The sequence below is a fragment of the Tachyglossus aculeatus genome, chromosome 18 (genome assembly GCF_015852505.1).
Source record: "Tachyglossus aculeatus isolate mTacAcu1 chromosome 18, mTacAcu1.pri, whole genome shotgun sequence".
Lineage (NCBI taxonomy): Eukaryota > Metazoa > Chordata > Mammalia > Monotremata > Tachyglossidae > Tachyglossus > Tachyglossus aculeatus.
Window position 1 is genome coordinate 36,382,136 of NC_052083.1, and position 139,839 is coordinate 36,521,974.

Consider the following 139,839-nt stretch of genomic DNA (forward strand, 5'->3'; position numbering starts at 1 on the left):
ATCCCCATTTTACAGATGAGGTAACTGAGGCCCAGGGATAGTAAGTGACTTGCCTAAAGTCACATTTGCTATGCCTGTGTGGTGCATGAAATCACAACTGCATCTTTTTAGTTAAATTCTTCCTCCACCAGACTCTCGGCTCCTCGGGGTTTGGAACCTTTTTTTTTGGGGGGGGGGGGGGGGGTTTGTTGTTTTTTCTTATAGCATTTGTCTCAGCAGGCCCACTCAGGTCAGGGCTTGTCATTGAGAAAGATGCTGTAGGTGACCAGATTTATTTAGTTTCTAGGGCTCAGTCTCAGCAGCAATGTGGGAACAATAATAATAACTGTGATATTTGTTAAGTGCCTACTATGTGCCAGGCACTGCACTAAGCGCGTGGCTTAGTAGAAAGAGCCCAGGCTTGGGAGTCAGAGGTCATGAGTTCTAATCCTGGCTCTGCCACTTGTCAGCTGTGTGACTTTGGGCAAGTCACTTAGCTTCTCTGGGCCCCAGTGACCTCATCTGTAAAATGGGGATGAAGACTGTGAGCCCCACCTGGGACAACCTGCTTACCTTGTATCTACCCCAGCACTTAGAACAGTGCTTGGCACACAGTAAGCGCTTAGTAAATACCATAATAACAATAATAATTAGAACGGTGCTTGGGTAAGTACTTAACAAATGCCATTATTATTATTATTATTATTATTATCCTTCATTTGTGGTCCTTCTAGTTCTACCCCAACGCTTAGAACAGTGCTTGGCACATAGAAAACGCTTAAGAAATACCATCATTATTATTATTATCCTTCACTCGTGGTCCTTCTGATTCTACCCCAGTGCTTAGAACGGTGCTTGGCACATAGTAAGCACATAAGAAATGTCATTATTATTATTATCCTTCATTCATGGTCCCTACCCCGGTGCTTAGAAGAGGGCTTGGCACCGAGTAAGTGCTTAATACCAACATTATTATTATTATTATCCTTCATTCGTGATCTTTCTGGTTCTACCCCAGCACTTAACAAATGCCATTATTGTTATTATTATCCTTCATTCGTGGTCCTTCTGGCTCTACCCCAGTGCTTAGAACGGTGCTTGGCACATAGTAAATGCTTAAGAAATGCCATTATTATTATCCTTTATTCGTGGTCCTTCTGGTTCTACCCCAGCCCTTAGAATGGTGCTTGGCACATAGTATGTGCTTAACAAAGACCATCAATCAATCAATCAATCAACCGTATTTATTGAGCGCTTACTGTGTGCAGAGCACTGTACTAAGCACTTGGGAAGTACAAACTGGCAACATATAGAGACGGTCCCTACCCAACAGTGGGCTCACAGTCTAGAAGGGGGAGACAGACAACAAAACCAAACATACTAACAAAATAAAATAAATAGAATAGATAGGTACAAGTAAAATAAATAAATAGGGTAATAAATATGTACAAACATATATACATATAGACAGGTGCTGTGGGGAAGGGAAGGAGGTAAGATGGGGGGATGGAGAGGGGGACGAGGGGGAGAGGAAGGAAGGGGCTCAGTCTGGGAAGGCCTCCTGGGGGAGGTGAGCTCTCAGTAGGGCCTTGAAGGGAGGAAGAGAGCTTTATTATTATTATTATCATTATTATCAATCAACCAATCGTATTTATTGAGCGCTTACTGTGTGCAGAGCACTGTACCAAGCGCTTGCGAAGTCCAAGTTGGCAACATATAGAGCCAGTCCCTGCCCAACAGTGGGCTCACAGTCTAAAAGGGCTCACTGCCATCATTATTATTATTATTATTATCCTTCATTCGTGGTCCTTCTGGCTCTAACCCAGGGCTTAGAACAGTGCTTGGCACATAGTAAGCGCTTAACAAATGCCATTATTATTATTATTATCCTTCATCCGTGGTCCTTAGAAGAGGGCTGGGCACCGAGGGAGGGCGGAACAAGTGCCACGGTGCCGCCGATTGGGGCGGGCGGGCGGATGATGCGGCGCAGGCCGTCCCCCGGGGGGGGGGGGGGGGTGTCACGTGGGGCGGTCAGGTGACCCTCCCCCCCGCCGAGGGAGGGACGGAGAGGGAGAGAGGGAGAGAGTCCGGCCCGGCCCGGTTGCCCCTCCGGTCCCGCCATGTCCGGGCTGGTGCTGCTCTACTCCGGGGTCTCCGGGGCCTTCTGGGCCTGCCTGCTCATCGTCGGTGAGCTGGGGGGGGGGAGGGGGGGGACCGGGATATAACACACACCACCCCCCCCGGTAACCGGGGGGACGGGGCGGGACGGGGGGGGAGAGTCCGATTAACCGGCCCCGGGGAGGGGGGGGGGGAAGGGGGGGACGGGGGAGGGGGCGCCGATCCGGATAACCGGGCGGGGGGGGGGGAACGTGGATCCGGATAACCGGGCGGGGGGGGCGTGGATCCGGATAACCGGGGCGGGGGGAGGGGGCGTGGATCCGGGTAACCGGGACGGGGGAGGGGGCGCGGATCCGGATAACCGGGCCGGGGGGGGGAGGGGTCGTAGATCCGGATAACCGGGCGGGGGGGGAACGTGGATCCGGATAACCGGGGCAGGGGAGGGGGCGTAGATCCGGATAACCGGGGCGGGGGAGGGGGCGCGGATCCGGATAACCGGGCGGGGGGGGACGTGGATCCGGATAACCGGGGCGGGGGAGGGGGCGTAGATCCGGATAACCGGGACGGGGGAGGAGGGGTCGTAGATTCGGATAATCGGGATTGGGAGTGGGGGTGCGGATCCGGATAACCGGGCCGGGGGGAGGAGGGGGCGTAGATCCGGATAACCGGGACGGTGGAGGAGGGCGTAGATTCGGATAATCGGGATTGGGGGGGGGCGGATCCGGATAACCGGGCCGGGGGAGGAAGGGTCGTAGATCCGGATAACCGGGACGGGGGGAAGGGGGCGCGGATCCAGGTAACCGGGACGGGGTAGGGGGGTGAGTTCGGATAACCGGGCGCGGGGGGGGGGACGTAGATCCGGATAACCGGGCGGGGGGGGGACGTGGATCCGGATAACCGGGGCAGGGGAGGGGGCGTAGATCCGGATAACCGGGACGGGGGAGGGGGCGTGGATCCGGATAACCGGGCGGGGGGGGGGACGTGGATCCGGATAACCGGGGCGGGGGAGGGGGCGTAGATCCGGATAACCGGGACGGTGGAGGAGGGCGTAGATTCGGATAATCGGGATTGGGAGTGGGGGTGCGGATCCGGATGACCGGGCCGGGGGAGGAACGTGGATCCGGATAACCGGGGCGGGGGAGGGGGCGCGGATCCGGATAACCGGGCGCGGGGGGGACGTGGATCCGGATAACCGGGGCGGGGGAGGGGGCGCAGATCCGGATAACCGGGACGGGGGAGGAGGGCGTAGATTCGGATAATCGGGATTGGGAGTGGGGGTGCGGATCCGGATGACCGGGCCGGGGGAGGAAGGGTCGTAGATCCGGATAACCGGGACGGGGGGGAGGGGGCGCGGATCCAGGTAACCGGGACGGGGTAGGGGGGTGAGTTCGGATAACCGGGCCGGGGGAGGGGAAGGGGGCGCAGATCCGGATGGCCGGGGGGGGGGGGGGGGGGGGGGCTGCGGATTCGGTTAAATGGGCCCCGGGCGGGGCGACCGGGGGGGGGTAGATCTGGTTAACCGGGCCGGGAGAGGGGGTGCGGATTCGGTTAACCGGGCCCGTGGATGGGGGGGGGGGGGCAGATCCGGATAACCGGGACGGGGGAGGGGGCTGCAGCTCCGGCTCACCGGGCCTGGGGGGTGGGAGGCGGCAGATCCGGATAACCGGGACGGGGGAGGGCTGCTGGTCTGGTTGATCGGTCCGGGGGTGCGGCTATGATTACTCGGCCTGGGGAGGGGGTGCGGCTCTGATTATCCGGCCTGGAAGAGGGGGTGCCGGTCTGGTTATCCGGCCTGGAGGAGGGGGTGCCGGTCTGATTAACCGGCCTGGGGAAGGGGGTATGGGTCTGATTATCCAGCCTGGAGGAGGGGGTGCGGGTCTGATTAACCGGCCTGGAGGAGAGGGTGCGGGTCTGATTAACCGGCCTGGGGAAGGGGGTGCGGGTCTGATTAACCGGCCTGGGGAAGGGGGTGCGGGTCTGATTATCCGGCCTGGGGAAGGGGGTGCGGGTCTGATTAACCGGCCTGGGGGAGGTGGGGGGGGGGTTGCGGATCTGACTGTCCCGGCCGAATCGAGGTTGGGGAGGGGGTGGGCCGTGGGGGTCTGACCGAGTGGACTGGGAGAGCAGGGGCAGGGGTAGGGGTGCCAGAGGTCCCGGGAGCTGTCACCGCCCCCCAACCCAGGCCTGGCACTTTGGGTCCGGCGGGCACCCCGGACCTCTGACCAGGGGCCCCGGCCGTGAAGGGGCACCTGCCTGCCTGCTTGGATGGATGGAAGGGACGGGTGTCAGGCCTGGGCCACGCTGCCAGCCCCCGCGGACAGAGGGTGGCCGAGAGTTGCCCCACCAACCCGCATCGAACGACGAGGAGGCCCGAGATGGGCCTAACGCGGGGTCAGTTCGGGTCAGCGCTCAGCCTTCCAGCTCCGGGGCCCGAGCACCCTCCGAAACAAAGATGCTCCGGACTCCGGACCCTCGTCCTCTCCGCTGCTTTAGCTCCCGGTGGGCGGAGGAGGAGGGAGGCCCTGCACCCCCAAGTCTCTGGGCACAGGAGCAGAGTCGCCCCTCGGGATTTCAAATGACTAACGTCGGATGGGGGAATTTTTTTTTGCGGGGGTGACTGCCCCGCGAGGCCTTAGAGCCCCTCACCCCTTCTGTGTACCTGGTGACAAGGGGATTGATGTCAGGAGGTAGCATGATTGGCACCCAGATCCCCTGACTCCCACAGTCAGGGCCCTTCCCCGGTTGTTTCTGAGAGGAAGCATTCATTCATTCAATCGTATTTATTGAGCGCTTACTGTGTGCAGAGCACTGTACTAAGCGCTTGGGAAGTACAAGTTGGCAATGTAGAGAGACGGTCCCTACCCAACAACGGGCTCACAGTCTAAAAGGGGGAGACAGACAATAAAACAAAACAGGCAGAGGTTAGGCCCAGGGTGAGTCACCTGCTAGAGCCTGTTCTGGCTTCTAACCCCCTCTTCCTCCGCCATCCCATTCCCCGGCTTGGTTCCGGCTACTCCGCTAAGCGTCATGTCCCCTGCCCCCCTGCACCTCGACACCCCACTTGGGTGGAGAGGGACCCCCGAAAGACCAAGCAACCCCCTTTTCCTGTGTGAGCAGTGACTGGCTGCAGGAGGAAGTGGGGTGCGTGTTGTAACCCTGGAACGGCCCTGGTTCCCGTTTTTTGCAGCTGTGGGCCCTGGCCGGCTCTAAGCGCCTAGACTGTCCCCCCTTCAGGCTCACTGTGCTTCTTCCTCCATGCACCACCCTTCCCCCACCCCTTCGTTTCTGCCTCACCCCGTGCCTGCGCTGTGATGGGTGGGGTTGGAAGCGGAGAGCCCCCCTTCCCCTCATCTCTCAGTGTGTTGGGTAAACAGAGTCCCTCAACCCGGGGTGGTGTGCTCTCTCCCAGCCCAAGTAGCTCTAACCAGCGGGTCCCAGCTGAGCCGAGTCCCTTCCGCGACTCCCAAACAGTAAATAGCATTTTGGCCCCATCAGGACGGGGCTGAGGGCTGGGGAAGGGTGGTAGCGAGCCACGTCAGTGGGCCTTTCCAACATCAAGGTCACCTCTGCTTCCCGTTCCTTCGCTGGGACACGTCCTGGGTCGTCGCTCTGACCACCGGGGTAGATATGGACAGGCTAAATAACAATAATCATTAATAATAATTATGGCGTTAAACGCTTACTATGTGCCAGGCACTGTACTCAGCACTGGGGTGGATACGAGCAAATAATAATAATAATGGCATTTATTAAGCGCTTAATATGTGCAAATCGCTGGGGAGGTTACAACGTGATCAGGTTGTCCCACATGGGGTTCACAGTCTTAATCCCCATTTTACAGATGAGGTAACTGAGGCCCAGAGAAGTGAAGTGACTTGCCCAAAGTCACACAGCTGACAATTGGCGGAGCCGGGGTTTGAACCCATGACCTCTGACTCCAAAGCCCGGGCTCTTTTCCACTGAGCCACGCTGCTTCTCTGAGCAAATCAGGTGGGACACCCAGTCCCTGTCCCACGTGGGGCTCCCAGTCTCAATCCCCTTTTTACTGATGAGGGAACTGAGGCACAGAGAAATTAAGTGACTTGCCCAAGGTCACACAGCAGACAAGTGGCGGAGCCGGGATTAGAACTCATGACCTTCTGACTTTCAGGCCTGTGCTCTAGCTACTGTGCCATGCTGCTTCCCTTCTTAAAGGCTCTGTTGAACACGTGCCCCTAGACAAGGGTTTGACAGAGGGCTGGGGCAGAGCCCATTAGAGTGGAAGCTCCCTATGGGCTGGGAATGGGACACTTTTTCTTCCCCCTTTATTCCCAAGTGCCTAATGCTACTGTGCATTCTCCTCTCCCGGAACCCTGCTTGCCTCATTCATATTTATTGAGCGCTTACTGTGGGCAGAGCACTGTACCAAGCGCTTAGGAGAGTACAATAGAGCAATAAACAGACGCATTCCCTGCGCATAATGAGCTTATGGTCTAGACGGGGGAGACTGTAAGGGCGCTGTAGGCTGAGAATGTCTGTTATATTGTTGTGATGCGCTCTCCTAGCGCTTAGTACACTGTCCTGCTCTCAATAAATACGATTGAGGGTGTGCCCCTGTCTGCTGTTTTGTAGGGACCGTCTCTCTATGTTACAAACTTGTACTTCCCAAGCGCTTAGTACAGTGCTTTGCACACAGTAAGCGCTCAATAAATACGAATGAATGAATGAATCAAGTGGGTGCTCAATAAATAATACTCCTATTACTATTACTGTGGATTCAAGAGCCCAAACCCGATTGTTCCCAAGGGCAACCAGGAGGTCATGATAGGGCTGGGGGAAGGGGACTCCTGGTCGGCAGGAAGGGGTTTCCCTAGGGTCACACCGGTCTGTCTGTTGGCTCGGAGGTGGACTGGGTCCCCAAACTCCGAGCAGGAGTCCCGGTTCTTGTGGCCGCAGGGTCCTGGAATATGGCGGTGGGGGAGGGCCCAACCCTTTCCCGGATGGATGGGAGGGTGGTGCTTCCTTGGGTGACTTAAGGCCCTTTGGCAAGACCAAAAAAGAGGCAGCGTGGGGAGATTTGGCTGTCATCCTCTCTGGTCTCTCCTTCTTTTCTCCTTCCAACCCCCACCAATTCCCATATTCCTGTTAGCTCTCTGCCCTCCCCGCCATATACACACCCCTGGTGAGGTGGCCCAGTGTCAGGTTAAAGAAAGCTGGGAAAGCCCCCCGCTTTGAGTTTCTGCCTGAGGGGAGAGCTGCCCACAGAGGCTGGGGGGCGGCTCCCGGAGGGCAGGTCTGTCTGGCTGACAAGGAGTCCGGCGGGGTTGGACACACAGCAGCCCTGGCCACACCCATGCCGCTTGACCATGGGAATGTGGCCAGGAGGTGTTCATCCCACGGGCCCTCATGGTTAGGATCTGGGTGTGGCGTAGGGGGAAGGGATGGGGAGCCTCTCCGTCTAATTCCTTGATCTCTTCTCCCACCACACACACACCCCCGCTCTTGCCTTCCAGGGATCTGCTACACGATATTTGACCTGGGTTTCCGCTTCGATGTGGCATGGTAAGAGAGCAGGCAGAGCGAGAGAGCTGCATGACACCCCTAGAAATTCACCTCCCATCTCCACCGTCCCTGACCCCCCGCTTACCCCCTGCCCGTCAAGCCGCTCCTATACCAGGCAGCCGCCTCCCAGAGTCTGGGATGGAAGGAGAGAGGAGAGTGAAGGACAGTTGTAGCTATTGCCCCGGGTCTCAGAGCATTGACAGGGGAGGAGGAGGGTGAAGCATCAGTGACTTTGGGGAGGCCCAGGATCACCAACCAGTCATAGAAGTGTCCAGACTCCATCTCAGAGTTGGAGGCTTTGAGCAGGATGCCCCTCTTCCCCCCGCACACACACAGTCCCGGTTGCAACTTGGTTACCTTGCCACCCCTGAGGCGCCATCACGGCCCCCTTTTTCCTGCCCCCAGGTTCCTGACAGAGACTTCACCCTTCATGTGGTCTAATCTGGGCATCGGTCTGGCCATCTCCCTCTCTGTGGTTGGGGCTGCTTGGTAAGTGCGGAATTGGGCGGACTATCGCCGTGGGAATGCCGAACCTTGGCACTTCTGCCCGGCCTCTCCCCGCTTCCTTCAGGGAGAAAGGGAGGGGAGAGGACACGGCGGCCTGTTGAAGGGTTCGCGTGACCTGTAGCGGGCTTAATGTTGTGGTGCGGGGAGGGGGCTTCCCGTCCTCTCAGACTTTCTACTTCCGACCGCCTGAGTCAGGCCCCCTGGTGACCTGGCCGCATGGGGGTCTGAGTCACTAGGAAGCAGGGTGGCATGAGAGCCCTGCTCACCCGCTTCTGTTTCAGGGGCATCTACATCACCGGCTCCTCCATCATAGGGGGTGGGGTCAAGGCCCCCCGGATCAAGACCAAGAATCTGGTCAGGTGAGCGTTGGGCCTGAGGCGAGGCAGGCAGGCCCCTCTGCAGCTCCCCTGGGGGATTGAGATCTGGGTGGGGAAGATGCCGAGTCCCGTCCAGCTTTTCTCCCTCCTCTAAACCCAGCTGAATTTCCACAGAGCCTTCCTCGCCCTGCTACCGCTCTTTCCTGAGCTTGTGGCAGTGGGATCCCCCAAGTCCCATCCTCCTCTCTAGCTGCTGTCCCGTCACCTAATTGTGCCCAGGGCCCTCCCTGACCCGACGTCTTCCCCACAGCATCATTTTCTGCGAGGCTGTGGCCATCTACGGGATCATCATGGCTATCGTCATCAGCAACATGGCAGAGGTCTGTAGGGGGCCAAGGAGGTGGGCGGGGGGAGACCGAGTCCATCCCTGAGCCACGGGCTTCTTGTAATGCGGCTTTTAAAAATCCAGAGAGGGCAGAGAGAGTCTCTGGGGCAGCCGTGGGTGGCAGGGGCTAGAGGTCTCTCTACTCATCCTGCTGTGCTGTGTTGCAGCCCTTCAAAGCAACCACCCCAGAGACCATCGGAGAACGCAACTACCACGCCGGTAAAGGGAACGGTGGGCCAGGAGGGCAGGCTGGAGGGCCAGGAAAGCGGGCTGGTTGGCCCTGGGTTGGGGGAAGGGGAAGAGGCCGGGGCCTTGGGGAGCTCCTGCCCTCCTCCAACGCCCTGACACCCGGTCCCCTGCTCCCCCAGGTTACTCCATGTTTGGTGCTGGCCTCACCGTGGGGCTGTCAAACCTCTTCTGCGGGGTCTGTGTGGGCATCGTGGGCAGCGGGGCCGCCCTGGCCGACGCCCAGAATGCCAGCCTGTTCGTCAAGATTCTCATCGTGGAGATCTTTGGCAGTGCCATCGGCCTCTTCGGTGTCATCGTTGCCATCCTGCAGGTAATGGGCACCTTCCCTCCCGCCAGCCTGCCTACCCAGCTTTGGGGGTGGTCGGGGAAGTGCCCCGGGGTGGCCAATCAACCAATCAATCAATCAATCATATTTATTGAGCACTTACTATGTGCAGAGCACTGTACTAAGTGCTTGGGAAGTCCAAGTTGGCAACATATAGAGACAGTCCCTACCCAACAGTGGGCTCACAGTCTAAAAGGGGGAGACAGAGAACAAAACCAAACATACTAACAAAATAAAATAGAATAGAAATGTACAAGTAAAATAAATAGAGTAATAAATCCGTACAAACATATATACATATATACAGGTGCTGTGGGGAAGGGAAGGAGGCAAGATGGGGGAGATGGAGAGGGGGAGGAAGGAGGGAGCTCAGTCTGGGAAGGCCTCCTGGAGGAGGTGACCTCATCTGGAAAGCGGGGATGAAGACTGTGAGCCCCCCATAGGACAATCTGATCGCCTTGTATCACCAGCCAGCGCTTAGAACAGCGCTTTGCACATAGTAAATAAACACTAGTAAAATAGGAAATAAAGAAATAAATAAATACATTCAATAAATACGAATGAATGAATGAAATAATGAATAGTAAGAGCTTCATAAATGCCATCAAAAAAGAAAGAGGGACTTCTCACTGGGCCAGGGTGGAGCCCAGGCTGCCTATGGACAGAGGCGAGTTGGGGGGGCTGGGGTGGGGATTGGAGGGGTCTTTCCGGCCATACATCCATGGGGTCCTAGAACCCACCTCCCCCTCCAGACACTGCAGGGCCCTGAGCCTGTCCTGGGCAGAAGGAGAGTGGGGGACTCCTCCACCCACCATCCCTCTGGCCCGGGCTGGGGGACCTAAGGGGTCACGATCCCAAGAAAATGTTGATTCTTCTGGACGTGGAGTGGGGTGTAGGGCAGTGGTCCAGATGAGGAAGGCTATCCCTCCTCCTCCTCCTCTTCCTCGTCCCACTTTTTGCCTGGCACCCTGACCGTTCTTTCTCCAATGTGCTTCCTTTGCAGACCTCTTCAGTAAAAATGGGCGACTAGGTGTGGAGCGACCAGCAGGAGCGTACCTGCCCCAAAAGCCCGGGTGCCCTGTACATATTTATTTATGATTTCCTGGGGAGGGCTGGGCCCGGCTGACCCCAGCCCTCCGCATGGGAACCCGACTTCCTGGTGTATACAACCCGTGTCCCCCCCCCCTACCAGTTGCTACCCACCCCCTACAGAGGCACCACCTATGGCCGTGGTCCCCAGGGAGGGGTGGGGAAGGGAGGAGTTGGGGTGGGGGTGGGGTCTCTGCCTGCGTGTATGGAAGCCAGTGCCCCAGCCCTGATCTCAGTGTCTGTGAAATAAACTTGGTGTTTGTCCCGGGCTACCTGAACCGCCATCGCCCTCCTCCTCCTCTTTCCACGGGTCTGCCCAGGGGAACCCTGGCCTATTCCTCAGGCTCCCCTCCTTCTCCGCCTTTCTCCTGCTGTTGCTTTTTTTTTTAAGCGCTTCCTATGTGCCAGGCACTGTACTGTAAGCGCTGGGGTAGATACAAGATCATCAGTTTGGACACAGCCCAGGTCCCACGTGGGGCTCACAGTCTTCATCCCCATTTTACAGATGAGGGAACTGAGGCCCAGGGAAGTGACATGCCCAGGATCACACAGCAGACAAACGGCAGAGCTGGGATTAGAACCCAGGTCCTCTGACCCCCAGGCTCTTGCTCTTTCCACGGTGATTAGGACTGGGGCCTGGCCAGAAGCCAAGGGTAACTCTATGCCTACATGCCACCGCTTTCTTCCTATCCTCTCCACCCCAGGGAGCACTTGGCGAGCCCCCTTTCCTTCTCTTTCATTCCCTGCTGCACCAAATGGGTTTGTTTCTGCAGCCTAAAGTCTGCGGGCCACTGATCTCTTGCTACTGCTTTCCACGCTGAGAAGCAGCATGGCTCAGTGGAAAGAGCCCGGGCTTGGGAATCAGAGGTCATGGATTCAAATCCCAGCTCCGCCACTTGTCAGCTGTGTGACTTTGGGCAAGTCGCTTCACTTCTCTGGGCCTCAGTTCCCTCATCTGTAAAATGGGGATTAAGACTGTGAGCCCCCCGTGGGACGACTTAATCACCTTGAATCCTCCCCAGTGCTTAAAACAGTGCTTTGCACATAGTAGGCACTTAACAAATGCCATTATTATTATTATTATTATTACTGGGTGGGTTGGAGCCAGAGGAGACGTGACCGAGATCTTGGTGAGGGAATGTCTGACTGGTCATGGGCCTGATCATCCCTCTTCCTGTCAGCCAGACAACTGTATTTATCGAGTGCTTACTGTGTGCAGAACACTGTATTAAGCACTTGGGAGAGTACAATATTCATTCAATCATTTATTGAGCGCTTACTGTGTGCAGAGCACTGTACTAAGTGCTTGGGAAGTACAGGTTGGCAACATACAGAGACGGTCCCTACAATATAATAAGCGCTTAGAACAGTGCTTTGCACATAGTAAGCGCTTAACAAATGCCAACATTATTATTATTATTAATAAACGGACACATTCCCAGCCCACAATGAGCTTACAGTCTAGAAGTTTTCCCCTATAGTCTTCCTCTACTCCCATTGCCCGGCTGCCCTCGGTAGTAGTAATAGTATTTGTTAAGCGCTTAGTATGGGCAGAGCACTCCATTAAGCACTGAGAGGGGATACAGAAGTGGAGACTGGACATTGTCCCCGTCCTTCTACAGTACTTAGCATGATGCGCTCAAAGCCCCCATACCACACAAAAATCTAATGATTGAGGTGGTTGTTAAGCATTTGCTATGGGCCAGACACCACTAAGTGCTGGGGAAAATACCAGGTGATTAGGTCTGACACGGTCCCTGTCTCACAGGGGCCTCACGGTCCAAGGTGGAGGGAAAACAGGAATTCCAACCCCATTTTACATCTACCAATCACTAAAGCCGGCTCAGACTGGGCCCCAAAACGCACACCAAAGCAAGCCCTCGAATTTAGCCACTGGCCCACCCTCCACCCCTCATGGCAAGCTCCTTGCCTTTCTGTTCTGCTCCCCAGGGATCCTATCCCACCCTTTGCCCCTCTCAGATTGCCCAGTGTTGGTGAAAGCCCGGGCACTGACTTTCGCCCATTCGTCATTGACCAGACAGGCAGCCACCCCTACTCTTGCTGTGTGTGGATCATGTATCCCGTGAGAGCAAAGGAGCACTTGCTAAGGTATGAGAACCCCACTGTTCTTCCAACAAGGACTGTGCTGTGTCCCTCCTTTTTCTCTTGGTGCTAGTGGCATGAGGGGCAGAGGCAGCAATTTCTATTTATTGAGTGCTTACTGTACAAAGAGCACTGCACTAGGCACTTGGGAGAGTACAGTGCAATATTGTTGGTAGACAATGATAATAATGATGGTGATGATCATCACCATTGACCCCCGGCCCACATCATCCCCCGGGCCTGGAATGCCCTCCCTCTGCCCATCCGCCAAGCTAGCTCTCTTCCTCCCTTCAAGGCCCTGCTGAGAGCTCACCTCCTCCAGGAGGCCTTCCCAGACTGAGCCCCTTCCTTCCTCTCCCCCTCGTCCCCCTCCCCATCCCCCCCATCTTACCTCCTTCCCTTCCCCACAGCACCTGTATATATGTATATATGTTTGTACATATTTTTTACTCTATTTATTTTATTTGTACATATCTATTCTATTTATTTTATTTTGTTAGTATGTTTGGTTTTGTTCTCTGTCTCCCCCTTTTAGACTGTGAGCCCACTGTTGGGTAGGGACTGTCTCTATATGTTGCCAATTTGTACTTCCCAAGCGCTTAGTACAGTGCTCTGCACATAGTAAGCGCTCAATAAATACGATTGATGATGATGATGATGATGACCTGTATATATGTATACATGTTTGTACATATTACTCTATTTTATTTTACTTGTACATATTCATTCTATTTATTTTATTTTGTTAATATGTTTTGTTTTGTTGTCTGTCTCCCCCTTCCATCATCATCAATCGTATTTATTGAGCACTTACTGTGTGCAGAGCACTGTACTAAGCGCTTGGGAAGTACAAGTTGTTCTCTGTCTCCCCCTTCCAGACTGTGAGCCCGCTGTTGGGTAGGGACCGTCTCTACATGTCTAGAAGGGGGAGACAGACAACAAAACAAAACATAGTAACCAAATAAAATAGAATAAAAATGTACATTCATTCATTCAATCATATTTATTGAACGCATACTGGATGCAGAGCACTGGACTAAGCGCTTGGGAAGTCAAAGTCGGCAACATCTAGGGACGGTCCCTACCCAACAGTGGGCTCACAGTCTAGAAGGGGGACACAGACAACAAAACACAGTAACAAAATAGAATAAATATGCACGTTCATTCATTCATTCAATCGTATTTATTGAGCGCTTACTGTGTGCAGAGCACTGGACTAAGCGCTTGGGAAGTCCAAGTCGGCAACATCTAGAGACGGTCCCTACCCAACAGCAGGCTCACGGTCTAGTAGGGAGAGACAGACAACAAAACAAAACATAGTAATGAAATAAAATAAATAGAATAAATACGTACAAATAAAATAAATAAATAGAGTAATAAATACGTACAAGCATATATATATATATATATATATATTCGTTCATTCATTCATTGAATCGTATTTATTTTATTGAATATTGATTTTATTTCATTGAATCTTTTAGACTGTGAGCCCACTGCTGGGTAGGGACCGTCTCTATATGTCACCAACTTGTACTTCCCAAGCGCTTAGTACAGTGCTCTGCACGCAGTAAGCGCTCACTAAATACGATTGATGATGATGATGATTTATTGAGCGCTTACTGTGTGCAGAGCACTGGACTAAGCGCTGGGGAAGTCCAAGTCGGCAACATCTAGAGACGGTCCCTACCCGACAGCGGGCTCACAGTCGAGAAGGGGGAGACAGACAACAAAACAAAACATATTAGCAAAATAAAATAAATAGAATAAACATGTACAAATAAAATCAATCAATAAATAGAGTAATATATATGTATGTATATGTATATATGTATATATATATATATACACATATATGTATGTATATATATATATATATATGTATATATATATATATATACACACACACACAGGTGCTGTGGCTCCACGGAGCCACGCTGCTTCTCTAGTGAATGAATGATAATTATTATAATTAATAAAAATGACAACAGTACTTGTTAAGCGCTTACTGTGGCCTAAAGAAGGTCGAGAGGACGGCCGGAGGGGGGCGCGCGCGGGCGCGCATGCGCGTCGCGATCCGGGGCGAGCGCGGCCGGCACCGTGGCCTAAGGAGGGGCGAGAGAACGGACGGACTGCCGGACGGCCGGACGGCCGGAAGGGGGCGTGCGCGGGCGCGCATGCGCGTCGCGGTCCGGGGCGGGCGCGGCAGGCACCGTAGCCTAAGGAGGGGCGAGAGGCCGGACGGACTGCCGGACGGCCGGAGGGGGGCGCGCGCGGGCGGTCGGTCGGTCGGGGGCGCGCGGCGCGCTCCGGGGGGTGGGGAGGCGGCGCCGTGCACGCGCGTGCGCGCAGCCGTTGCCCCCCCGAGGCGCGGGAGCGGGGGGGAGGAGGAGGAGGAAGAAGAAGAAGAGGAAGAGGAAGAGGAGGAGGGGGCAGCGGCGCCCCCGCCCCCCCCCCCATCTGTCTGTCTGTGTCCGATGGCCCGCGTCGGGCGGCCCGGGGGCTGCTGACCGCCCGGCCCGGCCCGGCCCGGCCCGGCTCGGCTCGGCCCGGCTCGGCTCGGCCCGGCTGGTCCCGGCCGGGCCCGGGGCGGCCCGGGGCGGCGGCGCTGCCGTTGGCCATGGGGTCCCCGTCCCGCCCCGCCCCGGAGCCGCCCGCGGCCCCCGCCGCCGGAGGAGCCCCCGCCGCCGGACACCGACCCCCCCGCCGCCGGGGACCGACAGGCCGGTGAGGACCGGGGGGCGGCGGCCCTGCCCATCCCCCGCCACAGACCAAACCCTCCCCGCCCCCCCGCCCCCAACAGCCCCCTGGCCTTCTCTCCCCCTTCTCTGCCCCCCAGCAGCCCCCTCCCCTCCCCTCCCCTCCTCTCCCCTGCCCCCCAGCATCGCCCTCCCTCCCCCCTTCCCCATCAACCCCGTCCTCTCCCCCTCTCCTGCTTCCCCCAACAACGCCCTTCCCCTGCCCCCCAGCAGCCCCCTCCCCTTCCCCCCTCCCCCAACAGCCCCCCCAGTAGCCCTCTCCCCCTGCCCCCCAGTAGCCTTCTCCCCCTGCCCCCCAGCATCCCCCTCCCCTCCCCCACCAAGCCCCTCCTCTCCCCCCTCCTGCTCCCCCAACAGCCCCTGTCCTTCTCACAGCCCCCTCCTTTTCCCTCCCACCCACCCTGCCCCCCAACAGCCCCCTCCTTTTCCCTCCCACCCACCCTGCCCCCCAGCATCCCCTCGTCCCCCCTACCCCCATCAACCCCCTCCTCTCCCCCTCCCCCGCCCCCCTAGCAGCCCCCTCCCTTTCCCTCCCCCCCAGCCCTGCCCTCCAGCAGTCCCCAACTGCCCCCTGTCCTCCTCTTCCCCTCTCCCGCCCCCCAACTGCCCCCTGTCCTCCTCTCCCCGTCCCCTGCCCCCCCCGCAGCCCCCTCCCTTTCCCTCCCCCCCCAGCCCTGCCCCCCAGCAGCCCCCTCCCTTTCCCTCCCCGGTCCCTGCCCGCCAGCAGCCGCCTCCCCACACCGTCCCCTCGGTTGCCTGCAGAGCCCCCTCCCTCTCCCCAGCCCCCTACAAATGCTGCTAGCCCCTCCAGCATCCCAACCGTCCCCTTCTTCCTTGCTCCACATCCGTTTCCCCCTTTCCCTCAGCCCCCTTCAAAGCCCCTCTTCTCTCCTCCTCTCTCCCCCCTTCTCCCCGCGGCCTACTTCCCCTCCGGTCTGCATCCCTTCCGCCCCACCCACCCCTTCCCTTCTCCCCATCCCAACTTTCCTCCCATCCGTTCCCCCATCTTGTCCGTCCTCCCCTTCATCTCCCTCTCACCTCATTTCCTCTTTTCAACCCCGGTTACACCTCATCCGTCATGCCCACCTCTGTCATCTCCCTCACACCAGGACCCACTCTCCACCCGCCTCCACCCCCTGCCCATTTTCTCACCCTCCTCGTCTTCCTCATGCCCGCCCCCTCCCCACCACCAACCTGCTTTCCCAGCTCTTATCCTCATACCACCCCACCCCTTTGGCTTTGTTTCTCTCCGTCTTTTCCCCTCCCTCTCTAAGGCCCCCAACTCCCCAATCCCACCTCCCTTCCTTCCACTCAACCCTGCGGCCGGAATGGGATTCCAGTTGTCCTCTCACCATGGCTTCTCCCTTCACTTTCCCTGCCCTCCTTCCCTCCCCTCTTCCCTCCCCCAGGGATCAGGCTCTTGTATATGATGAGCCCGGTTCTACCATTGTTGTTATTCCAGAGCTGCCATGTGTCCCAGGCGCCTGGCTCTTCTTTCTGCTTTGCCGAGAGAGCAGGGCCCGGCACCTTGCCTCTCCTACCATCTTCTGATTCAGAATTTCTGGGGACCCGACTCCCACCCCCCTTTGAGCATCAGGGAGCCGGGTGGGGGTTCCTGAGGAGTGACACTGTAGTCTGGAGTCCAGGCCAGTTTCTGGTCATTTTACCGATAGCTTTGTTCTTCCCTGCCCCGGCGGAAGACAGGGTGTGAGGGTGGCCTGACGTGTTGCGCGAGGGGTATATGTATAGCTTCTTCCAGGCCAGAACTGACTTCCAAGACCCCCATCTCGGGCTAGCGGGCGGCATTTCGCCCCAGTCTTGTCAGCTGCATGGCTAAGTGCAGTGCAGTTGCCAGTGAGCCCTGGCAACAGTGTTCAATCTGCTGAGAGGCACGGAAGGTGGGGCTGCCAGCTCTAAGGGAACAGGAGGGCAGCTGAGCACAAGCCCGCCTTCCCTTCTCCCTTCCCCTGCTCCCAGACTAGGGTGGAGAAGTGAAGTGGAGACCCTCCCTAGGCAGGATTCGGTTCCCCTTCCCCAGAGCTAAGGGCTCCCCGGTACATCCTCCCCACCCAACCCTGACCTCTCCATCTTTTTCAAATTCTTTCCTTTCGGCTGATGAGCAGTGGCTGGCAACTCCTCCCCGCCCATCAGGGAGGTGCTCGCCTGAGCTCCGGCCCGTCTGAAGTTGGCAGAGGGGCCCGAGAGGTTTCTCGTCCGGGGAGAGGGCGGGGGGGCAGGACCGGGTCCAGGGCCACTGCGGGCAGCTCCTGCAGGAGAGAACTGACCGGGCTGGCAAGTACCGAGGAAGAGAGCATGACACCCCGCTCCTGAGAAGTGTGACACCCTTGCCCGGTGACCGACAAGTCACTTAACTTCTCCGTGCCTCATCTATAAAGTGGGGGTTAAGACAGTGAGCCCTGGGTGGGACGTTGGCAGTGTCCAACCCGATTACCTTGAATCTACCCTAGTGCTTACTCTAATGCCCGGCACATGGTAGACATTAAAGAAATACCTGCCCCCCCGCCAAAAAAAGTCAGCTCCGAGCCTGGAAACCCTCTCCTACCAGCAGCACCCAGGACTCTGACTTCTGTCTACTGCCTGGGCCCCAGCCCCCTGCTGCCTAACCCAGCGCTTAGTACAGTGCCTGTCACATAGAGAAGCAGTGTGGCTCAGTGAAAAGAGCCCAGTCTTGGGAGTCAGAGGTCATGGGTTCTAATCCCGGCTCTGCCACTTATCAGTTGTGTGACTTTGGGCAAGTCACTTCACTTCTCTGGACCTCAGAGAATGGAGAATCCCCGTGTGTAAAATGGGGATTAAGACTGTGAGCCCCATGAGGGACAACCTGATTACCTTGTATCTTCCCCAGTGCTTAGAACAGTGCTTGGCACATAGCGCTTACATGCGAAAATTATCATTATCATAGTCAGTGTTTAACAAGTACCATTGTTATTATCATTATTATCAACCTGCCCTCCTCGAATCCCTGAAAAGGGCATTTTGGGTTTCTTCTTTTACTCTGCGCTTCCCAGGCCCTCCCCGGCCTCGCCGAGAGCCTGTCCCGGGAGCCGTGGGGTCGGACTCAGGTCCACTCGTCCTCTTTCGCTCCAAGGTGGAGGCCCTAAGCGGGCAGGTGTGTCTGTGGGACCGCCACCGCCGCTGCCCTGGCTGGCCCGGGGCCCCCCGACGGCACGCTGAGGCGGGCAGCCGGAAGATGAGCAGGCTGCTGCTGGGCGGGACCCTGGAGCGGATCTGCAAAGCCGTACTGCTGCTCTGCCTGCTGCACTTCCTCATCGCCGTCATCCTCTACTTCGACGTCTACGCCCAACACCTGGATTTCTTCAGCCGGTTCGGCACCCGCGGCTCGACCGCCCGCCCCCACCCCGGTGCCAACTGCTCCCGACCCAACGGCACCGCCCCCAGCCCCGGGACCCCCGAGTCGCCCAGCAGCCGGCCCGACGCCAACCGTTCCGTCACCTCCCTGCCCCTGCCGCCTTGCCCCGAGATGCCGCCTGGACTGGGTGAGACCCAGCACCGCCCCCTGAGCGAAGGCAGGGGCCCTCGGCCTTGGGCGCCTCCTCCCCGGTCCTCCCTGTTCCTCTGGCCTGATATGCAAAGGGAGGTGGGGACTGGGAAGCCAGCGAGGAGGTGGGAAAAGGGTGCCTTGGGACCACTCACCCCTTCCACTGGGCCAGGCTGCAGTGTGTCGCCTCCCCCCCCCCCCACCCAAGGCCTTTGGCCAACCCCCAACTCGGCCGATGAGACTTTCAGTAAGATGTTTCTTGAGGGCATTGCCCGCCTCAGTAACCCGGCTAAGCGGACCGAAGTGCCGAGGGGGATGGAGGATGGGGAGACCCAGAATATCCCCCGCTTCAGTGGAGACTCCCTGCGCAGTCCTTCGTCCCCAAAGGGTGACCCAGGCCTCTGGCCCTACCCCGTGGAGATCGGCTGGGGGGAAATCTCCCCGTGGAACTCATTACTGGAGAGAGCAGGGAGAGCGGGTAGTAGTTGGGGTGGGCAAGGAGAAAGGACCGGCCTGGGACTGTGACCCTCCCGGAGAATCTGGGCCTGGACCGATCGGGTCAGTCCCCTCGTGCCTCTGCCCAGCATCGCCTCACTCTATCCCTGCAGTGGGCCGGCTGCTGATCGAGTTTAGTTCTCCCATGCCAATGGAGCGGGTGCAGCGTGAGAACCCAGGGGTCACGGCGGGGGGCCGGTACGCCCCCCCGGACTGCGCCCCCCCACCAGACGGTGGCCATCATCATCCCGTTCCGCCACCGCGAGCATCACCTGCGCTACTGGCTTCACTACCTACACCCCATCTTGCGTCGGCAACGGCTTCGCTACGGCATCTATGTCATCAATCAGGTGTGCAGAGGCGGGTGGCGGGACCGGGCCGATCAAACAAGGTATTTAGCGAGCACTCCGTGGGGGCAGAGCATTGTACTGAGCCACCTGGGAGAGTGCGGGAATCAGGAGACACGATCCCTGCCCTAGGGGAGTTTAGACTTCACTCAATCATATTCGTTGAGCGCTTACTATGTGCAGAGCACCGTATTAAGCGTATGGGAGAGCACACTATAGTCCTGCCCACAATGAGCTTACAGACCAGAGGGTGAATAAGTGAATTACGGGTATGTACGTAAGTCCTGTGGGGCTGGCGGGGGGATGAAGAAAGGGAGCGAGTCAAGGTGACACAAAAGGGAATGGGAGAAAAAGAAGAGAAAAAGTGAGAGAAAAGGAAAAGAAGACTTAGGGAAGGCTTCTGGGAGGAGATGTGCCTTCAGTAAGGCCTGAAGTTGGGGGGAGTAACTGTCGGGTATGAAGAGGGAGGGCGTTCCAGGTTAGAAGCAAGTCGTGGGCGAGAGGTCAGCGGTGAGGTTAAACGAGATGGAGGTTCTGTGAGTAGGATTAGAGAAGCAAAATGTGCAGGCTGGGTTTTAGTAGGAGAGTAATGAGGTTTGATAAGAGGGGGTAAAGTGATTGAGTGCTAGTGGGGAGACAGAAACTATAACACTATACAAGCAGGAAAGAGCAACAGGATTTAATGATATAAACATGAGTGATAGTGAGGGAAATGTGGAGAGAGGAATGAGCACTCAGGTGTTTAGGGAATGAGGAAACGCCAAAGTGGCAGTTCACGGTGGGGATGAGATAAGGAGGGAAGGGGAGAGCTTAATCGGGGAAGGCATCCTGGAGATGGGATTATAAAAGGGCCTTGAAGATGGAGAGAATAGTGGCCTGCCCGGTGTGAAGGAGGAGGGCTTGAGCCCAAGGTCGTTACATGATAAGACGAGATCAAGGCCCAGTGAGAAGGTTGTGGCCAGCAGGGTTTGCGGCCCAATAGACAGGGTGAGCGGTTGCGGGGGTGGCTCAGAGGCCCGGGGAGGAGGGAGGACCCTGGTTTTCCCCAGGTGGGAGGAAGGGAAGGTTGTGGGGAAACCCCCGCCTGACCCTGTGTCTCCCGCAGCATGGAGAAGATACCTTTAACCGGGCCAAGCTGCTGAATGTGGGCTTCCTGGAGGCGCTGAAAGAAGACGGCGAATACAACTGCTTCATCTTCAGTGATGTGGACCTGGTGCCCATGGACGACCGCAACCTGTACCGCTGCTCCGAGCAGCCCCGCCATTTCGCCATCGCCATGGACAAGTTTGGTTTCCGGTGTGTGACGTCCGGGGACCCCCAGGATCCCCCTCGCTCCTCTTCCTCCCCTCCCGACCCCTCACTCTCGGGGCCCAGGGCCAGCCTCTGGCCCCTCTGCTCCCAGCAACCCGAGCAGAGGACAGACTGTGGCATGGGTACGGTGAGGGTATGGAAGTTGACGGGGGCGGTGGGGCGAAGGGAGGCGGGCGGGGGGGAAGGGGAGGCCTGGGTGCGAGTCTGCAGTTCGTGCTCGACCAGCTGACCCTGGCCGGGGTTTGGTCCTTCCAGGCTCCCCTACTCCGGCTACTTTGGAGGAGTCTCAGGCCTGAGCAAGTCCCAGTTTCTGAAGATCAATGGCTTCCCTAATGAGTACTGGGGCTGGGGGGGCGAGGACGATGACATCTTCAATCGGTGAGGCGGGGCCGGGGGGTGCTGAGGGGCCACGGGGCCCGGGGTGGGCTGGGGGGTTCACCGCCTAAGGCCCTGGGGAGGGGGCTAGTTCCGGTATTGCTAAGGAAGGGTGCCCAGGACAGACCTCCAGGTGGGCCAGGGCCAGCGTGGGGATTAGCGGGTCCGGTTCCATCTCTGCGGAGAAGCGAGGAGGGGTGGCATCGAGGCCGGACCACCCACTGTGCAGGCAGGGCTCTCCGGAATGCCAGAGTCCAGGGCCGGGCCAGTCCCTGCCCCGGCCTCACCCCGGCATTGTCATCTCTCTGGCTCTGTCTTTCTGTCTGTCTGTTTTTTGTCTGTGGTTCTGTCCCTGGTTCTGCCCCTGCCTTATCTCGCCCTCAGGATCTCCCTGTCGGGAATGAAAGTCTCCCGTCCGGATAGCCGGATTGGCCGCTACCGAATGATCAAGCATGAGCGGGACAAGCACAATGAGCCCAACCCCCAAAGGTGAACCCTCCTCCCAACCCCCCGACTCCCACTGGCCACCCCAGTCTTGTCCCCTTCCAGACCCTGCAAAAATCTCAGGAAGGAACCGCTGGTGATCAGTTGATCATTTGTATTGCGCGTTTACCGTGTGCAGAGTTGTAAGCACTTGGGAGAGTACAGTATAACAAGAGTTGGTAGACACATTTCCTCCCCACAGTGAGCTTACAGTCTAGATAGGTGGCATCAGGTTTGGGCTGCCCCCCGGCCCCTCACGGCTCCCCCGAACCCAGGGGGGACCCTCTGGGTCTGACAGCCTGCCTCGTCGCCCCGCTCCACACTGCCCAGGTTCACCAAGATCCAGAACACAAAGCTGACGATGAAGCGGGATGGCATCGCTTCGGTGCAGTACCGGGTGCTGGAGGTGGCGCGGTGCCCGTTGTATACCAACATCACCGTGGACATCGGCAAGGCTCCCCCCCGGCCGGCCCGCGGCTAGCTCCTCCGCGCCTTGGACGGACCGTTGCCTGAGCCGGCCCCTCCCGGCCGGTGCTCGTGCCACGGGGCTGCCGGTGGACCCCCTCGCCCACCCCCTCCGCGCCTTTCTGCATGGCACAGGGCAAGGGGGCAGGCCTCGGCCCAGGGCCTGGGGCGCTCCGCAGCAGACCGGGAGTCGGGCCGTGGAGTAACTGCCCCACCGGGGGTGGGAGCCCGCTCCCAGCCTGCCCCTCTGGTGGGGGCAGCCCCCCACTCTTCTCCTTTCCCCTTTTCTACAGACTCGAGACTGTGCCAGTTAGCGTCTGTCTGAGGTCTTGGCCCTGTTTCTCAGCTGCTCGCTACAGGGCCCTGCTCCCACCTGCCTCCCCCAGCTCCTGCCCTTCTGCCCCAGGCCTCCCTTCCGACTTCCTCCAGGTGTCCCTCGCTAATCCGAGTTTTCCAAGTCATCGAGAGCTGTGGGGCTGGATCCCTTCCATTCTGGTGCTCCTCTCCCTCCCTGCAGTCCAAGGGGAGATCAGCTCCCCTCTGCTCCCACCCAGCCAACCTCTGTACCCCACCCCTCCCAGGAATTGACCCTCCTTTAGTTTTGAGTCTATGGACAGGTCCTGGCCCCAGGACTCCTCTCCCCTCAAAGGTGGAGGAAGAGGAGGAGGAGGATGGCTGTTTATTATTTAACGGGCTGGTGGGCTTTATGGCATTTGCAGGTGTTTAAAGCACCATCTTCCCTGATCCGAGGGAGTCCCTAAAGCACAGAGGTTTATCCCCGCCTCAGCCAGGCCCAGGCCCACGGGGCTCTTTTCCCCTCCTCTGTTTCCCATTCCTGCCCTCCTGCCTGCCCATTACTCCCCAGGAGCTTCATCCGCCCCATCCTGCCCTGCCCCACAAAGCCGAGCTTTCCTCCGCCTCACCTTCCGAGGGAGCGTTCGCTCCCGTTAGAGCAGGAGCCTGGGAGCCAGGGTTTCTGGATAATCTTCTCAGCCCCACCACTGCCTCGCTGTGTGGCCTTGGGCAAGTCACTTCACCTCTCTGTGCCTCAGTTTCCCCACCTATAGAGCCGGGAGAACCCCCCGGCTCCCTCTGGGGTGGGAGGGCCCCCCCACCCCATCAGCATGCAACCTGAGAAAGGAACGGGTGACCGGCGCATCATACCAGGGGGGATTCCCTCCCCTCTCCTCCTGCGGGAGTCTTTCTCATCATACGGTAGCCAGAGGAAGGAGGTGGGGCAGGAGTGGATGGGGTCTGCAGCTGCCTCTCCTGGATGTAGGCTGGCCCCGTCCTGGTATGATTTGGGGCTGGGGGTTGTTTTCATTTCCTGGGGACCAAGGGTGGATTTTGCATGGGGGCGGGGGGGAGAGGGAAAGGGTCAGGGCTTCTTGAGTCCCAGCTCTCTGTACCTTGCCCAGCAAGGGCAGGGAGTTCGGAGGGGCTGGGGTCTCTGCCTGAAGGCAGCAGTTTGCCCCCTGGCACCAGGTAAGCCTGCTCAGTCTGCGCTCGGGATCTTTGTATATTGCACAGGAACTTGTGTGGATGCTTTAGTAAAAAACGTGAATGGAGCCCACCCTGCCTGTCAATGGGGTGGGAAAGGGGGGCTTCCGGGTGGGTGGGGAATGGTGGGATGAGAAGGTGGGGTGGGGCAGGTCAAGGAAAGTCTCCTCCCCCCAACCCCAAGCTGGTCCTCCCCCACCCCCCACTCCTCTGCTGGACAATGGAGGGCTGAGTTGGTGGGGGCCGAGGGCTTCGCCGTCAGGAAGTTCAGTTCCCAGAGAGGGATGGGTTGAACTGCAACCCTCGGTCCTGGAATGCTGGGAATTCTCCCTAGGATCCCAGTTCTACCCCTGCCCCATTTCCCGTATCTTCCCAGTCCGGGTTTGGAGTCTCATCCATCGAGGGGATGAAGGGGAATAGGGGTCCCCCCGGCACCCCACTTAGGGCTGGGTGACCCGGGGATGGGATGAAGGGGGCCTTTTAGACCGTGAGCCCACTGTTGGGTAGGGACTGTATATGTTGCCAATTTGTACTTCCCAAGCGCTTAGTACAGTGCTCTGCACACAGTAAGCGCTCAATAAATACGATTGATCATCATCATCATCATCAATCGTATTTATTGAGCGCTTACTATGTGCAGAGCACTGTACTAAGCGCTCGGGAAGTACAAATTGGCAACATATAGAGGCAGTCCCTACCCAACAGTGGGCTCACAGTCTAAAATGATGATGATGGAGGGAAAGTAGGGAGTAGGAGTGGGGGGGATGGGGCTGGGAGAGCCGTTTTGGCAACTTAACGGTCCCTCGTTTAGATTCTGCTGGCCTCGGGCCCAGCCCCCCCGCCCCGTGCCCCTCTGCCCAACGTGCCGGATGCAGGCCGGGCTGGGCGAAGCGGATGAGTCTGGGGGCTCCACAGTTGCTTCCCTAAAACCCCTCGGTCCTTGAGGGGGTGGGGGCGGGGCGGAGGGGGCAGGGGCGGGGCGGGCGGTCCTTGGAAACGGCGCTGTTTTGCTTAGTTACGGGGCCCGGGCGCCGTTGGTCCAGGATCCGGGCGCCGGCCCTGTCCCCCCTGTGCGCGGTTCCCCCGCCTCCGGCCTTGCTGGGGGACGGGGGGCTCCCGGAGGCCCATCTCCAAGGCTCCTGATCCCTGGCAACGCCCCCCAGCCGGACTGTGTAGGCCTCAGTTTCCCCACTCCGCCAGGGGGGAGCGAGCAGCAGGACTGTCCGGCCATGCGCCGCGCCCCCCTGGCCGCCCCCCAGCCCAGCCCCTCCGTGTGGGACCTGGTGAAGGACCACGTGCCTCCCTCCGAGAGGGCCGAGGTGAAGACGATCCTGGGAGAAGCCGCCGTGGACCTCAACCTGGAGCTGAGGGCAGAGGTGAGCCGGAGCCCCCCAGAAAGATGCCACCCCTCAGCACCCACTCAATCCACCCATCGATCCATCGTACTTATCGAGCGCTTACTGTGTGCAGAGACTGTGACTTCTAGACTGTGAGCCCGCTGTTGGGGAGGGACCGCCTCTATATGTTGCCAACCTGTACTTCCCAAGCGCTTAGTACACTGCTCGGCACACAGTAAGCGCTCAATAAACACGATTGAATGAATGCAGAGAGCACTGTAATAATAACAACAGTGGCACTTATTAAGTGTTTAAAGCGTGCCCGGCACTCTATTAGAGAAGCAGCGTGGCTCAGTGGGAAGAGCACGGGCTTGGGAGCCGGAGGTCATGTTTCTAATCCCGGCTCCGCCACTTGTCCGCTGGGTGACTTTGGGCAAGTCATTTAACTTCTCTGGGCCTCTGTAACCTCATCTGTAAAATGGGGATTAAGACTGTAAGCCCCACGTGGGACAACTTGATCACCTTGTATCCCTACCCCCAGCGCTTAGAATAGTGCTTTGCACAGAGTAAGCACTTAACAAATGCCATTATCATCATTACTACTATGAGTTGAGGGCTTGGGAGAGTAGTAATAATAATGATGATAATAATCAATCAATCAATCAATCATATTTACTGAGCACTTACTGTGTGCAGAGCACTGTACTAAGCGCTTGGGAAGTACAAGTTGGCAACATATAGAGACGGTCCCTATCCAACAGTGGGCTCACAGTCTAGAAGGGGTATTGGGGTAGATACAAGCAAATCAAGTTGAGGGCTTGGGGGAGTAATCATAACAATCATCATGGTATTTGTTAGACTCTTACTATGTGTCAAGCACTGTACTAAGCACTGGGGTGGATACAAGCAAATGGAGTTAGACACAGTCCCTGTTCCACTTGGGGCTCGCAGCCTCAGTTCCCATTTTACAGATGAGGGAACTGAGGCCCAGAGAATTGAAGTAACTTTCCCAAGGTCACACTGCAGACACGTGGCAGAGCCAGGATTAGAACCCATGACCTTCTGACACCCAGGGCCGTGCTCTAGCCAGTACGCCACGCTAAATATCACGGAGTTAGTAGACACGTTGCCTGCCCGCAACAAGCTCTGGGAGGTGACAGCCCAAAGCTTTCCTCGGGAGCAGGACAGAGCCATAGCCCCGCTCCCTCAGCTTCCGGGGTCAGGAGGGGGAGACCCAGAGGGTGAGGGCACTCTGTCCTGCGGCCTCTTTGGAGGCCCCACGCATCTTTATTCAGGTGGAGACACTGCTGGAGCTGTTGGAGGAGGAGCGCTCTGCCCAGCCGGCCCGCCCCCCACCCCCCTGCACCCTTCTGGCCCCCTCACCACTGGTCAGGGATATTGTGAAGCAAGAGCTGTTTCTGCTGCTGGACAGTCTCCGCCGTAAGGCCACCCAGGATGGCAGGTAGGACCTGGAAGCCACCAGCCCCTCGCCCTCCCCTCTTTCTGCCTCTCACGCCCCAGTGACAACCATGCCCAGATTCAGAGGCCAGGGTGGGGTTCTCTGCTATGGAGAAGTGGTTCTTGCAGTGGGGGTCAGTGTGGGGGTCTTCTGCACCTGTCTCCAGGAGTCCTGCGGGGCCAGGCATGAGAGAGGTGGACCTAGTTCTGCCTCTCACTCACTGAGGGTCGGAGACCTGGGCCCCAGGCGCAGGGTGAGGAGGGATGGATGAGATGCTCCACTCTGAGGCTGCAGAGGAAGAGTCCCTCTAGGCTCTGGTCACCCGTAGCCACCCTATTGTCAAACCCCCACCTTAACCCCCTTCTCTCCCTGTGCCCTCCCCCCATCCCAACCCTCCAGCTCTGATGCTGACCTTCACTCCTCAGGCAGCCTCCCCCTCCTTCAGCCCAGGCCTCCCCCTTGGCCTCCAGACTAAACTGTGACCCAGCCTCGCTCCCTTCGCTGCCCAGAGGAAGTCCCAGCTCATGGGGTCCTGAGACCCTCTCCCGCAGCTCCCCCTTCCCAGCCAATATTTGGCTTGAGGATGGGGTATGTCATCCTGGAGCAAAGTGGGTCCGACCGGGTGGTCCCATAACTTAACCCCAGACTGCTGCTGCCTCGGGAGGAGTCGGAGAGAGGGACAACGCAGGTCCATGTCTCTCACTCGGCAGAGACGGGGAGGACGTCCTGGCCCAGTACAGCCCGCGGGTGGTGCGCTTTGCCCTAGGGCTGGGCCCTGAAGCCGATGCCAAGGGTGATGAGGGGAGACCGGAGATGCCCGCTCTGCAGAATGCAGCCATTGGCAACGAGCACAGGTGACTCCCCAGGCAGCAACCCTCAGCCCTGGGAGGGTTGGAGGCAGAAATGGTAGACCGACCCCTCTGGGCACTGAGTGACTGGGATTCTCTGCTTCCCCTTGTCTTCCTGGGACCCAACCCAGATCCTTTCCCCGGGGACTGTGCCCATCTGGACTTTTGGGCATCTGGCTCTGGGCCCGAGTGTGTTTCTGCCTTTACCTCTGTGACTCTGCATGGGGATCTTGGCCTGGAGGCTGGCACGGGGAGGACAGTTCTGCACTCGGGCCTCTCCCTTTGCAGCACTTGGGACCTCGATTCCATTAAGGATAAGCTCAACTTGTCCGGCATTGACCAGGTCGTGCAACATTTGCGGTGAGATCAATCAATCGGTCGTACTTATCGGGGGCCCAGTAGAAGGGGTAGAGGGTGATGAGAAGCTGGGGGAATGGGGAGATTTGGAACAGGGAGCCCTGGGGCCTGTTGGGGACCAGCTGATGGAAGTCTTTAGCTTCTCTAAAGTAGGGCCTAGGAGAGAGAAAAGGGACTGTGGCAGAATGGGTATCGCTGGGACTGGGTTTCATGGAGAGGGGGCTTGAGGGGTTGTGGCAGAGCTGGGTGGAGGATTCGGGTGGGAGCTGTGGACCGCTGCTCCCGTGACTTCTCATCCCATTCCCAGAGGCCTCTTGGAGGCGGAGAGTCAGGCCCTTGAACGAGACATCTCTGTCCTGCAGGTGAGGATTGGTTCCACTCGGAGCCTAGGACCCTAGCTTCCACCCCCCAACCCCCAGGGTCACCTTCACACTCTCCCTTCCCTGCTAGGCATCCATTCAATCCACTACCCCAACTTTAACCAAATCCTGAGTCTCTTCTCCTGAGGCAAACAGTGGTCCATTTCATCCACTGGGAGATGAGTGGGCTGGTGAATGTTTTATGATTATCTGCAAGGCTGGTGTAACCTGATCCTGTGGGGGCTTTTCATCCACTCCCTCCCTCTTGCTCATAACTCACTCTGGCTAGGTAGGTGGCAGAGTCCCAAATGATGAGGATGGTTGTATCTGTCAAGTGTTCACTCTGTGCCAAGCACTGAACTAAGTGCCGGGATGGATGCAAGATTATCGGATAATCATAATTATGATTGTTAGATTATACAGTGCAAATATCATCATGATGATGTTGGAATTTAAGTGCTTATTATATGTCAAACACTGTTCTAAGCACTGGGGTGAATACAAGTTAATCAGGTCTGATGCAGTTCCTGTCCCTCATGGGGGCTCACAATCCAAGTAGCAATAATAAACACTGTTCTGAGCGCTGGGGTAGACACAGGGTAATCAGGTTGTCCCATGTGGGGCTCACAATTTTAATCCCCATTTTACAGATGAGGGAACTGAGGCACAGAGAAGATAAGTGACTTGCCCAAAGTCACCCCGCAGATGTATGGCAGAGTCGGGTTTAGAACCCATGACCTCTGACTCCCAAGCCCGTGCTCTTTCCACTAAGCCATGCTGCTTCTCCAGGAAGGAGAGTTTAAGTAGAAAGGAGACAAGGCCCCAGAAGGGGACTTGGGTGGCCCCGAAGGGTGGCATTGTCCATGTGTTAATAGCAGACCAAGTGACTCGATGTTTCCTTCCCAGAGACAGACTTAGCCCATTCCCACCGGGACCACTGAGCAGGTCACCTACCTGGTAGGATTTCTGTGCAGCCACCTCACACCCTGCTGGCTTAAAGTGGGCCCGGCAGCCTTTGGGCCCCGGGTCTTACGGGGCCCAGGGCCAGGGAGAGAAATGTGGGCCGGGGTCAGCTAGGTCCCCACCCCTCCCCACGGCGCCAGCAGGCCGGGTCCCTGAGCAGGGGATGGGGTGGACCCTCTTTCGAAGTGCAAAAATCTCTCCATCCCCCGGGCTCTGGGTAGGCGCTAACTACCAGCCTCTCCCCGCAGTGCTGCTTGGAAGAGGCTCACAACTGGCCCCCAGAGACCCCAACTACGGCCCCTGAGCCCACCTTAGCAGGTGAGAAGGCGGGGTCCCGAGCCCAAGATAGAGCCAGGGATGGCCCAGCCTAGCCCTCCCAACGTGTTGCCCCCCGCCCCACCAGGAGATACGCTGTACCCTGGGTTGGCTCTGCCCTGAGTCAGGGGGCAACTGGGAAGCTGAGCCGCCAGGGTCCGGGGGTCTGGCTGGTGTTAGTGGTCCTGTTGCTACCCCCTGCCCCCGGTCCCCCTCAGCCAGTCACACCTCCAGGCTCCGGGATGTAACGTTGTTGCCACTGCCTCCCTCTCTGCAGAGCTGAAAGAGGAGAAGAGAGCCATGGAACGGGCCCTGTGTGGCAAGACCCATCCCTCAGCCCTTCAGAAGATGCAGCCCCCGGCCACCTGTGAGCTGTGGGGCAGGTAACAACCCCCTTCCCCCAAGGAAATGTGGCCAGGAGGGAAAGGCAGTGTGGAGCCCCTGGGGAAGGCAGGAAAATGAGTGGGTGCAGGTGGGAAGGGCTAGAGTGGAGTCGGCCCTCCCAGGGTCCCACAGTCCCCATACTCTGGGGGGAGCTGGACCCCTACCTCTTCCTTGGGCTGGCAGATGGCAGAAACCAGCTCTCTCTCGTTTTTTTTAATGGTCTTAAGTACTTCCTATGTATCAAACATTATTCTAAGCGCTAGGGTAGGTATAAATTAGGTCAGACACAGTCCATCCCACAAGCGTTTCACAGTCTAAGTAGGAGGGAGGACAGGTTTCTAATCTCCCATTTAACAGTTGATGAAACTCAGGCACAGATGCCCTAACTAGTTTGCCCAAGGTCACACAGCAAATAGTCCGCAGAGCCTGGTTTAGAAGCCAGGTCCTCTGACTCCCAGTTCCGGGATCTTTCCGCTGTTTCTCTGATCTGTTTCCTCTACTCTGCCTGCTGCTTTCTCCCCACTGTAGGCCTGAGGCATCCAGGAACGTTGCTGGTGCAGGAGAAACCCCTCAGGGTCCCAACCGCAGACCCAGGGGCCAAGGAGGTGCCCCTCCGCTCCCCACTTCCTTAGGCAGCACCCTTGGGCTCCTCCTCCAGCCCACAGGGCCATTCCCGCTGGCCCCCTGCCCCCCCAAGAGCCCCTCCCCACATCCCCCGGCTCCACATTTCCAGGCCAGGCTGCCCCTGCAACCCGGCCCACCCTGCAACTGGGGGCGATGGGGGCGGCGGCTGCAGCCGCGTAATGTAGGGGAAGGGCTGCCCCAGCTGCTTAGTGCTGTGCCCCTGGCTCCATCCTGAAAGGGGACAGACTCCCACCTCCCACCTGCAATCCCCGACTCAGGCCTCGACCTCCAGCGGAGCTGACCTGGGGTTGGGGGCCGGGGGGTGCAGCTTCCCAGTGGATTGGGCCTGGCCTGTCAAAGGTCCCAAGTCTGTCCTGGTGAGTCATCTGTCATGGGAACACAGGTAGGGATGGCCATTTCCATAGAATAAAGCCCCAGGGGACCTTCTCCTCATATTGCTGGCTGTCCGACTGTCTATTTGACCACCTGGGTTTTGGGAAGGCTCATTTCTGTCTGTCTGTACATGTAGCTGGCACTGGAGCTGGTATTCCACATTGTGCCCATAGCTCCATGGGCTAGGGAACAGACTTCAAACTCACAGACCCCCTCACACTCTCCCCAGTGGCTGGTCGGGTTCAGGCTTGGGCCAGGAAGCTGACACAGGCCTTGCCCGGGTGCAGCTGGAGGGGAGAACAGAAGCCGCTACCACTGGCACCCCACCACACAACCCTAGGTCTGGGCGCTGGGCCGTGGCCGTCGGCTTCCTCATGGCCCTCTCCTCCGTCATCTGCCCCACCCCCTAGACCGACACAAATGACAGCAGCACAGAATCAGGAATAGAAATTTCATTAAAATCTATCGGACCTTAAAAACCTAGCAGGGCGCAGAGCCCGGGGGTGGGAGGGGCAGTGGGGGTAGGGGTGGGCGCACCAAATTGCTATGAGAGATTAGAGAAGACACAGTTTGAGGCTGTCACCCCCGTGGACGGGAGGCCTGGAGCCCCGAGCCCAGGTTGGGAGCAGGGCAGGGGTGGGGGCCATGTGATGGCAGCACTGCAGATGGAGACGACCACGACGATGAAGGGGGGAAGGATGGGGGGAGGAGGGACCCGCTGGCCAGGCCAGGCCGGGGTGGGCAGGAAACGAGACCTGCTGAGCAATAATGCCCTCCCCTGACAGGCCGGGGACCCCATTTGGCACGTTATTAATACTAATATTATTATTTTATTTTATCTTACAAGAGAATTTTAGTTCCCGGGCTCTAGTGGCCGTGAAGCCAAGGGCGGGCCAGACCACCGGTGGCAACCGGCACTCTGCAGACCCTCCTGGCATTGCCAGCCAGGCCCCGAGGCTGGCAAGGGCTCGAAAGGGGCCCGGCAGGAACCCTGGGAAGCCAGTGCTTTTGGGGAGGGCAGCTTCAGCCCTTGGGGCAGCTGCCTAGTGGCCAGCTAGAGTGGCCAGAGGAATGGCTCGCCCTGTCCCCACTTTCACCCCATTGTGGGGGGGTGGGGACGGGAGGTCCTTAGGACGGGGTCAGCTCCCCATTGGACCCTGGGCAAAGGGGGAGTGGCCCTCCCTCCCCACTCCATGGCTGTACCAGCCAGGGCAAGGAAGGGAACCTGGAAGACGAGCTGGGCCCGAGCCTGAGGGAAGGGAGCAGCCACAGACACAGTTTTTACAAAAAATAATTACACAGACATGGCTCCGCCCTGGGCAAAACATGTAACCTTGGGGGCGGCGGGGGGAAGCAGCTGGGTGAGCTTGTAACACTGCAAGGTTCCTCCTCCCCACCCTGACCCTCAGCCCTGCCCAACAGAGGGATGGGTGGCCTGCAGGGGCAAGGGAAGGGAAGGGGGCATCTTACAGTAGTTCACCTGGGCGGGGCTGGGGTGGCACAGGCAGCGGTTAGGTGGGGGGCTCCGGGCCTCGCAGCGCCCTCCACGCCCTTGGCCACAGGTGTTGGGAGGGGGATCAGTGCAGCCGGTCCCCAACTCTGGGGCAGGAGACGCCTCTCGGATCCTTGCCCAGGTCCCTGTTTCTGCCTGCTCTCTTGGCTGTGAGCATCTGGATGCCAAGAGGAGGCAGCCGCTGGGCTGAGCCAGGGCCCTGCTTGAGAGGAGAGGTGGAGAGAGCCCTCCCCCCGCCCTCCCGGGGCAGGCAGCAATGTGAACCAGTGCAGCCCATCCTGGGATGTCACATTTCCAATCAAAATCCAGTAAGTGGAAGGGACTGACTGGGGAGGGGGATCTTGGGCTGAAGATCAGAGGAAGGGGTCTGTCCCCACCCCCAGGGGCAGGGCAGGATCCCCTCTGAGATCTCAGTCCTGATGTGTTGGCATTTAGACTTTCCCCAAGCTCTCCTGAGGCACGAGACACCCCTCACCCCCACCCCCACACACTTCCAGTGTTGGCCACAAAACCCACCTCCCCCAACGGGGCTGCTCTCCTGCTCCAGCCCCAACAGCAGCAATGAGGCCCCCCCTTTTCAGGAGGGAGGAAGCCCCAACACTCAGTACAGTGTAGAGGGGACACTGGTTCCCGGACCCTTCCCCCACTTCCCCTTCTGTCCAGACAGCCCGTTGAGGGGGGCAGAAGGGTCACCCCCTGCCAGCCCAATCCCCTCCCTCCCCCTCTGGTCCCAACTTGTGGTCCGGAGTAGGGGTGGGGGTGAGAGGTGAGGGGGCGTTGTCATGATGACCTGTAAACACCAGGGTGATGAGAAACACAGGGGTTAGCGGTGGTGGCTGAGATGACAGGGGGCCGCACTTCTTCCCCCAGCCCACCCCTGGCAGGGGCATGGTGAGGGTGGGTCTGACCCCCCCCCCATAGTCTCAATAGTGGGAGCAAAGAGGGAGGCATGGGGTGTGATGCTGTCCCCCTCTCCCCCGCCCCCCACAGCAGCAGCCCTCATATCCGGGAGTCCTGGAGGTGGGCAGAACCGTTGCTGCCCACAGCCGGGCTCCGGGCCTTGTCTGGGTGCAGGGGCTGCACCTCCAGCCCGTCCTCAGGGGAGGTGCCCGGGGCGGGGGCATAGCGCCCGGTCCTGTGCTCGGCAAGGGCAGGGCCCCAGTCCCTGCTTGGCTTCGTGGCGTTCTTCAGACGCTGTGAGGGAGAGGGGAGAGAGAACGTGGAGTCAGTCCCTGGCCCCGGGTTGCCCCCTCTTCCCTCCTGGGGACCCGGCCCCAGCTCAACAGCCACCCGACACCCCCCCAGCCCCACGCTGCTCACCTGCAGGAAGGAATCACCATCGACACGGCAGAGCTCAAACACGGCGTACAGCGGGATGCAGATAACGGAGGAGAGGGCCATGAGGAAGCCGATGGCCACGGCCCAGCCGGGGTACTGGTACTGGTTATAGGTGATGGGACGATACTGGATCACAGTGAAGATCAGGATGAACTGTGGGGCAGGGGGGCAGGAGCAGAGGGTAAGGCGCTGGGCACCTATGTGCCCTGCCCAGGCTCCCCCTCCCACAAAGGCCTCCCTTTCTCAAGTTGAATTGAGCTGGAGGAACCAATACTACATAATAATAATAATAATGGTATTTGTTAAGCACTTACTATGTGCCAAGCACTGTTCTAAGAGCTGGGGTAGATACAAGGTAATCAGGTTGTCTCATGTGGGGCTCACAGTCTTAATCCTCATTTTACAGATGAGGTAACTGAAGCATAGAGAAGTGAAGTGACGTGCCCATGGTCATGTGGCAGAGCTGGGATTATAACCCACATCCTCTGACTCCCAAGCCTGTGCTCTTACCACTAGGCCATGCTGCTTCTCCTGAGTGTCCTTCTGACCCAAAGATTCCCCCATCATCACCCCTTCCCGAAAGAGAAGGGACGTGATGACATGGTGAAGGGGTGAGGCAGGGGTCATGGTCCCCCTTTCCTTACTGCCCATCAGCAGGGGAGTCGGAAACCTGAACAACAACCAACAGTAACACTCCGTTGCAGTTATGGGGGAAAGAAACCAGGCAGCGGGCTGGTAGGAATGGGATAAAAGTGGGAAATGTGCTCCCTGGCCTTACCCAAAGAGCCTGGTCAGGGTGGGAAGGACTGACTGAACCTTCCCACTCCGAAAGGCCCTTTGGAAAGTGACTGGATGGGTCCTGTCCTGGGGCAGAGGGTGGGAGTGGGGGTGGTCCTGGGCACCTGTCAGAGTCAGAGGGGCTGCTGGCACATGACTAGGAAACAGGTGGGGAGCAGCAGTCAGGGCTGCAGGTGCCGGGAATGTCTCTCTGAGAAAAGTGGAGGAGGGTGGCAGTCGGGGAGGGATCCCCTTGTGTTTTCTAGTCAGACCAGTCTAATCAATCAATCAATGCTTCAGCTGGTGGAGTTTAGTGTGCAATGGTCCATCTTTTCTGTGTGGGCGTTGGGGGGCCGAGAGCCCCTCCAGAGCCCTATGCTGTGAGATTCAGAGTCGGGGTCCTCTTGGAACCCTTAGGCACAGTAAGTGGGTCAGGCTAGGAGCTTCACAATATCACTAGCAGGGCCAACTGTTCTGGCTCTAGGGGTGTCAGATGTGGCCCAATCTGGCTCGTGCCAGCAGAACAGCAGTGGCGGGGGTTGGGGGGAGGGTGTCTTTTTTTTATAGTATTTGTTAAGCACTTACTATGTGCTAGGCGCTGTTCTAAGTACTGGGATAGAAACAAGTTAATCAGCTTGAACACCGTTCCTGTCCCACTTGGGGGTTGAAGTCCCCCCTTTGCTGAGGGGTAGGGAAAGCCTGCCTCAAAGTGGGAAAACATCCCCAGAACCCGGAGTGGGACAGCCCAAGGATCTGGGTCTGGTTCTGGGCTCCCTCATGAAGCTGCGTTACCGTGACTCTGGCAGAGCGGAGCTAAGGGAAGCAGGTCTGCCCATCCAGAGGAGAGAGGTGCGTCAACTCCGAGGAAGAGCGTCCTGACAAAGCGGGTGAGTTAGAACCCCTGGCCTGCAGGAGCACCCTCCCCAGAAGCCGGGGGATGGAGAAGTTGACCTCCCAGAAGGATGAACCTAGCCACAGGGCTCTCATTTGGAAGAGGCCCTGCTCTGTGGAGATTGTTCAGAAAGGTGAAGCCCACAGCCTGAGCAAGGAGCCTGCAGAACCGCAGATAGGCTCCCGGCCAGGTAGAAGGAGCTTCCCAGTTCTTCATCCTCCGGCAGAGGGGCCGCTGGACTTTTCTGACAGCAAGCAGCCCTCCCCTCTGCCGGGGTCCTGCTCTGAGCTATAGATAGCCCCAGCGGGGCAGGGGAGGGGAGGGGTGTGTGGGGGCAGGGGTGACCCCGGGCTCGGGGAGGGCAAGACTGGAGAACTGAGCCTGCCTGGGCTGGGCACACTTACGAATATGATGGCTGGAGAGACAAAGCGCCAGCAGATCTGGAAAAACATGGGGGGCGGGAAACCCAGCATCATCTGGATATCTTGGAAGTAGTTCCGGTGCCCTAGGGAGAGGGGTAATCAAGGGCACTGTTTGCATAAAGGGGTTGGGAAGGGGGCACAGGGGCAGACTGGGATCCAGCATGGCAAAAGGACTGGGAATGGAGGCAGAAGGAAGGCACCCCCGCCCTCTCCCCCCACCCTCACCCCCCAGCGGATGGAGATCAGAGGGGCCGACTGAACTTGGGTTTTCACCTTGGTTCAGTCCGAGCTCAGCTTATGGGTGGCTGGGAGAGGTCTGCCTGCAGGGGAGGGGGGGCCCGGGAGTCCTTGTGCTGGACCCACAGGGACTGGTCACCTACCATAGATGTACATGATGGACACACACATGATGCAAGAGATGATGACCAGAGAGAAGCTGGCTGCATAGTTGTCCATCAGCAACAGCCAGTAAATGCCCGCCTGCGGGGAGAGGTCACATGAGTCTCCCGAGAGCAGCTTGCCCTTTCGGCCCTTCCCAGGCTCCCTCGCCCTCCTTCTCCTCCTCCTCTGCCTCCTCCTCCAGCTCCCGACAGACACCTTGGGTTTCCTCTTCTCCGAAAACTCCTCTTCCTTATCTCCACTCCTCTCCCCCTACTCCTTCCTTCCCCATCCTCCTCCACCCGGGGTTCCCTTTTGCAATGCTTGGGCCAGTCTTTGGGATGCCCCTGCACCACAACCAGCAACAAAATTAGCCATTCTGTGTGCTGCACACATTCCCTCAGCTCCCTTAGCAAATTGCCCCTCTCCTCACAGGGGCCAGAGTTGGGACCCCTTTTTCCCCCTGGGCTCTTCCTCTGAGCTCCTCTAGAGATGCTTATGCAAGCAGGCCCCCAAGGAGGTATGAAGCAGCCTAGCTGGGACCCATTCTTTCCCAGCAGGCCCCTTAATTGTAGGGATTTTGGAGCACAGGGGCCCCAGCTGCCCCAGTGTCAGTTTGGCTCTGGCTCTGGGCATACTGTCTTCCAGCTGAGCACTGAAGTGTGAGAAATAAAATGGCAGGGAGGGGAGGGGAGGGAGGGAGCAGAGCTGGGATGCAGTGGGGTGGAAGGCTGCTGGCAAGAGCTTTGCTCAATAAGTTGGCCCCATCCTCCACTCCCACCCTCTGTGGGTCTGGCCGGTTGCTCCTGTGGGGCCCATTTCCTGAATGGAGCAAACCTGGCTGGTGAGGGGAACCCCCAGCAGGAAGCCCGCCACGGCCACAGCCAGGGTGACGAAGGTCTTTCTCTTCAGAATCCAGTTGTTCCCCACCTCGTCCACGACTGCTGTGACCAGCGTCTCCAGGAGGCAGAACTACAGGGGAAGACCATCAGAGCTGGGTGGCGGGCAGGCTCAGAGGGCCCCGGGTGACCCCTGGGAAAGCATCCAACTGCCATCATTTTTTTTTAATGGTAATTGTTAAGTGCTTACTATGTGCCAGGCACTGTATTAAGCACTGGGGAAGTTACAAGCTAATCAGGTTGGACACAGTCCCTGTCCCATGTGGGGCTCCCCCTCAATCCCCCCAGCCCTTCCCCCCTGGGTCCCCTGGGTCTTCCAGGCCCCATCCCCATGGACCCCCATACCTGGGTGCCCAAGCCCAGGAGGATGAGCATGAAGAAGAAGAGCACGGACCAGAGGGGCGAGACGGGCAAGAGGGTGAGGGCCTCGGGATAGGCCACGAAAGCCAGGCCGGGTCCGTGGTCTGCCACACGGGACACGTCCACCCCCAGGTGGTTGGCCATGAAGCCGAGGATGGAGAAGATGACGAAGCCGGCGTACACGCTCGTGGCGCAGTTGGTGATGCTGATGATGATGCTGTCCCTGGACGGGGGGGGCCGGTGGGTGGCGTGGCCAGAACAGGAAGTCAATTCCAGCCCCAGTCTCCTGGCTACAGGATGGACAGAACCCTTTTCCCTTCTTTGAGGGGACCCCCAAACGAAGAAGGGACCCCCAGGAAGCCACCTCTGGTCCCAGTAGGCTGCCCCATCCTGGCTTGGGCTCCCCACCCTCTCCCAGGGTCCCTCTGGGGCTCTCGACGGGGCTGACTGGGCCTGCTTGTCCCCTCTCTGGTCCCATGGGGGTTGTGAGGGAGGGGAGGACTGGGACTGGAGAGAGAGAAGACCTGATGCCAATCCTACCCCCCAGGTACCAGGGGAGATGGGGGTTCAGTGCTGAGGTGGGCAGGTGAGTGGGCGGCAGTCGCACCTGTAGCAGTTGTTGTGGAACTTGTTGTAGGAGGCCATAGTGATGAGCCCACCCCAGGCACAGCCCAGGGAGTAGAAGATCTGGGAAGCAGCATCTCCCCAAACCTGTGGGCAGGAGCAGTGAGGGGGATGGGTGTGGGAGTGGGACAGGGGGCAGTGCTTGGACCACCCAGAACTCCCTGATCTGCTCAACCCCCGCCCCCCCAGGCTCCTCCCACTCCACCCCTTGTCCCCATCCCAGCCCCAACCTTGGCTTCCAGAATCTTGTCCCACTGCGGGGTCAGGTAGTACATGATGCCCGTGAAGGCACCATCCAGGGTGACGCCCCGCACGAACAGGATGGTCAGCACCACGTAGGGGAAGGTGGCCGTGAAGTACACCACCTGAGGGACGAGGGGGGACAGGTCGGACCCCGAGCTCCCCCCGTCCGGAGTCCCGGCCTGCAGCCCTGGCGCCCGGCACTGTCTACACACTGGAGGTGCCCAATATTTCCACTGAACAGGTGAGCCCTAGTGGGTGAAAGCGGATGTGGAGGGGAGCCATGGGGTGGGGAGAAGGGAAAGGGGGAAGAGAGGAGCGAGGGAGTGAGGAGGGGGGTAAGGGGGAAGAGGGAAACGGTGGGGGGATGGAAAGAGGGCAGAGGGGAGCAGGGGGGCGTGTACTTGCTTTCCCTGAGGACTTGACGCCTCGGATGAGGCAGAGGAAGACCACAACCCAGGAGACGCCGAGGCAGCCTAGCAGAGGCAACCGCACTTCCCCGAAGTCACCGATGTCGTCGGACAGCTTCAGGACGTAGTGCCTGAGGGGCCGGAAGGGGTGGGGGGCACCATCACCACCACCCCCGGGGCCAACGGTGGCCCCTCAGCCAGCCCAGCACGGAGACCCCAAAGCCCAGCCGAGGCCTGGTAGGGAACCCCGAGCCCCCTCCTCGACTCCATCCAGACAGGAAGCCCCCCAGCCGCTGCCGGGCAGGGAGCGGACTCCTCGGTTCTCCTTGGATGGCAGAAAAAGGGCAAGGACCCGAAGCCTGCGGCCTTGGTTTCCTCTCCGGGCCCAGTTCCAATCCCAGCCCCATCTGCTTGGGGCCAGAGTCTCTAGGGGACGTAAGCCCCCGGGTGGGGGTCTCAAAGTATCAAACCTCCCAGGGCCCAAGGTTGCAGGGCTAGAGCAGGCCGGCCAGGTAGGGGCTTCACCCACCAGCGAGCAGCAGGGGGCGCCCTACCACTGGGAACTGGAGAGGCCTTGGGGGGGGGGGGGGGTTGGGGGGAGACCAGCAGGGGCCAACTGGATTCTTCATTTTTTTAAAAAAATAGTATTTGTAAAGCTCTTACTATGTGCCAGCCACGGTTCTAAGTGCTAGGGTAGGTACAAAGGAGAAGCAGCGTGGCTCAGTGGAAGGAGCACAGGCTTTGGAGTCAGAGGTCATGGGTTCAAATCCCAGCTCTGTGAACTGTCAGCTGTGTGACTTTGGGCAAGTCACTTCGCTTCTCTGTGCCTCAGTTACCTCATCTGGAAAATGGGGATTAAGACTGTGACAACCTAATCACCTTGTAACCTCCCCAGCACTTAGAACAGTGCTTTGCACATAGTAAGTGCTTAATAAATGCCATCATTATTATTATTACAGAATAAACACGTTGGACACAGTCCCCGTCCCATATGGGGCTCACAGTCTTTAACCCCTATTTTACGGATGAGGTAACCGAGGCACAGAGAAGTGAAGTGACTTGTCCAAAGTCACACAGCAGAGATGTGGAGGAGTGGGGATTAGAACCCAGGTCCTTCTGACGCCCAGGCCCGTGCTCTATCCACTAGACAACAACGCTCCCGAAGGTTCACCTCAGGGGCCGGAGGACGGACTTCTGCGGGGCCGCTGCAGCAGGGGGGTCCCCACCCCCGAGAAATCCCAGGGACTCCCACGGGGTTCTGAGTCCCAGGCCCACCCTGGACAGCCCCAGGCTTGGGGCCCCAGGGACAGTGCCTGACCTCCAGTACTCCTCACTGGGGCTGGTCCTCTGGAGGGTGTGATTGAGCAGGAGGGAGAGGTTGAGGGGGCCGGGGGCGGCAGGCGGCCCGGAGACGTTGGTGAGGTTGGCCGTGTCCAGCACCCCGGCACAGTCGGGGGTGTTCCACGGGTTATTGCAGAAGGCCCAGGGCAGCACTTGGGTCATGGAGGAGAAGAAGTAGTAGAAGGCGATGCAGATGACGACGTTGTAGTAGATGCCGATGTACGTGGAGACGACCATCATGCCATAGCCCACGCCTGCCGGCAGCATCCAATTAGAGAGAGAGAGAGGGCAGCCACCCCAAATCAGTATTCCGCTCTTGGGGGTGGGGGGGAGGCACCCCTTCAGACACCCTGCAGGATCCTGGTGATTAGGGGGGAGCAGAGACCCCCATGGCGGGTATTTGGAAGGAGAACCCAGAAGGGTCAGACCTCTGCCGTGACTGGTGACCCCGTAGAGTACGCTAATACAGTCAGATGTGATCAGCTCGTGGAGTCATTGTAAATACATGCTGATAAGCAGGCGGCATAATGTGTGACTGCGAGTGTTTGTGTGTGAGTGTGAAGATGAGTGACTATAGGCATATGTGGACAAGGAATGAGTCAATGAGAGAATACAATTGTGTGTATGAAGAGTGAAAGAATTCAAGTGTATGGACAAGGAGAAGATCAATGTGTGCGTGTGTGACGACTGAATGAATACAAATGTGCTTGGAATAGGATCAATGAGAGTGAGTACTGGTGTGGGTGTGAGTGTGTACACATGAAAGGTGTTACTGGAATGACAGGGGGTGTGACAGCAGCCTGGTTGGGGGGTGGGGGGGGCGGCATGGACTGATGGACTTGGATGAGGTCCCTGCCCAGTCCCACCTGGTCCCACCCCACCCAATCTCACAGGGCCCAGCACAGCCCTGTCCCACCTCACCTTTGAACATGGGGCTGATCCTCCAGACACCCAGGCAGCCCTGGCTGGCGAACTGCCCGAAGGAGAGTTCCATGAAGAAAAGGGGGATCCCGCAGAAGACCAGCATGATGAAGTAGGGCAACATGAAGGCACCTGGATGGGCAGAGTCAAAGAGAAAAGGTGGGCCCAGGAGAGGTGGGGGATAGGTCGGCGGGGGGATGCTCCCTCCTCCCACACTCCGCACCTCCACTCTATCCCACAGTGGGTCGGGCATACAAGACCCCAGTCCCGTGCCGAGAATAGGGCATCCAGTGGGTATTTATTGAATTGAACTGAACCTGGAACTCTCCCGTCCTCCTTCCCTGCCCTTTTCCTCACTGGGGCTTGGTGGCTCAGCCGGCCCGGGGCCACTGGGAGAGAGGCAGAGGGCAGAGTGATGGAAACAAGCAGGGCTGGTGCTCCCGGAGAGGAGCCCACGCTGAAGCTGAGGGTGGTCTGGGCCCAGGGTGGTTGGAGGGGGGACTCTGTGCCAAGGGACAGAGGTTGTCTGTGCCTGGGTGGGGAGAGTCCGTGCCCAGGTGGGTGGCATCTGTCTTAGGGAGAAGGGGAGGGGTCTGTGGCAGGGGGCAGGGTGGTCTATGCCCGGTTGGGTCGTAGGTGTCCCGGGGATTGGGGAGAGGTCCTGGTGGGTGGTTTCTGTGCTGGGTGGAGGGTAGGGTGCATGTGCCTGTGGCGGAGGTGGCACCCACCTCCCCCATTGCGGTAGCAAAGGTAGGGGAAACGCCACACGTTGCCCAGTCCCACGGCGTAGCCCACGCTCGTCAACACAAACTCAATCTGGTTGCCCCAGTTGCCCCGTTTAAGGTTCTCGGGCCGCTTGACTGGCTCACCAGGGACCACGCCATTCTGTGGAGAGAGGGGAGAGGAGGAGAGAATGGGGAATCCCATCAGCATGGCTTTGGCTGCTCCCTCCATCACCCATTGTTAATGATTGTTAAACGCTTACTGTCAGGCACTGTTCTAACCGCAGTGGCAGAGTGGCTCAGTGGAAAGAGCATGGGCTTTAGAGTCAGAGGTCATGGGTTCAAATCCCGGCTCTGCCAATTGTCAGCTGTGTGACTTTGGGCAAGTCACTTACCTTCTCTGTGCCTCAGTTACCTCATCTGTAAAATGGGGATTAAGACTATGAGCCCCCCATGGGACAACCTGATCACCTTGTAACCTCCCCAGCACTTAGAACAGTGTTTTGCATGTAGTAAGTGCTTAATAAATGTCATCATTATTATTATTATTAAGTCAGGTTGGACACAGTCCCTGTCCCAAATGGGGCTCACAGTCTTAATCCCCAATTTACAGATGAGGTAACTAAGGCCCAGAGAAGTGACGAGACTTGGCTGAGGTAACACAGTAGACAAGTGGCGGAGCCGCTATTAGAATCCAGGTCCTTCTGACCTCCAGGCTCACGGTCTATCCACTAGGCCACGCTGCTTCCCATGCTCCCAAGCCCAACTCTTATGAAAAACAGCCTGGCCAGAGACCCCAGCCCATCTTCCACCTCCAGAGCCCCCCACCTCCGAGTAACCCTTCCACAGCTCCACTCTGCCCTCCCTCTAACGGACCGTCCAGCTGGCCAGAACCCAGTGGGGGCTACCACTGTGGCTCTGGATGGGTAGGAAGGAAGGGGAAGGGGTGGGGACCATCTCTGTGGAGAGTGAGGAGTTGGGGGCCATTTGATCTGGCTGCCCCTAACGAGTTTCCCAGGTCTCCCAGGGCTTGGGGGTCTCATGGGGAAGGGGCTAGCAGGAGCTGAGAACCACGTGACCTTTCCTCCCCACCCCCCCATGGCCCCCAATCCCCCCTCTGTCCCCCACCGCCCATGCCCCTCCCCTCTCCCCCGGCCCTCCCCTCGGCATGGAGTCTCATACCAAGCAGAGCCAAGCTGGGGCTGGGCACAAAGGGGCCTGTGTGCGGGCCGGCCCCCCCGCCCACCCACCGTACCGCATCGTCAGGCTGAGCACGCGGGGCCTGGCCAGGCAGTGACAAGGCAGGGAGGGGAAGAGTGGCATCCCGCCCCGCCCCTCAACCTAGGCTGTAGGGGAGGTAGTCCCAGGCATGGGTTGGGCTGGTTGGGGCTTGGGGGTGATTTCTTGGTGGGGCGAGAAATCAGAAGCCAGATTGGAGACTGGGCTGAGTTTCAGGCTGGGGGGTCCCGGCAGGAGAAGCACTGCTAATATGGGGGGCGGTCGGGGGAGGTCGGCCAGCCTGAGGTGGAGGTGGGACCTGAACGGTAGGGGGTTCCTGGTTGGGAGGGTGTGGAGGTGCTGTATTGGCAGTGTGATGGTGGGGGAGGGTGAAGGCTGGGTGGTAGGGGGGTGCCACTACCAAGGCTTGGTAGGTGTGGTCAGCTGTTGGGGAAATTCTGATCCTTGGGGCCTGGGGGTTGGATGGGCAGGGGGGCTCTGTCCTGAACCCTCCTTCACTCTCCCGTTGGCATGAAGGTGGAGAGGCTGTGACATCCAGTCGAGCAGTCTATGCTGGCGAGGGTGGCAGGGGAGCCCCTACAAGAAGGCGTCTGAAGGGCCCGGACTGCCCTGGACACAGTCACCTCTCTGCACAGCCAGCCTGCCCGGCTCTCTTCCTGCCCCCAATCCAGCCCCAGCCCAGCCAGTCCTCCTATTTAACTCCTTCCAGCCCTGGCTGGTTCACTTAGGGAGATCTGAGGGAGCTGGTCAGAGACAGAGACACACGCTCAGAGACTGAATGCCACGAAAAAACCCTTAAACCGAATCATACCCAGTGGACCACCAAACAAGTCTCCCCCAGACACTGCAAGACCCCCCCACACGGAGAGATGCACAGAGACAAGGAGACGCAACCACTGTCAGACTATGCAGAGACACCCAGCACTGAGATATTCTCAGACAAGGAAACACACTCTCACACATAATGAGACAGAGGGACACGCAGACCCCAACCTGGAGACCTAGAGATAATCAAATTGAGTTTCAACCTGGGGCCAAACTACATCGTGATATACACCAAGCGATGCATTGGCTGTGTGCACACACACAACAGCTGGGTGAGACAAACCCCCAGCATGTTTTCCCATCTCCTTGTGGACGTGGCCCTGGAGAACGCAGAGGCTCAATACAGTGGGGTGTCTAGGCACATCTTACGCCCCCCCACCACAGGAAAGCCCTGGGAATCACCTCCCTCACAACACCCTGCCATCCCGAGACTCCCCCAGGAGCACTGGCCCTCAGACCTGCAGCCTGATGTGGAGAAGGAACAGGACCTTCCAGCCTCCAGTTTCTGGGCAACTGCACGGAGTCTCCCATTCACATCCGGCAGAACACCGCTTTCCCTGTCACCAAAACCCTTTTGAAATTCCATCTCTCTGAGTTCCATGCGGGTAGGGAATGTGTCTACCAACCCTATCGGAATCTCCTTTCTCAAGAGCTTAGTACAGTGCTCTGTACAGAGCACTCAATAAATACCACTGATTCCTCTCACTTACCCAGGCTAACTGGCATCTCAGCACTTCCCCACCACCTTAGCACTCACCACCTCACCCCAACACGTAGGTGTGTATCTTTACACTTCAGTCCTTCCTCCTCCCTGAGATGTATTTTCATGTCTGGCTCTCTTGCAACACTGTAAACTCCTTGAGGGCAGGGGTTGTGGTCCAAACTCTATTGCACTCTCCCAAGCTCTTGTGCTCTGCACACAGTAGAAGCTCAGTAAATACCACTAATCGATTTCCTCACTACCTTAGGGCAGGAATTGTGTCTACTCACTATTGGGCTCTCCCAAACGCTCTGTACAGTGCTCTGCACACAGTGGGTACTCAGTAAAAACTGTTGTTTTTAGATAGGGAGGGGGACGGGGGCGGTGAGTCTGGAAGGCCTTCCACAGCGGCTCCTCTTTTCCTCTACTTTGGGGCAGAATGGTTCACCACCAGGGTGCCTGGCTAAATGGAGGGCTATGGGTCCTATAATAATAACCTCATTCTGCCCCAAGCCTGTTTGCTTAGGGACACAATAGAGAATTGTTGCTGCTGCAGAAGGCGTGGGAGGGGTTGTAGGATGGCTACTTGGGCTCCATAGGGACCCTACGATGGCCACGGTCAGCTAGAGCCCTGGGGAGGGTGGGTGGTCATGGTCAGCTAGAGCCCTGGGACGGGTGGGTGGCCACGGTCAACTAGAGTTCTGGGGAAGGCCAGCTGGGTGCTGGAAAAGGACCAGATGGCAACTTCCTCCCTTCTGCATTACGGCCTAAAGGAAGTGGGGGATCTGGCGGGAACTGAAGAGCCCTAGCTCCTTTGAGCTCAGCCTTGCCCCTTTAGAGCACTGATGGGGGGAGCATCAACAGTGTGTGTGTTTGGGGGGAGGTGTACCCCCAGCCTCAGGTCGAGCCTGGTTAATTGCATTGGCCCGCCTGGGTGAGCAGTAATGACAGCACTGATCATTTCAATGAGCTGCACACCACTCAGCCACGTGCCAACTTAGCCAGTCATACAGGCAGACAAGAGAGATGTGAGGACCAGATGTGGGCATAGGCCTGGAAGTTGGGGGTGGGAGGGGGAAGCAGTGGGGGCAGGAGGTCATGGTTGGAGCTGGTTGGTGGATGAGAAGCCCACTGAGGGCCTGTCCCTTAACAATAATGATTGTGATATTTTTTGAGTGCCTAATTATGTGCCAACCTTTATACTGAGAGCTGGGGTAGATGTGAGATAATCAGATGAGCTGTGGCTCACAGACAAAGGGAGACGGAGAACTGGCAGCGAATCCCCATTTTACAAATGAGGAAACTGAGGTGGCACAGAACAGTGGAGCGACTTCCCCAGGGTCATGCAGCGGACGTCAGAGCTGGGGGATTAGAACCAGTCCCAACTCCCGTCCATTAGGTCACATGGTTTCCCTTGGGAACTAGAAAAAGAGCTTCTGGAGGGACCAGCAGGCTATCTCAGCAAGCAAGACTGAAAGCTGCTTTCCAAACCCACCCGTGGGGGCCCTGCAGGAAGCTGGAGAAAGCATAAAGGCGGGGGCAGTGCAGGGGGCCATGGCTGACTCCTCCCCTAGCTACTCCATTCAGGGACACCATGAGGCACCCAGACTGGCAGGGTGCCAAGGGAGCTGATTCCCGGGTCTGGAGCACCAGCAAAGTGGTATTTTTTAAGTCCTTACAATGTGCCAGGCACTGTACTGAGTGCTAGGGTAGATACAAGATAACTATGCTGGACACAGTCCCTGTCCATAGACCACTCACAGTCTTAATCCCCATTTTCCCGATGAGGGAACTGAGGCCCAGAGAAGTGAAGTGACTTGCCTAAGGTCACACAGAAGGCAAGTGGCAGAACCGAGATTAGAACCCCAGTCCTCCTGAGTCCCAGGTCTGTGCTCTATCCATTAGGCCACACTGCTTCTCAAAGGGAAGGAAAGGGCTGAGGTCCAGCTTTGGGCCTGGAGAGGGGGGTGTCTTATCTCACCGCTCCCTCCTGGAAGCCCAAATCTTCCTGGACCCTTGTCTATCCAAACCCCATAAGCTGATGATGATGATGATGATGATAATAATAACACTGGTGGTATTTGTTAAATGCTTCCTATGCGCCAAGCACTGTCCTCCCTGATCTGTGCACGTGTCCTAAATTTTTGGATCCCAGGTGGCTGGAGATTCTGCCCTGGCCCCCCTGATCCTGGGGCCTCAGGTCCCAGCTATGGACCCCCGGCCCATCCAGCCCGCGGATTCCTCCTGCTCTTTGCAGCTCAATCTTTGCAATCCCGTCTCTTCCTCCACACAACACCCACCTGCAGTCACCACATTTCAGCAGGCTGTGGCTCTCCGCGGGCGTTTCCCATTGGAAGATATAACCTTTTGGTGGTGTTCCACATTTCCTGGGACATCCCTGCTGGGATTGGCTCCCCCCCTCACCCATGGCACAGCTGGAACAGCTGCAGGCCCCGCCCTGTCCCGTAACTGGCTCCCTGGAGCAGCAGGCCGTGCACTGGCCAAGGGGCCCTCCCTTCCACCGCCGTCCCAGGGACGGTGACCACGCTGACTACGTGGCCGCCCCGTGGACCGTCAGCCAGCCTCTGGAAACCTCCTGCCCGGCCGGGGTCCTGTGGTGAGAGGGAAGGGATGGGGGAGAGGGGCAGAAGGGCGGAGGATTCTTGGGAAAGCCGTCTTTGGGAGTGGGGAAGGCTGGGCTAGCAGAGGTTGGTGCCACAGTCCAGCTGCAGCCCTGGGGAGGAGAAGGAGCGAAAGTGGTTCCTTGCCCCTTCTCCCATTTCCCTCTGCCAACCAGACCCTCCAATGTGTGGAGCTGATGCTAAAGAAGTTTTCCCTCCCTTTCTTATCCCCCTGCCCCCGACCTCCACCAGTCTCAGGATGCCAAGGCGCCTGTTCTCACTCAGCCCCAGCCCAACCTCCACCTGTCTCTTCTCAGTCAATCCAAAGCATCGAGTGAGCGTCCCCAGTTTGGGCAGAGTGCTGCGCTGAACGCTTGGAAGAGGACAGCAGAGAAGCAATAATTATCCTCAAGGATCAATCAGTCAATCAAGGAGCTGACAGTTTGGCTGACGCTTGACCACATCTCCCAGGGAGGAAGGTCTGTCTGGCTTTCACGCCTTCCCCACTCCAGTCCTGCCCTTTCTCCAGCAGTTCCCCCCCGCTGCCCCCTCTCCCTCCCCCCGGCTCTTCCCGTCCATTGAATCTCTGGGTTTCCGATTAGTTTCCTGAGGTGGAAAAATGCAGCTATTTCCCGTCCAGATTTCCAGCCTGTGACATTTCTCTGTCCTCCCCAGGGCTCCCGGCACTTCCCCATCAGCCACTGACTGGGTATCAGTCCTGGCCCACTTCCTCACCTGGATGAAAGTGCTCAAGGGGTCAGGGGATATGGAGGAGCCAGGGGCAGGGGGAACTAGGATCTAGGGGCTGCTTGGCCCAGATGAAGCTGTCAAAGCCTAGCGTTGCCCTCACTCCCTCATTCCAGGCAGGGCTTGGCACAGTTGCATGGTTTCACTCTGTGGCAGAGAATTGGGGAGCTGCAGTCTTAACTCGCTCCACTTCTGCTAGGAAGGGAAGTGAATCCATGGTCTCCCAGCTCCAGGATCCCCAAACTCTTCCAGGGACCCCGGCCCCTGAGTAGAGGTAGCTGGGGCCCCCGGGAACCAAGTATCTAAACCCCACAGGGCACGGTGGACACCCAGGCCCTGGCAGAGATGGACGCATTCCCCTTGCCCCCTTGGCCCCAGGGTGGAGCCCCATGTTGGTCAGGAGCTGGTTGGGGCAGTTGGGCCCCCCATCCCCATCCAAGGCCCTGGCCACTGGTCGACCCCATTCTGGTCAGAAAAGGGTCTCTCCCTTGGGGCACGGTGGCCCAAGATGGTAGCAGATCCCAGGGAGGGTGGGGAGTAGTGGGGGAAGGTGGCACTGCTCCTGCTTCCTCTTTCCCCGCTACATCTACCCCTCAATATCTGAGGGGGGTGGGGGGGGAAAGAGGGTGCACCCCTAAGGTGAGTCTGAGTCCCTCAGCCACAGAAGCCTCAGCTTCCTGCTCTCTGACTGCTTCCCAACCCTGAGACCGGTACATACCCTGGGCGCAACCTTGAGACCATACCATCCAGGGTGGAGTCGGGAAGAAATATCCCCAAACGAGGCCCCCAGGGGTTACTTGTTGCCCAGACTTTAGCCCACAGCAGCTGACAGAGTGAGTGGGTCCCTGTCTGGCCTCCCTGGGCCGGCCCAGCTATCACCTGATTACAGGTGAAATGCCCAGCTATGCCCACGCCACTGGTGCCAGTTCCACCCAGAAAGACCCCCTGGCTAGTTCCTTGAACAGTCCTAACAACTACCCATATGATCAGTCCTGTCTGGGCCAGCCCCACTGGGGGAGAGATGCCACCCACGGGGGTGCAGGCAGCTCCCTTCCTGGATCGCCGCTTGTCACAGACAAATTGAGAAAAGCTCAGTCAGTGCAAACAGTGGGTGCTTGCAGCCAGGTTAGTGCGAGGCTGACCCCAGAACCCCAGAAGAGGGAATGGGTCGTCCCTTCTCTGCTGGAACCAGGACACCAAGGAAGGCACCCAGAAGGTGACAGCCCAGCTGGGACCCGGCCATGCATGGGGCCAACTCTCTTTGCCGCCAGGCCAACCAGCAGCTCCCCGGCTCTTCCTGTGCGGGGCTCAGCTCCCCGGGATCTCCTGGGAGCTCCGGGAGCAGGGTCTTGTCTCTGCTCACCTCCAGGATCCACCAACGACCAGGCTGGGCTCCCTGAAAGGGACACTCCACCTTTCCTCCAGAACAGTTTCACCTTCCTTTCTAGGGTCTCAGCTGTGCCCGCCTACTCTGTTCCTCACCAACCACCAGGCCCCAGTGTCCACCAGCCCCTTTCCAGCTCCCCCTACCCAGGGGATAGGAATTCCTCCAGAAAAGGGGGATTCCATCCCCAGTGTTTCTTCTCTCCTCGAATCTCGCTAGCCGTTCACGGGACCCACTGAATCCATGTACCCAGCTCCCCGCCCCCTGCTCCATAGCCCCTGTGCCCACCCCCTCCCGCCCCATTCCCCCTAGAAGTGACTGCCGTGGCCCAGACAATGAGGCTGTATTGATTAGTACAATTCCTGGGCACCTCCGGCCCGTCTCCCCGGGAGCCAGGACAATACGGCTTTGATACACAGAGCAGATTCTCAGCAGGTCCCTGGGCTGTGGTGGGGGGAAACTCCAAATCCCACTCCCCCTGCCTGTGCCCGCCCCCAAACTAACTCTTCTCACTCCTTTGCCCGGGGGCAACACCCAGACTCGACTCGCTTGGCGCCTTCTTCCTCCTGCCCCGGCCCCTGCATCCTCATTGCCTCTCCCGTGGAACCCACCTGCTCCCGGCCTGTCTCCCCCTCTCCCCGCCATCCCAGGATCACCCCAGTCTGGCCCGGCGCTGGGGATGGGGTGGTCACTTTTTGGGCGATGACTGACCTGCTCCGGAGGAAGGGAGAGCGCCTCGGCCGCCATCCTGGGGCTCGCACTGGGGAGCGTGGGTGACTCTGAGCCTCATTCACCTCTCTGCCAGCTCCGGCCAGGGCCAACCCAGCCGAGAGCTCCTGCTGCCTCTCCTCTGCCGGGCTTGGCCAGCGCTGGGCTTGCTTTCACCTCATCTCCTCTCGGAGCTCTGCCCCACCACCGATCCCCCCCCGCTCCCCCCTCCCTCTATCCGGGCCCTGCACAGCCGGGCGCTCCAGAGCACGGCCCAGGGTTTGTTGTGCTTTTTCCTTGTTCCCAGCAAGTTATCGGAACAAAAAACACACAAACACTCACACCCGCCGGGAGAGGGAGAGAGCGGGAGTCGGAGCTGTGAGCTGGGACTTTTGGTCCAGCAGTTGGCTGCACTCTGCCCACAGTGAGTGTGGGACCCAAGGGCAGTGGGGGAGATGCTCCCTTCCCCCAATACAGCGTGGTCTTCCGGCACCCCCAGAACAGGTGGAGGATTTGGAGGTGGCAGAAGGGGCAGGATGGATGGGAGAGGGGAGGGACAAGGCAGGAATGGATTAGGGATAGGGACCAGGGCAGGATGGGGGGTCCAGAGGTAGGAAGGGGACCCCGGGGGCAGTAGGAGGGCAGAGACTTTGCCCAGGTGGTGGCACAATTCTACTTCAAGCCAAGAGGGAAAAGGGATGGCACAGATGGGGAAGGCTAAGCCAAGACAGAACTACAATTCCTCAGCACTTCAGAACTTGGGGTTCGAATCCTCCCCCTAACCACGGGACAAATAGGCTCCCTCTTGGAGGCCAACAATGAGCTCAACTTCCTCTCTTGTTCCAATGGGGTTAACTCCAAGGAGCCTTGGGGGGATGGGGAGGAAGGGATCCCAAGGTGAGGGGTAAACCAAGGCTGAGTGCAAGGGTTTGGGGTATGTGCTGAGGAGAGGGAGACTGAGCACTCGTCCTCCAGCCCAAACAGGAAAAGCCGAAGCAGCCAGAAGGGACCTGGGACCCTCCCTCACAACAGATAGCTCTCCCAGGGAGGGAGGGGTGGGAGAACAGAGACCCGGTGATTAGGTCACGGGACAGGGGACCAGTCCACCCACCTCCTCTGCCTGGGTCCCCTCTTTTGCCTGGGACAGCCTGAGGCTCCGTGTGGGTCACTGGCTTTGGGAAGGGGCAAGTCGCCCCTGATGCCCAGACTCTGTCTGCCTTGCCCTGGGCACAGTGCCCAGAACACGGAGCCCAAACCGGATGCCTTTGCTGGGCCTCGGGGGCAGGAGGCAGCAGCAGCCCAGCTGGGCACTGGCCCTAATGAGGCTTCATTAGTGGAATCCAGCTGCTCCCAGTCCCTCTCTGCTGGGCAAATGCTTCCCCCGGCCCCCAACTGGCCCCCCAGCCCAGTGGGGGCCGTCTCAGTGCCATGGCGTAAAGGACCCATCGGCCCCAGCAGGGCCTGGCCTGGAGTGTAAACTGGAGGGAAAACAAGGGAAGCTGAAATGGGGCAGGCCATGGGTCAGGGGAAGAGAGGAGATGGGGGGAAGTGGGGTGTGAGAGCCAGGGAAGGAGAGTAGTTAAGGGGGCTGAGAGGAGGATCAGGCTCCCCAAAGCCCTAAGTGGACAACGTTATTATTATTATTATTATTATTATTTATTGAATTTTCTAAGCATTTACTACATGTCAAACACTGTTCTAAGCCGTGGGGTAGATACAAAGTTAATCAGGTCGGCCACAATCCCTGTCCCAAATGGGGCTCACAGTCTTAGGGGGAAGAATAGGCATTGAATCCCCATTTTATAGGTAATTGAGGCCCAGAGAAGTGAAATGACTTGTCCAGTGTCACACAGCAGGTAACTGGTAGAGACAGGATCAATAATGACGGTACTTGTTAAGTGCTTACTATGTGCCAAGCATTATTCTAAATGCTGGGGTAGATACAAGTTCATCAGGTTGGACACAGTCCCTGTCCTATATGGGGCTCACAGTCCTAATCCCCATTTTCCAGATGAGAGAACTGAGGCCCAGAGAAGTGAAGTGACTTGCCCAGGGTCGCAGAGCAGACAAGTGGCAGGGCCGGGATTAGAACCCGTGACCTTCTGACTCTCAGGCCTGTGCTCTATCCACTAAGCCATGCTTAGAACCCAGGTCTTCTGCCTGCTAAGCCTGTGCTTTTTCCGTTTCGCCACACTACTACTGAGAATGGGTTAGCGTGGGCTGCACCTGAAACCTTGAACTGTGAACCCAGGGCTCTCCAGGAAGTGGGACCATCAGCCAAGGAGAGGAAGAAAGGAACTGAACCAGGTGGGGGTCAATTCTGTTCCTCCCTAGCAGAGAGTTGGGGTTGCTGGGCTGTGAGTTTGGACCGTTCTGGGTCTGAGACACAGGTGGGAAACCAAGCCAGATCGCTGGGCCTGAGAGGTTACCAGAGCCAGGGCAGACCCCCAAGACTCTCTACCAAAGGACACGGACAGCCTGCTCCCCAGGGAGACCCTGGCCTTGCAAGGAGCTGCGGGGCCAATCTGCGGGGCTGGTCTGCTGCCCTGATGGCCACCTCGGCGGCTCCGATCACTCGGCTGCTCATTCACAGAAAGGCCGGGCCCAGCCCGGCCCTGCCTCTCACCCATCCTCCCTGTCTGTGGGCCCGGTTCCAGCTGGAACCGCCTGGACCCACATTCCTGTGGCTATTTAAAACACCCAGCCGGCCCACCTGCCCCTCTCTAGGGTCTGTGCCTCGATCTTCCTGCCCCTGGGTGGCCCCCACCTCTGGCTTTCTTGCCAGGGGCCTTGGAGTCTTTTCCCCCAGGGAGTGAAAGCCAGGGGGTTGGACCTCCCCTATGCCCAATTGTGGACCACCAGGGAGATGGGGACCTGCCCCTTCTGCTCTGACCTAACCATCACTTTAAGGGCAGAGGCCCACTGGGCGCCCTTGGAGGCTCATGCACCGGGCCTAGGGAAGCGGAGAAGCCAGGAGAGAGACAGGAGGGAGAGCCATCTGGACCCTGCTCTGATGGACATAGGGATGCTGGGGGTGGCTGTGGGAAGGCTCAGAGGCCAGTTAGTGGTCTGGGGCCACCGTGGGAAGGTGGCAGGACAGACAGCCGTGGTGGGAATTTGGGGGGACCGGAGTGCCAGGCTCCAGTTATTCCCCTCCTGGAGATCCTTATCAAATAGTTGGTCTTCCTGCCTGCCCTCCTGGCTCGGGGAGGCTCTGCTGGTCTCTGCCCCACTGACAACATTCTTCTCTCCCATTCCCGGTGCCGGGCAGGGGAAGCTCCTGAGCTCCCATGGTATCAGATGATAACAGCGCCTGGGCCCCTTGATGGCTCAGCCCCCATTCCTGCCTGCCCCCCAGCACCCCAGCTGCTGCCCAGCTCACAGGCAGCACGGCCAGCTGGCCTCCCGGGAGCACATGTCCCGGGAGGCACTGAGGCATGAGTGCACAGGCAAACCGGCCGGCGGAGACCATCTGGGCCAGAAACGGTGGGGGGAGCCCACATGTGAGCTCTACACGTGGCCCCGCTGCCCACGGGGGCCCCTGGCCTGCTGCTCAGGGGTTTGGTCGCCATGAGGGCACCAACAGCCTGATGGGATCCAGCAGCCGGCCACTGAGGCTGGCGGCTCAGAGAACTCGGGACTCCCCCAGACGCATCACCGCTGTGGCAGGCAGGGCAGGGGAGAGGCAGGGTTGGGGCACTGGGTGCCAAGCATGGAAGTCATCGGGGGGCACTCTTGATCCCCCCTCCAACCTGACATTCTCTGCCTTTGGCTCCTGCTCGCCTAACAATGCCTGCTTTCCTGCTGCCCTCTGGCTCTCTCTGCTAAGTTCATTGGTCCCAGGAGCCCTTAGGGGATGGAGAGAGGAGGAGAAAAAGGAGGAAGAGGGGGGTGGAGGAGAAATGGGCTGCTGGGCCACCCCAGGCTCTTTGGGGCCCCCAGGCGAGGAACTGCTCATGATGGGCAGGGGACTCCCCATGAGCACCCATCTCCCTGCCCTCTGGCATTGGAGGGGAGTGTGTCTTGGGTCAGATTTCTTGAGGGGTTGCCCCAGCTCAGCATTGGGAATCAAGGATGACCTTGGGGGTGTTCTGGGGTCTGGTCCCTGATAGAAGAGTGGCAGAGCCCAGCTTGGCTCAGTAATGGGGAATCCAAGCACCAGAGTGCCTGGAACCGTTCTCCAGCAAGCCCAGGGTGGTGGGTGAGGAGTTAGGAGCTAGACCTCCAGGGGCTTCAACTTCCTTGCAGGCCAGTACCCTGTGTGTGCGCTCTCTCTCTCTCTGTTTTTTTTTTCTCTCTGTATCTATTTCTCTTCTCTCCCACGGCTGGGGTTGAGCCTGCTCCACAGGAGCACAGATGTAGCCTGGACAGGGGAAAGTGGAAAAGCAGAGCCTCAGGGCCAAGATTCCTGAGTGATCTGGGGTCAGGAGTCCTGAAAATGATCGGGGAACAGGGGGGGCATTCCTGAGAGGGATCTGGAGACAGGGAGGGGATTCCTGGGAGGGATCCTGAGACAGGGAGAGGATTCCTGGCAGTGACTCCGGGCTTGGGGGCAGGGATTGCTGCCCCCTGCCCAATTCTGGCCTCCCAGCAGGGACCCAAGATCAGGATGGGGCCCCGGTTCCAGGATTCATGCTTGCCTGCTTCTCTTCCAGTTGTGGTGTCCTCCTGAGACTCTGCCTCCAGCCCCCGCTTGCCGGGATTCCTGGAAAGCCGACCGGAGCCCAGGCAAGTGATGAGAAGCCAGAAAACTGGGGCAGTCCTTGGTGCCTTCAGAGGGCAGTGACCCAGCCTGGCCCAAGTCTCTGAGGTGACCGGTGTGGAACTACGGTTGGCACCTCCTGGCTTGTCCTCTCTCCCTCGACTCCCTTCCTCCTCTCTGAAGCTGTACCTGCCTGGTGTCGCCTTCCCAACCTGTTAAAGGTGAACCGACCCCAACCTGGGCCCTGCAGGGGTCAGGCCCCAGAGACTGGCCTCTTCCACCCCTAGACCAACTCCAGCAGCTCTGGATCAGATCAGATCAGATCCAGGAGCCAGAGGGAGCAGGACCAGCCCAGAACCTGGCGTCTCATTCAGTGACTCCTCTCTGGAAGTTGTCGGAGGGGCAGTGTAAGTTAGCTGGGTCATCTGTGGACACTTTCAGGGCCCTCAACTCTGACATCTGGGGTCCCCAGAGACCACCCCAACCTGAGGGTGCCAGTGGGTGCTCTTGAAGATGCCACTTCCCAGGAATCATCTCATGGGCACCAGATCAGATCTTTCTTGGGAGTTGCTTCATGAAGTGTCCCAGTGGGGCCAGTTCCTATGTATGCAGGGGACCCTGAGCTGAAGATACCCACCTCTCTGGCACATGCCTTGACCTCAGGGCCCTCTCCTGGGCTCCCCTGGTGATCTGGCAGGGAAGGGGGAAGGGGGAAAGGGCAGAGGTTCTGTTCAATCAACTGGACCCCTGAGGGGCCTCTGAGCTCTCCCCGGGTGTGGGCGGGGGTCTCTCCCAACAAGACTCCCTTGGTCCCTCAGGCTTCTAGTTCTGATCCAAATGAGTGGCTGGAGTCGAGGCTGGGCTGGGGCAGCCTACCCCTCAGGGAGCTCGGGTGGCCAGGCCGGAGGCCAGCTGCTGTGGTCAGGGTCAATCTTTAACTGGGTGGGAAGGCGACAGACGAAATAAACACTTGGGTGTGTGGGTGTGTGGGGAGGGGAGCCTGTGTTGGCCTTGGCCCCGGACCCGGGAGCCCAGCATGGATGACCCTGGGGAGCAGAGCTAGAGAGCCGGGCCGTGTCTGGTCAAATCCCCAGGCTCCTCCCTGCCCTATTCCCAGCCCTGAGCCCCTCCCTTCCAGCCCTGGGCCTGGGGCACGTGGCTACATGGACCAGAGAGGGCAGCGGGCCCGGGAAACGCCCAGAGGAGAAGAGGAGGGAGAAGTGGGTCTGGTGAACCAGGACCGCCACGGGGACCAGGGGGAGAAACTCAATTTTAGCAGCTTCCTCGGCACATGCTCCGTTTCCCCACTCTGGCCCCACCCGGGGGGGCACCCCTGTTCTGCCAGCCAGGGCCAGTTGAGCCCCCTCCCCCCGCCTCTGGAACTCCCCCCGGCCTCTCGGCAGGTCCGTGCACGCTCCCTGGCACTGCCCTCCTGCCCTGGGCTCCTCTTGGCCACGCCCACTGAACCCGCCGGATGAGGGGCCAAGGTGCCAGAGCACGGGGGCAGCGCCAGCCCTCCGGAGGCCCGACAGCCCCGGCGCCCGGAAGGGAGTGTGAGGGGGAGAAGATGAAACGCGCTGCCTGGCGGGGCTGGCACCGGCCTGCTTCTCCGGCGATCTGAACCCAGGCATGGCCTGCGAGGATGCAGCTGGCCTGCGCCGCCCGCACTTGCCCTCCCTGATCCCTGCCTCCGGGGTACTCACCAGCATCCCTGTGCCACCCTTGCCAGCCATGGAGAAGGCAGGCAGCGCTCTGGGGCGCTGGAGTCCCGCAGGGCAGACACAGTCTCTGGTTCCAGCTCCGTTCAGACGGTGGGCATCGAGAGCTGGGGGCAGAGCAGAGTAGAGCAGGATAAAGGGGGTGGTCGAACCGGCTTGCTGTGGCCCCAGACCAAGAAAGGGAGGCGGCCTGGGAGCCTGTCTCCTCTCCAGGCCCCAGCCTGGGCCTTGGGAAGGGGCCCGGAGCTGCCTGTTCCCTCAGGGCCTGACCCAGGCAGTGTGACGGCCCCCTGTCCCTTAGCAAGCAGTCGGCGCCCTCCCCCCACCTGAGATCCCACCGCCACTCAAATCCCTGCCCCCCCATCCCTTCCCTTCCCAGCATGCCCTATGTCTCCTCCTGTCCCTTCCTTTCCCCTCTCTCTGCCCCGTTCATCTTTAGCCCTTGCCTCCCGGGGGGAAATCTATTTTTGAGCCTCCAGATGCCCAGTTCTGCAAAATAAAGAAATAAAAACAGGACTGGGACTTGATCCAAATCCTCCATCGAAGGCCTAGATGCTTCCAGCCCTTCCTCCGGCCCCTCTCCTAAGGGGAGAGCTCAGACCAACATCCCCCCGTCCCACTCCCCATGGTCCCCTGGGTCAAGGACACACTCTGGCCCTCTTACTGTCCTATGGCTTCTCTGGGCCCCTGTCTGGGTGACACCTGGGCAGCAGTGATCTTGGGACTTTGAGGCCAGAGCTTTCCCCACTGGTCCGCCCTGTCTGCAGAGGCCTTTCCCAAGTGTCCTAGAGTCGGGTGCTGGTGCCCAGGAACCTTTTCTAGGAATCTACTTGAACCTCTGCCTTATGGCTGCTTAATGGAGACCTCCACCACTCAGGCAGGCTCCTGTCTTGGGCAAGGGCGGGAGGCACTTTGGCATAATACCTGTATATATGTTTGTACGTATTTATTACTCTATTTTACTTGTACATATTCTATTTATTTTATTTTGTTAATATGTTTTGTTTTGTTGTCTGTCTCCCCCTTCTAGACTGTGAGCCCACTGTTGGGTAGGGATCGTCTCTATATGTTGCTAACTTGTACTTCCCAAGCACTTAGAACAGTGCTCTGTACACGGTAAGCACTCAATAAATACGATTGAATGAATGAATAAGGGTGGGAGAGCAGGGTGCCAGGAGGCAGTGGGAACTGGATTGGGCACTTCTGTGAAGTGGGGTATATTGGTTGGGAGTATCCTGGGCCTTCTCACACTCCTGGACTTGGGCCCTGAAACCAGGTGAGCCAACTCAGCACAGAATCCCTTCCCTCCATCCTTGGGCTGGGAACATCCTGCAGGTGAGCTCTGGGGAAGAGGCAAAGGGGATTTACTCATGCAAAAGACGTCTAGGATTGTTTCCAGGTGGTGACAGGATGGCGGCTACAGTCCCTAAGTTGTCCCCCGCCTCACTCCATCCCTTAGCACTGCACGAAGCCTCTTCCCCACACCAAGATTGGCCAGACTCTCCCTCCTGGAAAAGAAAATTTGAGACAGAAGGATCCCAAGCTACAGAGGGTCTCTCCGGACTCCAGAAATCCTCCCGTGGTGACCCTGAAGTCCTCGGACAGGCAGGGCAGGGGTTTGGCTACTCACGTGGAGTTCTGCCAGGCTCTCCCCTCCCCCTGGAACGTGCCTCAGTTTCCCCACCTGCCGTAAGTTTTGCTCTCCGAGAGAAGGAGGAGGGCATTTAGGTCCTTTTCAAAAGAGAGGGCTAACCCGGGCATGCTCGGTTGACCCCTTCTTTGCCCGCGGCCGCCCCCTCCCTTTCCCCTTCCCCTTCACTAGCCCCCTCCCCCAGCCGCAGTGCAGACCCCACAGCTCCCCATTGTCCCCCTCCCCACTCCAGAGCCGCAGCTTGAGGGCGAGGCCCCTTTAAGGATGGACAGGGCGAGGCTTCAAGAGGAGGACCCGGCCCGGCGGACCCCCGAAAAGGTGGACAGACGGAGGGGGCGATGGACTAGCGGCTGAGACACCCCCTGAGCTCCTCGAGGGGGGCGGCGGGCCCTTTAAAGGGGGGCGTGGGGGCTATTACATCAGCCGCCACGTGTTGGCCTCCCCAGCTGGAGTGGAGGCGCTAAGGCGCTAAGGCCCGCCCCCTGCGCCCCCCCCCGCGGGCACACGCCGTGGAAAAGTACCGGAGATGCCCGGGACCCCGCCCCCCGCCCGGCCCCCTCGGCTTCCCCAGCCAGACCTGCGGAGGCCACCGGCCTCCAGCTCCGGCCAGGGGAGGCAGGGAGGCCGGGAGATGTCCATCTCCCCCCCCCCCCCGACTCCGTCCCTCGATGGCCGGGTGTCCGGCCTCCCCTTGGGCTGAGTGTCCCGGAGGGGCGGGGGGCTGGACCATCCCTGACAAATCCAGGGAATCCAGGGACACCGGGAAAGGTGGGAGGGGGAAGGCCGGGACGGACAGGCGCAGGGGGACTGACCGATGACAGGACAGGGCTGCGGAGTCCCAGCCTGCTGCTGACGGACAGTGGGAGAGATCACACACCCTCCCGTCCAAATGGGCCAGGCACAAACAGGTAAGCAGCTTAAGGTCTGCACTGTGCTCCCCCTTCCATCCCTCCCACACACGTATACAGACACACACACCCGTTCTCCTGACAGATGGATGCAGACCCCAAGGTCGGAGAATCCTCGGGTATTCCGGTGACTAGCTCAGGTAGGTGGCGATGCAAGATGGGCATCCAGACACCAACCCAGTCCCGGGCATAGATGGGCTCAGACGGATGCCATTCGGAGAGGATAACGTTGGCACGTCCACTCACAGGCAGGCGCCTTTACCCCGCAGAGGACACTTGGAGCCAGACAAGGGCCGTCACATCCCACTCAAACGCCCAAGGGGAACCACACTGTGACCCACGCTCACCGGGGCTTTGAAGATGGGAAGGAGACGTGTCCGCACCAAAGCACACAGACAGGCACACGCGCCCGGACCGCAGCGCCCCTTCCCCATCCACCCCTGACTCGGGATGCCCCCCCCGCACCACCACACACACCTTTACCATGCTTTTCTTCCTCGCCCGGCGGGCGCCGGGGTCCGGCCGTGAGATGCCCAGGTAGACCGCTTAAAGGGAAAATTGCATCAGCCAAAGCCAGCCTGCTCCGCACCTCCTCCTGGACTTGTTGTGTTTTGGTTTGGGGGTGGGAGGAGGAGACCGGGAGTTTGGTGAAAGTTTTGGAGACAGTAGAAGGCTAAGGACGCGGCCAAGTCCCTCCCCCTCTGAGCGGTTCCCCCTGCTCCTCCTCTACCTTACCCCCCTCCTGCTAAACTACCACAGGCTCCTCCTCCAGGGGAATTGAGTTACAGGCGGCTTCCAGATGGCTTCCCCAGCGACTCTCATTTGGCTCTAGAAATGCACCTCCGGCCCCTCGGTCTCCCTCCCCTTCCCAAGCAACCCCCCACATCCACCTCTTCCCTCTTCGAAGTGCCATTGCAGCCCACCCCCTCCACCCAAGCCCCTAGATTTCTCCAGTCCTGGCCCCTGGGATACTGTAGGTACCCTCAACCCGTGGAAGGAGGTGTGGGAATCAAAGATGGGAGCTACCATCCTCTAAAAAAAAAAAAAAAGACAGTTCCAGATAGTCACTGCTGTTCCTGTTCCAGGAATTCACCTCCGTGGATAGGGAAGGGTGGGATCCATTCCTATCTGCAAAGTGGTCACCTTGCTATTTTTAATGGTATTTGTTAAGCGCTTACTATGTGCCAAGGACTGTACTAAGCACTGAGGTAGATACAAGCTCATCTGGTTGAACACAGTCCCCGTCCCCCATAGGGCTCACAATCTTAATCCCCATTTCACAGATGAGGTAATAGGCACAGAGAAACGAAGTGACTTTCCCAAGGGCACCCAGTGGACATGTGGCAGAGCTGGGATTAGAGCCCAGGTCTTTCTGATGCCCAGGTCCGTGCTCCACACATTAGGCACCCTGCTTCTCTATGACCTTTCTCTCCCCATTTACCAGATGGAGAAACTGAAATCCCAAGTAAAGGGCAGCATAGGTAAACCCAGTCCCCATTCAGTCCTCCTGCCTTCCAACCACAGAGCCCTTCAGGCTGCAAAATTAGAACCCAGAGCCCCAGGCAAGCAGAAGCTGAATCTAGAATTGGACTCACTTTTTCACAAGTGGTGAAAAGTACTGTATTAGGGCTGGGAGACAAGAGGGGCTCCACAATCTCACCATCCCACATATACCCAGACAGATGTTGCCCAGATCTGGGTAGAATCATGTGAAGCCAGGGTGGCTTTGCCAATGCACCCTGCATCTTCCTGCCACCCACCTGACAGCCAGCCAGCTGGACAGATCAACCTCCCGGTTTCACTGCCCAAACCACAGGGATTTAGGAGTGAAGGGGAGTTTGAAAGTTCAAAACAAACATCATGGGGGGCAGGAGGAAGGGGAAGTAGTTTGGAGGAAAAGACACAGCTGCCCCCCACTAGGGCAGGAAGGGGCAAGAGCAGTGCCCAGGAAAACAGGTGTTTGAGGTGCCCTCTACATCCTTCCCCTCTTCAGTTCCATGAAAGAATGAGAAAGAAAGAACAGACTGACAGAGAGCAACAGAAAAGACAGACAAACATGCAGACAGAGGGACAGATGAGACAAATCAAAGAGATAGAGATTGAGCGCCTTCCCTCAAAACAGATTGACAGATACAGACAGGAAGACAACTCCGTGGGCATGGAATGTGTCTACCTACTCTGTTGTACTCTCCCAAGTGCTTACCATAGTGCTCTACCCTCAGTAAGTGTTCAATAAATATCATTGAGTGATGAAAAACACAGAATCAGGAGGCAGGCAACAACATTTGGGCTGAGAGAAACAACCAGGGACTGACAGGATAGACAGAAAGAGAAAGAGTGAGAAAGTAAATAAACATGGGTGCATAAAACAGCCTGAAATATTCCTCTCCCTGGGCTGGGCGGGGCTGTATCAGCAGGGATCCAGTCAGAGCCCTTATCTCCACCTCTCTACTCTCACAAGTTTTGCTTCTATCTCCTCCAATCTCCAGCTGAGGTAGGAAACAGTCCTTCCTGGCTAGGTGACTGCAAAGTGAATAGGGAAAGATGTTAAGGTGGCTAGAAGAGGAGCGGGGAAAATTCAGATAAAAGTGTTCCTTCCTTTTCCAGACCAGCCTTCGGAACAAATGAAAATGCCCAGTTCACTAAGAGTATCTCACCTGGCTTCAGTCTGTACAATCTCTGTCTCCCCCTATTCATTCTTTACCCTCCCTTTCTACGGCCCCTTTCACCTGACACTTAAATACGCGTCTCTACAGCTGCAGTTGGTTATGCTTTTATTATGTTTCTGACCCCCGGGGTTGCAGATGTGTAGGGCTCTGTGTTTCTTGGCCTTTCTTAAGGTCTGGTCTACCTCCCCCTATTCAACTGTAAGCACTTGGAAAGCAGGCGCCTTCCTTTGGAATTCTTCAATCCCCTGCGACCCCTCAACCCCCAAGGCTGGTAAGAGTCATGGACAGCGTCATTTTTTTCCTGTTTTTTTCTTTATGGTATTTGTTAAGCGCTTATTCTGTGTCAAACACTCGAGCTTGGAGAAGCAGTGTCGCTTAGTGGAAAGAGCCCGGGCTTGGGAGTCAAAGGTCATGGGTTCTAATTCTGTCTCCACCATTTGCCAGCTGTGTGACTTTGGTCAAGTCACTTAATTTATCTGTGCCTCAGTGACCTCATCTGTAAAATAGGGATTAAGACTGTGAGCCTCACGTGGGACAACCTGATTACCTTGTATCTACCCCAGTGCTTAGAACAGTGCTCGGCACACACTTAACAAATACCGTCCTCATCATCACTGTACTAAGTGCTTGGAAAGTACAATTCAGCAATAAAGAGAGACAATCCCTGCCCACACCAGATTGACAGTCTAGAAAGAGGGGGGGATGGACATCAAACAAGTAAAACAAGTAAACAGGCATCAGTATAAATACATAGAATTATAGATATATACACATCAAAACATGTAAGCAAATAAAACAAATTATAGGTATATGCACATAATAATAATAATGGCATTTATTGAGCACTTACTATGTGCAAAGCACTGTTTCAAGCTCTGGGGAGGTTACAAGGTGATCAGGTTGTCCCACGGGGAGCTCACAGTCTTAATCCCCATTTTTCAGATGAGGTAACTGAGGCACAGAGAAGTGAAGTGACTTGCCCAAAGTCACACAGCTGACAATTGGCAGAGCTGGGACTCAAACCCATGACCTCTGACTCCAAAGCCCGGGCTCTTTCCACTGAGCTACGTTGCTTCTCTTCATAACAAATAAATAGAATTATTTATATAAATGCATACATATATTTATATAGATAGATACTGGAGAAGCAGTGTGGCTTAGTGGCAAGATCCCGGGCTTGGGAGTCAGAGGATATGGGTTCTAATCCCGCCTCCACCACTTGTCTGCTGTGTGACCTTGGGCAAGCCACTTAAATTCTGTGTCTCAGTTCCCTCATCTGTAGAATGGGGATTAAGAGGGTGAGCCCCACATGGGACAAGCTGATTACCTTGTATCTCTTACAGCATTTAGAACAGTGCTTGGCACATTCATTAATTCATTCATTCATTCAATCGTATTTATTGAGCACTTACTGTGTGCAGAGCACTGTACTAAGTTCTTGGGAAGTACAAGTTGGCAACATATAGAGATGGTCCCTACTCAACAGCGGGGCACATAGGAAGCGTTTAACAAATACCATAATTATTATTATTATGGGAAGCAGTGTGGTTTAGTGGAAAGAGTCTGGGCTTGGGAGTCAGAGGTTGTGGGTTCTAGTCCCAGGTCTACCACTTAGCTGACTTTGGGCAAGTCACTTAACTTCTCTGTGCCTCAGTTACCTCATCTGTAAAATGGGGGTGAAGACTGTGAGCCCTACATGGGACAATCTGATCACCTTGTATCCTCCAAAGCGCTTAGAACAGTGCTTTGCACATAGAAAGTGCTTAACAAATGTCATTATTATTATTATTATTATTATTATTGTCTGCTGTCTGACCTTGGGCAAGCCACTTAACTTCTCTGTGCCTCAGTTCCCTCATCTGTAAAATGGGGGTTAAGACTTTGAGCCCCATATGGGACAACCTGATGAACTTGTATCTCCCCCAGCGCTTAGAACAGTGCTTGGCGCATAGGAAGCGCTTAACAAATACCATCATCATCACAGATATGTACATTTATACACATAAGGGCTGAGGGACATCCCAGCCCGGAGCCTTGCCCGGCCCGCGTCCCTGGGGGAGCAGGAAGCCGGGTGGGCCGGGGCAGGGGGGTCTTCCGAGCCGGATGGGTTTCGGTTTAATTTCCTCCCACTGCGCACCGCCCTTTTCGGGGAGCAGCTCGGCGGTTACCATGGCAACAGCCGCATCTCCCGTAATGGTCCCCCCCTTCTTCCCAGATTTAGGAAACCCGGGGCTTGTGCCCGCCCCGCGGGGCAGGGGGGCGACTTGCCTCCCTCTCAGACCAAGCAGGACCCCCAATCAATTAGTCTGGGGAGGGGCAGGCCGGGACCAAGAGAAATCACGCGCAAGGAAATAAGGATTTAGATTCACATCGAAAACATACCCCCTCCCCCAGTCCTGACCGGCCTGTCCATTTTCAGGCATCGGCTGCTCAAGTTCATTCATTCAGTCAGTCGTATTTGTTAAGGGCTTACTGTGTGCAGAGCACTGTACTAAGCGCTTGGGAAAGTACAATACAGCAATGTGACAATCCCTGACCACAACGAAATCCCCTCCCGGGGGAGGAGGGACTGGAGGCAGTGGACAAGCCCTGTGCATCTTCTATTTCTTCAAAGGTGATGTTTTGGACGTTGGCTGGAGGGTTTCCCGGGGCTGCCCGAGGACCAGAGATTTGAGCCCCTTCCTTCCTCTCCCCCTCGCCCCCCTCTCCATCCCCCCATCTTACCTCCTTCGCTTCCCCACAGCACCTGTATATATGTATATATGTTTGTACGTATTTATTACTCTATTTATTTATTTATTTTACTTGTACATATCTATTCTATTTATTTTATTTTGTTAGTACGTTTGGTTTTGTTCTGTCTCCCCCTTTTAGACTGTGAGCCCACTGTTGGGTAGGGACTGTCTCTATATGTTGCCAACTTGTACTTCCCAAGCGCTTAGTAGAGTGCTCTGCACACAGTAAGCGCTCAATAAATGCGATTGACTGATTGATTGATTAGTGTGGGCCTAATGTTGATCTGACTCCTTTGTGGCTACTCATGAAACCATCGTAGCCTAGTGGATAGAGCTCGGACTTGGGAGTCAGAAGGGCCTCGTTTCTTAACCCAACTCCACCACTTCATTCAATCGTACTTATTGAGTGCTTACTGTGTGCAGAGCACTGTACTAAGCGCTTATCTGCTGGGTGACCTTGGGTAAGTCATTTCATTTCTCTGGACCTCAGTTACCTCATCTGTAAAATGGGGATTCAGACTGTGAGCCCTATGAGCATCAGGGTCTGTGTCCAACCCGATTCACCCCAACTCTAGGTGTAACCTAAAGAAGCCAGGAAAGACACTGTTACCTCTGCCTTTCCCAGTTGGGGAGAGGTCAATGCTGTCTGGAGCAGAATTTCATGGGGGATGTGGCAATGGTACTAATGGCATTTATTAACATTTATTAAGCACTTGCGATGTGCTAAACACTGGGGAACATAGAAGAAAATCAGATTAGGTCAGGCAATTTCTGTTCCACAGGGCAGGTTTTTACAGATGAGGAAACAGGGAGCTATTAAGTAATTTGCTCAAGCTTTCATTCCAAGTGAAGAGATTGCCAAAGGAATTTAGCTCTAAACCCTAAAACATGTTTGCTACAGAGAAGCAGCGTGGCTTAGTGGAAGGAGCTTGGGCTTGGGAGTCAGAGGACATGGGTTCTAATCCCAGCTCTGCCACTTGTCTGCTGTGTGACTTTGGGTAAATCACTTAACTTCTCTGCGCCTCAGTTACCTCATCTGTAAAATGGGGATCAAAAGTGTGAGCCCTACGTGGGACAACCTGATTACCCTGTATCTACCCCAGAACTTAGTGCTTGGCACATAGTAAGTGCTTAACAAATACCATCATTATTATTATTAGCTAGAATATTCGCATTGGCAATCGATCGATGATATTTCTTGAGCGTTAACTGTGTGCAGAGCACACTATAAGAGAGTTGTTTGACAGGGTCCCTGCCCGGGAGGAGTTTACAAAATCTATTGAGCATTTGTGAACTGTTCATTCCCTTCTAGACTGTGAGACCGTTGTTGGGTAAGGACCGTCTCTATATGTTGCCAACTTGTACTTTCCAAGCGCTTAGTACAGTGCTCTGCACTCAGTAAGCGCTCAATAAATACGATTGAATGAATGAATGAGGTGCACCCGTCTCAAACTGACAGAGAGTCTGGGCGCGATTAGAAAAGTTGGGATGTTACTCCTATCCTCCAGTTTAGACTTGTCCTAAATTGAAACCAGGGGTTTATTGACAACTACAATACTGGACTAGCAGCAGAGCCTGGTGGATGGAGCACGGTTCTGGGCGTAAGAGCTATGTGACCTTGGGCAAGTCATTTAACGTCTCTGTGCCCCACCTACCTCAACTGTAAAATGGGATTAAGACTGTGAGCCCATATGGGACCTGATTGCATCTACCCCAGCATTTAGTATAGTGCCTGGCACATAGAAAGTCCTTAATAAATTACATATATATATATATATATAAAAACTTGGTTGCTGATGTTTGCTCTTGTCAAAGAGCTGCCGCAGTTGGCAGCTAATGACCTGTGATTTGTTTGCAAATTGTTTGACTAATGTTTTTATTTGATCCACCTCCCCCCTTCCTGAAATTACCTCACTCTCCCCCTTCAGGGACTTGCTTAACTTGCTGAAGGCCAAGTGCCCAAGGGGAAGTAGAGTTGGCGAGAGTAATGTGGGTGCGTTTAGCTGTGGGAAGTATAGCTGCGTGTGTTGGTAGGGGGAGGTGGGAAAGGAAAGGCAGAAAATTATTTCTATCCTGTTGCTGAATTGCTAGATCGTAAACTGCTTCAAGGCATGTTTCCTAACTCTGTTGAAGTCTAGCAAATGATCTATGCCCAGTAAGTGCTTAAATGATTGACGGCAGAAAACGCCCAGACTTGGCTCTGTAATTTATTTCAAGGACTGTCTTCCCCTGTAGACTGAAAACTCCTCGTGGGCAGGGATTTTGTCTATCAATTCTATTATATTGTACTCTGGCAAGTGAAGTATAGTGCTCTGCACTTAGTAAGTGTTTAGTAAATGCCATCGATGGATTGAGTGGTCAAAGTCCAGCCTCAGTGAATCAGTCAATCGTATTTAATAATAATAATAATAATGGTATTTGTTAAGCACTTACTATGTGCCAAGCACTGTTTATCCACTGGGGGAGATACAAGGTTATCAGATTGTCCCAGGTGAGGCTCACAGTCTTAATCCCCATTTTCCAGATGAGGTAATTGAGGCACAGATAAATTGTGACTTGCCCCAAGTCACACAGCTGACAAGTGGTGGAACTGGGATTAGAACCCACAAGGATTAGAACCCATAACTTCTGACTTTCAAACCAGTGCTCTTTCCACTAAAAGTATTGTATTAAGAGCTTAGTACAGCCACCAGAGCTTGGAGTAGACAGGCTCCTGGGCATCCTCTCTAACTGGTGAAGATGGTGTTCTCCCTCCCCTATGAGCCCCATGTTGGACACAGATTGTTTAACCCAGCATTTAGAACGGTATTTGACCCATAGAAAGTACTTAATAATAATTGCGGCATTTAAGTGCTTACTGTGTACCACGCGCTGTACTAAGCACTGAAGTAGTTACAAGATAATCAGGCACCACAAAATAAGAGGGAAAACGGGGGAAAAAAATCCCCATTTTTCAGATGAGGGAATTGAGGTTCAGAGAAATTGTGACTTGCTCAAGGTCACACAGCAAACAAGTGGCAGAAACGGGATTAGAATCCAGGTCCTCTAAATCCCAGGCATATGCTCTTTCCACTAGACCGCACTGCTTAACACATATAATAATAATAACAATAATAATGATAATTTTAAGTCCTGGTCCCTGAATGCCTTCTGGAGTTCAGTAGCCTCAGCAATGGTGAATAGGGTCTTGGGGTCCATGGAATCCCCAGAGACTTCTAAATCCAAGCTCATCCCTTCCTTGCTCTCTGGGAGCAGGTATCACCTCTGTCAATCAATCAATCAATGGTATTTATTGAGCGCTTACTGTGTTCAGGGCATTGTACTCAGTGCTAGACTGTAAGCCCGTTGTCAGGTAGGGACTGTCTCTATGGGTTGCCGATTTGTACTTCCCAAGCGCTTAGTACAGTGCCCTGCACACAGTAAGTGCTCAGTAAATAAGATTGAATGAATAAATGAATGAGAGTACAATACTAGAGTTGGTAGATGTGTTTCCTGCCCATGAGGAGTTTCTAGCCCAGAGCAGAACTTGCCCTCTCAAAAACAGCAGCACTTAGTACAGTGGCCGGCACTTAGTAAGTACTTAACACATATCAAAAAACCCCAAACAAACAACATGTGTGTGTGTGTGTGTGTGTGTGTGTGTGTGTCTACCTTGGTCTGGTTCTTGCCCCAGGGGTAAAAGTAGAAGTGGACTCTGGGGCTGATGTTCATCAGACACCTTGGAGTCCCCCCACTTAGTGGTTACCCTGATGGTGGGCCCAGTTTGCCCATTGGTGCCCTGGTGGTACTCGGCTTCACTGGTACATTCTCTCCCAAGGGAAGGGCAGAGTGATGAGCAGATGGCTACCTAAGAGCCATAGTCCCTGCACACACACCCTGGCCCCCCACCCCCACATAAGTTCAGGGGTGCTTCCCCCAGCAGAATATTCCCCTCACTCCCAGACAATGCTTGCTAATCATAGTGATAATAATAATAATGTTGGCATTTGTTAAGCGCTTACTATGTGCAGAGCACTGTTCTAAGCACTTGGGGGGATACAAAGTGATCAGGTTGTCCCACGTGGGGCTCACATTCTTAATCCCCATTTTACAGATGAGGTAACTGAGGCTCAGAGAAGTTAAGCGACTTGCCCAAGATCACACAGCAGACATATGGCGGAGCCGGGATTCGAACCCATGACCTCTGACTCCAAAGTCTGTGCTCTTTCCACTGAGCCACGCTGCTTCTCATAGCCACGCTGCTTCTCATAGCCACGCTGCTTCTCATGTGCTGATGATGATGCTGACAGTGAAATCCACTGGGCCTTGGGACTTCTGTCCCTTCCCCCTGGGGTCATCCAGACCTGCAAGGGTCTCCCCTTGTTGGGGGGGGGGGGGGTGTCAAGACTCCGAGAATCCCTTGCGATTGCCAAGGCAGTAAAACAGGGCCCTCTTGGGCCACAGTAATCAGGGTGGTGAGATGTCTGAGCCGCCACTCAGTGATGGAAGGACAGGCCGCTGGGGACCAAGGCTGGAGGAGAAATCTGAAGAGAGAGAGAAAGCTGGGCCCTTAGGGGAGAAGGTGGAAAATCAAACCCCGCACCTGCCTGCCTGCCGGCTGCTTGCCTACTCATCTGCCTGCTTGCCCATCTGCCTGCTCATAAGCCACCATTTGTACCAACTTGCCCCTTGGGGTGGGGCTGGTTGAGGAAAGAAGCATTAGGGAGGGTGCAGTCTTTGGGGTTCTCTCTGAGCTGCTGAAATCTTGAGGCAAGGAGGCTCAGAACAAGATCCTTCAGCCTGGATGGTGTCTTAGACTTTGGGGTACTGCCCAGGTGCTGACACAGGGCTCTGCACACAGTAGGTGCTCAGTCAGTAAACACAGTGGGTACCGAGGCACTGGGGTCCTGGAACCTCCTGTGAGAAACTCCCTCTCCACCCCTGGCTCTGGGCCCACCAGCTGGAGTGACTCTTGCGTGAACATCTTCGATCCATGGATAACAATAATAATAATAATAATGATGGCATTTGTTAAGTGCTTACTATGTGCAAAGCACCATTCTAAGCGCTGGGGGGGGGGATACAAAGTGATCAGGTTGTCCCACGTGGGGTTCACAATCTTAATCCCCATTTTCCAGATGATGGAACTGAGGCTCAGAGAAGTGAAGTGACTTGCCCAGGGTCACACAATCCCATTTATTGAGCCTTCCAAAGGGATGCAGTTGAGCCTCAGAGGCAGAGACCAGCTTAGGGTTCCCCGGCGAGGTCCCCGGAGAGCTGAGACCAGGACCCAGGAGCCTGGCACTCACTTCACCAGTTCAAGCTGCCTCTGATCCAATGGCTCCTCCCTTGACTTTGGAATGCCAGGACTGTCCCTGGAGGAAATCCGGCATTTCTCCTCTGCTTGGCCCCCTCAGAGATCCAGTCTGGAGGAGAAGCAGCATGACCTAAAGGAAAGAACTTGGGCCTGGCTCTGGCTCTGCCACTCGACTGCGGTTTGACCTTGGGCAAGTCACTTCACTTCTCTTTGACTCAATTGCCTCACCTGTAAAATGGGCATTAAGACCGTGAGCCCCTTAAGGGACAGGGATTGTGTCCAACCCGATTAGCTTGTGTCTACCCCAGTGCTTAGAACAGTGCCTGGCACATAGCTTAACACATAACCTTAAAAAAAAGAAGGAGCCCTGGCCCTCCCTCTGCCTTGACCTCATCTTGCTACTCTCGTACTACAACACACTACAACTCCAGCCCACACACTTTGCTCCTCTTATGCTAACCTTCTCACCGTACCTCAGTCTCGTCTATCTTGCCGCCAACCTCTCACCCACGTCCTGCCTCTGGCCTTGGTCTGGCTCTTGCCCCGGGGGTAAAAGTCAGCTCTCAGCTGTGTGACTTTGGGCAAGTCACTTAACTTCTCTGTGCCTCAGTTACCTCATCAGCAAAATGGGGATTAAAACTGAGCTCCCCGTGGGACAACCTGATCAGCTTGTAACCCCCCCAGCACTTAGAACAGTGCTTTGCACATAGTAAGCACTTAACAAACACCATCATTATTATTATTATTAAAAGTAGAAGTGGACTCTTGGGCTGATGTTCATCAGACACCTTGGAGTCTGGGAGGTATGCCCTCCCTCTTCATATCCAACAATGCCTCTCCCCCTCTCCAAAGCCTCATTGAAGGCACCTCTCCTCCAAAACTAAGCCCTCCTTTCCTCTTCTCCCACTCCATTTGGTGTCGCCCTGACTTGCTCCCTTCATTCAGTCCCCTCCCAGACCCAAAGTACTTACGTCCATATCTGTCATTTTTAAATTTACATTAATGCCTGTCTCCCCTCTAGGCTGTAAGCTCACTGTGGGCAGGGAATGTGTCTGCCACACTGTTATATCAAACTCTCCCAAGCGCTTAGTACAGTGCTCTGCACACAGTAAGTGCTCAACAAATACCATTGACTGACCTAGCACAGATCATGGCCTGCCCACTCAGATTTCCTTTCTGGGGGGTTACGTGGGTCCGGGGCAGCAGGTGGCAGGCATGGCTGAACTCTGATTGATGCTACCAACCCGGCTCCAGTCACCCTGGACCCCACCACAGCTCTAGGGCCTGGGTTTGGCAGGCTGAAGTCGGTGTGTTTATGCTTCTGTTTCTGCCTCTTGTGTTGGTGTCCCGTCTCTGCCAGGATACTGAAAGCCCCTTTTGGGCCGGGCCTGGATCTCTCTTTTTCTGGGGGCCTCTGCCAGGCTCTGCCCCAAGCCCTATCCATCATGAGGATGTTGATGCCACTAGGCAGGACAAGCCTAGGTTCCTGGTGCAGGAACAGGCCCAGGAATGGACAAAAGGGTCAAAGGAGCCTGGCAGGGATTTGGGGAGAAAGTACATATGTAGGTGGAGGGGAGTGGGGAGGGGGGGGGCACCAGTAGATATGGGGAGGGGGTCTCAGACCTGGTTGCTGCCCCTTGTCTTGCCCGGCTATGTCCCGGCCTCTGGGCAGCTCAAGTGGGCGGGCAGACCGAGGCTCAGAGGCTAAAAGCAGCTCTCAGAAGCTGCCCCCAAAAATAGCCCCGCTCTCTGCTCACTCACAACGGAGCTGATCCTGTGACATGGCCCGGCACGGAAAGGAGCTGGCAGCAGGACAGGGCCTTCCGACCCCAACGCCCGGATTTAGCTGCCCGGCCCGGGACTGAGTTACACCGGCCTGAGCTGGGGGGCGGTGTGGGCAGCAGCAGGGGATGGTGCCGAGTCAGCCAGAGGTGATGTCACGCACCAGGTGGTGACGTCACTCCCCTTCTCGGGCCTCGGGGTCCCGAGCCAAGGTGGCAGGGCCACCAGGGCTGAGGGTGGGGAGCGGGGTGAGGTCCGGGCTATCCATCCTTATCTGGCCACTCCGTAGTCCCAGCCAAGCCTGCCATGTTGAGCTTGATAAGGCCCCAGCAGGCTACCCAGCCCTTATCTGAGCCCCCCAGCTTCCAGTGGACTCACTGGCCGCCCCTTCCCTCCCTGCTCTGTGGGGCATACCCAGGTGTCAGGGGGCCCCGACTAGCCACCGGGCCTGAGAGCCCAAAGGGAGAGTGCCCCAGGGGTAAGGCTACCTGCATAGGGGTTCCTGACTCCCGGGGGGCTGCCCCCCCGCCTGGCCCCTTCCACAGCCCAACAGAGCAGAGTCAGGACCTGGACCCAGAAAACAGTGCTCTGCATATTGTAAGCGCTTAATAAATGCTATCATTATTATTATTATTAAATCCTGGGCTCCTGGATGCCAGGGCCGTATCCCAACCCCGTGCCCGGGAGAGTTGCAGGGCATTGACCCGGGGGGACAAGCGCGCTGGCCTAGACTAAGTCCAGCTGCTGCCTCCTGGCTTAGGGCTGCCCAGTACCTTATTATGAAAGGCCCCCCCGCCACTTCTAAATCATCTACAGAGCTGCTTGCCAGCATCCGCCAGCCAGATGGGGCCGGGCCTTCACTGTCGCCCTCCTCCTCCCACCTCTGCTGACACATCTGGGGAGGCAGATGGCTATTCCCTTACAGTAGGGCAACCAGAAGCCAGCCCCGCTTGCTCCCCAGTGCTCTGCCCTGGAAGTGGGGGCCAGAGAGCTTCCAGAGACCCCTGACCTGCAGGGCAGGAGTGAGTAGGGCTGTGCGGGGGTAAGGGGTGGCACTCAGGGGACCCCGGGCCAGCAGAGGAACGTGGCTCAGAGCCAGGTCTCCGTCTTAAACCCTTGGACGCAAGTCCTCGGCCTAGTTATGTCCATTTCTTGGGCTCTCGGTGTTTGCGATACAAAAACTGGATCAGAAGATGGCCAAGAGGTTGTATTTTTCCCCTCCAAATACTGGAAATTTTCGGTTCATTGTAGGGGAGGGAGGTGCCACGTTTGAGATAAGAAGGCTTGCCAGGCTATGCCCCAGAGGGACCCTGGCGTCCCCGGTCCCCAGCCGGGCCCGACGCCGCGGTGCCAGGGCGCCTCCTGGCGGCCAGCGCTGAGCACCACAGACTTGGGCCCCAGAAACCCACCGCCTCATCTCCCCTTCCCCTCTTCTAATAATAATAAAAATGGCATTTGTTAAGCGCTTACTATGTGAAAGCACTGTTCTAAGAGTTGGGGAGTTTACAAGGTGATCAGGTTGTCCCTCGTGGGGCTCACAGTCTTCATCCCCATTTTACAGATGAGGTAACTGAGGCACAGAGAAGTGAAGTGACTTGTCCAAAGTCACACAGCTAACAATTGGCCGAGCTGGGATTTGAACCCATGACCTCTGACTCCCAAGCCCATGCTCTTTCCACTGAGCCATGCTGCTTCTCAATTGCTTCTTCTATTGGAGCTTCTCCTCCTTGGGCTGCTCATCTGCTTTCTATCCAGGCCACAGATCCCCAGATCCCATTCCCTCAATTCCCTGTGCTCCTACTTCCTGGTTCAGACCCCTAGGCAATCAATGGTATTGATTAATGGTATCATCAAGCAAAAACTCCTCACTCTCGGCTTCAAGGCGCTCCATCACCTCACCCGCTCCTACCTCACCTCCCTTCTCTCCTTCTCCATTCCAGCCCGCACCCTCCGCTCCTCTGCCACTAACCTCCTCACTGTACCTCATTCTCGCCTGTCCCACCGTCGACCCCGGCCCACATCCTACCTCTGACCTGGGATGCCCTCCCTCCACACATCTGCCAAGCTAGCTCTTCCTCCCTTCAAAGCCCTACTGAGAGCTCACCTCCTCCAGGAGGCCTTCCCAGACTGAGCCCCCTTTTTCCTCTCCTCCTCCCCATCCCCCCCCGCCCTACCTCCTTCCCCTCCCCACAGCACCTGTATATATGTTTGTACAGATTTATTACTCTATTTTACTTGCACATATTTACTATTCTATTTATTTTGTTAATGATGTGCATCTAGCTTTATTTCTATTTATTCTGATGACACCTGTCCATATGTTTTGTTTTGTTGTCTGTCTCCCCACTTCGAGACCGTGAGCCTGTTGTTGGGTAGGGACCGTCTCTATATGTTGCCAACTTGTACTTCCCAAGCGCTTAGTACAGTGCTCTACACACAGTAAGCGCTCAGTAAATATGATTGAATGAATGAATGACTGAGCATTTACTGTGTGAGAGCACTGTACCAAATGCTTGGAAGCTTGGAATGCGATAGAGTTGGTGGATGAGATCCCTGCTCTCAAGGGGCGTACAATCTAGTGAGCATCTGCAGCAGACAAGGGAGGGAGAGAGGTTAAGGGGCTGGTCTCCCCAGAGTCCCTCGGACCCTCCCAGGATCCTCGGAAATGGGGGTCGGTGAGAACTGTAGGCCCTGTGGTCTCTCTCTGGAAGCCATGTCCTGTCCCTCAGGCAGCAGAGACCAGTTTGGCCTTCAATCTATCCATGGTGCTCATGGAGTTCTTACTGTGCTCAGAAGAAGACAATCCCTGAATCTGGGGGAGTAGCTTGGGTGGGGCAGGTGTCTGGACCCTAACTGCCCACTTGTGCTAACTTTCTCCCTGTGCCTCGTTCTCGCCGTCGACCCCTGGTCCACATCCTACCTCTGGCCTGGAATGCCCTCCCTCCTCAAATCCGCCAAGCTAGCACACTTCCCTTCAAAGCCCTAGTGAAAGCTCACCTCCTCCAGGAGGCCTTCCCAGACTAAGCCCCCCTTTTCCTCTGCTCCCCTCCCCATCTCCCCAACTCACTCCCTTTACTCTATCCCCCTTCCCACTTCACAGCACTTGTGTATATATGCACATACCTATAATTCTATTAACTTTATTAATGGTGTGTTTATGTAATTCTATTTATAATGGTCTCACTGATACCTGTTTACTTGTTTTGATGTTTGTCTCCCCCCACTTCTAGACTGTGAGCCTGTTGTGGGCAGGGATTGTCTCTATTTGTTGTTGAATTGTACTTCCCAAGCGCCTACTACAGTGCTCTGCACTCAGTAAGCGCTTCAATAAATATGATTGAATGAATGAATAAATGAGGAAGGGGGCCAAGGGGCAGTGGTCTGACCTCAACTCCCTGCCACTTCCATTTTGCTCAGCTACTGTACTGACTGGCTGGCTAGTTTGGCCAACAAAGCAAAGAAACTGTCCACTCTGCTGCCGAGCCTGGTGGGGAAGACCTGAGGGGGAGTTCAAGCTCTTTTTTGTTGGGGGGGAGAGGGGAAATCAAGTGACCCGCCTCATCGCGCAGGAGAAGCTGGGAGGCAACTCGATCCATCCCTTCATCCCCTCAAAATGAAAAAGACAAATAGGTAGAGGACCTTAATGTTTGATTCTCTGCCTCTCCCTCAGGGCTAGGAGGAAGGTCAGAGTCCACTGCCTCTTGTGGAGCCCCAAAGTGAAACCAGGGTGAATGAGGAGACCAAAAGTCCACTCCCCTTAGCCTCTCCTCTATCTTAGTCCCCTTCAAAACCCCAAACCTCTACTTCCCCACTCATTCCCCTACTCCCCGGGCTCAGTGGAAAGAGCCCGGGCTTGGGAGTCAGGGGTCAGGGGTTCTAATCCCGGCTCCAGCACTTGTCAGCTGTGTGACTTTGGGCAAGTCACTTCACTTCTCTGGGCCTCAGTTCCCTCATCTGTAAAATGGGGATGAAGACTGTGAGCCCCTTGTGGGACAACCTGATTACCTTGTATCCCCTCCAGCGCTTAGAACGATGCTTTGCACATAGTGAGCGCTTAACAAATGCCATTATTATTATTATTATTATTATTTTGGGGGCCGCCAGGAGTTCCTTAGCAAACTGTTGGGTCTGTGAGGTACCTCCGCCACTCGTCTGCTGAGTGACCCTAGGTAAGTCACTTAACTTCTCTGTGCCTCAGTTACCTCATCTGTAAAATGGGGATTAAGTCTGTGAGCCCCACGTGGGACAACCTGATCACCTTGTATCTACTTCAGCGCTTAGAACAGTGCTTGGCACATAGTAAGCGCTTAACAAATACCATCATTATTATTATCAGCCTCCTCCAGAGGGCAACACTGCCCCACACATACCTGAGCAAGGCACTGGCTTGGGCTCCCACTAGCCCGCAGGTGGATCCTGCCTTTGCCCTCCACCCTACTAGCCCAGGAGAGTCAGACAGTCTCCCAAAGAGTCAGGGGAGGCAGGGGGACCCCTGTGTGTTTGGGGGTGAGTCTTTCCCTCTTAACCTCACCCAGGCTGTACCCCTTTTCTCCACAAGCCCTTGGGGTCCCGTGGCTGGGACCCTGCCCCGCCCACTGGTTGATGATAATAATAATAATAATGGCATTTGTTAAGCACTTACTATGTGTAAAGCACTGCTCTAAGTACTGGGGGAGATACAAGGTGATCAGGTTGTCCCACGTGGGGCCCATTTTACAGATGAGGTCACCGAGGCCCAGGGAAGTGAAGTGACTTCCCCAAAGTCACACAGCTGACAAGTGGTGGAGCCGGGATTAGAACCCATGACCTCTGACTCCCAAGCCCGGGCTCTTTCCACTGAGCCGCGCTGCTTCTCTGTGTGGGTAAGTCACTTCACTTCTCTAGACTGTCAACTCAGTCTAGTCTGAGTCTAGTCTCAGTGGGCAGGGAATATGTCTACCAATTCTGTTGTATTTTACTCTCCCAAGTCCTTAGCACGGTGGTCTGCACATAGAAAGCGCTCAATAAATACCACTGATCGATTCTCTGGGCTTCATTTTCCTCAACTGTAAAATGGGGGTGGTTCTCTCTCCTATTTAGACTAGGGGACAGGGAGTGTGTCTGACCTAATTAACCTGTATCTACCCCAGTGTCTAGGAAGTGCTCAGCATATACGTGATTAACAAATAGCATAATAATAATTATTATTATTATTAAGAGCTGATGGTCCGGCCTGCCCATCCCACCCACAGATGGTGCCAAGGAAGCTGATTCAACTGGGGGATCCCAGCTGTCTCACTGATGTGAAGTTGGGGGACATGACCGGGGACAGGTCTGAGAACCCCACAACACCCACCAGCCCTGGGAGCCAGGTGGACGGAGCCCAGGATAGGTGTGGGACCGTGGGGGGTGGGGGGTGGTTGTTAAGGGGTCCAGGAGAGAAAGAGAGAGCACCCCCCCACCCCACATCCACACTCCAGCTCTGGCCCAGCCTGTTATCCATCCCTGCCTCCCTTCCGACCCCAAACCCCCCTGTCGGAGCCGGGGAGCCTCCGTCTCCTAGAGGAACAGCCCCCCTGCCCCTCCACCTCCTGTCCCCTGCGGTCAGAGGAATGTTCCCAAGCAGAGGCCCAGACCAGCCTTTCCCGTTGACTCCTGGCCTGGGCACTCCCAGAGGACCCTGGGAACCGAGCGCTCAGCCCGTCCCCCCCGACAGGCTGGGCCCCCGGACTGGCAGCTGCCTCCAGAGCCCCAGGGGCAGCTCCCCAGCAACCCGTGCCAGCCCCCAGGGGCAGAGAGCGGGAGATGGGAAGCCAGAGGCAGAATGGTTCACAGGGCAGAGAGGGGATGGTTCAGGGTCCCCGCTCCAGGAGGGTCTCTGCAGTGGAGGGACCCTTTCTGAGAGGCCCAGAAACCCCAACTTCAGGAGGGGGTCCTCGACTCTGGCCACTTTTCTGTCAGCCATTTGGCTTAGCCAGTGATCGGGTCGATGTGGCCACCTCCCGGTACACCACCGCTCAGCTAGGATAATAATAATAATAGTTATGATATTTAAGTACTGGGATACTACTCCAAGTGCTGTGGTAGATACAAGATAGATTGGACACAGTCCCTGCCCCACATGGGGCTCAGTCTTCATTCCCATTTTACAGATGAGGGACTGAGGCCCAGAGAAGTTAAGTGACTTGCTCAAGGTCCCACAGCAGACAAATGGCGGCTCCCAGGCCCTTGTTCTATCCACTAAGTCGTGCTGCTGGATCCCCAAGGGCTGGGCAGGGAGGGGCCTGGGAGCTCCCTGACTGATCCTGACTTCCAACCCCACTGGGGCTCAAAGATGGGGGATGGCCTGGGCCCCACCCCTGGAAGATCGGCCTCTCCCTCCCCAGCCCATCCGCTCGACAGGGGCTTCCCCGCACGCCCCAGGAGGAAATCAGGTGTCGAGCGTGTGGTGAGGCCGTGGGGTGCGGGCTGGCTGGAGCCAGGGAGGCGGGAGTCCCGTGGGCTAATCTGGGTTTGGACCTGACTCATCCTGCCCAAGTTTCCTTCTCTGCTATGGGGGAAAGGGGCCAGGTGGAGCCAGCCGGTCCGGCAGTCTGCTGGACGGTGGATTAGTCCGTGACAAGGAGAAAGCTCTCCACAAATCCCAGCCGCTTAGCGCTAACGCCTTCCTGCCCCCAACCCTGGGGCAGAGGAAGGGGAGAGGGAGCAAAGGTTACTGCCAGCTCTGCCCTCTCCAGGAGAGCCCAGGGCCCTGAGTCACGCCTGGCCCCGCTCTCTCTGGGCTCCTCAGGGTGAGGCCAGGGGCAGAGGGCAAAGGGCACTGCCCATCAAACAGGCCTCTGCTCTAAAACCCAGTTGAGAAAGCAGCATGACCTAGCGAAAAGAGCTCGGATCTGGATTCCAGTCCTGGTTCTGCCTCTCGCCTGCTTCGTGACCTTGGGCAAATCACTGAACTTCTCTGTGCCTCAGTTTCTTCATTGGTAAAATGGAGGTTAAATGACCCATTCTCTCACAGTGAGCCCCATGTGGGGCAGGAACTGTGTCTGACCTGATGATCTTGGATCTACCCCATGGTTAGAACAGTGTTCAGCACATAGTAAGCGCTTAACAAATCCCACTATTATTATTTATAATTTCTCCACACACCCCCGCAGAGCTCTGGTCGAAAGAGGTCAGGGGGTGCTCCAGTCCCCCTGGGAAGGTGCCTTTCCCTAGCACTGTCAGGCCCCTCCTGTCCCAGGTCCCAAGCGTCCTCCATCAGAGCTCCTCTCCAGCCCCTCACCCCCCAACCCCCTCCTGGGCAGCGATAGGCAGGCACACACCTCTCCCCCCTCCAGCAGGAACTGGGGAACCTGTTTGGTTTGGGAGTGGCACCAGCCAGGGAGGGAGGGGCCATCCCCAGAAAGCCAGGCATGGCAGCCCTTGGAAAAGGGGGCACCCCACAGAGCCCCTGTGCCTTGGGTCTAGAGAGAAGAGGCTGGGAGGTTTGCCCAAGCTGGCATGGGCAGGGAGAGGAGAGCCCTAGCAGGGCCTAGTGGAAAGGGCACAAGACTGTCAAGAGACCCGAGTTCTAGCCCCAGCTCTGGTACCAGCCTGCTGGGTGACCTTGACAGTCCCTCACCCTCTTTGTGCCTCAGTCTTTTCAACTTGAAAATGGGGATAAGATCCCCTACCTCTTAGAAAGAGCCCCATGTGGGACAGGGACTAAGCCTGATCTGATTATCCTGTTTCTACCCCAGTGCTGAGCACAGTACTTGGCATAGGGTAAGCACTTAGTAAATGTCTTACTCCTTCAGTCCAGCCTCCAGCATGGCTCAGTGGAAAGAGCACGGGCTTTGGAGTCAGAGGTCTTGGGTTCAAATTCTGGATCCACCAACTGTCAGCTGTGTGACTTTGGGCAAGTCGCTTAACTTCTCTGGGCCTCAGTTACCTCATCTGTAAAATGGGGATTAAAACTGTGAGCCCCCCGTGGGACAACCTGATCACCTTGTTATCTCCCTAGCACTTGGAACAGTGCTTTGCACATAGTAAGTGCTTAATAAATGCCATCATTATTACTATTATTATTTTGGAGTGGGAGAGGACCTGGGGGCAGTGCAGATAAGGTATGTTGGGGGAGGGTCTGAGCTCAGACTCTGTGGGGAGCAGGAAGATCGCCAAGCTGAATGTTGGAGGGGGTGTGTCCAGTTCCCACCTCTACTTCAGCCAGAATACCCCCTCACTCCCACAAGCTTCCCTCTGGTATCCAGTCCTAATGCAGACCCCAATAATCAACACAGGTCAGCATCTTTTCCCTCCCCACCCCCGTTCCTCTGCTGTTCCCAGAAGCCTAAGAGAATGGGAAGGTTGGCATGGTGCCCAGGGCTCAGTGAGCACTAGGGGCTGAGACACTCTGCTGAGCAACTCTCGCACCCTGGGGATAGCCTTGCCCCGGCCTTCCTGGATGGCCAAGAGGAGCCCAAGGAGGGCAGAAGCCCGACAGTGGGGTGGAGGGAAACAGGCAAGACCCCTGTGCTGAGTGGAGCCCCCAGAGGGTTGAGCCCAGGGCAGCAGACAGGAAGCCAGCTGGGCCCAGAGCCGCTTAGCATGCTCAGCACGGCCGACGCCTCCGAGCAAAAGGACTGTCCTGTTTCCCTCCTGGCGGCCACTTCTGGGTGGTCTTGGGGGCAAGAGGGGGGGGAATGTGGAGGCTGGGGCAAGGAGGGTGGCGTGGGGGCTAGGTGGAGTCCAGGGGTCGAGGCAGGGTGGCAGAAAGGAAAGCAGCCGTGAAGGGTGGGAAAGAGCTGGGTTGAAGCCAAGGGGAACCATCTCCTCCAACCTCAATCCCCACCCTACCAGGACCCCGGAGCCCAGAAGACCCCAAAACCCTAATAGAGAGGCCAGGTCTACCACCTCTCAGGCCTCTGGCAGTGCCCCAAATCCCTCCCCAAGCCCCTCAAGGACCAGTTCTGATTGCGGTCTCTGCCAGCCCCCTATCTGTTATTTGTTTATATTAACATCTCGCTCCCCTGCTCTGGACTGTAGGCTCCTTATGGGCAGGGAATGTGTCTCTTGTTGGGTTGTGCTCTCCCAGGAGCTTGGTGCAGTAAGCGCTCAATAAACATGATTGAATGAATGAATTAATGCTATGTGACCTTGGGTAAGTCACTTCACTTCTCTGCCCCTCAGTTACCGCATCTGTAAAATGGGGATTGAGACTGTGAGCCCCTTGTGGGACAGGGACCATGTCCAACCTGATTTGCTTGTATCCACACCAGCGCTTAGTACAGTGCTTGGCATATAGTAAGTGCTTAACAGATGTCATTATTATCATTATTATTATTATCTCCCGGCACTGAGCCCTTCAGGAAGCCCCATCTGGGGAGGTCGGGGGGGGCTCTGAGTAGGGATGTCCCGATGGAACCCGTTGATTTGGTCAGCACAGTCCCCCCACCATGGAAAATTTCCAGAGCACCTGTCCCAGCTTCTGCATTCTCACCCAAATCCCTTCTACTGCAAGTGGAAGGACGAAAGATGGGGGGTGGGTCAGAGGCAGTGGTACCACCCTTTCCCTCCTCCCCCCTGGGTGGTTGGGAGCAGAAAGGCGAAAACAGTGGATTGACCATTGCAGAACGGACCTGCCCTATGGCCAGACTGTAAAGTGCCCAGGCCTTGGGGCCAACAGAAGCTCTGCTCTTGGCCTTCTCCCAACAGGCCGATGACCCATTCCCACCTTCCTCTGGGCTCAGGAAGGGATTGCCTGGATTTCAACAGGAAGACTGAGGCCGAGGGAACAAGAGAAGACGCTGCCCCCAACTGCCCACCCTTCACCCACACTTGCCAACCTGCACACACAAACCGGTCACGTCTTCCAAACCTGCCCAGCCTGCCATCTGGGAAAGGTTCCCCCACGATGCCCGCTCCCCCACAGGCAGCATAAAGGACGAGGGGGACGGGAGGCCCTTTGCCGTGTTGTTTCGGTGGGAACTGGACTGAAGCCCTCACCGTGAAGTGTGGGGTGTCCAGGGAGGGGTTAATCTAGGGTTCCCGGGTTTGGGCATTGTGATCTTACCTGGGGAGCTGGGCCCACTGATCGCTGGGGGTCCCGAGGACGGATGCTGACAGATGCCTGACCGGAGAAGCAACGAGAGCAAATGTGGTCTGGGAGAAGCCTGGGCAAGGAATACCGCGGACTCCCCAGCTCAGAGACCTTCGTCTGATCCCTCCAGCCAGGCCTGGCCTTGGGAGAGTTCAGTCGTGCTCACCGGGTTCCCTCCGGGAGTGTTTGCTGGAGGAGGAAATCTGGCCCTCGAGAACATTCAGAAAGTAGAGCAAATGCACAAAAGAAGTTACTTAACTGCTCACTGAGGCTCAATTGTGCCCAGTGATTTAGATTGTTAACTTTCCTCTCCGAGTGTTTGTTATGAAAAGATACTTTGGCTAGTTACTTAGCTACTTGCTGTTTTGATTGCACGGGGCAGGCATTTTGAGAAAGCAATTTCCCCCTCTTTCTTGACAGATGGACCACGGCTTAGACAATCTGCCCTCACAAAGACAAGGGCTCTCCTTTAGCCCTGTTTTCATTTGCGTCTCAGACAAATGTTCTCACCTCCGATAAGTCACCCCTAGCCCAGGCCCCATCCCTGCTCCCCCATCCCGACTGCTCCAAAGCTGCGACCCTGGTTTCTCCAAACTCCCCAGGGAAATGTTCATTTCTGGATCATTCCTGAACTAGATTCCTTGGCATTCCGCTAGATTGTAAGCTACTTGAGGATAGGGATCCTGTCTTCTTCTATTGCACTTTTCCAAGAGCTTAATACAGTGCTCAGCACAATGCAGATGCTCAAAAATACCACTGATTGATAAATTCCAGTCTGGCTTTTCCCATGCTCTCTGCCTACAGATCAGGGGTTCTGAATCTCCCAAGGGAGAAAATCAATCAATAGTATTGATTGAGTGCCTGTTGGATATAGACCGATGTACTAAGCACTTGGGAGAGTATACTAGAGTTTGTAGATATGGTCCCTGCTCTCAAGAATCTTAGAATATACCAGGCAAGACAAATCTTTGAAGGTACAGTTAGGAGGGAAAAGAGGATCTGTGTATGAGTTAGCGCTTAAGTAATAAGACATGTAAGACATGTCCATGGGAGGAGGTGAGTTCTCAAGTACTGAAGTGGCAGTTGGTGGGGGGAGGAATATAACCTGAGGAGAGTAGAAATTGAATCGGGAAGTTCTCTTGGAGATGAGCTTTCAGAAGGGTTTGAAGATGGGAAAATCTGTGGCTTTGCAGAAGGGGTTCCAGACAGAAGGCACAGGGTGGGTGGGGAAGAAGAAGAAAGAGGAAAGACTGTAAGCTTGTTGGGGGCAGGGAGTGTGTTTGTTGTATTGTTATATTGTGCTCTCCCAAGTGCTTAGTACAGTGTTCTGCAAGCAGTAAGCGCTCAATAAATACGATTGAAAGATGAATTGAAAGCAGAGAGTTGGAGTGGAGAGCCGGGCCCAGTCTAAGATATACTGAAGGGCGTCTCCCCCAGGTAGCAGCGAGAGCAGGTCCAGGGTCTTTCTGGGGCTGGGGACAGAGGCACCTGGGGCCTGGCTCAGCCAGCCCTGAGTACTGTGGATGGGCCAGCCTCCACTCCTGAGGACTCTGGGATGGCTCAAGGTTTGCCCCGGCAGTTGGGCTGAAACCTTCCCCCAGAGTCATCTTCACCAGGCAGTAGTGGAAACCCCTAGGGGATTCTGAATGATGGTAAGCAAAAAAAATTACTGGTAGCCCCCAGGGGAGTCTGAATGATGGTAAGCAAAAAAACAATCAGTCAATCAATCCAGCAGTGGTATTTATCGAATCCCCTCCGAGTGCAAAGAGCTGTAGCAAACACTTGCGAGAGTACATCAGAAGCAGTGTGGCTTAGTGGTAAGAGGACAGGCCTGGGACTCAGAGGACTTGGGTTCTTAATCTCACTATGCCACCTGCCTGTTGTGTGACCTTGGGCAAGTCACTGAACTTCTCTGGGCCTCAGTTGCCTCATCTGGCAACTGAATGAGGATTCAACACCTCTCCTTCTAGACTGTGGGCCTCATATGGGAAGGGGCTGTGTCCAGTCTGATCATCTTGTACCTATTCCAGTACTTAGTATAGCACTTGACACAGAGTAAGTGCTTAACAAATACTGTGATGGTTATTATTTTTATCAGAAGCAAAAGACAGCACCTGGCCTCAAGAAGCTTACAATCCAATGGGGGAGCTGGGCAGACAAAAATTCCTTACCAGTAAAGGGCGCAGGAGGAAGAACAAAAATAATTCAGGTAGTGTACAAGTTTATTAAAGATGAAATAGCTGAATAAATAATGGAGTATGCAACTGTATACACATAAGTAGGAAGTCCTGAGGATGTTAAAAAATACCTGTGTGAAAGGTGCCTGTTAGGTTGGCATGACTTGGGATGTCTTGAATTGATCAGGGAAGGATCCCTGGAGGAGGTGAACTTTCAGGACTTTGAAGATAGGAAGAACTATGGTCTGGCTGATTTGGTGGTGCAGCCTGGGGAGGAACAGGCTGAACAAAGAGCCTGGAACCATGGGGCATTATTATTATTATTATTATTATTATTATTATTATTATTATTATTATTATTATTACAGTATTTATTAAGTGCTTACTATATGCCAGGCACTGTACTAAATACTAGGGTGGTTGCAAGCAAATCAAGTTGGACATTGTCCCTGTCCCACATGGGGCTCACCATCTCAGTCCTCATTTTACAGATGAGGTAACTGAGGTCCAGAGAAGTGAAGTGACTTGCCCAAGGTTACACAGCAGACATGCAGCAGAGCCAGGATTAGAACTCTCAACTTCTGATTCCCAGGTCTGGGCTCTTTCCACTTGGCCATGCTGCTTCTCTGATCACTCAGAACCCACACTGATCACAACTGATCACTCAGATCTCTCCTTGCAGCCCGCTCCAGAGAGCCACCCCTGAAAATTCCTGAAATGCTTTGGAAAGCAGAAAGAGGTCCTGTTTTCTGGGAAATTAAGGGCAGAGATGTGAGGATTTGCCGAGATTACAGTAATCTGTCCCGGGAATATTTATAGAAGGCATACGTGATCGGCCGAACCAATTATCTCAGGTAATTCAGGGCCGACTGCTGGGCTCAGCCAATCTTGGGCCGGGCCTGCCGGCATGAGGCCGCCCAACACGGGGCACTGGCCCAGCCAGCGCTCTGTCTTGGCGAGGTGGCAGGGTGGAGGAGTGGGCTGGGAGGGCTGGCAGGCTGCCCACTGCATCAGCGGTTGCTCCCTAACTTTTCTTTTTGCTTCCTAGAGGCAGGTGCTCCCTCTTGACTCCCTCCCAAGCCTGCACCCGAGGGCCGGCTGCCCCGGGAGTGTGGGGCTGGGAAGCAGAGTAGGGGGGGCTCCCGTACTGGTGCTTCCCAGCCTCCATGGCACATGGACCCTGAGCTCCCCCAGAACCCTGCACCTGGCTGCAGCTCACGCGGTTCTTTCCTCCTGCATGTGCTTTCATTCATTCATTCAGTCGTATTTATTGAGCCCTTACTTTGTGCAGAGCACTGTACTAAGCACTTGGGAAGTACAAGTTGGCAACATATAGTGCTTGGGGCTGAGGTTTCAGATCACAATCAGGGGCTTTGGCCAGAGACCAGGTCATCCAGCCAAGGGGCCTAACTGTGGGGGGCAAGGAGATGGTATTGAAAGGAGAGAGAGACACACAGAGAGACAGAAAGAGAGATGGTTAGGCAGGGGCGGCAAAAGCAGCAGCTGTAGCAGTAACCTGGTTCAACTCCAAGAAGTGTGAGAACTGCATTATAAGGAACCACTTTCAAGCAGGAGGAGGCTGGCCTCTAAGTTTGACTGGAGAGCTAGTGGCTATGTGTGCTTGGCCACCCAAAGTTATAAATGACCCCAGGGAATTCCTTTCCTCAATACAGATGTGGGGACCTGCCCTGGCCCAGGATGCAGAGTACAAACTGCTTGAAAGTCAGCTCCTCAAGGGTGGGGATTATGTCTACTAACACTATCGTACTCTCCCAGGTGCTTTTACGTTGCTCTGCCCTCAGTAACTCCCCTCCCCTTTTCATCTCCTCCCTCATCGGCATCTCCTTCTCAACCTGTGGGCTCTTGCAAGTCAGCCCCCATCTACTTCTCTCAGAAAGGATGTCAAAGCTCGGGGCCTGAACCCTGCCAAGGTTCTTTTCTGACGCAGCATCAAGTGGGGTTCTGGGGCGCTGTCAAGCCCATGGGTGGCTACAGACTTCCTCAGGGGAGAACGAGTGATGGGATGTTACCCTCCGAGGTTTCACGGCTCTCTACGAGTTGGAATTCATCGAGAGGGAATTTCCATAAGCTTAGCTCGACCCCCCATCTGGGGCCCAGTTCACCCTGCTTCCATCTTCCTGGGGTCGGCTTGTCCTGGCTCCTTACCCACTCCTGGGCCCAGAGGGGTGGCACTGGACTAGGGAAGGGCAGATCACCATGGCGGAGGGGAAGATGGACAGGAAGAAGGATGGGCAGGCAGGCAGCAAGGTGGCAAAACACAATGTCCTTGGTGTGTCCTGATAATGATAATAACTGTGGTATTTGTTAAGCGCTTACTACATGTCAGGCACAGTACTAAGCACTGGGGTTGATACAAGCAAATAGGGTTGGACCCAGCCCCTCAACCCCCATGGGGCTCACAGTCTCAATCCCCATTTTACAGAGGAGGTAACTGAGGCCCAGAGAAGTGAAGCGACTTGCCCCGGGTCACACAGCAGAAAAGTGGCAGAGCCAGGATTAGAACCCATTACCTTTTGAATCCTAGGTCTGTGCTTTATCCACTACACTATGCTGCTGTGCATCCCCACCTGGCTCAGAGCCTGTGTGTGTGTGTATGTGAGTGCACGTGTACACATGTGTGCTCTGATGGCAGGGAGCAGTCAGTCATATTTATTGAGTGCTTACTGTTCAATCATATTTGAGCGTTTACTGTGTGCAAAGCCCTGAACTAAGCACTTGGGAAAGTACAATATAACAATAAACACATTCCCTACGCACAATGACCTTACAGTCTAGAGATGAGCTTATTCAGTCATTCAATTCATTCAATCGTATTTATTGAGTGCTTACTGTGTGCAGAGCTTGGGAGAGTACAATATAACAAAATAAGAAACACATTCCCTGCCCATCACGAGCTTACTGTCTAGAGGGGAGCAGGGAGGAAGAGGGGAGCCCGGAGCCCTGCGAGGGGGTTCTGGTCACTGTCAGGCCACTGTTGCAGCCCGGCCGGGTCCTTCAGCTCCCAGGAATTCCAGGAAGGCGGTGCAGCCTCTCTGGGCCTAAAGGTTGGCTCTAGTCTCTCCACCCCTCGGCCTCTCGGAGCTGGAAACGGCCTCCACAGTTGGAGGGAGCCAAGCCTCCCAGAGAGCCCAGAACTGTGCAGTCCGGCCTGTCTCTGCTTTGCTAACCTGGTCCTGGGCCAGGGCCCATCATCATCAGTCGTATTTATTGAGCGCTTACTGTGTGCAGAGCACTGTACTAAGCGCTTGGGAAGTACAAGTTGGCAACATATAGAGACAGTCCTTACCCAACTGTGGGCTCACAGTCTAAAAGGACCCATGCTGCCATGGGTCACAGAGGCAGGGGGCTCGGGAGTGGGGCCTGCAGGGAGGAAGGAGATGTGGAAGGCTGGGGCAGGTCACTCTCCTCGAAACAGCTAGGGGATCGATGGGGCCTGGGAAACCCCGCTGACAAAGAGCGGCTTCCGCTCTGAGATGCCCGGGGAGTGATTTAGAGGCCTCCGGGGGCCCTGCCTTCTGGACGCCTCTCTGCTCCGCAGCCAACCGCTGAGGATTGCTCTTTCAAACGACCCAGAGGAACTCACAGAGACTCTCCTCCCTTCAGGCTCCTCCTTTCCCCTCTTTCATCCGCACTGTCCGCTTAGTGGCTTTCAAGTTTCAGCTCCAAAGGAGAAGGATTCCTCCCCTCCCTGCCAATCCCCGCTCCCATCACCTCCACCGCTGAGATTTCATCACCACCCAGCTCATGTTCACACTGAAATCCCGCAGCTGGGGCCAGGCCAAACCACCAAGAGAAGTCTTTGCCCTGAGGAGCTTGGAGCCAGCAGGCATCCCAGAGTTCCAGGAAGGCCAGGGAAGACCCAGCCAGAAGATCGTCCCACAGACAGACCAGAGGGAGGTAGTGTGAGGGGGGGAGGGGGACATCGGCACGCCAAAGTGCCAATATCTCGGCCATCGAGACAACAAGCAGCCAGCACCGTACAATACCGCGGTTGACGGTGTGGTGTTCCCGGCTGTTCCCTGCACCGGCATGATGCTCCCAAGGCTGGTTACGGGAACATCAGGACAGAGTCACCTGGTAGGAGAGCAGGGAGCTGGATTCGGGACCCAAGTAGTCTGATGCCCAGCCAAGCACTCTGTCTGCTAGGCCACACTGCTTTCCAGGGCCCTTGAGTCTCCAGGAAGAATGGGAGAGAGATAACAGTGCGGCTTCGATAGAACATGGTCCTGGAAGTCAGGAGGACATGGGTTCTAATCCTGGCTCTGTCACTTGTCTGCTACGCGACCCTGGGCAAGTCATTTCACTTCTCTGTGCCTCAGCAACCTCGTCTGTAAAATGGGGATTAAGAATGTGAGCCTGATGCGGGACAGGGATTGTGTCCAACCTGGTTGAGTTGTATCTACCCCAGAACTTAGAACAGTGTTTGGCCCGTAGTGAGTGATTACCAAGTACTATTATTATTATTATTATTATTATTATTATTATTACCACTATATAATATAATAATATGTAATATTATATGCTATTATTGTATATCATTTTATCATATATCATATATAATATTATATATCACATATAATATTATATATCACATATAATATTATATATAATTTCATTATGTATTATATTATGCTATGGTATATTTATTATATTATATTATTATATCGTGTTATAATATGTAATAATATAATAAGACAATTATGTTATGATAGTTATATAATTATTATAATTATAACTATTATTTATGATGTGATTTATATATTATCTCATATATATTATATATATGAGGAGCAGTGTGGCTCAGCAGAAAGAGCCCGGGCTTTGGAGTCAGAGTTCACGGGTTCAAATCCCAGCTCCGCCAACTGTCAGCTGTGTGACTCTGGGCAAGTCACTTCACTTCTCTGTGCCTCAGTTCCCTCATCTGTAAAATGGGGATTAAGACTGTGAGCCCCCTGAGGGACAACCTGATCATCTTGTAACCTCCCCAGTGCTTAGAACAGTTGCTTTGCACATAGTAAGCACTTAATAAATGCCATTATTATTATTATTATTATTATTATTATTATTATTTGCTTGTATCTACCTCAGTGCTTAGAACAGTGCCTGGTACAAAGTAAGTGCTTAACAAATCACACACACACACACACACACACAATGTCATTCCCCCAAGGAGAGTTGGAATTTGTGAAATAGTTTTGGGGTTTCCAAAAAGGCCTTGTTGGAGGGAGGCTCCAGTGGTCCAGCTTCGTGTGGCGAGCTTGCACTGGGGCATTGCAGGTAGTGGACAACCGGACTCTTGGAGGGTCTTAGAACCGAAACACCCTAAGCACAGCATGGAGGTGGGCTGGGTTGGGCTGGGCTGGGGTCCCCGGCCCCATGTTGCAGCAGGAGGGATTTTGTGACTGCATTGGGCTTCTCTCATTGGAGACTTGATTTCACGTTCACCTCTTGGGGAGAAAATGCCTTCTCTCCCTTCTTCTTAGATCGTCAGCTCCATGTGGGAAGGGATTAATAAGGGGCTGTGTCTTACCTGATCATCTTCTCTCTGTCAGTGCTTGGCACAGAGTAAGCAGCGTGGCTTAGTGGAAAGAGCATGGGCTTTGGAGTCAGAGGTCATGGGTTCAAATCCTGGATCCGCCACTTGTCAGCTGTGTGACTTTGGGCAAGTCACTTCACTTCTCTGCGCTTCAGTTACCTCATCTGTAAAATGGGGATTAAGATTGAGCCCCACATGGGACAACCTGATCACCTTGTAACCCCCCCAGCACTTAGAACAGTGCTTTGCACACAGTAAGTGCTTAATACATGCCATTATTATTATTATTACTTAACAAATACCATTATTATTATCATCATCATTACCACAAATGCTTGGCACATACAAAATGCTTGGTCTCATTTTTTTAATTGGTCCAATCAGTCAATCAATCAATCAATCAATTGCATTTTTTGAGCACTTACTGTGTGCAGAGCACTGTACTAAGCGCTTGGGAAGTACAAGTTGGCAACATACAGAGACAGTCCCTACCCAACAATGGGCTCACAGTCTAAAAGGGGGAAAATTTAATTGGTCCAATGGGGGTTCAATATCTATTCTCCCTCCTACTTTCACTCTAAATCCCAGGTGAGACAGAGACCATGACTGATTTGATTATCTTGTACCCACCCCAATGCTTAGTAGAGAGCTTGTTACATAGTAAGCACTTAACAGGTACCACAGTTATTATTATTATTAATAAAGAGAATCTGTTTCTATGCTGCCCCACCAATTTCTGTGAGCCCAGGGAGAGGCCCCAGGAATGGTGGGAGGAGAGGGAGCCAGTGGGAGGGGGCATTGGAGGGAAGCCTTAGGGAAGGCTTGAGACCACGTGGCTTAGTGGAAAGAGCCTGGGCTTGGGAGCCAGAGGTCGTGGGTTCTAAGCCCGGCTCTGCCACGTATCAGCCAGGTGACTTTGGATAAGTCAATTAACTTCTCTGTGCCTCAGTTCCCTCATCTGTAAAATGGGGATGAAGACCGTGAGCCCCACGTGGGACAACCTGATTAGTTTGTATCTACCCCAGCGCTTAGAACAGTGCTTGGCACATAGTAAGCACTTAACACATACGGTCATTATTATCATTATTCTTAACAAATGCCACGGTTATTACCTCCGGGAGAAGGGGAACGACCTCAAGGAACTCCAGACCTCCTCTTCCTGCCTCGTACAGGAGGGAACTGAGTTGGGGAGGGGGATCTGGAGGGTAGGGCCGTCCAGCAGCCCCCATGGCCAGTGGGCACATGTTCAGTGGGGTTGCCAAAGAGCTATCTGCAGGTCCCAGGGAGGCCCGGCTGCGCCTGCCTGATGCAGGAGGGAGTATCTGTGCTGACAGGCAGAGGGATTACCCTCCTGACAGCTCTCCTCTCATTCCGGAGGAATTGGGGCACAGGTTGGAACGGTAAACGTGCTCCGGCTTTCCCCAAATGAATAAAATCGAGGCATGGGAAGGAGGGATGGAAAGGGATGGGGAGGGGGGCGTGCCTGGTCCTCGAGAAGGCCGCCTGGGGGCGCTGCAGGGCCAGGGCCGAGCTCGCCACGTGGGCGACTCAGATTTTTCCACCCCAACAGCCAAAAGTCACGGGGGATCCGGGCAAGACCCCCTCTCCTCCCCACCCCGGACACACAGCGACCCGCCCGAAACTCAAGGTAATCCAATCCCGGCCCTGCCACTGTGTGACCTTGGCCAAGTCACTTCACTTCTCTGGGCCTCAGTTCCCTCCTCTGGAAAATGGGGATTAATTAAGACCGTGAGCCCCATGTGGGACATGGATGGGGGCCGACCTGATTAGCTTGTATCCACCCCAGCCCTTAGAACAGTGCCTGGCCCATAGTAAGCATTTTACAAATACCACTATTATTATTATTAATGCCTGGCCCCTGCCCACCTCCCCATCTCCCCAGGCCGGCTCTTCCCCTGCCCCCACAATAGCAGGGGTGAAATCGTTGCCCCTCATCCCTTTCAGAATGACCGATTAAGCTGTGAAGCTGCATGGTTTAGTGGCTAGAGCACAGGGCTGGGAGACAGAAGGGACCTGGGTTCTAATCCCGGCTCTGCCACATGTCTGCTGTGTTACCTTGGGCAAATCATTTAACTTCTCTGGGCCTCATATGTAAAATGGGGCTAAGAGTGGGAGCCCCATGTGGGACAGGGACTGTATCCGACCTGATTGACTTGCATCTACAGCGCTTAGCACAGTGCTCTGCACACAGTAAGTGCTCAATAAATACGATTGAATGAATGAATGAGTGAACAGTGCTTGGTGCATAGTAAATGCTTAACAAGTACCATAATTATTATCATTATTAATAACCCACACACCCCTCCATAGGTGGAATTTGCCACGGAGGGGCAGTGTGGCCTGGCAGAAGGAGGATTAAATCTGGGAATCTGGAGAGCTGGGCTGTAATCCCAGTTCTGCCACTGGCCTGCCGTGTGACTCTGGGCAAGTTACTTAGCCTTTCAAGGCCTCAACTCCCTCTTCTGTAAAATGGTGATAAGCTACCTGCTTTCTTTTCCTCTTAAACTGTGAGTCCCATTTGGAACAGGGATTGTGTGCATTCTGATGACCTTTGTATCTACCCTGTTGTTTGACACATAAGTGCTTAATAGATACTGTTATTGTTATTAATAATAACAATAATAATAATAACAGGGAGCTCCCCTTTCCCTTGTGCTCTCCTTCCCCTCCAGATGGGCCAAGTTGAAGCGTCTTTCTGGGATCTGGCAGGGATGGGATTGGGCCCTCCTGGGTTCTCTACCGTGGGGGCTGGGCCGTGCCCCATGTTGGGCCAGGAGCAGGACGGAGCCTATAAAATTTTAACCGGCTGCGGCAGCCCGGCCCGGTGCCACCGGAGACGGCCGGGCGTGGTCTCCTTGTCTCTGCCCAGACACCTCCATCTCCCTCACCCCGAGTCCCCATCCATCTCCCCTGGGTGACTTTGAACTTGAAGTTTCCCTGCCCAGATCCTATGACTCAGGTTCTTTCTCTTCTGAAACCGGTCGGTCCCGTTGCCGGAGGAACAGGCCGGGGCAGGTTGAACTGCAAAGACCACATTGTAGCCGGGACCCAGTTTCATGTTGCTTAAGGTGTCACCGGGCCCCCGCCAGCCGCGCGGGCCCTTCCGAGACAAAATGTTTTCCATCCCCTTGCAAAATCCTCGGGTGCGAATGACGCCCAGGTTGGCCACTCCCCCACGACCCCAATTCGCGCAAACACACACAAACACATATACATGCAAACATGCACGCACGCACACATATACTCTGGCCTTCACTCCTTCCAAGTCACCTTCTTGGAAACAGCCTGGCACCTCTGCCTCCCCTGGTTTGGAGACTCCTGTGGATTGATGCCCCTGTCCCCTCCCCGCCAACCTCTCTGAACCCCTGGGGTTCACCTTGGTGGCCGGGCTGGGTGGCTGCTGGAGCCACTGAGGCTCAGGAGTGTGGCCAAAGATCCCCGAGCAACCCCAAACTCTAAGCTCCCCCTAGACTCTAAGCTCGCTGTGGGCAGGGAATATGTCTGTTTATTGTTGTATTGTACTCTCCCAAGCGTTTAGTACAGTGTTCTGCACACAGTAAGCGCTCAATAAATACGATTGCATGAATCCCGCCACCTGCTTCTCCATCCCCCCATCCATCTCTGCTTCCTGGGGGTTCTGCTGTTTGTTCTTGCTCTGCAGGAACAACCAATCAATCAATCAGTGGTATTTCTTAGGTACTTACTATGTGCAGAGCACTGTACTAAGCACTTGGAAAAGAACAATACCATAGAGATGGTAGGCACGATTCCTGCCCTCAAGGAGCTTACAATCAATGCTGGGCCCAGGCCATGGGGAGGCCGCCCGGACAGGGGAAAACGGAGGAAGCGGTGATTCCCTTTAGCCACGGCCCCATCACCTGTTTGGAGCTTTGAGGTGGGGAGGAGAAGCGTGGCAAAGCCCAGGGTGCCTGGCAAAGGATTTGCCGACCTCACCCGGATCTCCTCCTGGCCAACCTTAGGGGTGGCTCGTGACAGGGGCAGCGTTTAATGTAGTGCCTGGCACATAGTAAGTGCTTAACAAATACCATTTTAAAAAAAGGACAATCCCCCTGCAGGGTTCCTGTGCCACCCTCTCTCCAATGGATGGTCTCTGGGAGCGGAAGAGGTCCTTGTGGCACATGCTAAGCCATGCTGGGCCATTCCAAGCCACAGCAATGGCCCTTAGCCGTTAGAGCAGTTTGGCAGGATTATGGCCAGAAGAAGGAGGCTGGTTGGTCCTCCCCAAGATGTCCCTCCTCTTTCCATGCTACTGGAAAGAGGCCCCTTTATAGCGTGGCCCCTTTACCAAAACTGCTGGTCAGACTTTGCTGCTCCCCCTCTGGCTGGGCCTTCCTGGGATCAGCCACTGTTCTTTTCCAGAAAAAAAACATAAATCCACCCATCTGTATCCAACTTCCTTTCCATGCCGGCCCTATGTGAGCATCTTGGGACCCTGAGTTTTGTTTGTGACCATTAGACTGTGAGCTCCTAGTAGGCAGAGAACATGTCTTGGGTTTCTGTTATACTATTCCAAGTGCTTAGTACAGTGCTCTTTGCCCAGTAGGCATTCAGTAAATACAATTATTACTGGTCCTCCTTCTTTGTGTTCCTGCCTTCTCTCTCCGTGGGCCTGGAGGCAGCTGATTGACAGTTATTCCCAGATGGTCAGAGACTCTGCACCGCTCCGGCCCTCCCGGCCATGGCCAGCCTGAGGAGCAGTGTGGCCTAGTGGAAAGAACACAGGCCTGGGAGTTGGAGGACCTGGATTCTAACCCCAGCTCAGCCACTTATCTGCTGTGTGGCCTTGAGCAATTCACTTGAGAAGCAGTGTGGCCTAGTGGAAAGAGCGTGGGCCTGGGATTCAGAGGACCTGGATTGTACTCCACTAGTCTGCTGTGTGACCTTGGGCAAGTCACTTAACTTCTCTGTGCTTCAAATACCTCATCTGTAAAATGTAAAATTAAAGTCGTGAGCCCCTTGTGGGACAAGGACTGTATCCAACCTGATTAGCTTGTATCTACCCCAGCGCTTAGTTCAGTGCCTGGTACTTGGATCTGAGACCTTTGGACCTTTGATATTCACCCCAACTCCATAGCACTTAAGAACATATCTGTAAATTACATATTATAAATTATTTATTCATATTAGTGCCTGTCTGCCCCTCTAGACTGTAAGCTCATTATGGGCAGGGAACATGTCCATTAATTCTGTAGTAGTGTACTCTCCCAAGTGCTTAGTATGATGCTCTGCACATAGTAAGTACTCAAAAAATACCGTTGATTGATTACCAAATACCACAAAAAACCCCAACTTCTCCGTGCCTCAGTTTTCTCAACATTAAAATGGGAATTCAGTGCCTGTTCTCCCTCCTGCTGAACAGGTACTGTGTTCAACCTGAATAACTTGTATTTTCCCCAGCGCTTAGAGCAGTACTTGACACATAGTAAACGCTTAATGTAATGATAATAATAACAATAGCCAGGAGGCACTGCTTGGGGAGGAGTGGGGAGGGGAGGAGAGGAGCAGGTCCAGGCAAAGTTCCTGAGAAGTCCTTTCTGCCCTCCGCCAAGCAGGTGGGTGTGCTTGGGTCAGGATGCCCTGGGCAGGCTTGAGGGCAGAGCTCAAGGCTCCACAGACACACCCTGCCCACACATAGGGCCGGAGGCAAGAGCTGGATGGGCACCGAAAAATCCTCTCAAAAACCCAAGTGCGGAGCCTGAATGAAGCAAAACTATCACCATCAGTGTTGGACCAACAGGGCCCGGGCTTTGGGGGCAGATGCAGGATGCGGTAGCAGCAGTAGTGATGATGTTTATTGGACATCCCCAGTGGGTAACGCTCTGGATGGAGCGCTTGGGAAAATGCAGAGGCAGCCTGAGACCTTGTCCCTGTCCACAAGGCAATTCCAATCTAAGGCTCCCAGGAGGGAGAGGAACCGGCTCCCACAGGAACAAATAAAGATGCACAAAGGCACCAACAGCAGGGCCACAGAGACACAAGAGTCCTAGGGTCCCCACCCAGGAAACGTGCCCATGGGTTGCTCAGAGGCAGACGGGCTGCCAGGCGATTTCTGGAGAGGTTGGCATAAGTGCAGGCAAGGCATGACCGGAGGGAAAGACGGAACTGGCCACAACACCATGATACTTCTAGTGGACCGGTGGCCAGCTCTTCATCACGAACATAGTGGAGGGGTGAGATGGAAGTGGGGATTTTGAAAGGGCTGGAGGCTAAGGGAGAAACAGGGCCTCCAAGAGCTAACAGGCCAAGAGCCACCATTTTGGGTCTTTCCATCCCTGAATGGAAACTCTTGGGTCTCATCAGAGCCCGGGGCTGAGCAAGGCTGGGAGTCCCGACTCAGAGGGGGGCACCTCACCCCTGTGGAGTGGTGTTGTTGTTTATGATATTTGTTAAGCACTTACTATGTGCCAAGCACTGTATTAAGTGCTGAGGTAGATACAAGCTAATCAGGTTGGACACAGTCCCTGCCCCCCATAGATCTCACCAGTCTTAATCCCCATTTTTAACAGTTCTTTGTTCAGAGCCATGTTTTGTCTTCTACTTGTGAGAATTTATTTTTACCCACAGATCTGGCACACTTAGCAAGTCCTCGGGTGCCTTCGGGGTCGAGGGCAGCTGGGGTCCTGCGGGGTAGTAAGGTGTTGGAGCTCAGGGGATGCTAGGTAGGAGAAGTCACAGGTCCCTGTAAATTCCTTGGCTTGTAGCCGGGCCCTGCCCTGGCCCGGGCCCGCCCTCCTGCCGGCGCCCGGTGTCGCAACTGAAGGCCTAGCGCCTCATCATTCCAACACCAAGAGCTTGCTGACTCGGGCGCTGAGCTCCCGGGATGACTCAAGGGACCCTGGGCCCAGCTGACCCAGAGAACTGACAGGACTCACCATCAATCCAGACAAGACCGCTCACGTGGCCCACATCCTGGCACCAGCTTCTCCGCTTCCCGTTCTGGTTAGGTTTCGACTCGTGCCCCTTCAGGAGGGAACCTGGCGGCAGTGGACTGAGGAAGACTCAGCTCTCTGTGCCCACGGGGGCACATGCCCAGAACAGTCATCCTTGGCTTCTTACTCTTCTAAGAATGGGTTGGGGCTGGGGCAGGAGGGGACTCGAGGCCTAGGTTCCAGGACAGTCACAGGCCCGACTAAACCCAGAATCTACGGTAATGGAGCCTGGGCCGTGGCTGCCTCAAGTACAGCAGCCATCTTCTAAGGACCAGCCAGCTCCAAATCTCCAGTCCTGAAAGAATAATAATAATAATAACGTTGGTATTTGTTAAGCACTTACTATGTGCCAAGCACTGTTCTAAGCGCTGAGAGGGATACAAGGTAATCAAAGTTGTCCCACGTGGGGCTCACAGTCTTAATCCCCATTTTACAGATGAGGGAACTGAGACACAGAGAAGTGAAGTGACTTGCCCAAAGTCACACATCTGACAAGTGGCAGGGCCGGGATTAGAACCCATGACGTCTGACACCCAAGCCTGGGCTCTTGCCACTGAGCCACGCTGCTTCTGGAAGGGTCCAGACTGGTCTGCCCAGGCTGAGGGAAACTGCTCCGGACATCTGGGTTCTTCGGAGGGAAATCGAGTCTGATGGGGGCCGGTCAGGGTATCCGTTTTAACCCAGGGGGTAGACTCTGATGCTTATTCTATTATCTGCAAAAGGGGGGTCAGTTTCTTGACCGTTCAGGGGTCCATGAATGGATGCCAGTGGCCAAGTCCTGGGTACCTCAGGGCCGGGGTCTCCAGGGGCTCTCCTGGTCGATTTCAGAGCAACCTAGGCAGGCTGAACTTTTGATAAGGCAACTCCAAACTCAGCATCCCAGAAATCAGAGCTGGAAATGGCCAGAAACCTCAACTAACCTACCCTTCCTCCCCCCACTCCACTCCAACGCATGCTGGATCTGGGCAACCCCATTCCGATTTCCTGCATGGCAAGGAGCATCCCCTCCTCTGTTTCTGCCAGGGCTGAAAGCCCGACAGTAATTGCAACCAGCGCTCAATTATCGAGAGGGGCAGCGGAGCCTTGGGAAGAATTCCCTCAAGCCACAGGGAGTCAACAGATAATGGAAATTAAAAACAAATTCATGGCAAAGGCTCCCATTTCAATTGAAACCACCGGTGGGGCTGTTTTCTCTTGTAAACCCAGAAATTAACACTTGTGTAAATTATTTCAACTGCTGGGCAGCAGCCTTTTCCACACAGCAATTACGGAACTGGATAAATTGAGCAGTGGAACTATTACTCTGCCGTCACAGAGGCTAGGGAGAGTAACCAAAGAGGTTTGTCGCTGGTGGGCACTGTTTAGTTTTAAAGTCTCCCCCAGTTTTGCACATGGATTTTGTGGAGGAAGCTTCTCTGCTGGAAAAACTAGAGGTCTATTATGTGAAAATGGCCAGGGAGAGCCTTTAACTGGCCCCAACTTATGTTGTTTATCAAATGCTATGTGCTAAATGCCGGGTTGGGACAAAAGAATCAGAGGGGACAGTATCCCTGTCCCCCATGGGGCTCACAATTTAAGAGGGAGGGCGGAGTAGGTAGTTTAGTCCTATTTTCCAGGTGACAAAACTGAGGCCCAGAGAGGTTAAGTGATTTTCTCTGTATCACTCACTCAGCTGCCCGTTAGTCCCAGGCTGTTTCCTCTAGGCCATGCTTCTTCAATCTGTCCACCGATAGTATTTTTTGAGGACTTAATCTTTGCAGAACACTGTAATAATAATAATAATAATAATAATAATAATAATAATGGCATTTATTAAGCACTTACTATGTACAAAGCACTGTTCTAAGCGCTGGGGAGGTTACAAGGCAATCAGGTTGTCCCACAGGGGGCTCACAGTCTTAATCCCCATTTTACAGATGAAGTAACTGAGGCCCAGAGAAGTTAAGTAAGTAAATTGCCCAGTGTCACGTAGCTGACAGTTGGCAGAGCCGGGATTTGAACCCATGACCTCTGACTCCAAAGCCCGTGCTCTTTCCACTGAGCCACGCTGCTTCTTAACTAAATTGTGCTAAACATTTGGGAAAGTGCAGTAGATTGTGAGCACCCCCCAGGGACAGGAACAGGGGCTGTGTCTAATTCTCACCTGCGTATTCTCTCCCAAACCTTAGTACAGTGCTCTCTGCCCAGGAAGCGCTTAGTAAATACTATCACTATCACAGCTCACTGCCCTCCAGGAGCTAACCCCAACATGTAAAGTGCCTAAGACAATGCTCGGCAAAGAGTAAATGGTCGATAAATACCATTGGTTAATTAATTGATTAATTACAGCTGCTGTTCACCGGGGTCTCCCACCCCCAGGAAAGTTGGAGGGGCAAGCTCTGACCTACGCGGTTCCCCTGCCCCCTGCAAAATACAGTCAGGATACAACACAGGGCTCATCTTCCCTGCTCCCTCAGTTTTTCCCGTTCCTATCAATCAATCAATGGTATGTATTGAGCACTTACTGTGTGTAGAGCTCTGTACTAAGTAAGCATTTAGTACATTCATTCATTCATTGTCGTATTTATTGAGCGCTTACTGTGTGCAGAGCACTGTACTAAGCACTTGGGAAGAACAAGTTGGCAACATAGAGATGGTCCCTACCCAACAACGGGCTCACAGTCTAGAAGGGGGAGACAGACAGCGAAACAAAACATTAACAAAATAAAATAAATAGAATAGTAAATAGGTACAGGTAAGTGCTTAACAAGTACCACTGTACTAAGCGCTGGGGAGAGTAGCAATAACTATAATTATAATGGTACTCATTAAGCACTTACTATGTGCCAAACACTGGATGGACAAAGTCCCTGTCCCACATGGCGCTCACACTCTTAATCCCTGATTTACAGATGTGGAAACTGAGGCCTAGAGAAGCGAAGTGACTATCCAAGGTCACACAGCAGATATGTGGTAAAGCTGGGATTAGAACCCAGGTCTTTCTGACACCTAGGCCCATGCTCTATCCACTAAGCCACACTGCTTCCCAGTCAACAGATAACATTCAGCGAGGGGTTCTCCTCTGAGGGGCTAGCATATTGTCCAGGCCCACAGTGGCATGGCAGTGAACAGGAAACAGGCTAGTCTGTGGAGAGTCAGCCATCCTGGATTCTAGAACACACCCTCCCCTGATTGAGATACCTCAGCCAAGTTTGGTCCCCCCTCTTTGTGCCTCAGTTTCTCTGGCTGTAAAATGCACATAATAATCCCAAGCTCAATTTCCCCAGTGCTCCACAAAGAGGAGGCACTGGATAAATCCCACTGATCGATTGGTTTCAAAGTCACTTCCTCCAGTGATTAACCTCCACATCTTCCTGATCATGCCATCTCTTAGAGCCTCTTCAACCCTTCTCCTAATGATGTAGTTAGTCATGCGCGTCCATTGTTCGCACTTATTCTCTTACAGTTTACTGGGGTTGACACAGCGATTTATGTCTGTTCATCATCATCATCATCAATCGTATTTATTGAGCACTTACTGTGTGCAGAGCACTGTACTAAGCGCTTGGGAAGTACATTGTTTTCTCCACTAAATTGGAAGCGCCTCGAAGGCAGGGATCACGTCCCAGGACGTACAACTGGGTTATGCCCCCAGCGGCCCCCAGCCATTGCCACTGATGTGAATCCCGGGTGGAATATTTGGCACGGAAGTGCTGTGGCCACCATTCCAGGTCTCGTGATGCCTTGGAACTCCAATGGAAACCCCCCCAAAACACACACACCCCACCCCACCGGAGTCTGCATTTGAAACTGCCGCCCGGGAGGGAAAGAGCTGTGGAAAAAATCTCTCCAAGCGCCGGAGGGGGAAACAGCTTTTCCACATGTGCCGCTCCCTGTGGGAGGAAATGGCTAGGTCGGCAGGCCTAAATCAGGCTGGACCCTCTGATGGGGTCAGTGAACGCGGAAGGGGAAAGGTCCATTCACCATCCTCTGGGGACATCGGAGGGAATCGCACCCCTCACTCGGGCAGCACCAGAAGCTGACTGTGGTCTAGATGGAACTCAGGCCTTCTCACCTGTAAGGAAGGGTGTGAGAACTCTACCCGTTTTCTCCCTCCTCATCCAATCAGTAGTATTTACTGAGCACCTGCTGCCTGAGGGCACTGTACTAAGCCCTTACCTATGGCCCAGCAGGCAGCTCGAGTCTGCCCTCTCCCCCTGTAGACGGCAAGCTCCTTAAGGGTGGGAATCACGTCTTTTTCACCGGTCCGCTGAGGAAGGAGGTCTCTAATAATAATAATGTTAGTATTTGTTAGCACTTACTATGTGACAAGCACTGTTCTAAGCACTGGGGGAGATACAAGGTCATCAGGTTGTCCCGTGTAGGGCTCACAGTCTTCATCCCCATTTTACAGATGAGGTAACTGAGGCCCAGAGAAGTTAAGTGACTTGCCCAAGCTCACAAAGTTAACAAGTTGGAGAGTTGGGATTAGAACCCGTGACCTCAGACTCCCAAGCCCGGGCTCTTTCCACTGAGCCACACTGCTTCTCTAGACTGTGAGCTTGTCGTGGGAAGGAATGTGACTGTTGTGCTCTCCCGAGCGCTTAGTACAGTGCCTTGCACACCGTAAGCGCTCAATAAATACGAGTGAATGAATGAATGAGGCAAATTGAGGGGATGAGCATACCCTGTCAACCACTGACTCACCCTCTGGTGCCAGGATCTGTCCAAGTAGTAGTAATAGTAGTAATGGTATTTACTGAGTGGGATGCACTGTACTAAGCACATGGGAAAGTGCAAGAAGAACTTGTGTCTTTAGAAGGAGAGTCTGGGAGCCGGAGGCATCAGTGAGTCAATTCATTCGTTCAATCATATTTGTTGAGTGCTGTACTAAGCGCTTGGGAGACTACAATACAACAATTAACAGACACATTCCCTGCCCACAATGAGTTTACAGTATTGAGAGTATTGTTATCTAAAGGGTGGCCTGAAATAATGAGTCTCCTCCAAATATAATACGACTTTCAGGGGGATCTTTATGTTGGAACCCCTGGAGTTAGGAGAACAGCCCTGTCAGGACAGAAAGAGAGAAGTTCCCCTCTGTGGGGTTCTTAGTTATTCAGTCCTGGGGCACTCCACTGTTCACTGTCTGGGTTGGGGGAAATCGAGCCGTCGGCCTGCCGGAGGTATTTCTTGAGAACCTACTGAGTGCCAAGTGCTGTACTAAACACCTGGAAGAGCGTGACCAAAACAAAATGCAGCATGGCCTAGTGGCCAGAGTACAGAGTTGGGAGTCAAGAGGACCTGGGTTCTAATTCTGGCTCCGCCACTGGTCTGTTGTGTGACTTTGGGCAAGCCACTTCACTTCTGTGTGCCTCAGTTATCTCATCTGATGAAGACTGCGAGCCCCATTTGGGACCTGGACTGGACCCAACCCGATTACCTTATATTCATTCATCAGTCATGTTTATTGAGCGCTTACTGTGTGCAGAGCACCGTACTAAGCGCTTGATCTACCCCAGCGCTTAGTACAGTTGCACTTAGTACACTTAGTAAACGTTTAACAAATACTGTTTTTAAAAAAATGTACTTTTCCTGCCCCCAAAGAGCTTACAGTTTAATGGGTCAGGGAGAAGCACAGAATGTAGTTATAATAGTGGGAGCAGGAGGAAGAGGAGATGGGGGACAGGGGTGCTCCCTCCCCAGTCCTAAGGCGGTCACCTGCCTGGCCACCGTGGGAGTCCCCGGTCACCCTCCAGAGAACGGCCAGGAACCTCTGCTCTGCCTGTCCTGTTCCCAAATCGTGGCAGTGATTTGCTCCAATAACATAATAACAGTTTACCCTTATGTGGCATTCTATCTCCCAAGTGCTTTACAAATGGTAACTAATTAACCCTCCCGGCAGCCCAGAAATAATAGCACTGTTTGGAACTTCCTGGGCCCCTTTCATCCCGGGATCTCAAAGCACCCGGCAGACAAATACCACCCCCCCCAACCGCCCTGGGTTCTCCCAGCCCCCGCTGCAAGGTGGGAAGCCAGGTTATTGTCCCTGAGACTTTTATACACAAAGACACTCAGGCCAGAAGAGGTGAAACCAGCTGGCGTGGGGATAAAGAAGGAGGCAGAGTCAGAGCCAGGATGAGAGCCTAGATCTTCTTGCATCTCTGTCCTGTGCCAATGAATCCTACGGGTTAATTATATGTTGAGGGTTTTTTTTTTCAAACCCTTTTATCTACCCTAAACGGACCTCCCTTAACACAGCATTTCAGCGGGAATATGGCAGTGATTTATTCTTCCAGCCCAGCCAAACACACACCTGTTGCCAGCTGTCCTCGGCCCTTTGTAGTTGTGACCTGCTGTTTCTGCTGGACCATCACCCGGGACAAACAACAGGAAATCAGCGGCTGCCTCGCTGGCTTCCCGCTCCACGCCACCCCTGTGTGGGCCTTGGCCGGTCCTCTCTGGTGGTCCCTGCCCTGGACACCTCCTTTCTCGGGACTTGAGGCCTCACCGGCTGAGAGCCTGCCCTCGCTCTCTGGCCACAGGGCCGAGAGGGCAAGCCACGTCTCCCCGGGGAGGGCGCAGGGCTGTTTGGCCACCGGAACGGATGTTTGGACGAGCCTTGCCTGGCACTTGCCTGGGCTCGCCTTGCCCGGCAGGGCCTCGACCATCCTCGCTCAGGTGTTTGAGGACGCGCCCCCAGCACTCCTCAGGTCAGTCAGTCGTATTTATTGAGCACTTTCTGTGCAGAGCACTGTACTTGGGAGAGTACAATAGAACAATAAACAGACATTTTCCCTGCCCACAACGAGTTTATAGTCCAGAAGGTGATGGAGGGCATGTCCACTGGGGGTTCTGAGGGAAACACTTGTGGGGAACAACGGTGAAAGCACAGAGGACCCGGACGGGACCCTGGACCCCGGCACCTCGGCCTATCTTGAGGGCTCACCCCTTCTTCCTCGTCCTCACCCTTGGTCTAGATTTCCTTCCCATGGCTTTCGGGATTCCCAACAGAGAGCAGGCAGGGACGTGGCCCAAAATTTGAATAGTGAGAAACTCGTTAATTTTTCTCTCACATTCAAGCTGGACGGGCTCCAGTTTTCAGGTGGTTCCTATGGAAATGCGCTCTGAAATTTGGGCATCCTGAGTCTCTGAAATGTGGGAGTCAGGGGCCCCTTATACATGGCAGCCCTCGGTCTCATAGGAGAATCTTGGTCCCTTTTGTATGAGCAAGTGAGTACTATAGACAGGATCTCCGTAATATAGGAGTCCTGAGCCCCTCATATATGGCAGCCTTGAGCCTCATATATATGAGAATCCTTGATTTGGATCCCTTATGTGTATGAATTTTGGGCCCTTACACGTGGAAGCCCTGAACCCTTTATATAGGAGATTCCCAGTTCCTTATATACGAGCAACCTGGTGCCTTATACTGAACCCAGGAACCCTGGCCAGCTGAAATGTGGGAAACCAGTCCAGGAGGAAACAGGAAGCTGGTACTGGTCTCTGCTTCCCCTAGGACAATCCCTTTGTGAATCAGAGTCCATAGGGTGGCCACTTCTTCCTGGGAAAGTAACTTTCCATGCTAGGCTTTTGTCAAGGGTGGCAGGGGTGCCCGGCAGGCACTGGGGGACAACGGGGCTAGCTAGCTTGCCAGCTCTCTGGAGGACCCTTAAGGACTTTCCATCTAACTGTAAACTAACATGATTTGTGCTGTTATTTGTAATTTCTGCCCGAGACTACCTCCCCAAGCCCATAGACAAATCGATTAAAAATCCAGGAGGGTGCTGTCCCCTACACCCCACCCCACTGCATTCCCCAGCCAGGGGTGATAGGGAGCTGCATCTTTATTGATGTCTCTGTCTCAGTCTCTAAACCAGAGAAACAGCGTGGCTCAGGGAAGCAGCGTGGCTCAGAGAAGCAGCGTGGCTCAGTGGAAAGAGCCTGGGCTTGGGAGTCAGAGGTCATGGGTTCGAATCCTGGTTCACCACGTCAGCTGTGTGACTTGGGCAAGTCACTTAACTTCTCTGTGCCTCAGTGCCCTCCTCTGTAAAATGGGGATGAAGACGGTGAGCCCCACATGGGGCAACCTTGATTACCTTGTATCCCCCCCCCCCAGTGCTTAGAACAGTGCTTGGCACATAGTAAGCGCTTAACAAATACCAACATTATTTATTATTATTACCTTTTCACTGCTGTCTCTCCATCTCTGAATTTCTATTACTGATTCTCTTCTCTAGCTCCATCTCTGCTTTCGTATCTCTGTCTCTGTCTTTCTATTTCTGTCTCTAGCTCTGCCCTTCTGTTTCTATCTCCGCCTTGCTAAAACTATCTCTTTTTGTCTCTTTATCATACTGTCTCTGTCTATTACACTGTCTTTGCCTTTCTGTCACTGTCTCTCTGTCTTTATTTCTCTCTTTGTCTCTGTAGCTCTGTCTCTGCCTTTCTGTCATAGTCTCCTCTCTCTCTCTGCACTTCTCTGTCTCTCTATTGCTGTCTCTGCCTTTCTATTTCTGTCTCTGCCTTTCTATCACTGTTACCCTCTCTCTCTGCCTCTCTACTCCTGTCTCTGCCTTTCTAGACCCGTCCCTTCCTTTCTATCACTGTCTCTTTCTCCCTCTGCCCTCCTCTGTCTCTCTCTATTGCTGTCTGCCTTCCTATCTCTGTCCCTGCCTTTCTATCACTGTTTCCCTCTCCCTCTTCCCTTCTCTATCTCTGTCTTTGCTTTTATATCACTGTCTCCATCTCCCTCTGCCCTTTTCCATCTCTCTATCACTGTCTGCCTTTCCCATTCTCCGTGTCCGTTTCGCTCTCTCTCGAGCTGACTCTTCCCAGCGTGCTCTGTGTCCCACCCTCATCAACCCAAATAGCTCCCATCCATTCATTTATTCATTCAATCATATTTATCGAATGCTTACTGTGGGCAAAGCACTGCACTAAGCACTTGGGAGAGTACAACAGGTCCCCACATGGTCCAGGGCCCGGCTAGGCTGGCCCAGGATGCAGGCGCCAGCGCTCTCCGCGTCGGGTTTCTCGAGTTCTGGTCGCGCGGGCTGATTCACTGTGTGACCTTCAGGCATCTCACTTAACTTCTCTGGGTTGATTTCCTCATCTCCCAAATGGGCATAATAATACTTAATCTTCCCACGTCACAGGAGAGCTATGAGCCTTAATTAATGTTTGCCAAGAGTTTGAGTACCTTACTTGGAAGGTACTATATGAGCTCAAAGTATTATTATTAACAATAACAACAATAATAATAATAAACAATAAGGTCTAAGTAATTTCTAAGCCATTTGAAAGAGAGGACAGATTCTATCATCCCGTAACCATGTGGTAATCTAAGTGTTGTTACACTCTCTAGGGGACTATTACTCTAAATAAGCACATTCATCTAACTTCTTTATCAAGTTATTTGCATAGTTCCAACCAGGCCAGATACACTGATTGATCGCTCGGAGGGAAACTCTGGCTTGGTGTTGCCGCACGTTTCCCAAGGGCTCTGTGGAGTTTGGACCAGTGGCGTGGTTTTCAAATGAGAAAGTTTATGAATTCCGGCTTCTTTGGTGGAATGGGAGTTTTTCGGTCAGGACGGTCATTCTCGGGGAGAACAGAATCTTCGCCTTCTCTCAGCGCCGTTCCCAGGTGTACCAGAGTACTTACTGAAACCCCCAGTCCCAGAGAGGAGGAGGAGGAGTTGAAGTAGCTTTATCAGTATTTCTTAAGCACCTATCGAGGTGTGAAAGCACTGAACTAAACACTGGGAGAAAGAACAGCGGAGGAGAATTAGATGCAGTTCCTCAGCCTCAAGGGGCTCCCAGGCTAAAAATTATGGGGGAGGGTTGGCAGCAGGTGCTGAGGTAAAGGAGAAATGACAAAAAGCAGAGAAACAGAGACCAGGACAAGAATAAACTAGTACCATAGGATCAGGAGGAGCAGGGTGGACTAGTGGTTAGAGCACAGGCCTGGCAATCAGAAGGACCTGTATTCTAATCCCAGCTCTTCCAATGCTCTGCTTTGAGACCTTGGGCAAATCATTTCACTTCTCTATGCCTCAGTTACCTCATTTGTAAAATGGGGATTTAGACTGTGAGCCCCATGTGGGACATGGACTGTGTCCAACCTGATTAGCTTGTATCTATTCCAGCTCTTAGAACAGTGCCTGGCACATAGTAAGCGCTTAACAAATGCCATTAAAAGAAAAAAGCCACTGCCACAGCTACCCCGATTTTCTAGAAATTTGTGAAAAGAAGCCAAGAGGGTCCCCTAGCATCCCCTGACTCTCCCCTCCATTGTTCCAGCCATCAGTCAATCAACAATGTTTGTTAAGTGTCTGTTGGGCGCTCTGTACTAAAGAAAGGTTTGGGAGGGTAAAGTAGAATGAGAAAACAGGATCCTTGTGGATAATCTAGCAGGGGAGGCAGGCATCAAATAATGTACCAATATTATCAATATCAATAATCCCTATGTGATTTATGTCTGACCCAATTAACCTGAATCTACCCCAGTGCTTACTGCAGCATGCTTAACTAATACCATAAAAAAAAGAGGAAGAAGTGAGAAACAGCATGTTCTAGTGGAAAGAGCAGAGGCTTGGGAGTCAGAGGTGGTGGGTTCTAAACCAGCGCTTAGAACAGTGCTTTGCACATAGTAAGTGCTTAATAAATGCCATTATTATTATTTGCCTGCTGTGTGACACTGGGCAAGTCACGTCACTTCTCTGGCCCTCAATTTCCTCATCTGTAAAATGGGGATTCAATACCTGTTCTCGTTCCGCCTTAGACTGTCAGCTCCATGTGGGTCAGGGACTGTGTCCAAACTGATTATCTTGTATCTACTGCAGTGCTGGGCACCAAGTAAGCTATTAACGAATACCATAATAATAATGATGGCATTTATTAAGCACTTACTATGTGCAAAGCACTGTTCTAAGCGCTGGGGAAGTTACAAGGTGATCAGGTTGTCCCACGGGGGTCTCACAGTCTTCATCCCCATTTTACAGATGAGGGAACTGAGGCCCAGAGAAGTGAAGTGACTTGCCCAAAGTCACACAGCTGACAAGTGGCGGAATCAGGATTTGAACCCATGACCTCCAACTCCAAAGCCCGGCCTCTTTCCACTGAGCCATGCTGCTTCTCTGTATTAATGATAATACAGTAATAAGTACTCTACTAATAGAGTAGGTAAAATGTTGAGTGCAGAAGTGCAACGGGCAGTTGTGAATGCAAAAATTAATCGGGGAAAGCTTCCTGGAGGAGGTGGAATTTCAGAAGGATTTTGGAGATGGGGAGAGCTGGGGTCTGGCAGATTTGAAGGGAGAGGGCATTCTAGACAGGGGGATGGGCATGAGGCAGGGGGTCCCAAGCGATACCGGAAGCCCCTGTTGCTCAGTGATGCCATCTCCCCTAGCCACTGTCCACCCCTCGCCACTGTCCACTTCACCTGTTTCCCCCTACGGCTGTGGGCCCAATGGAGATTTGGGGAGTTGCCTCCAGCCCCGCTTGCTGCTCCTTACGTGGGCTCTGAATCTCCCTGGGTGAGGGGAGGGGAGGCTGGGAAGTTCCCTGGAGGAACTTCTACCATCTCCTGCCAGCTTCTTCGCAAGCACCTCTCACCCCATTCTGTCCATTCTCCAGCTTAGTGTGGCTCTGGAGTGGGCCTATGGGCAGTCCCCCGATCTCTGGCCTCCCCAGCCCCCAGCTCCCCGGCCCCTGACTCTGGCTTCCAGCCCTAGGGCCCCTGGCTCTCTGGTCCCCGGCCTCAGGATCGCAGCCAGATGCGGAGACAAAGACAGTCTGTTCCTCCTCTCTCCTCTCCCACACCTCCATGCTTGGAACTGAACAACGGGATTTCTGTGGGCACTGGCGGCTGGGTCATTCCTTCACCCACGTGGCAGGGCTGAGCGGGAAACTCTGCACAGCTGCTCCAGGAGTGGGCGGGTCACAGACTTCCTCCCCTCAGGATCACCTCCAGCCCTCTGGGACCACCACGGGTCGGCCCCGTAGGACGGTCACACCACAGGGTGTGATGCCCCCAGCCAGGCCCGACTCCCTGAAGCCATCTGAGTAGGCCTGGCACCAACTTTGCCCTCTAGAGTGAGAGCTCCTTGAAGGCAGGGATCATGTCTGCTAACTCCATTGCACTCTCCGAAGTGCTGAAGAAAATGTTCTGCACATAATAGGTGCTCAGTTAATATTACTAATTGTTCACTGCCTTGTCCCTTCCTAGGCGGGCTCCAGGTTGGGGATGAACTTCTTGACTGACTCACTTCTTGACTCATGGCTGTTTGACCCTTGCGAGAAGTTGGCGCCACTTGGTCTCACATTTGTTCAAAGATTCCAAACTAACAGTCTCAGAGGACACTGAGCTCTCCTTTGTTTTTTATGGTATTTGTTAAGCGCTTACTATGTACCAGGCACTGTACTAAGTGCCGGTAGATACTACTAATAATAATGATGGCATTTGTTAAGCGCTTACTATGTGCAAAGCACTGTTCTAAGAGCTGGGGGAGATACAAGGAGATCAGGTTGTCCACATGGGGCTCACAGTCTTAATCCCCATTTTACAGATGAGGTAACTGAGGCACAGAGAAGTAAAGTGACTTGCCCAAAGTCACACAGCTGACAAGCGGCAGAGTCAGGATTTGAACCCATGACCTCTGACTCCCAAGCCCGGGCTCTTTCCACTGAGCAACGCTGCTTAGTTGGACACAGTCCCTGTCCACATGGGGCTCACAGTCTTATTCATTCATTCAGTCAGTCATGTTCATTGAGCACTTCCTCTGTGCAGAGCCCTGTACTAAGCACTTGGGAGAGTCAGTACAACAATTAACAGCTGCATTCCCTGCTCACAACGAGCTTACGGTCTAGAGCGGGGGAGACAGACATCAATACAAATAAATAAAATTGCAGATATGTACATAAGTATCATGTACTTGTACTTCCCAAGCACTTAGTACAGTGCTCTGCACACAGTAAGTGCGCAATAAATACGATTGAATGAATACCGTGGGACTGGAAGGGCAAAGGGAGGAACTCAGGGTGACGCAGAAGGGAGTGGGAGATGAGGAAGAGTGGGGCTTGGTCTGAGAAGGCCTCTTGGAGGAGATGGGCCTTCAATAAGCCTTTAAAGGGGGAGAGAGTCATTGTCTGTCGGATTTGAAGAGGGAGGGCATTCCAGGCTAGAAGCAAGACATGGGCTAGGGGTTGGCGGCGAGACAGGTGAGATTGAGGCACAGAGAAAAGGTTAGCACCGGAGGAATGAGGTGTGTGGGTTGGGTTGTAGAAGGAGAGAAGCCAGGTGAGGTAGGAGGGAGCAAGGTGGTGGAGTGCTTTAAAGCCAACGGTGAGGAGTTTTCTTTTGTTTCGAAGGAAAACGGGCAACCACTGGAGTTTTTTGAGGAGCGGGGTGACATGTTTTGAACATTTCTGTAGAAAAATGATCCAGACAGCAGAGTGTAGTATGGACTGGAGTGGGGAGAGACAGGAGGCTGGGTGATCAGAAGGAGGCTGATGTACTCCCTGTTTTACAGATGAACTGAGGCCCAAAGAAGTGAAATCACTTGCTCAAGCTCAAACAAACAGCAGACAAGTGGCATAGTGGGGATTAGAACGCAGGCCCTTCTGATTCCCAGGCCAGGGCTCTATCCACTAGGCAACACTGCTTCTCTCCTTCCTAAAACGGGAATTGCAGTTTGGATTGCATCCGCCCCCGGAGCGTCACTAGCCCCCGATCACCTGCCCCTTTCCTACCCACTCGGTTGGCAGCTAGAGCTGGTCCGCGGGGGATTTCTGGACTCTAACTCCCCCTCGGGTTCGCCCGAGTCCGTGCCAAGGCTGACCTCAGCCTGCTCCCCTCGGGGCTCGCCCCAGCCTGGGTACGTCAGCTCTGTAACACCAGCCCGGATTTTCACTCTGCTTTCCCAGCCAAACCTCTATGAAGTACCACCCTCCAGTACCTGAGAGGAATTGGGAGCTTCCGAAGGCCCATCGTCCATTGCTCTGCCTTCTCCTCTCTCTGTTGGAGAGAACCAGGACACCATTCACCCAGATATTTCTTCTGAAAATCAAAATATACAACGACATATCCCCTACCCCATGCTTAAGGGGACCCTTGGATTAAATTCAGCAGATCGGTGAGATGAGATTTCCCCTTTCGGAAACAAATTGTCTATCCTATGGAGGATTCTGTGCTTCTAAGTGTGCGCTGATCCTAAACTTAACGATAGATTCTCCCAGTTTTCCAGGTAGAAAATTGAAATTTGCTGGTCCGTAATTCCCAAGGTCACTTTACGAAGCCCAAGAACCAATGGGGTTTCCATTTTCAGACTGCCAATCATCTGGAAGGGTAGCCATCTGTAAGGATAGGTTGCACATCCTTGCCTGAATTGATGCAACTTCTCTAAGGTTTTTTTTTTTTTAATTGCATTTATTAAGCACTTACTATGTGCCAAGAATTGTATTAAGTGCTGGGGTAGATAAAAGATAATCCGGTTGGACACAGTCCACGTCCCACATTGGGCTCACAATCTTAATCCCCATTTTACAGATGAGGTAACCGAGACCCTGAAAAGTTAAGTGACTTAACCAAGGTCCAGAACAGGCAGGTGCTGGAGCCAGGATTATAAAACTAGGTCCTCTGGATCCCAGGCCATGCTGCTCCTCAGAGTTTCCTCAGAAACTCTTAGGTGAATGCCTTCTGGTTCTGGTGATTTATTTACATCTAGTTCATCAGTACAGTCTAAAACATCCTGTGTGTTTGCTATGATTTAATCCATTTCCTCTGACCTGTCTTATAGGAGAAACAATTTGGGTGTGGGAACTTCCATAACATTTTCCTCAGAAAAGGCACGCATTGAATCTCTTCGCTATTTCCTATTTATCCCCGACTGTAACCTAGACACCACAAGCCTCAAATGAGCCTCCGGAGTGCCTAACCGGCTTTTACTTTTGATATATATAAGAATTTTTAATTGCTAGATTGGGCACCCCTCACAAGGTATTCTTTAAACTCCTTTTCGGCCCGCCTAATTTCCTCTTCCACTTGACCTGCCACTCTTCCTGTTCTTCTTGTTCTTGGGTCAGCTTTCCATTTTTCAAAAGAGGATCCTTTTCCTCTTGTGACCTCTTTAACCTGGCCAGTTAGCCACTCGCGAATCCTATTTAATCAGTCAGTCAGTCGTACTTACTGAGTGCTTACTGTCTGCAAAACACTCTACTAAGCGCTTGGGAGGGTACAATATAACAAGGAACAGACCCATTCCCTGCCCACAATGAACTTACAGTTTAGAGGGGGAGACAGACATTAAAATAAATAAATAAATTTCAGATATATACATAAGTGCCATAGGGCTGGGTGGATCAGCTGCTGGGGATCCTGGGGTCTACATTTTACTGGGTTTCTGATAAGGAATTTGGGACATTTGCTAGTCGCCCCACCCTCAAACCCACCGCATTTATATGCAAACTTTAAATAGCATATTATAAATTAATTATTTATATTTGTATCTCTCGCCCCCTCTAATAATAATAATTATTATTATGATATCTGTTAAGTGCTTATTATGTGCCACACACTGTACTAAGTGCTGGGGGGGGATACAAAAAAATCAAGGTGGACACAATCCCTATCCCACATGGGGCTCACAGTCTCAATCCCCATGTTACAGATGAGGTAACTGAGGCACAGAGAAGTGAAGTGACTTGCCCAAAGTTGTACAGCAGACAAGTGGTGGAGCCAGGATTAGAACTCATGACCTTCTGACTCCCCTGCCCCTGTTCTATCCACTAGGTCATGCTGCTTCTCTAGACTGTAAGTTCATTGTGGACAGGGATCATGTCTGCCAAATAATAATAATAATAATAGCATTCATTAAGTGCTTATTATGTGCAAAGCACTGTTCTAAGCGCTGGGGAGGTTACAAGGTGATCAGGTTGCCCTACGGGGGGCTCACAGTCTTAATCCCCATTTTACAGATGAGGTAACTGAGGCACAGAGAAGTTAAGTGACTTGCCCAAAATCACACAGCTATTTGGCAGAGCCGGGATTTGAACCCATGACCTCTGACTCTAAAGCTAGGGCTCTTTCCACTGAAGCACTCTGCTTCTCTGAACCACGCTGCAAATCTGCTTTATTGTACTCTCCCAGGTGCTTAGTACAGTGCTCTGCACATAGTAAGTGATCAATAAATACCCACTGATGACAATAAAGGTATTTTTAATACCCTCTAGGCATCTACCCTCTAACAAACTACTGTACAAAATCTGTTGACATAATTATCTTGTATCTACCCCTGCCTTAGTACATTGTTCAACATACAGTAAACACCTAATAAACACCACAGTTATTATTATTACCCATCATTATTTTAGTATCTGTCCTCCTGGATAGTCTTCAAGCTACTTAAGAGAAGGGATCATGTCCCCTAACTCTACTGTACTCTCCCAAGAGTTTAGTACAGTGCTCTGCACCCAGTAGATGCTCAATAAATAGTGCTGAATGATTGATATTTACACACCCAGCTGGGCCCAGGAGAGGTGGTTGTCCATGAATCTGATTCTTGTGTGCTGAAGAGTGGAAGAAAGGAGGGAAGGAGGAAGAGAGGAGAAAGCTTTTTAAATGACTTGGTTCCCCTTCCAATAATAATAATTGTGGTATTTGTTAAGCACTTATGTGTCAAGCATTAGGGTAGATATAAGATAATCAGGTTGGACACAGAAGCAGCATGGTGTATTGGATAGAGCATGGGCCTGGAAATCAGGATGTCATGGGTTCTAATCCTGGCTCTGCCATTTGTCTTCTATGTGGCCTTGGACAAATCACTCCACTTCTCTGTGCCTTGGTTACCTCATCTGTAAAATGGGGATTGAGAGTGTGAGCCCCACTTGGGACAGGAATTGTGTCCAAGCAATTTTCTTCTATCCACCCCAGAGCTTAGTACAGTGTCCGGCACATAGTAAGTGCTTATCAAATACCACAATTATTATTATTATTATTATATGGGACTTACAGTCTAAGCAGGGAGGAGGAAGAACAAGTATTTTACAGGTGAGGAAACTGAGGCCCAGAGAAGTTAAGTGATTTATCCAAAGTCACACAGCCGGTAGATTAGAACCCAGATCCTCTGGCTCCCAGGCCCGTGCTCTTTCCACTAGGCAACACTGCTTCCCAAGTCCCTCCTGGCTTGCTTCTGTGGAACGTGGGTCTGCAGAAGTCAGGAGAGGGGAAGAACAGAAGAGCTGTGTCTTTATTCCCTCCTGCTAGCCATCTCACCTTCCCCTTCCGTCACCTCTGGTCTTTCCCAGGCAGCGGGCGGAAAGCAGGGACGGTTCACCCAACCACCACGGCCGATGGGTTGGGGGGCCGTGCACTGATATGTTCTGCCCCTGTGGGCACTTGCTGACTGATGGACTCGGGGCAGATTGCAGCTGTACAGTAAATAATTCATCTTGACCTCTTTCTATCTGCAGATCTTTCTTCCTCCTGCCCGCCCCCCCCCACCCCCCACATTAGAGAGTAAGCCCTTGTGGGCAGGAAATACATCACTTCTTGGGTTTGTATTTCCCAAGTGTTTAGTACTGTACATTGCTCCTAGTGGGAGCTCAATAAAGACCATGACTATATTGCTACAAAGGAGTTGTTCTCTCCCTGGTCTCCCCATACCTGGTCCCTCCTGCAGATTCTCACAAAGACCAGAATTCTCCCCAGTGCTATCTATCGAGCACTTGATGTGTGCTGAGCACTGTACTAGGGGACTGGGAAGGGGTAGGGGAAGGTCATAAAGAAGAAGTGCACAACTGAAGGGGGGAGTACAGTTGACACTGGACACTCAGACACATGTGTTGTCACATGTGTTACGCTGGGCACATGCAACGTAACAAAGTGACATCCTTTGCCCTACTTTGGGGAGATGCAGTGGTCCTGGCCCAGGGAGTGTTTCCGTTTGAGCAGGCTGATGTCAAGGGGTTCTCCCCGAGGGCGTGTGGATTTGGGAAACAGAGCCTTGAGTTCGTGTCTTCGGCTTAGGAGTCCGGGGGCCCGAGGGCCCAAGAGCCAGGGGGCGCGGGGCGGGGGGTGGGCACGACACTCCCTCTCTTTTTCAAGGCTCACAGTCTTCCCCTCCGGGAGAGAAGCAAGAATGAACATTCCCCAAAAGACTTGCCCAGGACAAGTTCCAAACCCCAGCCCAGCCGCGGTGGCAGCAGTAACTTTTCTGTCTGCCAGGGGATTCGGCGGGGAAGCTCTTTGGAGAGAAACCGTTTTGACTGTGAGTTAGGTGCCCCGGAGTCAGCCAGGGTCAGTGCAGCCTGGTCAGTTTTCCCGCCCTGTCAGAGCTGATCCTGCTTTCCTTTGACCCTCTGTCTGTCCCTCCCTCCCTCCTTCAGCCCCTCTGGCCCCCTGCTTTCTCTCTGGGGCCCCTGGGCTGGCTTCTGGGGAGGAAAATGAAGAGGAAGCCACGTGCCCATCCTGTCCAAGTTTCCAGAGAAGGGATGGGTGACCACCCACACATGTGGCCCCAAGAGGGCTGGTCTGGCCAGCAGAATATGTGTGGTCTAGATGCCTCTGTCCAAGACTGGCCGGCCCTCTCATCACAGGCACTGTGGCTGGGCATGACAGTCCCTAGGCTCACTGGTCCCTGGGCATGCCAGCTCCTGGGCACTGCTGTTTTCCCTACTTTGAGGTCAGATATCCTCCACAGGGAAGATACTGGTGGGGACACTGAGCTCTTAGCCAGGGGGTCAAGACTGGGGCAGAATGTGGAAGTGGCGGGGGGGTGTTGGCTGATAGGGGTGCAGGGGCACCTGGGCCCCAGGGAACTCTGAGTCAGGGAAGGGGCTGACAAGATGCTTCCCAGGCCCTCCTGGGCTGACAACCAAAGAAAGTCCCAGGATTTGGGAATTGTCTTCAAAGTTCTTTTTCGTTTTTTTTTTTAGTGGTATTTGCTAAGCACTTACTGTGTGTCAGGCACTGTTCTAAGTGGTGGGGTAGATACAAGGTAATCAGGCCACATGGGGCTCACATTCTCCATCCCCATTTTACAGATGAGGTAACTGAGGCACAGAGAAGTGATGCCATCTTGCCCAAGGTCACCCAGTGGACAAGTGGCAGAGGCGGGGCTAGAGTCCAGGTCCTTTTGATTCTCAGGCCCATGCTTCTCAAGTTCTCTGCCCTGAAAAGTTGATCAACTAATCCGTGACGGTGAGACCGTCCACCCCAGCCTCAAGGACCCTTCTCCAGCCCTCTCCAACCCTAGGGAGAAAAAGGGGGCCTGGATCCTGGGTCCAGTCTTATTGGAGCCATTCTACCTAGCTATCCTTGAGGGAATCGTGCTAAATCTGGCAGTTGGGATCAGCACACCAACCCAGCGCTCTAGGAAACATTTCCAACTCAAAAGGTCAAAAATATTTTCAGTAGCCCTCCAATCAATTCATACAGGAGTCATTTTAGATTGTTTTTTTTTTTTTTGGGGGGGGGGGGTAAGGTAGTTGAAGTGGGAGTAGCCAGAGGTGTGGGGGAATGGACTGTAAACAAGGCCACAAGTTTTAAAGACCCAATGGAGCCAGACCTGAGAGGATGAGGCTCAGCTGTGGGCAGCCGGGAGGTGCCAGGAACGGTGGTGAGGGAAGCAGGCAGACCAGCCTAGCGTCTGGTCAGGAGCTGTGGGGGCTCTGTCAGGGCAGGAAAATCGCAGAGCGGAGGGAGAGATGAAATGGGGATGAAATGGGGACTGTGTCGGGCTGGGCTGGGCCCTGTGAGGAGAAAGCGCAACAAAGTGCATCATGGCTATGATGTGGAAGCTATGGTCCCCATCAAACTCCTCTTCCTCTCTCTCTTGCTCTCTTGCTCTCTCTCTCCCTGTCTCCCTTCTTCCTTCTCCTTGGAAGGGGTGGGGGTAGCATCAAATATTAAATTGACTCCAGCAGGAGATTCAGAAATTTGCAGACACGTTTGAGGCCCAGAGGTTTTCTGACCATCTCGGAAGACTGGTGAAATAGGAACTGGGATGGGTGGAGCTTCCCTGGTATTCTCAGGAATGGGCTGAACCTTCCTTTGCCCCTTCCCACTATGCCGCCAACCCTCCCACTAGTGCCCCCCAAGGCCTCCCCTGCTCCAACAGGATCCCACTGTACAGCTCTTCCCTGGGAAAGAAGCAAAATAATAACAATAATGATGGTATTTGTTAAGCGCTTACTATGTGCCAAGCACTGTTCTAAGCACTGGGATAGATACAAGGTAATCAGGTTGTCCCACTTGGGGCTCACAGTGTTAATCCCCATTTTCCAGATGAGGTATCTGAGGCACAGAGAAGTTAAGTGACTTGCTCAAAGTCATGCAGCTGATAAGGGCTGGAGCTGGGATTAGAACCCATGACTTCTGACTCCCGAGCCCGTGTTCTTTCCATTAAGCCATGCTGCTTCTCACTAAGTCACACTGCTTCTCCCTAAGCCACGCTGCTTCTCAAACCACCCCTGCCCCCCAAAAGCCACTGAAAACAGAATCAATCATATTTCTTGAGCACTGTGTGCAGAGCACTGTCCTGTGCTCTTGGGAGAGTCCAACATGACAGAGTTGGTGGACAGATTCCCTGCTTACAGCAAGTGGAACGCTGCTTTGAGGGGGCCAGGTGGGTCTGGGGGCATTGAGGGGAGACTGGAGCCGAAGCTCTCTTGGGGGATCTGAGGCCTAACTTCTGCCTGCCTGATCCCCGGGGCCGCAGCTACAGAATTCCAATGCGAGTTAGTTGACCAAACCCAACGCCAATGCTTCCACTGATAAACCAGAGCTGGATCAGTCCAGCCTCTCCCTCCCTCCCCCCTCCCCTCCCACACCCCCAAGCCCGCTGAAGCAGCGGAATGGAAGCGGTGCCAAGCCGCACGCTCTGACTTGTCCCTCGAATGCCAGCCGGAGAGAGGGAAATTGACTGGGGGCTACAGTGAGTCAAAGGCCCAGAGAGGGGGAGCGGAAAGGGGAGAATCATGAATCTGTAGAGCACAGTAACTCTTCCAAAGTGCTTGCACGGCAATTATCTCATTTTCTCCTCACAACAACCCTTGGAGGTAGAAAGGGGCAGGACTTATTATACCCATATTACAGGTGAGGAAACTAAGGCCCAGAGAGGTAAAGGGACTTGCCTAGGGCCAACCAGAAGACCAGGAGCAGAGCCAGGACTAGACCATGATTCTCGTGACTAGGCTACAGTCACTTAGCCGTAATCTTCTTCACCAATTCCTCTTCCTTCTGCCCAGCTGCCAGAGTCCTTCTTCCACTCCTCTCCTTAGGCCTGTGGGCCTGGGAGAGATTCCTATACCCAGAGGCTCCACTCCTCTTTCACACTTAGTACAGTGCTCTACACACAGTAAGCACTCAATAAATACCACTGATGGATGGACTGCATTCAGGAGATGCTCAATGGATACTGTAACTGAGGCCCAGGGAAGTTAAGGGACTTGCCTGAGACCGCACAGGTGAACCCACTTAGGAGGGTACACTAAAAATGAATTAATTGACGGATTGAGGGAAGCTAGGAAGAATTTGATGTGTCGTGTGTCCTTTCCATAACTGCCTATTCGCTAAAGGACTACACACAGGTGGTATATTCCAGGTAACGCGGGCTCTTTGGTCTTAGCTCCCTATTAGGCTGCGGCCTCTCGGTGCCGCGTCCGGGGGAGAAGGGACTCCAGAAGCCGGCGGGGTCAGGGGGCAGGCCACCGGCAGCTCAGGTTGGGGTGAGGTGGAGCAGGAGGAAACAAGAGGCAGCGGTAGTGGCGGAGGCTTTGAGGAGGTCAGGTCCAGCAGGGCACGCGTGCGAGCAGCCCGGGGGCCTGAGAGCTTGGTGGTTGTGAGTGCAGTGGCGCGGGCCCCGTGCTGGGCTGTTCACACCCGTGCGTTGGGAAAACAAGCAGATTATGCAATGCCCGAAGAAGCTGAGCCGGCCGGGCAGGTCTGCCCACGGTTGTAGGCTCCGAAGCGCAGTAGGATGGTGGCTTTCTCTCCCCGTCCTTCTGATCTGGGCATCACTACCTCTCCCGCCTCTTTTGCCCCTCTCAAACTTTCTCCACCAACTCCTATCCCAGACCCTTGGCAACAGGGCTCGGGTGACTGGGGAGAGAGCTGGAGTTTTCCTGTTGGGCAGGGAGACATCCTGCCCCAAGTCCTGGCCAACTGGGGACTCCTGGGGCAATAAGGAGGGGGACATGTGACTGTGGACTGAGGTTATTATTTAATAATAATAATAATAATAGTACTTGTTAAGCGCTTACTGTGTGCCAAGCACTGTTCTAAGCACTGTGGTAGATACAAGTTAATCAGGTCGGACACAGTCCCTGTCCCACATGGGGCTCACACTCTTATCCCCATTTTAATAATAACAATTATTATTATTAGTATGGCACTTAGTAAGTGCTTAGTATATGCTAAGCACTGTTCTAAGCGCTGGGGTAGATATAAGTTAATCAGGTTGGACACAGTCCCTGTCCCCCCTACGGCTCATTGCTCTTATCCCCATTTTACAGATAACTGAGGCACAGAGAAGTGAAGTGATTTGCCCAAGGTCACACAGCTATGTGGTGGAGCCGGGATTAGAACCCACGACCTCTGACTCCAAGGCATGTGCTCTATCCATTAAGCCATGCTGCTATTATTATACTTGCTAAGCACTTATTAAATGCCAAGCACTGAACTACACACTGGGTTAGATAGAAGTTTGGACACTGTACCTGTCCCACGTGGTGATCACAGCCTAAGTAGGAGGGAGTAGGATTTAATTTCCATTTTAGAGATGAGAAAACTGAGGCCCGGAGAAGTGAAGTGAAACTAATGGGGCAGGACGGAGAGAGAAGGAAGAGGTGGAGAGAGGCAAGAATCTGAGAAAAGCTGACTCTGAGAGAAGAGAGAAAGGAAGGCCCTCTAGACTGCAACAGGAATAATAATGGTGGTATTTATTTATTAAGTGCTTGCTATATGTCAAGCACTGAACTAAGAGCTGGAATAGGTGCAAGATAACCAGGTCAGACACAGTCTCTGTCCCATTAGGGGCTCACAGTTTAGAGCAGAGGGCGAGCAGGTATTTAATCCCCATTTTCAGATGAAGAAACTGAGGCACAGAGAAGTGCAGCTGGGATTAAAAACAAGGTTCCCTGATCTCCCACTAGGCCATGCTGCCTCTTGTGGGCCGCGATCATGTCCACCAACCCTATTGTGTTGCACTCTGTGTGCTTGGCACACAGTAAACACTCAATAAATATGACACTGATTGACTGGAAATGGGAGCAGGGAGATGGGAGTGAGTGGCTGGGAGAGGAGTGAGAGAGGGGAGTTGAGCTGGGAGAGATCCAGCAGGGAAGAGGCAAAGGAGGAAATGGGGTCCAGGGCCAGGGTCCTGGATGCCAACCCGCCCCTGCCCCGGACGTACCGCCAGGCTCCGGTTGGGGCCAGGCCACAGTGGAACCTCCGATCCTTCACCTGCAAAGCCAAGCCAAGCCGAGGGAAGTTGCGGGACAGAGGGGACGGAAGAAGTGACAAAGAGATGAGGAACAGAGCTGACAGGAAGGGGCCAGAGGGGTGGGCCAGCGAAGGGGTCTGGAGAGAGGAAGGGGCAGAGGAGCTGGAGGAGAGGCCGGAGGAGAGTCTGGGCCTCTCCTTCCGGGGATGGCTCCACCCCAGCATTGATGTGGGTTTGAGACTTTTGGTGTAAGCGACTGTGGGTTTGGAAGATTTGGTTATGTAAGTCTCCCAGACAGCCATTTCCCACACACGGAGCCACGGGGATGGCTCTTCTGTCCCTCGCCGGATGATTCCCAGGCATTGGCTTTAAATCTTCGGCTGTGGCTAGGGAGGGGGAGGGAAGGACAGGGGGCGGGGGGCCATCCCCACCCTGCGGCGGCCGCCCATGGGAGGGGATGTTTGCAGAACCCCCTGCCCCCCACCCAGATTGTGGCATCACCTCAGATGCTGATAAGGTTGTCCAGTGGGTGGGGAGGCAGGCCCAGCCTACTGAGCAACGTTCTGCCACCCCGGCAGAGAGCTGCCCGGAATGAAGGCCCAGGTCCTCCTGGCCGGGCTCCTAGTGTCTGCTCGCCAGTCTAGTGGGGATCCTGGGGGAGGAGGGAGGTGGGACCAGAGAGAGAGGCCGGCAACTCCAAGACTGGTGAAGACAGCAAGATAGATGCCCGTTTCATCGTCCTTTATTCCCAGAGGTACCGCTGCCTGCCATGTGGCTCCCAGTTCCAGGGCCATGGCTCCCACCTTCTCACTGTACCTCAATCTCGTCCATCTCGCCGCTGACCTCTCGCCCATGTCCTGCCTCTGGTCTGGAACGCCCTCCCTCCTCATATCTAACAGACAGTGACTCTCCCCCTGTTCAAAGTCTTACTGTAGGCCCATCTCCTCCAAGAGGACTTCCATGACTAAGCCCTCATTTCCTCTTCTCTCACTCCCTTCTGCGTCGTCCTGACTTGCTCTCTTTATTTATTTAGAGAAGCATTATTATTATTAGAGAAGCATTATTATTTAGAGAAGCAGCATGGCTCAGTGGAAAGAGCCCGGACTTTGGAGTCAGAGGTCATGGGTTCAAATCCCAGCTCCGCCAATTGTCAGCTGTGTGACTTTGGGCAAGACACTTAACTTCTCTGTGCCTCAGTTACCTCATCTGTAAAATGGGGATTAAGACTGTGAGCCCCACGTGGGACAACCTGATCACCTTGTATCCCCCCTCTGCCCTTAGAACGGTGCTTGGCACATAGTAAGCACTTAACAAACGCCATCATTATTATTATTATTACAAATACCTTAGTAACTATTTTTTTATTTCAGTCAGGAAGATTCATTCAACCATATTTATTGAGCGCTCACTGTGTGTGATCACCCCGTCTTCCCTTCCCCTCGGCCACTTCTCTTTTGGACCTTTCGTCTTTCCTTCCCTCTTCCCTAACTATCCTTCTTTCCTTCCCTCCATGTTTCTGCCGTGTTTCCTCTCCCCGTTCGGTTGTCCTCCTGGAAGTAATGGGATGCAGAGGGCTTGGTGAGTTTGGGCAAGTAGAGGCAGAGGCCCACACAGGCCAAGGTGAGGTGAGTGGGAGAGTAGGGGATTGGGTGAGAAAAGAAGGGTGGTCCCTGGGGAAGGAGGGGATTGGGAGGGGGAGTCGGGGGAGTTGGCGAGAGAAGGGGGGTCCTTGGAGAGGGAGGAGAGCACTTTGGGATGAAACCTAGAGTGAGGTCAGGTAACACGCCAGTGAAGGTAAGTGGAAGTATTATGGGGAGGGGTGGGAGGCGGGCAGAGTGGCAGCTTTGGCCCAACACTCTGCCACCGCGGCAACAAATCCACCTGCTGCCGGGCCGCCAGCCTCTCCCCGGGAGCCAGGCGCAGTAAACCAACTCCCAGCGATACTTTCATCCGCCGCAACTTGTAAAATGGGGCAAGAGACTCCGAAGCTGGCGGGCGAGTTGGGCTTGCCAGACGGGTACCCGTCCCGTACCCACAGCCTTGCGTGACTAGAATAAAGAGCCGTGTAGCTCCAAGGGCCTGGCGGGCGTGAAGTGAGGCCTGGCACGGGGCCCTCCAACAGGCATTTGTGGGACGGCCCTGGGAGGCTGCTGAGGCGGGGGAGGGGAGGGGAAAGGGCCCGGCGGGCGCTGCGGGAGGGTGACACATCCCGACCCTCCGCTCTGACTCACCCCCAACGGGAGGGCCCTCACGGACTCCCTTTCCCCCCGCGATGCGGCACTGCCGCTGCTTCAGGGTGTGCTCAGTGTTTTCAGCACCTTGTAGGACAAGTTGCTTTCCAGACAAAGCCACACGCGGCCGCCCGCCTGCCCGATAGGGCCGGAGATACGGCAGGCCGGGAGAGGCCCAAGGCCTTAAGCCGCCACGGGCACACGTGCTCGGCCTGTCCGCTTCCCCACCGGTGGAGGGGAAAGGGGCCTGTGGGCGGGGGTGGACCAAAGCCGGGCCTCCTTGGCCTCCCCTTGGGGCATCTTGGTTGGGAAGGCTTTGGGGCACCCTGTGGAGGGGGCCACAGGCGGCCAGATGGGCTGCAGAACAGGATGGGAGATGGGAAATGCTGACCAAACCCATTGGGACCTTGTTCCAGTCTCTTCCCCATGGTAACCCCAGACTGTGAGCCCACTGTTGGGTAGGGACTGTCTATATATGTTGCCAATTTGTACTTCCCAAGAGCTTAGTACAGTGCTCTGCACACAGTAAGCGCTCAATAAATACGATTGATGATGATGATGATGAGATAGGGGAGAGATGGGGAGAGGCCCAGAGAGAAAGGGGAGTCCTTCAGGAACAGCCCGACGGAGCACAAAAGGATGCTTTTTATTTCTAATGGTATTTAAAGACTGGAAGTTCCTTGTGGATCGTGTCTACTGACTCGTATTGTACTCTCCCAGATGCTTAGTACAGTGCTCTGCACACAGTAAGTGCTCAGGAAATACCATTGATCGATTGAGGAATGCTGGGAAAGTGAAGCCTATTAGGTGTGTCAGATGGCCCACCCTTTTATGGAAACCGTCACAGTCCCTCCAAGTGTCAGAAGGAACTGGGTTCTAATCCCGGCTCCGCCACTTGTCTGCTGTGTGACCTTGGGCAAGTCACTTCACTTCTCTGGGCCTCAGTTACCACATCTGGAAAAAGGGGATTAAGTCTGTGAGCCCCATGTGGGACAGAGATTGTGTATCTACCTTGTATCTACCCCAGTGCTTAGTATACTGCGTGGCACATAGTAAAGCACTTCACAAATACCATTAAAAATAAAACAGAACAACAAAAAAAAAACCCTGCCTTATAGTGATTGATGCTTTCTGCTGGCACAGCTTCTTGGTGGGGGTTCATTCATTCATTCATTCAATAGTATTTATTGAGCACTTACTGTGTGCAGAGCACTGTACTAAGCACTTGGGAAGTACAAATCAGCAACATATAGGGATGGTCTCTACCCAACAACGGGCTCACAGTCTTGATTTTCATACCAAGTGTCCCTCTCTGGGGCTCCTCCCTTCTCTCTGTCCTCTTTTTTATTTAATAGGATTTATTGAATCCTTGTAATGTGTTTCTCCGATCCCCTCTTCTGTCCCACTCTTCTGTCCTAATAATAATGATAATCATAATAATTGTGGTATTTGTTAATCCCTTACTTTGTGCCAAGCACCCTGTTAAACGCTGGGGTAGACAGAAGATAATCAGATTGGATGCAATCCCTGTCCCACGCAATCCTCCTTCTCCCTCCTTCCCTTTCTGATCATTCCCCTTGGCTTCCAGCCCTTGCCCCACCCCTTTTCCCACACTCGATCCATTGGGGTTATCGATGATCATCTACCGTGTGTGTCAAGTGCTGGACTAAGGGCTTGGGAGAGTACTACAAGCCAAGCCAAACATTCCCTGCCTCAAGGAGCTTACAGTCTTGTAGAACTTCCTCTCTGTTTGTCCCTTTCCCCTGCAGTGCTCCTGAGAGGACGAGGAATCTCCCCTCCCTTCCCAGAAGGCTCCGACACGGCCGTCCTGCTCCAGCAGTGGCCTTTCCCTTCCAGCCCCACCCCGCCTCACACCTATTTGCTGTCCTTTCCCAAGTGCTTAGTATTGGGTTCTGCACTCAGTAATAATAATAATGATAATGGCATTTATTAAGCGCATACTATGTGTAAGACACTGTTCTAAGCATTGGGGAGGTTACAAGGAGATCAGGTTGTCCCACGGGGGGCTCAGAGTCTTAATCCCCATCTTACAGATGAGGTCACTGAGGCACAGAGAAGTGAACTGACTTGCCCAAAGTCACACAGCTGACAATTGGCGGAGCTGGGATTTGAACCCATAACCTCTGACTCCAAAGCCCATGCTCTTTCCACTGAGCCACGCTGCTTCTCATGTAGCAGTAGAGGCTTCTCAGGAGAGGCTCAATAAATACTATGGAATGAGTGTATGAATGAATGACATCGGTGGATTGACTGATTGATAGATCTCTCCTCTGGCCTTTATAGCTGGGAGGCGGGAGTGGGGAGAGGGGAGGTCCAGCCCCCGCCCCAGCCGGGTTTTCCCCCTACTGGTTCTCCAAAAGGGGAAACCGAGGGCACCGAGACTGGCACGGTGTGGAGACCTCAAGCCGGGCCCAGTGGTCGCCCACATGCCCGCCCTCCCTTCAGCTTCCTGTTCGGGCAGCCAGAGGAGGACAGCAGCATCAGGGTCAGCCTGAAAGGCCCCCCGCTCCACCCTGGAGGGACAACTGGTGGGCAGAGCCGGGAGCGAGGCAGGGGGCATCGGGATGGGGGAGGGAGGGCCGCTGGTCCTGACGACTCGTTACCCGTGGTGCCCGCTCCATCCACCTCCTGTGCCAAGTGGCAAACCTGTTCTTCCAGCGGGCCCAGAGGTGGCCACAGATTCCTGGTGCCGCCATGCTGTCTGTCCCGGCGGGCGTTGCGAAACGGCAGCAGCTCCCAGCCCGGAGAAGTTTGCCAGCGAGGCCTCCTGCCGCTTCTGGGGCCATGAGTCACTGGGAGCTGCCAGCCGTAACCACGGCGACCGAGGCATCGCTTGGCACGGCTTCCTACCCGGGAACCTGGATCACGGTAAACAAAGAAATTACCTGCAATTACCCTTCCCAGCTCAACACACAGACCATTTCCAGGGAAAAAGTGTCTCTGTCCTGCTCCAGTCAGGAACACAGCCTTCCCCGGAACTGCCACTGGGAGAGAAGTTGGTGGAATGCCACAAGACAGTGACACACTCACACACACACACACATACACACGTCCAGAAACCCACAGGTAATGGATACTCACATTAAAGTAACAGGCACAGTTATAGATACAGCACAGTAAACAGATATTTGCCGTAATAGACACACACACACACACACACACACACACACACGCACACACAGTAACAGCTACACACAGGCCACAAATATAGACACACAGTGCCAGTTACCGACACAGAGGAAGTAAACACCCACACAAAGGAAACAGACACACAGAGTAACAGCTACTCAGACAGTAGCAGACACACACATACAGCAACAGACCCTAGCCGCACAAGGACACACGAAGGGAACAGATACACGCGGTCAGTAACAGACACACACACACGAAGACTAACAGATCGACACCCACAAGAGTGACACAAAGGCACCCAAGGTAACACATACACACATGGCCACACAAATGTAGCAGACACACATAAGCACACAGGACCAGATACACACGGTAACACACAGTCATCGCCAGACACACCCAGAGGCACACCCATTTTCTCCTTCTGGGCTTGATTGATTTCCTGCGTGATCTGGGGATCAGAGCCTTCAGAAGAGCACGTTCTCTTCCTCAGCTTAGACACCTTTCCTGGCTCTTCCTTTACCTCCCCTGGCCTTGACCTCTTTCTGATCCAGAAAGATTGGTTGTGTCAGGAAGCAGACTTTACCGCCTGCTCTCCCTACCTCTCAGTCTCTGCCTCTCTCTGGCTCCATTTGTCTCGTCTATCTCTCTCTGTCTCTCTCTCCTCCCTGTCTCTGTCTCTCTGTCCCTCTCTCCCTCAAAGCTTTAGGCAAGAGTGAGGCCTCCTTAAATCTCCTCCCAGCTACTAGCACTGTCCCACAGGTACATGAAGAGTAGTATTTGTGACCATTGTATTTTGGGGGTTCTCACTTGAGGCCATGCACTGTACCGTGAAGCAGTGTGGCCTAGTGGATAGAACACTCACCAAAAAGTCAGAGGGACCTGGGTTCTAATCCTGGCTCTGCCGCTTGTCTGCTGTGAGTCCTTGGTCAAATTGCTTCACTTCTCTGTGCCTCAGTTACCTCATCTGGGACATCCATGTGGGATGTGGACTGGGTCCAACCTGATTAACTTGTAATTACCCAAGCATTTAGTACAGGGCCTGACACATAGTAAGCATTTAACGAATACCATAAAAAAAAAGAAAAACTAAACACTTAGGATCGCTGAGTTGTATTTCCCTCAAAGCTTTAGGCAAGAGTGAGGCTTCCTCGACTCTCCTCCCAGCTGCTAGCACTGTTTCACAGGTACAGGAAGAGTAGTAGTTGTGATCATGGTGTTTATTGGACACGCACTGGAGGCAGTGCACTATACTAAGCGCTTGGGAAAGTACTACAGTAAGGGCCATTGATCCCAAAGGCTAGCAAGGACGCCTTCATCCCCCGCTTTCCTAGCCTGGCCCAAGGTTGGGCGACTGCTGGGGTTCAGTTGTGTGGGATCCCCAGGGGGGAGCCAGGATGGTAGGACTCCGGCCCTGCCCACGCAAGATTGAGCAGGGAGAGAGGAAGTGGAGAAGCTAGGGTCTACCTGGGAAGAGCATAATCCCACACAGAGCTGGTCCACCCCATCCCCTGACCCTGCATCGCCCCTTCCTCCCCACACCCCCGAGAACACAGCCAGACCTCAGCCTCCAAGGATCAGGTCAGGACTGAATTTGAGAGGCCAGGCTCTCAGTTGCTCTATAGTACTGACCAAGAACCTACTAGGTGCAAAGTACTGTACTGAGCATTTGGGAGAACATAATGGGGTTAGTAATAATAATAACTGCGGTACTTGTTAAGTGCTTACCACTGCACTAAGTGCTGGGGTTGATACAAGATTATCAGGTCCCACATGGGGCTCAAAGTCTAAGTCAGAGGGAGAGCAGGGATTGAATCCCTATTTTGCAAATGACGGAACTGAGGCCCAGACGAGTGAAGTGACTTGCCCAGGGTGGCAAGATAAGTGGTGGAGCCAGGATTAGAGCCCAGGTCCTTTGACTTCCCGAGCGCTGCTGTTTCTGGGGGCTCAGTGGAGGAGCCGGGGGGAGACCCCTGAAATAATTTACAGAAAGAAGGAAGAAGGAAAATGGGGAGATGTACTTGCATTAGGGATAAATATTGGCTACGTAAGTAAGATATGAGCACAGGTGCTGTTGTGTGCCTACCAACTCTGTGTGCTCTGCACACAGTAAGAGCTCAGTAATTACCATTGATTGATTAATTGATTGATTGAGAGCCCACAGGGGCTGGGGAAATGCAGAAGCGCTGAAGTGGCAATCTGGGAAATGAGAGATTCATGAGAGATGAGATTTCCTCAGGGCTTTGGTGGAGGGGAGGACAGGGATGGGGTGGTGAAGGGTGGAGGCAGTCTCAAACCTTTGACCAAGATCAGTGGTGTGGATGCTGGAGGGCTTAGTACAGTGATCTGCGCACAGTAAGCGCTCAATCAATACGATTGAATCTTCCCCAAGGCCAAAATACATCTCTCCCCTCACCAACCTTGGGAACCGGGAAGGGTGGTCCGCAGCCCCTTCTCTCAGCTCACCGGCCTGGCACCAAAGCCATGGCTGATCTTGAGCTTGGTGGCGGGGAGCCTTGGCCGGGTTGCGGGGAGAGCCTGGACTGGACCGGTGTGGGGAGATCAGTGACTGGGCCAGTTGGGCAGAAATGAGGAAATTGGAGAGGGGGAAGGTGAACTGAGGTGGGTTGCCTGGCTGGAAGGTGGGCAAGAGCCCCCTCCCAAAGAGGGATGTGGCTGCCCTTTGTCTGCTGCATGGGGACAGGGTAGGGGCCTGGGAGTCACAAGGTTTGCTGCCATTTGGTTTTGTTCTCTGTCTCCCCCTTTTAGACTGTGAGCCCACTGTTGGGTAGGGACTGTCTCTATATGTTGCCAACTTGTACTTCCCAAGCGCTTAGTACAGTGCTCTGCACATAGTAAGCGCTCAATAAATACGATTGATGATGATGATGATGACAGGGTAGGGGCCTGGGAGTCACAAGGTTTGCTGCCGTTGGTCTGCTGCATGGGGACAGGGTAGGGGCCTGGGAGTCACAAGGCTTGCTGCCATTTGGTTTTGTTCTCTGTCTCCCCCTTTTAGACTGTGAACCCACTATTGGGTAGGGACTGTCTCTATATGTTGCCAATTTGTACTTCCCAAGCGCTTAGTACAGTGCTCTGCACATAGTAAGCGCTCAATAAATACGATTGATGATGACAGGGTAGGGGCCTGGGAGTCACAAGGTTTGCTGCCGTTTGTCTGCTGCATGGGGAAAGGGTAGGGGCCTGGGAGTCACAAGGCTTGCTGCCATTTGGTTTTGTTCTCTGTCTCCCCCTTTTAGACTGTGAGCCCACTGTTGGGTAGGGCCTGTCTCTATATGTTGCCAATTTGTGCTTCCCAAGCGCTTAGTACAGTGTTCTGCACATAGTAAGCGCTCAATAAATTCGATTGATGATGATGATGATGACAGGGTAGGGGCCTGGGAGTCACAAGGTTTGCTGCCGTTTGTCTGCTGCATGGGGACAGGGTAGGGGCCTGGGAGTCACAAGGCTTGCTGCCATTTGGTTTTGTTCTCTGTCTCCCCCTTTTAGACTGTGAGCCCACTGTTGGGTAGGGACTGTCTCTATATGTTGCAAATTTGTACTTCCCAAGCGCTTAGTACAGTGCTCTGCACATAGTAAGCGCTCAATAAATACGATTGATGATGACAGGGTAGGGGCCTGGGAGTCACAAGGTTTGCTGCCGTTGGTCTGCTGCATGGGGACAGGGTAGGGGCCTGGGAGTCACAAGGCTTGCTGCCATTTGGTTTTGTTCTCTGTCTCCCCCTTTTAGACTGTGAACCCACTGTTGGGTAGGGACTGTCTCTATATGTTGCCAACTTGTACTTCCCAAGCGCTTAGTACAGTGCTCTGCACATAGTAAGCGCTCAATAAATACGATTGATGATGATGATGATGAGAGGGTAGGGTCCTGCGAGTCGCAAGGTTTGCTGCCATTTGTCTGCTGCATGGGGACAGGGTAGGGGCCTGGGAGTCACAAGGTTTGCTGCCATTTGGTTTTGTTTTCTGTCTCCCCCTTTTAGACTGTGAGCCCACTGTTGGGTAGGGACTGTCTCTATATGTTGCCAACTTGTACTTCCCAAGCGCTTAGTACAGTGCTCTGCACATAGTAAGCGCTCAATAAATACGATTGATGATGATGATGATGACAGGGTAGGGGCCTGGGAGTCACAAGGTTTGCTGCCGTTGGTCTGCTGCATGGGGAAAGGGTAGGGGCCTGGGAGTCGCAAGGCTTGCTGCCATTTGGTTTTGTTCTCTGTCTCCCCCTTTTAGACTGTGAACCCACTGTTGGGTAGGGACTGTCTCTATATGTTGCCAACTTGTACTTCCCAAGCGCTTAGTACAGTGCTCTGCATATAGTAAGCGCTCAATAAATACGATTGATGATGATGATGATGACAGGGTAGGGGCCTGGGAGTCACAAGGTTTGCTGCTGTTTGTCTGCTGCATGGGAACAGGGTAGGGGCCTGGGAGTCACAAGGCTTGCTGCCATTTGGTTTTGTTCTCTGTCTCCCCCTTTTAGACTGTGAGCCCACTGTTGGGTAGGGACTGTCTCTATATGTTGCCAATTTGTACTTCCCAAGCGCTTAGTACAGTGCTCTGCACATGGTAAGCGCTCAATAAATACGATTGATGATGACAGGGTAGGGGCCTGGGAGTCACAAGGTTTGCTGCCGTTGGTCTGCTGCATGGGGAAAGGGTAGGGGCCTGGGAGTCACAAGGCTTGCTGCCATTTGGTTTTGTTCTCTGTCTCCCCCTTTTAGACTGTGAGCCCACTGTTGGGTAGGGACTGTCTCTATATGTTGCCAATTTGTGCTTCCCAAGCGCTTAGTACAGTGTTCTGCACATAGTAAGCGCTCAATAAATTCGATTGATGATGATGATGATGACAGGGTAGGGGCCTGGGAGTCACAAGGTTTGCTGCCGTTTGTCTGCTGCATGGGGCCAGGGTAGGGGCCTGGGAGTCACAAGGTTTGCTGCCATTTGGTTTTGTTCTCTGTCTCCCCCTTTTAGACTGTGAGCCCACTGTTGGGTAGGGACTGTCTCTATATGTTGCCAATTTGTACTTCCCAAGCGCTTAGTACAGTGCTCTGCACATAGTAAGCGCTCAATAAATACGATTGATGATGACAGGGTAGGGGCCTGCGAGTCGCAAAGTTTGCTGCCATTTGTCTGCTGCATGGGGACAGGGTAGGGGCCTGTTAGTCACAAGGTTTGCTGCCATTTGGTTTTGTTCTCTGTCTCCCCCTTTTAGACTGTGAGCCCACTGTTGGGTAGGGACTGTCTCTATATGTTGCCAATTTGTACTTCCCAAGCGCTTAGTACAGTGCTCTGCACATAGTAAGCGCTCAATAAATACGATTGATGATGGCAGGGTAGGGGCCTGCGAGTCGCAAGGTTTGCTGCCGTTTGTCTGATGCATGGGGACAGGGTAGGGGCCTGGGAGTCACAAGGTTTGCTGCCATTTGGTTTTGTTCTCTGTCTCCCCCTTTTAGACTGTGAGCCCACTGTTGGGTAGGGCCTGTCTCTATATGTTGCCAATTTGTACTTCCCAAGTGCTTAGTACAGTGCTCTGCACATAGTAAGCGCTCAATAAATACGATTGATGATGATGATGATGACAGGGTAGGGGCCTGGGAGTCACAAGGTTTGCTGCCGTTTGTCTGCTGCATGGGGACAGGGTAGGGGCCTGGGAGTCACAAGGCTTGCTGCCATTTGGTTTTGTTCTCTGTCTCCCCCTTTTAGACTGTGAGCCCACTGTTGGGTAGGGACTGTCTCTGTATGTTGCCAATTTGTACATCCCAAGCGCTTAGTACAGTGCTCTGCACATAGTAAGCGCTCAATAAATACGATTGATGATGATGATGATGATGATGATGTGGCTGGTACCCTCTGGGTCTCCAGCTGTTGGGGTGACTCCCCCAGATCTCCAGCGGGGCTCATCCTAAGGGTGTCTGTCCAGCTGGAGTGGGGAAGAAAGGCCAAGAGTTCCCCGTGGGTGGAGGCGGAAAAGTCCCCAAACCAGGTCTTCCTATCCTGCGTGCTGGCCCCTCAGTCCGTGTCTTCCTCCTCCTTCACCTCCTCACCCAGGGCAGCCCCTGAGGGTGATGGAGGGCCCACCATTCCAATAGTGGAGGAAGCTACCCGGCAAAGCCCGCTATAGGGAGAGGTCCGTTGGCCGTGAGCAGAGCAGGGTCTGGCGGAGGGGAGAGGAGCAGCGGGGCGAGGAGAGGCGCAGGACTGTGCCTGGGAAGGCACCCTCTCCCCGGGGCATGTCAGCGCTGAGGAGGTGAGGAGAAGCTGGAAGGACTTCAGAGGAAAGCCGGGCGGGAGAGCGATTGTCAGAGCGACTCCTGAGCTGGGATTACGGGAGTTTACTGTACATCGCGTGACTGGGGACGGCGGCGGTGGCAGCGGCCTGGGGACCCATGGGGAGCTGGCGGGGGCCACGGGGGGCCGGGAGGAGCTCTGGGAGGAACCAGGGACAGGGGAAACAGGCCAGACCCCCTTCAGGAGGAGCCTCTCCCCAGGAGTCCCAGAGGGGGGATCCTAACATGCCTCTCAGGGGTTGGGCCTCATACAGGCCAGAGGAACCCCGCTGACCACGGCTGCTCACGTCTAGGCCTGGGAGAGGCTGACCAGCTCCTCTCTGCCTCTCCTGCCTATTTGTCCCAGTTAAGGACCCTATGGGGCCCCGATACACCCTTGATTGCCAGGTGAGGATGGACAGCCCAATGGGGGTGGACAACAAGGTGGGGGAGCCCAGCAGGACAGGGTGGACAATCGGTCGCCTCCTCCGCTTTCCACAGTTTTCAGCGAAGGGCTGAATCAGGGCCCAGGGCCCTCTGGGGTTGACAGAACTCCAGGTTGCTGGATCATTCTGGCCTCCGTGTCCTCCTTCTGGCCTGGAGAAGGGAGGCAGGGCCCCCTTCCCAGCCACCATCGTGGCCCCTCCCCCCGGCAGCCACAGGGGCCGGGGAGAGGAGCTGGGTTCACTTCAGCGCCTCGGCTCTCTGCCCGGGCCAGGTGCCACAGAACAGCACGAGTCACGGGGCCCCCAGGGGAGGGAGGGTGTTGGCCATTGTACTGATGAGGAAACTGAGGCACGGGGAGGGGAAGCGGCTCGCCAGTGAGTCAGTTGGCAAGTGAACAGGAGAACCGCTTGCCACTGAGTCGGAGGGGCCTGGGCACAGGGGGCTGGAGGGGCTGAGGTAGGAGTCTGGAGGAGAGAGGGTGGGGCTACCAGGTGTCAGGGAGGAGGGGCTGAGAAGCCCTGAGGCAGGGGTCTGGGGTCAGTCCTAAGAGAGGCTCCCCCACTTGGCCCCTTCAGAGAGCACCTCTCCCCAACTCCCGCTTCAGTCTCCGACTCTCCAGCCCAGGGTCCTTCCCAGAGAGCAGAGACACGGGAGGCCAGAGCTCAGCCCCTCATACTCCTGGGGTGCGGGGTCTCCCCGTCTTCGCCCAGCCGCAGCCATGCCCAGCAAGACCGTTACGGAAGAGGCTCCCAGGCCACATCAAAGGGCACTGCGGGACCAGGAGCGATCCAACCAGGACGGGGCAGGCTGGGCCAGGGCCTCCAGAAGAGATGGAGTCATCACTAATAGCATAGTTGCCTGGTGATGGTACTCTAGTCAACAGAGACCAAACAACCTCTCAGCAGGAAGGACTTAAAGGCACAGGCAGCGCCCCACCCACCCAGCCAGCCTGGCTGAGGCCCGTCCTTGAACCCAGATCCCACGACCCGTGGGGCCCACCGAAGAGCAGGGTGGGCAGGGGGCAGGGAACACTGCCAGATCCCCAGAGGCTGTCTCCACCAGACATGTTTCCTTTGGCCCTTTTTTTTTTTTGGTGGTATTTGTTAAGTGCGTACTATGTGCCAAGCACTGTACTAAGTGCTGGGGTAGATACAAGCTAATCAGGTTGGACACCATCCATGTCATTCAGTCGTATTTACTGAGCACTTACTCTGTGTAGAACACCATACTAAGCACTTCAGAGAGTACAATACAACAATAAACAGACACATTCTCTGCCCACAAGACCACATGGGGCTCACAGTCCTAATCCCCATTTTACTGATGAGGTAGCTGAGGCACAGAGAAGTGAAGTGACTTGTCCAAGGTGACAAAGCAGACAAGTGGCAGAGTGGGATTAGAACGCAGGTCCTTCAGGCCTGGTTTCTATTCTCCCTTTTCTCACTTGCCTGTTGCAGACCTGCCTCCACCCTCACACCTGGGGTCGTCGTCATCATCCTCAGCAAAACCATGGTCACTGGCTTTGCCTGAGTGCTGCTACTGTGTGAAGAGTACTGTGCTGAGTGCCAGCTTTGTGCAGAGCACTGTACTGAGTGCTGACTGAGGGCAGACTGTGATCCTGAATGTCTACTCTGGGCAGAGCACTTTACTCGATGCCTACTGTGGGCAGAGCAATATACTGGGTGTCTATCGTGTTTAGAGAACTGTGATGTGTGTGTGTTTTGTGTGCAGAGCACGTACCAAATAACTATCGAAGGCACAAGCGCTGTACTGAGTGTCTGCTGTGGGCAGAGCACAGTTTTGGATGTCTATTGTGTTTAGAGCACTGTATGAGTGTGTTGTGTGAGCAGATCACTGTACTGAGTACCTACTGAGGGCAAAGCATGGTTCCGAGTGTCTTCTGAGCACTGAGCTGGGAGCTAGTGCTTAGTACATTGCTTGTCACATAGTCAGCGCTTAACAAATGCAACAATTATTACTGTGGGCAGAGAAAGTGTCAGGTGCAGTGAGCACAGACAAAAGTGAAAGGTGTGATTCTGGCTGGAGAGGGGCTGAGTCTACAGGCATGGTGGCCGTTATGAAAGCATAGTCTCGTGGAAAGAGCACTAGTCCTGGCTTCACCACATACCTGCTGTGTGACCTTGGGCAAGTCATTTAACTTCTCTGTGCCCCAGTTACCTCATCTGTAAAATGGATATTCAATACCTGTTCTTCCTCCTACTTAGACTGTGAACCCCATGTAGGACCTAATTATCAGGTATCTACCTCAGCACTTAGTACAGTGCTTGGCACATAATAAGTGCTAATAATAATAATAATAGCTGATCATGGAACTGCTATAGAGGGATATTGGGGCCCTCCAGGCCCCAGTCCAGTGGCTTTTCTGACCCTGGCCGGCCTGTAGGGAAGGAGGAGGAGATGGAAAAGGAAGAGGAGAAGAAGGAAGATATGGGAGAAGAAGAGGAGGGGAGGAAGAGAAGAAGGAGAAGGAGAAGGAGGGAAAGAAGAGAAGAAGGAGAAGGAGGGGAAGAAGAGAACAGGAGAAGGTGGAGGAGAAAAAGGAGGAGGAGGATATGGGAGAGAAAGAGGGGGGAAGAAGAAGAGGAGGAGAAGGAGGGGAAGAAAAAGAGGAAGAGGAGGTAGAAGAGGAGAAGGAGGAGGAAGAGATGGAAGAGACCGAGGAGAAGGAGGAGGAGTAGGTGGAAAAGGAAGAGGAGGAGGAAGAGGGGAGGAAGAGGAGAAGGAAGAAGTGGATGGGGGAGAAAAAGGAGGGGGAGGAGATGGAAGAGGAGGAGGAAGACAATGGGAGAAAGCATCTAATACCATTTTTAAAAGTGGCGAGAGAGGAGGGAGAGGGAAGGGAAAGGAGAAAAATCACTGCATCCTTGAGCTGAAGGAGACCTCAGATCACCTGATCAACGTTCCCCGCTTCAGTAGGTGAAACCCCCTCCCATCACTACCCCCACCCGCCCTAGCAGTCCTTCTTGACGTCTGACTGAACTCTCTCTTGCAGTAATAGGTGCCCTCTCCGTTTCTGTGCCCCTGCTGGTTGCAAGAGAGCCTCCTCCCCATCGAACCCTCCAGAGGAGGCAAGGACATCGTCCCCGGCGTCCCTTTGGCCAGCTCCACACCCAATTTCTCTCCCTTTTCTCATTTTGGCAGCTCCTGCCTGGGCCCTCCTGACGTCCGTTACATCCTTTTAAAGGACGGAGGCCAAACTGGGTGCTCTAATTAGGGTCTCGGCCCTGCTGGGGGTCTGACGAGCAAAGCCTGGCTCTGGGCATCAAGAGGGCGAGGAGGGGCATCAGGAGATCTGGCTTCTAGTCCTGGCTCTGCCTGCCGGGGCTGAAGTCCACGTAGGGGGCTCCCTGAGGTGGGCTGGCAAGCGAAGGAATCGGGCAAACAGCAGGCCAGTGAGAGAGGTGGAGCAACTAAAGCTATGCTTGCCAGGGCCTGGCACTGCCACACTGTTTTGTGGCACTACATTCATTCAATCGTATTTATTGAGCGCTTACTGTGTGAAGAGCACTGTACTAGGCGCTTGGGAAGTACAAGTTGGCAACGTATAGAGACGGTCCCTATCCAACAACGGACTCACAGTCTAGAAGGGGGAGATTTGGTCTTAAATGGAACTTGCCTATATGCTTTACCCAACCCTGCCTGCCCATTGGCTCATTGAGCTCCAGGCCCCAGAGGGACCACAATAATAATAATAATTGTGGTATTTATTGAGCGCTGTGTGCCAGGCACTGTACTAAGCGCTAGGGTCGAGAAGCAGCGTGGCTCAGTGGAAAGAGCATAGGCTTTGGAGTCAGAGGTCATGGGTTCAAATCCCAGCTCCGCCAATTGTCAGCTGGGTGACTTTGGGCAAGTCACTTCACTTCTCTGGGCCTCAGTTCCCTCATCTGTAAAATGGAGATGAAGACTGTGAGCCCCCCGTGGGACAACCTGATCACTTTGTAACCTCCCCAGCGCTCAGAACAGTGCTTTGCACATAGTAAGCACTTAATAAATGCCATTATTATACAAGGAAATCAGGTTGGACACAGTTCCTGTCCTGCAAGGGACTCACAGTCCTAATCCCAATTTTACAGATGACGGAACTGAGGCACAGAGAAATGAAGTGACTTGCCCAAAGCCATGCAGCAGACAAGTGGCAATAATGATGATAATAATAATTAATCGTGGTATTTGTTAAGCGCTATGTGCCAGGCACCATACTAAGCACTGGGTTAGACACAGTCCATGCCCCACATAGGGCTCATAATCTTAATCAGTCTTTTTACAGATGAGGTAGCCAAGGCACAGAAAAGTTAAGTAATTTGCCCAGGGTCACACAGCAGACAAGCTGGCATTAGATTGCAGGTCCTTTTGACTCCTAGGTCTGTTCTCCATTCATTAGGGCGCACTGCTTCTCAGGCAAGAACTAGAGTGAAAGTGGCACTGAGCAAATCATCATCACTGTAATCAACTTCTTGACACAAGTTCTCGTTCTGGAAGTTTCAGGAAATTCCGTCCGTAGGGTCCGCTCCGTGTTAAAGGAGTGCTGGATCTCCACTCTTACCCATCATCATCATCATCATAATGATGGTATTTGTTAAGCGCTTACTATGTGCCAAGCACTGTTCTAAGTGCCAGGGTAGATACAAGGTAATCAGGTTGTCCCACGTGGGCCTCACAGTCTTAATCCCCATTTTACAGATGAGGGAACTGAGGCACAGAAAAGTGAGGTGGCTTGCCCAAGGTCACACAGCAGACAAGTGGCGGAGCCGGGATTAGAACCCACGTCCTCTGACTCCCAAGCCTGGGCTCTTTCCACTAAGTCGCACTGCTTCTGTAATAGGAGAAACGAGTGGCTACAAATTGCCAAATGCACAATAGGTACAAGTGAAAAGACACAAACGATGAAAATGATGGGCGAGCAGCTCAATAAGTAACAGATTGATAAACTCGTCTACTAGGGATGCTGGAGGAGTGGGGGGGATGAGCCAGAGGTGGGGGGTGTTTTCTAGGAGGGCTTTGAAGGTGCCGGGGATCGGGGGGAAGGCTGGTTTGACGGGTTTGAGGGGAGAGGGTCAATTGGACCCTCGGAATCAACGGCAATCCAAGTATCCGCCCATCCTGGAAGAGGAGTTCCCACTGGATGCTGACAGAAGGTTTCTCCAATTTATTGAGGTCACTTTGCCACGCATTCCTGTCTTCCGCGTGTTAGCAACTCCGCCCGGTTTGGTTGTCACCTGCAGACTGTCAATTCCTCCAACCGAGTCATTGCTAAAGATGTGGAATCCTGCTGGCACCGGGCCAGAACCCCGGGCGAAACCACGACACAAATCAATCAACCAATGGTATTCATTGAATGCTTACTCTGTCAGGAGCTTGGGAGAGGACCGCGGAGTTACTACTGGATCGCTGCCCTAATAATAATGAAAAACGTTTGTTAAGCACTTACTCTGTGCCAAGTACTGGGGTAGATACAAGATCAACAGATCAAACCCAGTCGCTGACCCAAATAGGGCTCATAATCCAAGATGGGGGAGAAGGGGTACTTAATCTCCCTTTCACCATTGAGGAAACTGAGGCAAGAAGTGAAATGATCTGTCCAAGGTCACACAGCAGGCAAGTGGTGGGGCTGGAATTAGAACCCAGATCCTCTGACTCGCAGGTTCGTGCTCTCTAGGCCACCCTGCTTCTCAAGGAGCTTAAAATCTAGCAGCGGAGATGGATGCGTGGCTCAGTGGAAAGAGCACGGGCTTTGGAGTCAGAGATCACGGGTTCAAATCCCTGCTCCGCCAATTGTCAGCTGTGTGACTTTGGGCAAGTCACTTCACTTCTCTGGGCCTCAGTGACCTCATCTGGAAAATGGGGATTAAGACAGAGAGCCTCCTGTGGGACAACCTGATCACCTTGTAACCTCCCCAGCGCTTAGAACAGTACTTTGCACATAGTAAGTGCTTAATAAATGCCATCATTATTATTATTATTATTACTAAAATAAATTATAGGGAGGGAGCAGAGCGGTGCCTCACCATTGAGAAGTAACCTCTGGGGGTGTCCTAATTCCAAGACCAATCTCAGGGAAAGGCAAATACCTACAACAAGAGAGTGTCCACTTCACTGTTTCTTGAGAGAAGAAGGCTAAAGGTTTCTGGAATCTAGTTTTTCCTCCTTACCTATGTCTGTCAGCAAAGAAAGGATGGTGGGGTGGGAGGAGGAGGAGAAGAAGGAAAAGAAGGAAGAGGAAAAAGAGGAAGGAGGAAGACTTGTCTGCTGTGTGACCTTGGGCAAATCCCTTAACGTCTATGTGCCTCAGTTACCTCATCTGTAAAATGGAGATTAATACTGGGAGCCCCATGTGGAACGTGGATTGTGTCCAACCTGATTAGCCTGTATTTGCCCCAGCACTTGGTACAATGCCTGACACGTAGCAAGTGCTTAACTAATGCCATTTAAAAAGAGAGGAGGAGGAGGAACACGAGGAGAAGGACGAGGAGGGAAGAGGAGGAGGAGAAGGAAGAACATGAGGAGGAAGAAGAGGAGAAGGAGGAGAAAGATGAAGAGAAAAAAGTATGCACGAGATGAAGGGAGAGTGTTTTCCCTGAGTTTTAATATACCCCACCCACTGACCCCAAATCATCATCAACAGTAATGACCACCTGCTATAATAATAATAATGGTATTCGTTAAGTGCTTACTATGTGCCAAGCACTATTCTAAGCACCAGGGTGGATACAAGGTCATCAGGTTGTCCCTCGTAGGGCTCACAGTCTTAATGCCCATTTTACAGATGCGGTAACTGAGGCCCAGAGAAGTTAAGTGACTTGCCCAAAGTCACACAGCTAGCAAGTGGCAGAGCCGGGATTAGAACCCACATCCTCTGACTCCCAAACCTGGGGTCTTTCCACAAAGCCACACTGCTTCTCTAATAGGAGAAACGAGTGGGTACAAATTGCCCAAATGCACAATAAGTACAAGTGAAAAGATGCAAACGATAGAAATGACAGATGAGCAGCTCAATAAGTGACAGATTGATAAACTCGTCTACTAGGGACGCTGGAGGAGTCGGGGGATGAGCCAGGGGTGGGAGGTGTTTTCTAGGAGGGCTTTGAAGGTGCCGGGGATTGAGGGGGGGGAAGGCTGGTTTGACGGGTTTGAGGGGAGAGGGAGTTCCACGTGAGCTAAAGGTGTGGACAGTGGGTTGGAGATGAAGTATAGGGAGTCATGAAGGAGGTCGTTCTTGCCTCCCAAATCTGTCATTTATATATCTCCCTCGCTAGACCGTAAGCTCCTATAGGAAAGGGGTCATGCCTTCCAACTCTTCTGTAATGCACTACCCCCAACGATTAGTACAGTGCTCTGCCCACAGTAAACACTCGATAAATACCATTGGCTGGTTTGAAGGCGGGGAGTGACTGCTGTGTGACCCTGGGCAAGTCACGTCACTTCTCTGTGCCTCATTTACCTCATCTGTAAAAGGGGGATTGCGACTGTGAGCCCCACATGGGACAGGGACTGTGTCCACCTTGATTCGCTTGTATCCACCCCAGCGCTTAGTACAGTGCCTGGCACACAGTAAGCGCTTAACAAATACCATCATCATTATTATTATTATCGTGTTCAGGCGGACAGATGGAAAGGAGTTCCCTCCCCCGGAGCCATGCAGCCACCTCTGGACCAGAGCAGTAGGCCGGCTGGCTAGCTCGCCTCCCCTCCCCACCTCTCCCCTCTTTCCCTCGGGCAGCAGCTGTTGAGGAGAGGAAGGAAAGCGAAGCACAGTATCTCGCTGAAACCACTGCAGGAACTTTAATGGCTAGGTTTGAAGAGTAAATAAATAAATGGATCCTGCCTCCTGGAAAACTCTCTCCCCTCCTCCTCCTCGTCCCCGGCTCGTGCAGGCGGGCCCCGGGACTCCTGGCTGCGGGAACGGGCGAGGAAGGGCTCGGGCCGGGGCCGGTCGTTAGGAAGCCTACCGGCCCGGAGGCCCCCGGAGGCCCCCGGACACCACCCCCGCCCGCCCGCTCCCTCCCTCCGTCGCTCCCTCCCTCCGTCGCTCCCTCCGTCGCCAGAACGTCTGGGGCAGCCGAAGCCTGCAGGGAACGGCGTGGCCACCGGAG

At 54.5% G+C, this 139,839-nt stretch overlaps 4 protein-coding genes across 10 annotated transcripts; 3 read left to right on the forward strand and 1 right to left on the reverse strand.

The window, feature by feature from the left end:
* The first annotated feature begins 2,036 nt into the window (after positions 1-2,036).
* ATP6V0B (ATPase H+ transporting V0 subunit b) lies at positions 2,037-10,788 on the forward strand. Its single transcript, XM_038760641.1, has 8 exons — positions 2,037-2,166; positions 7,590-7,638; positions 8,044-8,127; positions 8,427-8,504; positions 8,773-8,842; positions 9,015-9,066; positions 9,216-9,406; positions 10,425-10,788. The coding sequence occupies exons 1-8, from the start codon at positions 2,100-2,102 to the stop codon at positions 10,449-10,451; spliced, it is 618 nt and encodes a 205-aa protein (XP_038616569.1). The 5' UTR covers positions 2,037-2,099; the 3' UTR covers positions 10,452-10,788.
* Positions 10,789-15,289: 4,501 nt separating this feature from the next.
* B4GALT2 (beta-1,4-galactosyltransferase 2) lies at positions 15,290-23,941 on the forward strand. The gene is given in 8 exon segments (XM_038760546.1): positions 15,290-15,340; positions 18,482-18,890; positions 19,501-19,613; positions 19,615-19,737; positions 20,840-21,030; positions 21,301-21,423; positions 21,805-21,909; positions 22,234-23,941. Coding segments are annotated over 7 exon segments (1,113 nt in total). The 5' UTR covers positions 15,290-15,340; positions 18,482-18,583; the 3' UTR covers positions 22,385-23,941.
* Positions 23,942-24,915: 974 nt separating this feature from the next.
* CCDC24 (coiled-coil domain containing 24) lies at positions 24,916-30,958 on the forward strand. Of its 3 annotated transcripts, none has more exons than XM_038760514.1 (8): positions 24,916-25,244; positions 26,480-26,667; positions 27,375-27,518; positions 27,801-27,872; positions 28,177-28,231; positions 29,440-29,509; positions 29,784-29,889; positions 30,419-30,958. In XM_038760514.1, the coding sequence occupies exons 1-8, from the start codon at positions 25,098-25,100 to the stop codon at positions 30,747-30,749; spliced, it is 1,113 nt and encodes a 370-aa protein (XP_038616442.1). In that variant the 5' UTR covers positions 24,916-25,097; the 3' UTR covers positions 30,750-30,958. The 3 variants fall into 3 exon arrangements, with proteins under 3 accessions (XP_038616442.1, XP_038616443.1, XP_038616444.1); XM_038760515.1 differs by having other exon boundaries at positions 26,501-26,667; XM_038760516.1 differs by lacking the exon at positions 27,801-27,872.
* Positions 30,959-33,338: 2,380 nt separating this feature from the next.
* SLC6A9 (solute carrier family 6 member 9) lies at positions 33,339-81,620 on the reverse strand. Of its 5 annotated transcripts, none has more exons than XM_038760554.1 (15): positions 81,460-81,620; positions 59,431-59,492; positions 56,374-56,495; positions 41,751-41,907; positions 41,023-41,154; positions 40,079-40,355; positions 38,759-38,891; positions 38,341-38,475; positions 38,094-38,197; positions 37,472-37,709; positions 37,065-37,199; positions 36,230-36,329; positions 35,832-35,932; positions 33,741-33,911; positions 33,420-33,614 (listed from the first exon to the last, which is right to left on the reverse strand). In XM_038760554.1, the coding sequence occupies exons 3-15, from the start codon at positions 56,401-56,403 to the stop codon at positions 33,420-33,422; spliced, it is 1,908 nt and encodes a 635-aa protein (XP_038616482.1). In that variant the 5' UTR covers positions 56,404-56,495; positions 59,431-59,492; positions 81,460-81,620. The 5 variants fall into 5 exon arrangements, with proteins under 5 accessions (XP_038616481.1, XP_038616482.1, XP_038616479.1 ...); XM_038760551.1 differs by having other exon boundaries at positions 59,425-59,492; XM_038760552.1 differs by lacking the exon at positions 59,431-59,492.
* Between the last annotated feature and the right edge of the window lie 58,219 nt (positions 81,621-139,839).

What these genes read in the sequence shown, in the direction of transcription:
- ATP6V0B (XM_038760641.1), top strand. Translation starts at nt 2,100, where the DNA reads ATGTCCGGGCTGGTGCTGCTCTACTCCGGGGTCTCCGGGGCCTTCTGG. An exon ending in TCTGTGGTTGGGGCTGCTTG is followed by an intron (nt 8,128 to 8,426) that starts GTAAGTGCGGAA and finishes CTTCTGTTTCAG; the next exon opens with GGGCATCTACATCACCGGCT. An exon ending in AGAACGCAACTACCACGCCG is followed by an intron (nt 9,067 to 9,215) that starts GTAAAGGGAACG and finishes CTGCTCCCCCAG; the next exon opens with GTTACTCCATGTTTGGTGCT.
- CCDC24 (XM_038760514.1), top strand. Translation starts at nt 25,098, where the DNA reads ATGCGCCGCGCCCCCCTGGCCGCCCCCCAGCCCAGCCCCTCCGTGTGG. An exon ending in GCCATTGGCAACGAGCACAG is followed by an intron (nt 27,519 to 27,800) that starts GTGACTCCCCAG and finishes CTCCCTTTGCAG; the next exon opens with CACTTGGGACCTCGATTCCA. An exon ending in CAGGTCGTGCAACATTTGCG is followed by an intron (nt 27,873 to 28,176) that starts GTGAGATCAATC and finishes TCCCATTCCCAG; the next exon opens with AGGCCTCTTGGAGGCGGAGA.
- SLC6A9 (XM_038760550.1), bottom strand. Translation starts at nt 50,007, where the DNA reads ATGGCGGCCGAGGCGCTCTCCCTTCCTCCGGAGCAG. An exon ending in GATCAGCCCCATGTTCAAAG is followed by an intron (nt 40,356 to 41,022) that starts GTGAGGTGGGAC and finishes TGCTGCCGGCAG; the next exon opens with GCGTGGGCTATGGCATGATG. An exon ending in GGGTTCCCCTCACCAGCCAG is followed by an intron (nt 36,330 to 37,064) that starts GTTTGCTCCATT and finishes CTCTCCCCGCAG; the next exon opens with GCGGGCATTTACTGGCTGTT.